This window comes from Dermacentor andersoni, chromosome 10, assembly GCF_023375885.2.
Source record: "Dermacentor andersoni chromosome 10, qqDerAnde1_hic_scaffold, whole genome shotgun sequence".
NCBI lineage: Eukaryota > Metazoa > Arthropoda > Arachnida > Ixodida > Ixodidae > Dermacentor > Dermacentor andersoni.
The window spans coordinates 98555238-98699416 of record NC_092823.1 but is presented as its reverse complement, the minus strand read 5'-3'; the positions used below and the strand labels follow the sequence as shown (position 1 = coordinate 98699416).

General features: G+C 45.9%; 1 protein-coding gene and 1 non-coding gene across 3 annotated transcripts; one reads left to right on the top strand and one right to left on the bottom strand.

The window, feature by feature from the left end:
• The first annotated feature begins 42494 nt into the window (after window positions 1–42494).
• On the top strand, window positions 42495–93177 carry LOC126544452 (glutathione-specific gamma-glutamylcyclotransferase 1-like). 2 transcript variants are annotated; one of them, XM_050191782.2, is made up of 3 exons: window positions 42496–43218; window positions 75376–75411; window positions 88872–93177. In XM_050191782.2, the coding sequence occupies exons 1-3, from the start codon at window positions 43066–43068 to the stop codon at window positions 89445–89447; spliced, it is 765 nt and encodes a 254-aa protein (XP_050047739.1). In that variant the 5' UTR covers window positions 42496–43065; the 3' UTR covers window positions 89448–93177. The 2 variants fall into 2 exon arrangements, with proteins under 2 accessions (XP_050047740.1, XP_050047739.1); XM_050191783.3 differs by lacking the exon at window positions 75376–75411 and having other exon boundaries at window positions 42495–43218.
• On the bottom strand, window positions 78453–78524 carry TRNAE-CUC (transfer RNA glutamic acid (anticodon CUC)). Its single transcript has one exon. It is a non-coding gene; the product is annotated as a tRNA-Glu (tRNA).
• Window positions 93178–144179: the final 51002 nt, after the last annotated feature.

Sequence of the window (144179 nt, the reverse complement as noted above, 5' to 3'; positions counted from 1 at the left end):
GTAAATTGCTTTATATTTTGTGGTGCAAGCGGCTTACATAGCCAAAAATCTGAGCTGCTTGTTTTTGACTAGTGACTAAGCACAGCGTCTGTTTATGAAGACACCGGTGGCATGGTAGATGAATATGTTATAGGTAAGAACTGGATACTACCTTCTTATTAACTAAAAATTTTACGCTTGCTGACAAAAAGCAATATAAATGTAAAAATGAACACGTAGGACGAGTAGTAACAAGTAAGTGTCACAGGTATGGTGTTATATAATATTCTGCTAGCAGCCAGCAGAACTGCGTGAAATAAATTTTGCCCAGAGTTCTTCCTCACTAGCCAGCCATGGCCACGTTACTAATGCAGGCAGAATTGGGTAAGCGAAAGTTTGTGGTTACTTTGTTTATTCACCCTATTTGATTATCTGGTTCGTGTCGCCTGTTTTGGCACGAGCCTTCAGTTTAAAGCGAACAATAGCACAAGTACCAGCATTATATGCCTGATAAGTGCTTTATTTTCTTTCCTCGTGTTCATTCTGCCAACAGTCATTAGCAAATAATGTGCATTAAACTGACTTGGGCCTGTAAAGTATGTCCATTAAATGTTTTTCCAGTGCACTTTCATCTGTGAGTAAATTTACTGCTACCTATCATTCGTGGGTGTGGGATGTTGGACGCTATAAGTGGCTATCTGACTGATCTTTATTTTGAATAGGCCATGGTTCCACTCATTAACTGAACCGTTTTCAGCTGCGCTGCCACACTATAGAAAGGGGGACCTCGCCTCTTGTCATTCTTTAGCATGTTCATGGCCACAGTGCATTGTGCATGAGAAGTCAGCTGCTATCACAATATAAAACGTGCCTATTGGCTGCTATGAGTTTATCCTGAACACGAATTTTCACAGTTATGTAAGCATTAGTTATGTGACCGAAGCCAGCCAATGAGCACGAACTGCTGGCAAAATTTTCAAGCGACTCTGCAGGCAGAGTGTCTGTTCCCTATATTATGTTAGCCACACTGCTTTGTCAGTATGCTGAATTGTTCTTTTTTTTGACAGAAATTAACTACCCAGCCAGACAAGATATTGCCAAACCATCAATTTTAGGCCCGTACACATGGTCACTTCTTTATTTTATGATTTTCTGGGCATGACAGCCATGGCTTAACTTATGCACGGAGTTGAGTTGCTGCATGTGAGAAAAAAAATCACTGTGTAGCTAATAGGAATTAGACTGGTACAAAAAAATTATTTATCTTTATGGCTTGTAGTATAAGTGGTGCTGTTCATTTGATGCACACAGTAACATGTGAACACAAATGTATGTGTACCTTGCATTTATGTGCATGTGTGTGTGAATAAAACAGCACAACTTCTAATATCAAGGCACGTTGTACCAACTATACCCATTAAAGATGTTCTATGTGGTATTCAGCTGATCGTATTGAAATTTTATCACATGGTGCAGTTACAACATTTCATACCTGTATGTAAACCTATTTAAGAACTGTATTCACTGCATGCGAGAATCCATATTTTAGGCCAATGCAGTACCTGGGGTAGCAGCTTTTTAGTTAGCTTTTGCCACAGCTCATTAGAGGGATCGTGTTGACTATGCCATCCAAACAACTCATATAAAGGTTTGTGTTTAGTATACCAGCAGTGAAATACTGAATGTAGCTGCGATTCTTTGTATACTAGTGAGATTAATTCCACAGCTCATTGTTCTGTAACGTATTGTTCTTCAGTCACACATGGTGACAGTATTTGGCGTCACGAGTTCTAGGCTATTTTTCACATGGGCCTTTTGATGAAGTGAAATCTGCCTCTTCAACAGTAAGTTTAGTGGAAAGCCACCACTGAACCAATAGCTCAAAGGCCAATTCCTGCATGCTTTTCGCCAATTGGGTAGTGCGCGGAAACTATGTGTGATACATCACTTCAGCTACACCAATAATCACACAGCTAAACCTGCCACATATAGTTAAGTCAGTGATATATGCAGAAGAAGATGATTTACGTATGTAACAGTTACTCATCCCTTGAAATGTGAATGACCCAAACCTTCGCGAGCATATCAGTCACAACCATCCAGCAGCACAAGTGGGAACACTTGTGCTATCACAAACGAAAACAAGTAGAATAGTACCACCGTCTCAGCTGGTTTGTTGTGATTACCTTGCCTGCAAGTTTCTTGTTTATATTGGATAGGCTTCCTACTTCCTACAAATAGCTTGTATACATTTTTGACCTGCACCGCAAAGAGCTGATGTGACAAAAAAATGTGTACACCTTAGTGTTATGTTGCTTTTCATGGTGTCTCAGTTTACTTAATACAGTTTTGAATTTACAGATTGCTTCACATGTTTATAGCTAAAAACCACTGAAAACTACTTGCATTGTGACTGCAAGGTCACAACGCGAGGATTTGTGTGGTATCCTTCCTGTTCATCGGTGTGTCCTTGCACTATAAATGTAAAATGTCACACCTGCAAACCTGAGCATCCACCCTTACATTTCAAACACTTTTTTGAATGCTCGGCAGTTATGCTTACAAGCACATTGTGACAGCAAATCTACACCACCTTAATTTAAGTGCGATGTAAAGGGTTGTTTGTGCATATCCAAGCTGTTCTAGCGTGCCTGCAGGGATACAGCATTGTCCAGTGGCACCGTATAGCTCAGGCATAACAGTGAACTAGTAAACAAAGCGGCTGATAATACTAAGCTGACCCATATGTAGGAGCATCATATTATCTAACCCGCACGCAAAGTTGCTTTCAGTGTACTGAATAACCGCAGCTTTGATTTACCAAGTTATATTACTGCACACACAGAGCGCTGAAACAAAGTCTGTACAATGGTGAGAAATGTGCCAAGGAATGAAAGATAACTTGTGATGTGTGGATTTGAATAGTAGATGTGAATGCATACCCAATTCACCAGTATGCATGTTTTCTTTTCGAACAATTTTACATTTGGCACAGAGGCTGAGCCACTACGGCCTCTTGACTGCAAATTTCTGTGCTCTCACAGTGCTAATGGGAGTATCGTTCATTTGGCTACCCAAATAGTGAATAGGTAATAGAGCACTACAATCTTTCAGTTTTACGCAGAACACCTTGTGCATTATTCACAAAACTGAACCTAAGGAACTATTCGCTGGTTTGTTATGGAAATAAAAAAATGACAATGAATGTCTCCTCGCTTTTTGTGTGGCCCTGTCTTCTGCCCTACGCACCTTCATTTCATTGTCATGTGCATGTTAAAACAGCAACTAAGTAAGAAAGACAAACACAAAACTAATAACTACATCAACCTTTTCACACCACAAGAGGCCACTGAACTCACTGCTAAGCTACACTTGATAATGTCGGTTTGCTTTCAAATAAATACAGGCACTGGCCAGCTGTTTATGTTATGCTATGTATTTTTCATTTTCCTAAATATATGGCTGTGCATGAGCTAGCAAGGTTGTTACTACATAAATACATAAAGAACATGCAGCCCATGCCCAACTAACTCATATAGCCTGAGTATAGCTTATTTTTTATATGTAGAGCAATCAAAATAGAACACGCATGTATGATGCCGACAGTATCAAACAATCTCAAGTCGAACATCCTTGTTTGGTGCCATGGGTGAGAGAGGGAGCATGCCTGTCAAGGTACTGCTTAATTTTGTGCGCTTTGGTAATGTTTGTGCATTGTTGAAATGTTAAATTAGGTATGTTAAGTAGTAAGGTGGCAACATATTGGGTAGCCAGGCTGGCAAGAAAGAATGCAATTGTTTGATTTCACTCAAAATAAGTTTTCTTATCAGCAATGTAAATTATATGCTTTCAAATAAGTACTCCCCTTGGAAACATATCTCATGAGTATGCATATATCTGCATAAGGTCACCGCTATACATACATATTGCTTTAAGCCAGTCATAATGAATTGTACATTCACTGCTTAACCTTCAATTTCTTGCTGCATGAAGTTAACCACTTATGCATAACTTTTTTTTTGCACACGGTGAGAACTTCAGTCATCGCTGAGCAAATAATTTAAGGAAAAGGCATTCCATGAATCCAACTGCTTTAAGCACTCTCTTAAAATTGGCAGAGTGAAAAAAAAAAAAGCACGAGCGAGCGTATCAGCAAGCTGTACTCGGAGCCTCACACGCGTGCTCAGTGGTAAAAAGGTGCGTCTTGGCGACCTACGCAAATGCATTCCGCGACAGATGTGCGTGTGTTCCGTATTCTTGCAAGCTGTCACTAGCACTACAGAAACCGCGCTTCCGGCGACACTATCAGTCTCGCGTGACGCAGAACGCAGCACGTTGGATAATTAGAGAGGTTTTGTTCAACCAGCCAAGGCAGCGCGCACTGAAAGTAATCATCCGAGAATACGTCGCGTGCTGCGACGTGATGCGATTGCAATACATCTGTAAAAGGTGGCGCAGATAAGACGATTGTGCAATGTTTCGAAGGATGACGGTGCCAATGCAACACATACGGCTGCAGAACAGAATGTGGCAGCCTAGAGTCGCATTTTCACCGGAACGCGGAAACTTGAAATCAGATCTGCAAAAATATGCCAGTGTCGTCTGCTGTCAAAGGTCGTTGCCAACCTTGAACACCTTTGCTCCGCCGAACGGTTGCCAGCTGTCAACAGGCCGCGTCGCCCAATAGGAGTACGCGTGCGTTTCGCTCGTGCGGATTGAGCGTGCATCGAATTTTGCGACACCATCCGCTTTTCGGGCTTCCGCACGCGGCCGGGCGAGGGCGGAACGGACGGGCGGAGCGACCATGTACGGGCCCGAAACGCTCGCGTCAAACGCTATGGACGAAGGCGGGCTTTCTGGTAGAGACGCGACCTCTTGCATGGGCCACGATGGATGGATGGATGGATGCTATAAGTGTCCCCTTTGGAACGGGGCGGTGGGTTGCGCCACCAAGCTCTTATTATATTGCCCAATGTGACACCAATGTTAAAGAAGAAAAAAAAGAAAAAAAAACCTGATGAAATCCCATAACCAAAGTTTCTGAACCCCTATTGTCAACTTTGTTTTTGTATGCTTCCGTTGTTTGTCGTTTCCATACCTTTCTTCCACCAATCTTCCAATCGCCTGTTACTAATCTCTGTTGCGGACATATGTTTACTTTCCCCCTGCTCTCGCTGAATACAAGGGCTTCAAGGAAGCCAGTGGTGCCTAAATCGACCGCTGGGCAGATATCTTCACATTCTAATAAGACATCCGCCATCGTTTCCCTAGCTTTATGGCAGCAAGCACATGCTTCTTCTTCCTTATATCTCGCTTTATGCGAGATGTAATGATTTTTGCGATAGATGGATGTATTAGCGTCCCCTTTGGAACGGGTTGGTGGGTTGTGCCACCAAGCTCTTGTTATTAGGTTGCCTAGTGTCCTACCTATGTTAAAGAAGCGGCGGAGGCGAGCGCCATCTGGAAGTGTTTCAAGGAAGTGGGCGAGCCGCTGCGTGAAGTCTTAAATATTTACGCGCCCGCGTGCGCAAATGGCAGACGCCGTCTCCGGTCTATGCATTGTAGAAACGCTGAAAAGGGGTTTATTTGTGTTTTCGCGTAACAGAATTGAAATTACCATTGTATATAGATTACTCGTATATTGAAATTACAATCCAAGAGCTATCATGTCTGTAAGTTGTGTGTAAGTCGTAGTTTACGATTGTTCACGTATTTCAGCATGAGAAATTCAATTAATTTAGTCAATTCCTTGCATCGCATGCTAGGCCTGGGTATGCGTGGTTCGAAAATATTTTTGCCGAAACGACGCCGAAACAACGGATTTTCTGCGACGCAGGCTCCTTAACGCTATTGCGTTAACACAGCACCGCAAGATGACGCCGCAAGCGAAGCTGTTTACATTTCGTTGTCACGGTGTTTGAGCAGCGTTAATATAGTGCATGTTCATCCCTCTGCTAAAGTTTTTTATTGCTTTAGCCAACTCCTGGCAGTAAATTTCACTTCTGACCTCCGCGTTCCCCGTGGGCATGACTGCCTCCACGCAACCGTCCTCGTGCAAAGCGGCGCAAAGCGGCGCGAGGACAACTCATTCCCAGCGTTCACCTCAGAGGGCGCTGAGAAAAGGTCTGCTTAATTCTCCGTGTTTCCATACTGCAACCTATTCATCAAGAGGCGCTGCAAGTGCCGCATGCGACATAAAATGAAAGCACAGCAGAAGTGCGACGAGAAAGAAAGGCTGCGCACCGCGCAGCAGACGATGCGCAGCAGACATAAAAGGGACGACAGCGGTGGTGGTCGTCTGCTGCAGGCACGCATCGCGGGATATGCAGACGACCACAGTGGCGCCCGTTGAAAGCACTTATTTTTAGGCACGCACTGGTATTGTGCGGTGAAGATAAAGTTCCGTAGAGGGCAGTACTGACCAGCCCTAATTAAAGACCGCACAGATGGGAAATTAAGCGCGCGACTTTTCTCTAGGGAACGCGACGAAACGACGTTGTCACGTAGTGCAGGAAGGCCGGTTAAAGACGACGCAGCATGACGCCCACCTGAGTTGCGGTGAAGCAGACGACGTCGCCGTTGTGGAAGCGTTATCGCTAAGCCTTTCGTGAAAAAAGGAGCAAAAACATGAAGCGATTTTCTTTTTTCTTCACATAGGGCCGGCTTTTGCTGACCGCATGCGGGGCGAACATTAACAAGGTATATAGTTAGCTTGCGTCACACGGCAGCGTGTAGAGTCATACGGCGTTGTATAGTTAGGTATTCTCTAAAGGGAGCTGACATTATTCGATATTCACTGCCTTCACCATTTAGAGCCTGTTTAACCTTGCGCACACCTTGCTCAAGGAAGGCTTAAAAATATTTTTTTAACCTCCTTGACCTATAGTTATACTCCTGAAATGCACACATGCGCAACGTTAAGGATGTGCCATATATATATATATATATATATATATATATATATATATATATATATATATATATATGCTCTATTGGGTGGAAGAAATTAACTGTTCTATTTGAACGATGTTTAATTTCGCGTTCCATGACTGGCCAAAACGGTGCCTTGCCTATTAGTTTTCACCACGATCAGTAGGTCCAGAAGGTTGAGGATGATGCGATGAGAACTGTGTGAAAAATCGTTACGATAAGCCTTTTAATAAAATAATAAAAACATACATAAATGGTAGTGGAAGAAACGACAATGTGCCGTGTTCTACTAAAGTGTGTATGTATAAGCAAGTGAGTTCTTTAACGTGAAGCATCATTTGACTGATACTGGGCGCCTTGCGGCCTGTCTCGCAATGTTTCGGGCCTCCTCGGATAAAAAAGAAAGCGTGTTTGATGGTGCAAGCGAATCTCGGTCTCCCGGCATAACAGGCGAACATTCTAACAATTACGCCACGTTTCGGGGTTTTAAAAACGGTGCGCGTGCCGTTTCATATGATTGTAATACATTGCAGGAAAGCGAGTGGTAAATAAATAAAGATAACTATACATTCGTACAAAGCAACTAACTGTTCAAAGCACTGAAAGCCAAAAAGCAGGTGGAGTTTTAACATCCAATAAAAAGCAGATACCAGACCGGTTCACAATCATCTTGATCATAAGTGATGCAATAATTAGACCGCATTATAGACAAACGCCTATTTGTTCCGGCGAGTCAGTACTCCATCCGTTTGGTGTGCGACATGAACTTATATATATAGTGCACATAAATGCCTATATCTGTGCTGCGCGCCCATATATGCGCCCATTTTCGTTTTTAGCACCTGAAAATGCTTTCTGTGGCGTTATTTTTTTAGTGTAGACAGGCCATTCGGTTACTCCTTTCCACAGCACTTGGCAGCATCGGCAGATGCTGTTGCTAATGGCAACGCTAACCTAATCTTGTTGCAGCGTGAAATGACGAAGGCGTAGACGAGATACACAAAACGAGCGCCGACTGTCGAATGAATATTTTATTGAAAACGATCGCATATATATATATATATATATATATATATATATATATATATATATATAAGCGATTGCAACAGACGTAGAAACCAAGGGAATACGCGGTCAGGGACACAAGTACAAAGGCTAACTATGCACAAAAGGTAAAAAAGAAAGCAAAAATCAAACTCCAAGAAGGGCCCACAAAATCGCGATGTCAACAAAAAAAAAAGCAAAAAGCTTAAAACAAACCTACCAACACGCCCAACTACTTATCTTATTATAATGGCAACGCAACTAGGAAATGTGACCCATATAGCAAATAAGCGATTGCGTGTTGTCGACGTTAGTTGAGCTTTTGAGGGCCTCACCATCCGCTTGACACCGGTTGACAGCTCCAGCGAAAAACATGACAGCTCCAGCTCCGCCGTGGATACGCAGCTGCACGGTACATGGCATGTGGGGGGGATTCCAGAGGGGAAGGCGCCGGATTTCTAGAAACGGGAACTATATAGTCTGTAGCTTGGAAAGACGGATGGCGCTGCGTGAGTGTTAGACGGAAGCGTTTCATGTTCGCTGTAAGTTCTGTAGTTACGCGCGGTCGCCTTTCACGGCGCCTCCGCCCCTTTCTGTGCTTCTGTAGAGACACGAGCCGATGCTGCGCCTCCTCTATATAAGCTCTGCCACGGGCGAGCAATAAACTCTGCCATTCACACCGCCCTCTTCTGCCACTGTCTTCTTATTTAAATAAACGTACGGGAGAAGATGCATATACTCCTGTGCTCCAACGTGCGATAAAAAGAGAAACACGTTGCGAATAATAAAGTCTCATGGACGCACAAGAACGGGCAGCGGCGCTTAAGGCTGCTTACGTGTGGGAATGAGAAGGCATTATGGTCCCTCTGACGAAACGTTTTTATTTCAGACACTCATTTTGTACACTCATGACGTGGCACCACCTCCTCCCCCGTGGTATGTGCAAAGGTGCAGTCCGTCCAAGACAACAGATATTTTTCTCCATAAAAAAATTTCTGAGGTTCTTTCAGGCGAACGCTCCTAAGAGCCCAGAGTGTGGCAAGTCGTTAAACTTACCAAAAAAAAAAAAACACTCCATTCACCTCTGTCGATGTTGAGTAGTCCTTTTCATCTTACTATATATTTCGAACGAGAAGAGACAGAACATTGAACCACAAAACTTAAAATGATAATCATGTGCTTTCGCTCTTATAGCTGTTACAAATATTTGTAAACGCACACTATTCAACGGTTCTTTTTTTACTGGAACATCTGATAACATCAATATACTAGGCACGAATTTTAGCTTCTCCAATTAACCATTTAGCAAATTTCCTGGCGTATTTTCTGCCTTTCGTACTTGCCACAAATTGATGCGCTATTGTGAGCAAGATAGCTCGGCTATTATGTACATGATTTGTATTGTTATCCAGCTCGAACACTACAATTGCGCTACCTGCTGCAGACAAGCAACCTACGTGCGTGCGTGCTTGTTTTATTGACGGCGAGATGTAGTCAAAACGGATGGTATTATAAACCGGAAAAACCAGCAGTAGCAATACCCGGATGAGTTAAAAACCACCGCGCGCGATGCATCTTCCAGCCACTACCGTTGCCTGGCACAGAGCCAACGGTCTTCAAGGCGGAGGACGACAAGGGCCTTTTTAGAAAGATGAACGAAGACGTGAAGGAACTCCGCAAGGAGCGAAAAAGCGTGAGATTCGGAGGAGAAGAAGATGAAATGATGGGGAGAGAAGAGAGCGAGGGGGGACGAGAGGAACCACGTCGTCCCCTCTCAAGCTGCAACGGGGCGGGAAGCCGCTGAAGAACACTATTGTCTGAGCGCATGCATGCGGGATGCCTGTGGGAAGATGCGTCACAGCGGCTCGACGTTCTCTTCGCCTCCCAACAGCGCAGCGACGATGTAGGGTTAAGTTTGTACTCCGTAAAACCGTGCAATGTTGCGAACGCGACAGGCCACGTAGCTGTGCATTTAGTCCCCCGGGATGTCGACTGCATTCTGTCATGGCGTACGAAAGGAAGTTTGCCTCTTTCTGTCCGGCATGTGTACTGGGCGTGCTGTAACGGTGCTGGGAAGGAGACGTATAGATGCGGAATCAATCTGAAAAAAAAAAATGATGGGGCTCACAAGCGTTGACCTTTCGGTAAAGTGACGTTCCGGCCATGGGCTCGGCCTCTTTCTGAGGCCTGGCCCCACAGAGTGAAACTTTAGTTCCGTGCTTATATCTCGGCAAAGCCACCAGTCGACTCTCTTCAATGACAGGCTTTCGTATACCTGCGTCGTTGACAACTGTTCAGTGCGCTTCAAGCAAGAAAGAAACAAAGCGCAAGCGTCCTCTTGAGAAAGGAGCAGCGCAGTCACTTTCAGTAACATACGTGTTACACGAGTTAATTAAATAATTTAAGATATTACGAACAAAAGCTGCAGATTCCATAGTTGATTTCTTCCTATTGTGAGCTCATTTCTTGCCACAGCGACATGCTCTCGCTATACGGAAACGATCATCGTCGCAAGGACGACCGCTTCTTGGAGATGACGCGCTATGTATAATCGCCGTCCGCGCTACAAGTATCGCCTGCATTGCATGCCTCCGAAATTCACGCGCGGACGCCACGGATCTCCGAGTCCACGCAGGTGCACAAAGTACCACACAAAGTTCCACCCGCTGCCTTGCGCTCAGTGTCTATGACGCTGCTCTGCTAAGCACGAGGTCGCGGGTTCGACCTGTGCCGCGGCGACCGTGTCCCGAATGGCGGACGAGATACAAAGACGCTCGTACACTACGACTTCGGCGAACCCGGCGACGTATAGAATTTATTCTGAAGTCCCTCCACCACTACTGCACGCCGCTTGATCAGGTCGCAGTTCTGGGACGTAAAAAACCTCACATCTTAATTTCAATTGCCGAGCCACAGGTCCGGCGGGTTTGGTTTGAAACTGCACGTCACCGGAATGGGCACGTGTCTGACATACCAAGTGACTGCGTTGTTCGTGGGGCTAAGCCCGCTCCTTTTTCGCCGTATGGCTAAGCTGGCGAACAGGGCGGTATACCGGTATACCGCCCTGTTCGCCAGCTTAGCCATACCGGTATACCGGTATACCGATCGCATCACCCATTGAAGCGCCGTGCTACGCTTTACGTTCACGCTAAAGTGAAGGTATCCCTAAGTAATCGCGCGGGAATACGGCCTCGGGGACGAATTGCCGGTTAAGTGAGTTGTGGTGACACTCCTCCGCGACTATACCACCTTTGGGCAGAAGCGGAGTCAGAACCCGACAACAGAGAGTCACGCTACAACTGACTCCCCCTTTTGACTCCCTTTCATTATTATTACCATTTTTAAGCTAAGCTCCTTTGGTTCTTCCCTTGCGTGTACGTGTGCTTTCAGGCTGCATAACTGTGGTTCTTTAACGTGAACGTAAATCTAAGTGCGCGAGCGTCTTTTGCATTTCGTCCCCATCGAAACGCGCTCGTCATGGCTCGCGATCTTTTCGCTTAGCAGCGCAACAGCGGCATAGCCGCTGAGCTACCGCCGCTGGCGGTAGTCCGATTTTCCATCCTTTCGATTTTACACAGTGTGTAGCGCTAGCAAAATGCAACCCAGGAGGTTGCCACAATTCCGGCGTAATCGCGTGGATTACCACAATTCCGGGGTAATCTCGTAGGCTGCAGGTGTGATAATCTTTTTCGACGTAGTGGGGTTCCCGAGTTCAAAACATAAACGCTGGACGAAACAAGACAGCCTACCGAATCGACGGCGCCCATTGGCAACTACTGCAAAAAACCAAACACTGCGACACAACAAACATGCTCGTACAGAAAAACGCCGGGGACATGGCGCTACGAGCAAGTGAATATTTATTGCAGGTGATTGGAATACATATAATCGCGCAACTCGAAGCGAAAAGAAGCGCACAAGCAGTATAAAACCCAGCAAAACCACGTGGCATAGACCGTTATCAAAAAGAAAACTGGATTTCCATTTTTTACTGTGTGTGTGCGTGCCTGTGAGTGTGTTTGTGTGTGGCAGTTGCCAGCCTATACTCCTCGCTTGCCCTCTCTCATCTTTGAAGCGTTTATAAGTTATCGCACCAAATAATAATAATAATAATAATAATAATAATAATAATAATAATAATAATAATAATAATAATAATAATCTCTTGCCAGTTGATCCGCATTCATTGTGAACGCTTGCGTGTTACAAAAAAAAAAGGTTCACATCCACAGGGCGCGCAATTTCCGGCAAGGCCTGACCTGATATGTCTGGCATCCTCCGATGGTCGGCTCTCACTCTCTCATGAGTGTACGCGACGACTTCACAGTTACGACGACTGAGCAAAGGAAAGAAGAATGGGCGCATGCAGCAATCCCAGTTGTTTGCAACTTGTAAGCGCGTCGGCAGTATAATAAGTCAGTGTGCTTAACCGCGTAGTTGCTGTTTAACCTCGCAGGCCTTTCCTCTACGCCTGCTTCCTCTCTTCGCTACGCACTGCACCTAACTAGCCAAATAAAGTAGCTGCACTCACGGCGCGCGCTATCGCGAGGACGTCTTCGCAGAGTCTAATTGGCTCATGCGAGGAAGCCGCCGTTTGTTGGACTCGTGCGAAAAGAAATAAAGATGGCGTATGAGCGCTGGGAGAGACGACAGGAAAGAATAACCGTGCCCAGAAGTGCGTGCATTACCATCCATCTCTCATCCCTCGCCTCCTAAATCCCTCTCCCCCTCCCGCTTATCAATTTAATTTGATCCCCCCCACCACGGCTGGCACGGAAGAAGAACCGAAATGTTTGTTATACGTCTCCTCACTTCGTCATTCCGTTTTCCACGCGCTGTGTCCGTTTCCCTTTCCCGCGTCACTTTGTTCGTCTGTTCCGTCCTTCCGCATCAAGATGGCGCTTTCGCTTCGAGCAGGTAGCGTACGCCGGCATACGTGCATCTTTTCCGAGCCTATGCGAGTCTACGCGGGAATCCGACGGCCGACACCGCTTTTTAGAATAAGCACCGCACCGGCCACTAGGGCTTCTCTCTCTCTCTCTCTCTCTCTCTCTCTCGTTTTTTTTGTTTCTTCAATTGTCGGCTTCGCGCGTTGTGAAAAAGCGTAGCGTGTCTTGCCCGAGCGTACGTGTGGGAACCGGGAACATCCTTGAGGCGGCCGCCCGTGGTCTGTGCGTCTGCGGCCCCCCTTGTATTTCTTATTGGTGCTTTATTACCGCTCTTTCTCGTACGTCCGGGAAAGGGCAGGCTTCCTGGTGCGCAGCTTTATCCACGTCCAGTTAGGTTTGGCCTCCTGCTCGCCGGCCATTATCTTCGCGGGTCTCACGGAAGCACGCAAATGAGAACGGTTACTGGATCCCGCGCACGCGCAGGTCCGTCTGCCTAACGCTGTTCGACCTCGCATCGGCGCCTATAATATCGCTTCTCCTTCGTTTGTCCTCCGGTTCACAAAACGCGACGATGCCTCGCACCGTGGGAAAAGAAAAAAGGACTTCGTTTTTTGCAGGTTCGGGACGGCCGCACGTATGCACAAGGGAGCTCGCAATGGAGTTTTGGAGCCTCATATAGGTTGGCGACGTCAAATCTTGGAGCGTATCCAACTACGGTGTCTGTCGCAGCCCCAGTGGCAGCTCGCACAAGTCGGGGCTAACCAGCACAGCATCACCACAATGATCAACGCCAGCATTTACATAAATTTGGCGGCTTCGTGAGAGCGCACGTTCGAGTGTACGTCAGAATACTGCGCAGCACTGCATGTAAGGTAAGTAACGGTTTAACATTCGAGCTCGTTTATGATCAAATCGGTGCAAGCCGTCGATCTCGCTTCACTGACGTCACGTACTTTCTTCGGAGCCGTCACTGTACATATTGTGCGTGGATAAGGTGGGGCTGGTGGTACACCCAAGCGGCAGCAGCCGCTGTTCTGTAAACACGCGAATGCGGCATCGAAAGAGAGAGAGAGAGATGGAAATGAGAGAAAGGCAGGGAGGTTAACCAGAGTTAAAACCTCCGGTTTGCTACCCTGCACTAGGGTAACAAATAGTACAAAGCGAACTGCGGCTCAACATCAGCAGTGCATGAAGATGTGGAATAGAATTTGCATGTTGTAAATCATCATCAGCCTATTTTTAGGTCCAGTGCACGACGAAGGCCTCTTCCAGCGATCTCATGAAATACTCCCGTCCTGCGCTTCCTGACTACAAGATGTGCCTTCAACTTTCCTAATTTCATCACCACACCTAATTTTCTGCCGTCCTCGACAGCACTTGCCTGCTTTCCCTCAGGAGCCATTCTGCAACTCTAATGGACCACCGATTACCTACCCTACGAATTACCTGGCCTGCCCAGCTCCACTTTCTCCGCTTAATGTCACCTAGAATATTGGCTGTCCTTGTTTGGCCTCTGACCCACACCGCTATCCTCCTGTCGCTTAACGTCAGGCCTAGCATTTCGTTCCATCCCTCGATGCGTGGTCCCTGACTTGTTCTCAAGCTTTTCGCTAACCCTCAAGTTTCTGCCCCATATGTCAGCACTGGTTGAATGCGATTATTGTGCACTCTTCTTTTCAACGACAGAGGTCAGTTACCCGTCAAGACTTGGTAATTTGCCTAGCCACCGTTGCACTCCAACCCATTTTTCATTATCTGTAATTTCCTTCTCAGGAAGCCGCACGGGAGCAGCAGCTCCCAGTGGCCATCTAGGCGGCCCCAGGCCCGGGCCTCCCGATCGCCGGATTCCAAATAAAGTTATCACATCACATGACAGGGTCTCTTGTGAGTGACTGACCAAGATGGGCGTAATCCTTCCGGGACTCTATAGGCTGACTGGCGATCATGAATTCTTGTTCCCTTGCCAGACTATTGAACATTGCCTCCGCCTTCTGCGTATTAATATTCAACCCCGGTCTTACACCTACTCTGATAAGCTCCTCAATAATCCGTTGCAGGGTGCCCCAACATCGCTGAACAGTACAATGTCCTACGTAAACCGAAGGTTGTTGAGATATTCCTCGCTGATCCTCACTCCTAATCCTTCTCAGTCTTAAGTCCTACAAACACTTCTAAACATGAAGTGAATATCATTGGAGAGATTGTGCCTCCTTGCCGGACACCTTTCTTGGTCAGTATTTTTCCGCTTTTCTTGCGAAGAATTCAGACACGTGAATCCGAAACTATGACTGAGGCCGACTCGAAGCGAGTCTAAGCAGCTTGCGGACACGTGCGCTGTAGCTGAACGTAAACATGACAGCTCGACATAAATGAATCGATTTGTGAATTCGGTTTCTTTTTTCACATAATTTGGCAGTTCGACATAAATGAAAGAAATATAAACAAGCTGACCTGTGTATAATTGTCTAATATTAGTGACAGGTTATGGGTAATATATAGAAGTTAAGAGAGACAGAGAGAAATAGGAGAGAGGAAAGACCGGGAGGTTAACCAGCACGCGTCCGGTTTGCTACCCTGCACTGGGGGAAGGGGTGCGCGGATAAAAAGATGAGAGAGAGCATAGAGAGAGGGCAGTTTCGCGCACTTCTAAAGGCTCGCACCGAGTCTACGCGCAGTTGCCAAGACCTGTCGACTTGATGTAGTGCAACAAGGCTTTCGTGGTTTTCTGTGCCATCGACGCGTACGGTCATGGTCCAAGGATCTTCATTTCCGAAGATCGTCTAGAGATCGGCCACTTCAACGCTGTCCGGAGAGCTTCACACTCGACGTCGTACTGGGGAAAGAGACACAGGATGTGTGCAATCGGTTCTATATTTCCACAAGAGCCTGAGCAGTGAATCACTTATGCAAGTAATCCGGAGCCTTGTAAGTGCTTTACGAAATAAAGTTGAATTTATCTTGCTGTACCTCCTAGGAGAACTAGAATGCAACCGAAATCCAATTCAGCGAAAAAAAGAAGCCACTGAGGAGGGGAGGGTTTTACTGTGGCCAATATTTTTGGCGAAGTAAAAATTCAGCAAGTCCTTGCAGTCATTCTGTCGGGTTTCAGTCTTGGAACGATGCTGCTCTCTACGTGAATGATACAGCACGAGGCCAGACGACTGGAGCGCGGTGCGAGGCTAGCCATATCTCCTAACCTCTGTTGTGACAATAGTTTTTTTTTCGTAGCATCGACAACACAAACCACTTATAAATACTTGCGAGTGGTTTGTGTGAAAACATCTCTGAGTTGACGCCACAAACGGTTTTGCGGTGCCGGTGTCTAAATAGTCGCAGTTAAGGGGGTTACCAGCACGCACCAATACTCGCCATATTTCTCCGCTAACAGATAAAAGCAAATCAACTATACTCAGTAGGGGTAAGGGAATAGTGATTTGCGAGACCTAATGGAATACAAATCGAATAGCGCCAGAATCGAATCGAATATCGAGTACTTTTCGAATAGTTTTCGAGTAATGAATAACCGCTGTCACAAATAATACAGAACGATGTTTACACCCGAGTATTCTTAAAGTTGGCAAGTTTGTGCCATCACATAGTGCACTATGAAGCGTTCTTTACTAAAAACACAAACCGGAGAATTAGGGACAAACAAGTAGTTTCTTAGCACGCACAGGGCTCTTCAGAGAGTGCGCGTGATCACTATACAGCCTGTAAAGTATATGGCTACCTGAGTGACGTAGTCTAATCTATTACGCAAGTTCACATGTTTTATGTCTATACTACGATCACGTGGGAGAAAACTTAACCGTTGTTTTGCTCCAAGTTTCCGCTTATTTGGACGTGGCTAGCGTTTTGAGATGTGCGGGAAGCATTCGAAACATATTCACATTTACGAATATTCACTATTCAATTCTACTACCGGATCGAATCGGACACAGCTCGATTTCTTATTCGAAAGTCCCGAATATTCGCGCACCCCTAATACTCACTGACAGCCTAAGAATTCAGTTGGAGCTCCGCCCACTAAAGTGCAACGCAACCGCCCTCCTTGTATCCGTGCTCCAAAACATAAGTCCCCGAAAGACGTTGACATTGAAAGCAGTTAGCTTCTACCACAGCGGTTGAGAAGTGAGCGAACGTCATTGGCGGGTGTATTTATTTATTCAAAATACCTTACAGGACTCAAAGTGAGGCATTGAGTTAGGGGGGCAGTACAAAGGAAATACATAGAATATATTGTTACGGAAGGATGAACGAAGAGAGGAAGAAGACCCCTAGACGCTGGCTGCTGCGGGTTGTTGGTGGTCAGCCATCTTAACTGCTCAGACTCATTTTGTACATATATTGTAAATATAATCTCCGTAACAATATCCCCGTAACAATATCACATCTATAAAACCGTAGCAGTTTACATACTACAACCGTAACTGCAACCAAGGTGATAAATAATTACTTAGTTCACGATTCGCTAGTAATAGAAACATAATATAATAACAAGGACTGAATCACACAGAGTATTTTCTACGAAGTCATGTAATTAGCAAGAGCAGAGTGTTAAGCAGTATTGTAGATTTAAAGAAAAAAAAAACAAAAGTTACACTACACAGAAAAGTTAAGTTTACACGAATTCCCTTCCAGATAGACAGCGGTGTACTTATCATTCCGTTCTTAGGTTGTCGTCAACTATAGCTGCATATGCTCACGTGTCTGTGGCTGATGTATTTTGATTTGTGTGTCCGATCAAAAGTCGCGAGAGCATTGCACTTTCTTGTTCAGGTCGCTCCGATGACTCAAAACAAGCCTGCGACAAGGAAGCGTGCCGTGCCACAAGGGCGACCTGCCATTTGGCGGCTCTTATTATTCTTACTTTAGTGCGCGTGCTAAACTTCCTAATTAAAATGAAGTTTTGCCCAGAGGTCAACTCCGAGTTCCGCACTCTCGTATACACTCGTGAAACGCAGATTTGCTAGTCAACGACTGAACCGCTCTGAAAGAAATACGTTGCAACTAAGACAGAAAGCTGAATTATTCGCACTGTATAAGAAGGAAGAAGCTTTTACGAAAATTGTCCGAATTGTTTTTAAGTTTCGGGGAATTTCGTAACTCAGCAGCAGAAACACGTATATGGCCGTTTTGCAAACTGCACCTGCTAGAGCGTCATGGACCGGACAAGTTGAGAACTTTATGGTTTACGTGAAATTGTTACAATATTACGGAGGTTTCGCAAAAGTACAACACACAGCTTTTTTTTCCCCTCTTTTTTTGTATTCTCAGGATTTCGTGCCATAACCACGATTTGATTATAAGGCACGCCGTAGTGGGGGAATTACGGATTAATTTCGACCACCTGGGGTTCTTTACAATTGCACCCGAATCACTGAGCATGGGCGTATTTTTTTTTTTTTTGCGTTTCGCCCCCATCGAAATGCGCCCGCCGCGTTCCGGGATCCCACCCCGCGACCTCGTGCTTAGCAGCGCAGTGCGAAAAAGGCCACTAAGCAACCACGGCGGGTAACTATACTCACAAATTAGCGGTATAGTTCAGAGCACTGCATAATAAATTTTCTCCGCTTCAAATGTTTCAACACCCGCGCGCGTTGGGTGCACGTTTAAGAATCCCCCGGTAGTCAAAAACAGCCCGGAGTGCCTCCACTACGGCTTGCCTCGTAATCATTTATTTATTTATTTCACATACTGTCAATCCCTCATGGGATTATAACAGGAAGGGCAAGTACATATGGTAGTATTTGCGAACAAAGAATATAAATACATTATGTAATCATAAGTGTGTTATTGCAAATGTTTTGGTTTCGCTAAACAAAAGAATTAAGTAGTTCATCACAAATGCAATATTTCCGTACAATATACTATAACAAAGAAGAATCTGAGAAAACAAGAAACCAAACAAGAAAAAGAAAGGAAAACACCAGAAAACACATGTGATATAAAATACCTAATGAACATGACAAACAGGATGCAGCCATGCGTATGATGCACCATACAAAAAGAACACTTATAGATTGAAGTGTTAGGCTATGAAGATCGGTAACAAGCCTGAGTATGTGAGTCAGAGCTGTAAGGCAAGGAGATGTTCTTCCACTGAATTAGCAAATGTATCTAATGAGGGGCTGTTACTAGTGGATTCACTTAGTTTATTCCACTCTCTTATCGCTAAAGGAAAGAATGAATTCTTAAAGCAATCGGTATGAAAAGAATGCTTTTCAAGAATATTTATTTATTTATTTATTTATTTATTTATTTATTTATTTATTTATTTATTTAAAGATAGCTTACAGGCCCCTGGAGGCATTGTGTAAGGAGGGGGAGAGTATACTCAAAGATTATACAATAATTCGAATACACATTGGAATACATATACAAAAAATACAGCGTAAGAAATGCGCTAGCATGCTGTAATGTGGTGTTAAAAATTGTAAAAGGCAAACCGAATGCTTTTTAGCACGAGAGGTCAGTGAACAAGAAATTCTCACAAAGTAAAATATAACCAGTAGAATTACAGAGCGAGCGGAACAATATTTGGCTATAATAAAACAGTATTTAAGGGGTAGTAGCACAATAATAACGGGAAACTCCATAAAAAAATAACACGTTAGGTTACGTAGAGTTTGAAGAATGCGTTGCTAGATGATGCCGGAATTTTTCCTGGTCACTCTCATAAGCGACGGCATTAGGAAGATTGTTCCAAAGGCGAATGGCTCTTGGGAGAGCGGAGTAATTAAGTGAATTCGTCTTTCCGTAGATGCGCATAAAATTGTGTGGTTTGGTACGTAAAATCTCAAAAACTTCGTTTCTTATTAAAATTTTTGAACTGGTGCAACTTACAAAATTGTATATATATCGTTTGTTACTGCTTCGTTACTGAGTTTCCTCTTTGTTTTACGCAACCTTTCTTGGGAAAAGAAACTGATGACCTGAACACCTCAGATTCAAGGGAAAACGTTTTCTCAGTTTCCAATATAATGTGAACGTTAGCGTACAAATTATCCGGCGCTGTCAAAAAGCTATTCTAGGCATCAGCAACTGAAATGCGGAATTCACTGCCTGATGATGCGGTAAAAAAAGAGAATGTGACCCTTTACCACTTAAGGACTGGCTCATGAAAATTATAATTTAGTAACGACTGCTGTTCTTTTTTTTTTGATGAACTATGCCATTTGGCAAAATTAATTCGCATATAGTGTGCCGGCGCTTTGTTAATAAGCGTGTAAGAGCTTGCTTAATCGCTGACATAGATTGTGTAACAACTCACTTGACCGCTGAATGTCAAGATCTATCAACAATGCCTCCCCCCTTCTCCCTAATGCAACATACCATGACAACTCTTTGAGAGTGCAATATACGATTATGATGTCGATGAAGCCCAATTGAATGCTTACTTTCCTCATTTGGGATGGCCGGCATATGCAGGATGCTTTTTCTTCTTCAATTTAAAAATTTTTTTGAAATGTCGCATGCAGCACATAGTGCTTCTCCGTTTGTTCAGAGAAATTAGCTGAAGAGACCGACGTTACTTGCGTCACAAATAGCAATGTCTAGGTATATTGCTAACTAATTCAGTAACTAAAAAATATTCACTAATTTCTTCTTTATTCGCGTTAGATCATATCGCGTTGGAATTGCGAAATCTAAGACAAGCAATAGTACATACATAGGTCCTCTTAGCAGAATTCCTAAGACCAGAACAACTTTCAAATATCCGTCCTTAAAGTGTGATGTTACGTAAATTGACATTCCCGTAAACGGTTATCGAAAGCCTCCTTGTTTCGGTTCGGTTCGATTTTAACTGTAACGCCAATGCATCTTTACAAAAATTTGGGGTTGCGTATTTTTCAAGTAGTTTATGGTATTCCTTGGATTTTTGTTAGGCAGCCATGACTTCGCTGTACTGCTTGGCTTAAATTTCGCTATGGCATCTTGTGCCATAATGTTAATAATTAAACAGATTAGTAAGCATTTTGACTGCCTATGTGATAATTGCAATTTCTCATACAGGTCATTTCGGCCAGTTACAGAAATCCAACTGAAAGGCGTCGAGCACATTCAGATACGATTTCATTACTCTGTCCAAAGTAAAAAAAAAAGAGAGAAAGAAAAAGAACTGCTGATTTCAACAATTATTTTTGTTCTGAACTGATTTACTGCGACAGCAGCATTCCCCGACAGTAGACACCACCTTCATGTTTGGTTGCTTGTTCTTCAAATAATGGCGCACCCCCACTTGCCATTTACTATCTAGGTCTTGCAATCTTTAAATGGCTTCCAATGGTTCTGTTTGTTTTTCAATTCGAAACTATTTTTTCATTGAGCTTCGGATTTCCTTTCCGGAACTGTAACGGGTCTTATTCAGCTGAAGGACGGTTACACTTCTTGCTTTGCTCATTCAAAGAAAGCCGCTGTGAGGTTGAAGAACAGGCGAACAATGCATGGTCTATCAACTAAGCACCCTGCCAACTTCAAGTTAAACGCCGGTTTCAAACACGCCAAATATTGCTCGCTTGCCTCTCCGCGCGAGTAATTTCTGTGGGACAAAAAACGGAGGCAATTTAGAAACCGGTAACGGGTGACAGTTGCTAATCGTTTACCTGAAGCGGCCAGGTGACTTTTTATATCACGCAATTAAGTCGTCAGCTTGGAGCGGCAAAACTGCCGCAGTCCTTAAGAAGAAGGAAGACCCATTGTTTGTAAAGAAAGAAAACATATATGATCGAGGTAAACTTGCGTCAAAAGTGGCGGCGAGCGGTTCTTTTGTTTCTTTTGGTGTGAGCTGTATGAAGTTTTAAGTACATGGTCATCGAAAACTAACAGCAAAGGTAACAATTTATGAATTATAAAAGTGTTTGTAACAAGATGCTGTTTTCCCAGAAATGCACAAAAATTCATTTTTTTCTCATAAGGTATGTTACTATAACCAGAGCAGTTGCAATTGTCACAGAGAAGTGACGCTGTTGACGATGATTTATAGGCATCCTGTCCTTCGAAACGAGGCGGTGACAAACAGTGACCTAACCTGCTTGAGCTAATGAGGCCTTTCAGTTTAGCAATTTGTCCACATCTCCTTAATCTTCTCTTTCACCCTCAAAATTTACCTGCCTTGTACCACTAGCAACGCTCCAATGGATCAGGTCCTATCAATCTTCTCCCTGATTTTTTTCCACCTATACTCTAAACATGTCTTGCTTACCTGAACTGCTGGCCAGTTGGTGCTTTCGTCCGCTTTAAATCACAGCGCTTCTGGAAGGTGTAGGTTACCCAGGGATCTCATTGGGTGAATGCTTTCACATTCCATTGGGATGTATCAATACGGCAAGTCGGACCAGTTGGTTGGGATTCATAGTAAGGTTCGTTAGAGCGCAACACAAAACGAGGACTTACTTGCATTAGGATGTGCCGATTAAGACGTGCATTAGGATGTGCACGAATGTGGTCTCCGAATTTTCGCTGCAGCAGGCACATCCATAGACTTCACGAACTGTGCAAGTGCCTAACTCCGCACCAAAAATAGATATCGCAGTTCTGTAAACTCCATCCGTTAGGGTGTCCAAAGTGGGCAAACTTACTATATCATTTTGACAACTCACGCGATCGAGTTAAATTGTTTACATCGGGTTTCGCAAAACTACTACTACCGTATTAAATTAGAGCAGTGTACAATACAACAATTTTGTGTTCTTTCTATGTATTACTAGATACAGTTTTCAGAATGGCAATATAGTTTTCTTTTTCCTTTCTGAGTTACAGAATTCTTAATTTTAAAATGTCGTTATATTTCGTTTTGGGGTTTTCGACAATTAGTGGAAAAAAATATTGGCGGCAGAAATAAAACATCTGCTTCCTACAGTCACTAACTAGATTAGAACTTTTCCTCTGTAATGAACCTTATCAAATTCGGTGCAGCGGTTGCTGTGAAAAACGATTTCTCCGTTCTCGTGTACTAAATAGCTAAGGCTTCCTCGGATGATCGAAATACATCAGAAAAGAGTAAACGTCTTGCTCGCTATTACTGCGCCAAATTCTTCGAGGTTTGTTGCATTGAAAAGAAAAAGTTAAATAAAGTGACCGCAAATAGCAGCTTTCATTTAGGTATTTAATATTTGTCTGAAAATTTAACAAAGCTGCGTCATCATGTTTACAACTATGCAATAGAACAATAAAGCGCTTCACAATTCTGTCCACTGGATCTATTCAGCCATCTAAAGCAGATGAAATTGATGTATTGTGCAACGCTCTGACACATATTAATAATCTGGGAGTATTACTTGAAGAAATCTCGTATACATCGCAACAATTTCACGAAAGGTGCAAGCTCGCACATCAAATTGGCCCGCTTCTGATGCTCCACTAGGTGTAGTTTAAAAAAACTGCGATATCTGTTTTTTGGTGCTGAGAGATGTATTTGTAAAGTTCGTGCTCTAGTTTCTTTCAAAGTTTGTCCATATTCGTTTATTACTACGAGATGATATAGAATCCAAACTTTCGTGTTTTCAATTTCGCGTCAAAACCCCAGAGGTAACCAGGAACTTCTTTTCTTGCTTGTACTCAAGGGGTTGTAATAATAATAATAATAATAATAATAATAATAATAATAATAATAATAATAATAATAATAATAATAATCAGCCTGTTTATGTCCACTGCAGGACGAAGGCGATCTCCAATTATTCCTGTCCTGCGCCAACCGATTCCAACTAGCGGCCCGCGAATTTCCTAATTTCATCGCTCCACCTAGTTTTTTGTCGTCCTCGATTGCGCTTTCCTTCTTTTGGTACCCATTCTGTAACGCTAATGGTCCAACGGTTATGTAACCGGTGCATTACGTGACCTGACCAGCTCCATTTTTTCCTTTTGATGCCAATTAGAATATCGTGTATACCCGTTTGCTCTCTGATCCGAACCACCCTCTCTCTGTCTCTTAACGTTATGCCTAGCAATCTTCGTTCCATCGCTCTTTGCGCCGTCCTTAATTTGTTGTGAAGCTTCTTTTTCAGTTTCCAAGTTTCTGCCCCATATGTCAGCACTGGTAATGCACTCATTGTACATTTTCAATGATAATGGTAAGCTTCAAGTAAGGAGCTGGCAATGTCTGCCGTATGCCAGTCCAACCCATTTTCATTCTTCTTTGAATTCCCTTCTCACGATCAGGGTTCCCTGTGATTAATTGACCTAGGTAATGGTACTCCTTCACAGACTCTAAAGGCCGACTGGCGATCCTGAACTCTTCTTCCTTTGCCCGGCTATTTATCAATGTGTTTGTTTTCTGCATATTAACCTTCAACCACACTCTTACACTCTCTCTGCTAAGGTCCGCAATCATTTGTTGTAACTCGTCTGCATTGTTGCTGAATAGAACAATGTCATCGGCGCACTGAAGGTTGCTGAGATATTCGCCGTCGATATTTACTCCTAAGCCTTCCCATTTTGATAGCTAGAATACTTCTAAGCACGCAGTGAATAGCATTGGAGAGGTTGTCACCCTGTCTGACCCCTTTCTTTATAGATATCTTCCTCCTTTTCTTGTGTAGAATTATATTAGCTGTAGAACCTCTGTAGATATTTTCCAAGGTCTTTACGTAAGTGTTCTGTACTCATTGATTACGTAATGCCTCTATGATTGCAGGTGTCTCTACTGAGTCAAATGCATTTTCGTAATCCATGAAAGTCATATAGAGAGGCTTATTGTACTCTGCGGATTTCTCGATAACCTTATTGATGACATGGATGTGTTCCATTGTAGAGCATCCCTTCCTGAAGCCAGCCTGTTCGCTTGGTTGACTAAAGTCCAGTGTTGCCCTCATTCTATTGGAGATTATTTTGGTAAATACTTTATATAATACTGGGAGTAAGCTAATGGGCCTATAATTTTTCAATTCTTTTATGTCTCCCTTTTTGTGGATTAGTATAATATTTGCATTCTTCCAGTTTTCTGGGACCCTTGCAGTCAATAGACATTTAGTATAAAGAGCCGCCAGTTTTTCAAGCATTATGTCTCCGCCATCTTTGCTTAAATCGACTGTTATTCCATCTTCTCCTGCCGCTCTTCCTCGTTTCATGTCTTGCGAGGCCACTCTGACCTCATCGTTAGTTATAGGAGGAGTTCCTGTATCCTGTTCATTACTGTTTCTAATTGAGGTATCCTGACTCCTCTGGGTTCTGTACAGGTCAGTATAGAATTCTTCCGCTACTTTTACTATATCTTCGAGATTGTTGATGATATTACCCGGCTCATCTTTCAGTGCATACATCTTGGTTTGTCCTATGCCAAGTTTCTTTCTCACCGATTTCAGTCTGCGTATATATTTAACGGCTTCTTCAATCTTTCTCACGTTATAGTTTCCAATATCCCTTATGTTCGCCTTGTTGACCAGTTTGGCAGTTCCGCGAATTCTATCCTATCTCTTGAGTTGGGCACTTTCATTTTTTGTCGTTTCTTTATTAGGTCCTTTGTTACCTTGGAGAGCTTGCAATTTTCTTCTTTCCTTCCCTCCTCTCTCTCCCTGCGATCTTTGTTTTCCCCTTTCCCATTCCCCCGGTGTAGGGTAGCCAACCGGACGTTATTCTGGTTAACCTTCCTGCCTTCTACTTTTCTCTTTCCTCCTCCCTCCTCTTTGCCAACTGGTTGCCTTGGTGCCTTGCCTCCCACTTCAATTGCTGCCTCTGAAGCCAACCTAGTTAATGTTTCATTCATTAGCTCTATGGCATCATCATCTCTCTGTTCTAAGGCTGCACATTTGTTTGCAAGTACCAGCCTGAATTTGTCTGCTTTTACCCTTACTACCTCTAGGTTGACCTGTTCCTTCTTGACTAATTTAGCTCTTTGTCCCTTCAAACTGAGGTGAATCTTAGCCCTTAATAACCTATGATCACTGCCATTTACCCTACCTATCACTTATACATCCTGTACTATGCTGGGACCAGCAGAAGGTATGAAGTCAATTTCATTTCTGGTTTCATCATTAGTGCTTTTCCAGGTCCACTTTTTGTTGCTACGCTTCCTGAAAAAGGTGTTCATTATTCGAAGCTTATTCCTTTCTGTGAATTCTACCAGCATCTCTCCTCTAGCCATCCTAGAATCGACGCTGTAGTTGCCAATTGCTTGTTCACCAGCCTGCTTTTTCCCCACTTTTGCATTGAAGTCGCCCATTACTACAGTATGTTGAGTTTTCTCATCGCTAATCAAATCTTTTCTCATCGCACTTTTCTCATAAAAGTGCGATCGTGACTGGACGTTGGAGCGTAAGCTTGCACTACCTTGAATCTGTACTTCTTAAGTTTGATTACAACTACAGCTACCCTCTCGTTAATGCTGTAGAATTCGTCCATGTTGCCCGCTATGTCCCTATGGATTAGGAATCCTACCCCTTATTGATTCTTATCTAGGGAGGAGGAGGAAAGAGAAAAGTAGAAGGCAGGGAGGTTAACCAGAATAACGTCCGGTTGGCTACCCTACACCGGGGGAATGGGAAAGGGGAAACAAAGATCACAGGGAGAGAGAGGAGGGAAGGAAAGAAGGAAATTGCGGCGAGTTCGCTGACGCGTGTGGTCTTACAGAAATCGCGTTAATGGTCACAGATGGTCGCACAAACCCGTCGTCCTTAAGAAACACAAAAGCGCCTTCAGCGCTTTATGGGCCGACGGGCGATGGGGGCGGTGTTCTAGCAGCACCTGCACAGAAAGCGGCCGATTGTCCAGTTTTTGGAAAGCTTTGGCAAGTTCTTGTCTCTCTGAGGCATATCTTGGACAGTGGCACAGCAGGTGGTCGATGTTTTCTTCGGTGCCACAGACCTCGCAAGCTGCACTGTCAGTCATTCCAATTAATGTAGAGTATGCCTTTGTGAAGGTCACTCCTAACCAAAGGCGGCAGAGAAGTGCAGCTTCACGTCGAGGAAGTCCGAGTGGAGGTCGAAGTTGCAGGGAGGGGTTTAGTCGATGCAGTCGCGTGAGTCGTAAGTTTGGTGAGTTCCACTCGGTCACTGTGAGACTGCGTGCCAGGTGTCGAAGCTGCTTTGCAGCGTCAGTCCTCGAAAGCGGAATTGAAACGCTGTGCTCTCCTTGATGTGCTGTGCGAGCAGCGTTATCGGCGGAATCATTGCCACTGATTCCACAGTGACCAGGTATCCATTGAAAAACGACCTCGTGACCTTTTTGTTGGACATCATGGTAAAGTTTCACAACTTCGTATGTCAATTGGTCATGACATCCGTGTCGGAGAACTGACTGCGTGCCCTGTAGTGCTGGTTTTGAATCGCAGAACACAGCCCATTTTCTAGGTCTTTTAGAATCAATGAATTCCAGTGCTCGACGCAGGGCCGTTAGTTCTGCCGCCGTTGAGGTCGTGACATGCGATGTCTTGAACCGCAGTGTCATTCCTCGCGTTGGTATAACCACGGCACCAGAAGAACTGCACGACGTAGTCGATCCATCGGTATAGATGTGCACGTGGTTGCTGTACTTTTCGTGCAGAAGAAGTAAGCTCAGCTGTTTTAGAGCAGGGGCCGGTAGATCTGTCTTCTTCTGTAGTCCCGGAATCATTAGATGTACTTGTGGACGGCTCAAACACCACGGAGGAAATGCTGGCTTGGCCGCAGGTGCGTACCCTGAAGTAAACGACGCACGATGTGCACTGACAATACTGCTAAAGGTCGAGCAGGGCCTTGCAGCAGTGAGGCTCGCCAAGTGGTGGGAAGGGGTCCTAGCATAATGCCTGAGATGCATCCGCATTGTCTCAACGGTAATGTGCGTCGTGATTGGGTAATCCTGCGCAAGGGCAATGGTTTCAGCCGTTGATGCACTGCGTGGTAAGCCAAGACATATCTTAAGGGCTTGGGCTTGAATACTCTGAATCGTACGCAGGTTAGTCTTGCAGGTGTTGGATATTGCAGGCAGGCTGTATCGCAGGAATCCAACGAACAACGCCATGTAAAGCTGTAACATAGCCTGTATAGATACTCCCCAACGTTTTCCTGCAAGGAACCTGAACAGGTGACAGATAGCAGTCAGCCGCTTTTTCACGTAACTGACGTGCGGAGTCCAAGACAGGTCTCTGTCAATTATGACTCCCAAGAATCTGTGACTTCTGCTGTATGGTATAAGTTGTCCGTTTATAGATACGCCGTAACCAGACATTGGCTTCCTCGTGAATGCCACCATTGCGCACTTTCCGCACGAAATTTCAAGTCCTTGTTCACGAAGGTAGCAAGATGTCATTGTGGCTGCCTTCTGAAGCCGAGCGCGAAGCTGAAGTCGTGTCACACCTGATGCCCAAATGCAGATGTCGTCCGCATAGATGGAAAGTCCTACCGTGCTTGGCAGTTTGTAAACCAATCCACTGAGGGTGAGATTGAAAAGAGTCGGGCTAAGCACTCCTCCTTGAGGGACTCCTCGGCTACTGTAATGCTCGGATGTCGGGCCATTTTCTGTGTGCACGTAGAATGGTCTCCTCTGTAAGTAGTTGCACACCCACATATACATCTTACCACCAAGTCCGACGGCTTCTAACGTGCTAAGGATGGCTTCATGAGTGACATTATCATAAGCTCCTTTAACATCTAGAAACAGAGCAGCAGATAGTCGCTTACAGGCCTTTTGGTGTTGCACATAGGTTATCAAGTCAACAACACTGTCTGTTGACGAATGGCCCCGTCTGAATCCGGCCATAGCATCTGGATAAATTTCATAGTATTCTAAGTACCATTCCAGACGTGTTAAAATCATTCTTTCCATTGTTTTTCCGACACAGCTGGCTAGTGCGATCGGACGGTATGAGGAAATGTCCAAAGGCGACTTGCCAGCTTTGAGAAGTGGAATGAGGCGAGTTGACTTCCACTCTTGCGGAACTGTACCCGTCTGCCAGGAGTCGTTGTACAGGAGCAAGAGTGCCTTCCGAGCTTGGTCTCCTAGGTTACACAGGGCACGGTATGTAATGCCGTCAGGTCCTGGCGCTGAAGAACGCCTGCACAAAGCCAGCGCAGCTTCTAGTTCTTCCATAGAAAAAGGGCATTCCATGCGGGGATCGCGTGAAAACAGTGGGTGGTCGAGCGTTCCCGTACCCGTTCCATCGGAATTTGCCTCACCAGCAATCTTTCTGCAGAAAGATTCAGCGACGTCAATATCACTACATCGTAGATAAAGTGCCAGAGATTTAAACGGGTGGCGCTGACCCGAGGTTGTGCGAAGTCCACGAACAGTCCTCCATATAAACGACAATGGCTTTCGCGGATCCAGGGACTCGCAAAAGGATACCCATTGTCGCGAAGCCAGCTTGTTCATTTGACGCTGTATTTTCTTTTGTGTTCGTCTAGCCAATCTCAAGTCATGATTGGACTTCGTGCGTCTGTATCTTCGCTCCGCACGACGGCGAATTGCTCGAAGTTTTGCTAGTTCGATGTCGAAATCGGTGCGGGAAGAACTCCTCGAAAGCAAATGCGTGGTCGTTTGTATGGCATCCTTTATCGCGCCCTGTAGGTTACACGAGGTGCCGTCAGGACAACAGTCTTCCATTATTATTTTGTATTTAGGCCAATCGGTGCACTGGATGGTTCTGGAGGACTTGGAGCTAGTCAAACCTTCGATCTTCAAATAGGTTGGGATGTGGTCGCTGCCCCGTGTTTCTAAATCCGAAAACCAGTGCACTCTTCTCGAAAGCGAACGTGAAACGAAGGTTAAGTCCAAGCAGCTGCTATACGCTGATCCACGCAGATAAGTAGGGCTTCCATCATTTGACAAGCAAAATTCGCGTTCAGAGGCAAAGGACACCAACGCTCTGCCTCTAGAATTAACTTTGGAGCTTCCCCATAGGTAATGGTGGGCGTTAAAGTCACCAGTGAGCACCCACGGCTGTGGAGTCGATGTTAAAATTCCCCGTAGGCGCTCACAATCTAGACGGCTTGCTGGAGATAAATAGGCTCCAAGTATTGTGAACGTGAGCTTTTTCTTTTTCACTGTTAAGCAAACGTATTGATTTGCTTCGTCAGGAGGCACTGGGTGATGTACATAAGTCAAGTCACGGCGTATAAAAACAACAACCTTGCTGCACTCTCCGTGGGTAGAGGACATGAAGCACTCATACCCGGACAGTCTGATGGGAGCTGACAGGTTGGGCTCGCAAATCACGATAATGGGGAACTGGTGCGTAAAGACAAATTGTCTAAAGTCGGGCATGCGTGACTTAAGCCCTCTGGCGTTCCACTGAAGGACAGATGCATTCTTGACTTCCTCTTGAAACGACGGCATCTCTCGGGCCGTGGTTTTACCCTAGAGCCGCAAGCACCGGACTCAAGGTGTCCAGCACCTGCAGTGCGCTCTGTGCCGACGGGGTTTTCATGCTGCTCAGTAGAATGCGCATGGCGTCCATAAGTGACTTCAGCATCACTATGACTTGGCGATCCTCAGTCGTCGGCCCATCCGCGCTTCGTGGGGTCATTGAGGGCGGCGCATTTTGATGTGACTCCGAGGCAGGCTGTGTTCGTGGAAGTGCAGGCCACTCTTCAGGAGGCGAGAGTGTTGCCCCAGTCTTCGTTTTCGCACTGTCGCTCTTTGTGGAAGTTGGTGTTGATACGGTAGCCGCTTTGTCGGAAGATGGTGTATATCTTTCAGTAGACGTGACTCTTCGTGCTGCTCTTCGGTGCCGATGTCGTCGTCGCCTGAGAGTAGCGGCAGCCTCTCTGTGTGTTGAATGGTCCCGTACCATACGTTTAAGTATTGCTCGCTCGTTCCTCACCCGCGGGCAATCATTCGATGAGGCCTCATGAGTACCATGGCAGTTAGGGCACTTTAACACAGTTGCGCGACAGGCATCTGCTGAATGAGATTCGGCGCAACGTGGGCACACGAGGTTATTCCTACAGACACCTTTTACGTGCCCCATCTTGCAGCATTTGTAGCATTGCAGGGGCTTCGGTACGTATGGGCGGACTGCATGGCGGACGTGGCCAACTTTGACGTGTGAGGGAAGGCTGTCTCCATCAAACCACAGCTTCAGGCAACGGGTGTTGCCAAGTCTTGCGATGTGCGTGATAAGAGTGCCTTCTGTAGTTGGCTTTATTAATATCGGTAAGTCGTCGGTTGGTATAGAAATATCGACATCATAAATGACGCCGATAGTGCCACTGCAGCCAGTAGGAATCATGGATCGCACTTGCACTTTGTCGATCTCCGTTACGTGCCGCAGGTTTTGCAGTGCACTACGGTGTAGAACATCTACTGCAAGGACATTCTTCCGTGCGTTTATTCTCACGTCCTTTATCTCGTTTGGCGCGATTCCCTCAAGAAACGCAGAAAGGACTTGCCTGTTTAGGAATCGCAGATTTGACACTGGGTCCACAGGCATGAAGAGCATAGTGTACGGCCAGCGCGGTGGTGTTGTCTTCACGGTGGAGACACTTGGTGACGATGACCTCCGTAGCAGTCTTCTTTTTGTGGTTCGGCTCATGACAAGCGTGAAATCGTCGTCCGACGAGTCGACGCCGTCCGAGTACAACTCGGTTGCCTCGCTGTCCATGTCACTTGACGCATTGCCACGTTTCCTGGACGCGACCCCACGTGATGGCTTGGCTCCAGGAAGGTCTTCGAGGGCTTCTTCGTCCATTGCCGCAACACGGGAGCGGCAGCTTCCACAGTTTGGAAAGAAACAAAGCGAGACAAAGGTACAAGCGTTCTATGATAGAAACACTTCGTCGTCCGATTCTTATCTAGGAGACCTCTATAGCAGAGGACATGGCAGTTATTCAGCAATATATAAGCCTCACCAGTTCTTCTAATCTCACTAAGGCAGATGATATCCCAAACAATGTCTTATAATTCCACAAAGAGTCTTGCTAAGCTAGCCTCACTCGAGAGGGTTCGGCTGTTAAACGTTGCAAGGGGTCAGTTTCCATTAAAGGCCTGTCCGGATCCAGAGATTCTTAGCAGCCTCTGCTGCGTTACAGGTGTGACCACCGCCTTGATCAGGTGCTCCGCAGGTGCTGGGGACTGAGAGCCATTCAATAATTGAGTTAGCCATTTGGGAGGGGGTGGCCGAATACTGCACCAGGGAGGCCATCTGTCCTGAAGTGGTGATGGAGTGTCTTGTTGAAGCTTGAAGTGGTTGTGCCTCACTGAAATTCTCGAAAATTGCCAAGTTCAGCGTTGGGCTTGTTTAAATACCATGCAATCCATCCATCCACATAAAAACCTATCTAGAGCTGAGCAGACGCCCTTGGGATCATGGAGAGCAAATGCGGAAAGTTTGAGTCGGCGTCGTCGTTGACGCGTCCTTTGCGTACTTTCTTGCTTTGCAAGCGCCTTCTGAAGATGAGAGCACATTTCTAGGTACAAGGGTGATTTAGTAGTACACCTTAGCCAATTTATTATTCTTTATTTATTGTATTTTCAGAATTCAAGATGGGTTACAGCCATCGCTTGAGCTCACCTTTCACGTGTTGAGTTCATTCGCCCGAAGGTATAGTTTTCTGTTTCCGTAAACATGACCTGAACGATATTCTCCCGCTCTAGTATCACGTGAGCAGTGGATAAGCACAATGTGCCCGTCGAATGAATTTATTGTTTAACCTTTGCTGGATCATCAGCGCCGACAAACCTTTGTGAAGTGACCGCAAATGACATTTTATGGTGCTTGTTTTCCGAAATCGGGGAGGTCAGTCTATGAGTCAATGAACAGTTTTGAAAACAAAACTGCGTTCCACTTAAGCCCGCTTGTTTTTCGGTCAATGAACGCGCCAGACGTGTGAATTTGGGCGTAGTTTGTACGTCGAATGCGCTCCCAGTTTATCTTCCACGTCACTGAGCCAGTAAGTGTCATTCGTTTATTAACCGACTCAGTTCTACCAAACGGAAACCTCCAAAAATTATAGAATCAATAATTGAAGATCTTAGCAGGCGTGACCACTTAGCTTAATAAACGTTTCTGGCTGATTGGCTTATCCATCGATCGATTCATTTATTCATTCATTCATTGTGTAAGTTCTACGTATAGAAAGCTTTCAGAAGGTATAGTAAAACGCATTCAGCAGGTGAGCCCAAGAAGCTGATAAGCTCTATAAATAAGTAAATAAATTGATAGACTGATTTTTTATTGATTTATTTACTTGTGTATTGTAGTGTTGGAAAAATTAGCGACATGTGTAGATCAGTTCGCGACCACCCTTGGGACAGTCATCTGCAACAATAAAAAAAGGCTGCACATAAAGAAGAATGTGTTTAGCATTTTTCGCATATTATGAGCTGAATCCCGGAGAAAAAGGCCTCATAGTATAAGTTGACAACCCCTTTTAACAAGAAACGAAAGAGAAATAAAAAACTTGTTCTACACTTATTTGCGATAGCACACACCGAAATTATCAGACGAAATCAAGCTCAGTTAAAGAAGCAAAAGCTAATGTCTAATTTTTATTGACGGAAAAATAACTATAGTCCGCAACTTGGATTCTGGATGCCGTTGTATTCTGAATGTACTGAATAAGTTAAGGTTTTACATATTTGCATTAGCATTGTCTTAAGAGAATGCTATAGTTAAGCAGATGATAAGATGATAAAGTAGAAGACGTACGATCATACTTCAAGCGCATTGAGTAATTAGCAAAATGTCGAGAAGCAACGGAAGTCAGAACAGAGCTCGTATTCTTATTGTGATTTTTCACGTTCGTATTCCTCTCTCTCTCTCTCTTTCACATTCGTTCAGATAAAAACAAGAGGCGGAAAGGGTTTAAAGAATTTGATAAAAGCTTAGCATCAGACCAATTTGGTTCATCTTCATGTGACGGCCCTCGGTTAAATGGCAATGGCAAATGGCAATGGCAAAACTGGGAAATGGCAAATTGGCAATGTTTCTGTGGGCACCAAGCTGTGTCCTAAAAGCGTCAGCGCATTGCTACAATATCTTACGAATATTAATATAGATATCATTATGTGCTTTGTTAATTTTCTTGTGTATTTATTAGTCTTTCTTTTGAAATGTAACTGAATTTTATGAACGAATATTGTAAGAGACAAATCTGGTGAAGGAGATGCTTACGTGTACAATTCTGCGTTTTCGGCACTTAGCAGTGTGGGCGTGCGTTATCGGGTGTTTAACTTTCTTGGGGAAGTCACTCCACAAGCAAACATTCGATAAACATTTCGCTAGTCGCTCTGTTGTGTACATGTTCGTCCCACCCACGTCTATATCTTAGCAGTATACTGTTGTGGGATCGCGCTGGGAAGTATATTCGACTCTTTATAGCTGAAGACGCATGAGCATTGTGCTATTTTAGAAGAACGTATTAAGATCGAAACAATATGCCACGCACACGGATGGAGTGCTGACAACCGTGCTTCCGCTATCTTTCTTTTCTTCTTCAAACGATCTCTGAGTCATTACCACCGCCAGAAAGAATCGTCCGCGCACGCGAGCAGCACAGAAGTGAGACAAAGACGGAACCGCGTCGGCCCCGCGAAAAGATTCGAACCCACGACGGTATACCATTGAACCATTCGCGAGATAATCGATTAATGCATGCCAAAACGCACGCGCGCCCTTTCAGCGTATCGTCGTCTGCACGGCCGCGCGCGTCGTCTGCCATCCTTCCGCGTTGCAGACGATAAGCATCTCCATCGTTTCGCGTGTCCGGATCGCGGTTCAAAATGGCCGCCCACTGCGGCAGCTCTTCGGTGTCATTGTGCAGACCGCCGTCGCGAAACAAGGAAATGAAACTGTGGCTCGTGCGTATCAATTTCGAATCGCCCGCGCGAGCACCGTGTGGCCTCTTCACCTCGAGCACACGCCCCGCCTCGCGCGTCGTCTGCTGCGCGTCGTCTGCTGCACGTCGTCTGCTGCACGCGAACGATATGAGCCGCACACGACTTATGATCGAACCATGAGCTTCCCATTGTCTTTTCGAATGGCTCGCCCGGCCTGCCGCCCTGCCTTCTGGGGCACTGACCGACCCACCACGCGAATGGAGGCAGAAGTGTAAGGGGACATTTGTTCGTACAGTCATTCTCGTTATCGCAGGCACGCTCGTCCATTAGGAAGTTCGGCTACCGCAGTGGCTACGTGCCTTACCATGCACACTGTCTTTTTGCTTCTACTCGTCGATATGCGTTCCGCTTTCCTTCGACCGTTACACGCAGAAGCTGAAAACGAGTTCCATTGGTCCTCCCCACTGGCACGTGACAATGATGGTGAGGTAGACGCAGAGAATGACCTTCTGGAATGTCTTTTGTGCTATACGCGTCACCTAGCTTATGTGTATACTGTATCGACGGAGCACAAGTATCACGTGTTGCTTCAGGATACGTGTGTGTTTCGCAACAAGATCAAACAAATCCTGTCGTTCACGTTTTGAACAACTCCATTGTCGTATTCGAACGTAATTTCGCGCAGAAGCTACACCCGCTGACTATACAGGTACAATGCGGATGTGTATGGTAGGGAAACGTGACCTATGGGTTTCCAGAAATGGTCCCTTTGTGTGCTCGTGCGAGTTCGGTCCGGGTGGCGTCATTGTTTTATTTCGGCGTGTGTGTTCTTCAAGGATCATTCACGATCTGTGCGCAGCTGCTGTGGCATCTCTGGTGTGCATTCCACTGGAACCCCGGTCACGTTCTGAGTGCACGATCTTCGCGATTACGAATAACATTATGTTCATTTCATATTTAGGTACTTTCAGGGCCGTTCAGGTGCCACATAGAGGAGCGGCATAAATGATTTAGATTTCATATGCATGCGAGTCTTGACACGTTGAAGTACGGAGGATTCTGACGAATAAAATGCTAGGTTTTTTTCTGATGGATTAGCGACATTATATACTCTCAAAATACATCCGGAGGTGTGGGAAAACGAAACAGCTTAGAGCCGTACACAGAACGCTATCAAAACAAAACAAAATGCATTTCGGTGCCAAAATTACATCGTGATCATTGGTGGAGAAAATATCTGCCACGTCTTCTTTAATTTTGCCATCAACGATGTGGAGCTTCACATGATGGATTTCAGAGACTTTGGTTGCATCTTGGCCGTTTTTATTGGGCTGAAACACATTTACTAGAGTCGTTCAGCTGATTTTTTTTTACTTTCAAATACGTTGCAATTCATCTCCCGACAACACTGGTAAGCCTCGACGAAGACCTGCTCTCGCGGCAGACGATCCTGGAATGGCGGCTTGCGTGGTCCTCAAAAGAAAGCGACGAAGGTGCTGCTAGGGTGCTTCATACTTGTTAACTCCTTTTCTCTTTCCCCTTCCCCGTTGCAGAGTGTACCAGCCCAGAACAAGCTATAAGACTATTTTGCGGAAGCGTTCGAATGGGCGTCACCGTGGGCTGGTAACGCCACCGTCTTCTAGCTGTGACAATCAAATGGACAAACGAAAAGAAAGGGGGTTAACCGAGGGGCCCGATCCACTTTAATTTCCATTAATTTATAGTTTGTTCATTTCGTTTATTAACACAAGTAATTTCCCCTATGTTGTCCTTGGTGTCAGTGTTTGTCGGCTTCTTATGAAATAATCAAATGGACAGTACTACAGTCAATTCGCACGCATAAAAGTGATTCAACGGATGCGTTCGGTGTTTCATGACAATATTACATTGACGTCACTGCGCATAAAGAAAAGGGAAAACCAACGAGAAACTGGCCGACGGCACCTATGAAACGAAAATTGTCTATAGCTCAGGCTGATTTCTCTGTATATTTTGAAATAAATTATCCTCTCTCTCTCTCTCTCTCAACTCTACAAACAATCTTTGGATAAAGTTCGTTAACGGGCATATTATCTTTTGTCAATAAAATTTCATAATTTTATTTCAGCCGATGAAGAATTATAATTCCAAACGTCCACCGGCTGTCCACACACGGCATCCATAGAGAAATATCTGTAGAGTTATTGCGGACTATCGCAATAGTTATTCTCTTAGGCTATACGTGCATGGTCGCAAACGCCGGCTGTTTCTCTGAGGCAGTTAACAGAAATGCGAAAGTATTCTTGCGACGAACGCTTCTCACAGCCAACGTCAAGGAACCCCGGCCAGGCAATGCACGTGTGGCTCGGTGCCAGAAAAAACCCAGGAGTGGGCAAAGAAACAAACGAACAAAAAAAGACAAAACGAAAATGCACTCAACACTGCAAAAACGCCTTGAGCCCTTTTACTCTGACCCAGACTCGACTGCAAATAAAAGACCGGGCCAAGGTCTCAAGACCAGACCACGATTCCAGATCGCACAGAAATGCCTTCTGCTCTGCCTCCGCCCAACCCTCTACCTCTCCTCATCTGGATCTTGACCCAAGCTACGGTAGTTGACGGCATTGTTGATGTATTCTGCTTCCAAGCATGTAGTGGCGCATTCCATTTCTCTAATGAGGTCATAATTAATCAGGAGCCTCCCGCTTTAACGTGCTTCATAATCAGATCGCGGTTTCGGCGCGTAAGCCCGCAGAGTTTAATTAATTGAACGAATGAATGTAGTCGTGCCTCTCGCAAATTCAGTCGCCACCGATACTGAATTTATTCAGAAGGCAATTTTGCTGTAAATGATGTTGCGTTGCAGGGTTTAAGGGACTTCTTGTAGAGTATCTTACAGTGTATACTTACAGTGAGAACGGCGATCTCGGTTAACCTGACGGAATAAAGCAACACGTACTAAGCGCGGACCAGATTGGCGTCCTCGGATAGACTCGGTATTGTTCGCGACTCCCGTCAGTACCGGGCGGAGGCGGAAACGAAGGCCACTTCGTTAGGGTGCATTAACCACGTACTTCGCGATCAAGCCCGAGTACACAACATGACGGCTACGGCCACACAGCCTGTCGTTGTGACCCTTGTAAACATGGCATGAACATGGCATGTTATGGCATACTGTGGTTTCGGGGCTAGAGCGCGAGGTTAAGAGGGATGTTTTGGGTCGCGGTCAACTCCGATGTATCGATTCAAACACACGCAAAACGCAAAATTGGTTTAGAGAGAACCACCGGGCCGACTTGAAATAAATTTGTTGCATTTGATAGGGAAACGTAAATGTGTGCTTCGTAATAGGGAAACGTAAATGTGTAAAAGTGTGCTTCGAATTCTATTAACGTTACAGCTATCAGTTTTCCAAGAGCGCACATGAAGCGATTCAGGATAACCTTACACCTCAGTTTTCCGACATTAACTTTTAAAAGCATTTTGGGGACGAATGCCACAAAAGTGGCGCCATAATGTTCGAATTTCTGCTAAGCAGACGTAATTTCACTACTTAACGTTCGAATTCAGTGTCGGAAATGGAAAGTGTGTCCAACAATGAATCATTAAAAAGTTCATTATGGTACAGTTGTAACGAGCAGCTTGGAAATTGCTATTTGCAGTACGAATATTGACCACCTCCTAGGTTAATACACCTGAACAGCAGATGATTTCTTTAATGTTGTTCCAAATTAAAAGAAAAAAACAATCTGCTATATCTAAGAAATTCTGCAGAGGGAGTCCATTTCTGCAAAAAATTATTTAAGCACGGCCTGTTCCCTTGCAATATGTCATACTACAATTCGCTTCCGCGAAGTCTTACGTTAAAAAAGTTTTTTTTTCATTTTTCTGCAGCCATGTGCAGCGGTTGTTGAACAATGCCTATACGGTGAGTCATTCTTGTTTCACTGTGGCCACAGTTGCTAAGCCGTTTTCTTGCACAAGATATTATTTGCATGAAGTCAGTTTGCCTCGTGCTTTAGTTGAGAAGAGAACACGATAAAAAGAAAGGAATTCAACCGTTTCTCTTTCTTCTTACGTTGTACCTTCAATGTTACCTTGTGTGAGCAGAAAGATGGCTAGGATTGCTGTGAAATAAATAAATAAATAAGTAAATAAATAAATAAATACATAGAAACAACAGTCAATCTGACTGAAGACCGCTAGGCGAGGACATGTAGGGATGCAATCTCTTCTGTTCCTTAACTTCCTCATGAGCATCATTAGGATGACTTCTGTTGTCCACACTTTCGGTTCTTATATTCTTCGGCCACTGCTTGACCGACGGGAGTAAACTTTTTGGCTACCACCCGAACGTGTGTTTTCTGTAGACAGAAGGACAGGTGTGCAAGAATGCTAATCGGTGTCCATGTAGTCCATAGCCAACTTGTGACTCCCTGCGTTGACGTTTATAAGAAATTTTAGTTGCTCCCGTGAAATTCAGAAGATGCACACAATATATGTCAGACGCTGCCACCGGAAAGATCATTGTTGTGATCCTGGAGTTATACAAAGTTTTCGAAATTTTTGTCAAGTGGCTTATGATTGACGTCATCCAAACAACGTTGGGATTACCAGTTAGTCGTGAGCCCGTGGCGAAGTGAATGCATGGGAATCACGTGAAATTTATGAAAGGTAACATCAAGGGTTAAAAGAGGAAGGCACTCCGGAACCACTTCCCCCCCCCCCCCCCATAAAATAAAAAAAAAATAAGAGAGAGAGTAAAGAGAAAAAGTAATGTATTCGTCAAGTAGTCCGAGATTACTCTAACTGGGACGCCGATGGCTCTTTCTTTAGCGTAACTTGAGGACAGATATTTCAAATCTGGCGCTGGTCTCAACATTTCTGCTAACATTCCTAAACATCACGTAAAATGATCGTAGTTTCTACAGCGTTTACGATGGGCCAGAAATGAACACCTGTCTTCATCTAGACATGTTACGGGCCCATTTGAAGTCGTATTTCATCTAATCAACTGTCTTTTTAATGAGTTAGCATTAAGAGTGTCGAACTGGGAAAAAAGTGTGTGTGCGTAAAGATAGTCACGTGGTGTATATATATATATATATATAGCGATGACCTGTGTCGAGTGAGCTCTTGAACACTTTGCAATGTGGGGAATGTGGTTTACATCATGGATCCGGGAGCTCAGAAGTGCGACGCGATGCTAACGTATTTCTCTCGAATTCGCCCTATATCGCAACTGAATTCTTTTTTTCTGTAGACATGGTATCGCTTTTGTTATGGTATCGCTTGCAATCTAACTCAGTAATTTGCTTGGTGGCCCGTTAATTATATCTACGCGCCAACACACAAGAGAGAAAGGGAAAAAACTTTAATTCGACGACTCGTACTCCCAGGCATCGTTACCCACACGCAAAGCACCCCAGGGCATGTATGGCGACCTTCACAGCGCAGCTGTATATGTCTACCCTCCCATGCATTTTTCAATGTCCGTGCCTCAAAACTGGCGCGCCCTCCATGAGGAGGCGAAACAAACCAGTAAGGCATGTGCTGACACCTGGCGTAGCAAGAGGAAAGCTGTGAAACCACCCAATACACATTTTTATACAGAGGGAACTAGAGGGAACAGAGTGAATTCTTAAAAAAAGGAACTCTGGCGCTAGCGTCTACGGGAGCTGCAATCGGAGCGGTTGTGCCAGCATGGGAACTATGGGAAGCACACGAATTTGCCCAAACTTCCTCCTTCAAACCTCTCTTAGGCTTTGTAAGTTCGTCATTTTCAACAAGGTACTGCGAAATAAGTGATCGACAAACGCTATTAAAATCATCCACTAGCAGGATTCGAACACAGGACCTCTAGGCACAGAAGTCCGACATTGAAAACATTACGCCACGGTCGCATGCATTGACAAGCGCCATAAAACGTCCTTACTAATTTCTTGCAGGCAAGCCAGCGTCTTGAGACGCTTGGTGCGTTTCAGTTTGGACAGTACGGCAGTTTGAGCAGCTATTATTAGTGCGTGTTCACAAAATATTAATGCGAAAACGTTAAAGGCCCCTTTGTCGCAGAAAATAAATAAATAAATAAATAAATAAATAAATAAAATCCGATGTCGGCGTCCAGCGTCGACCGCCTTTCACGAAAAATATTCGCGAACCAGGCATACCAAACCACGCAGGCTCTCTGTATAGCGCAGAGACGTTGCCGAACTACTTGAATTTCTCAAACTAAAATGCGTCAGAAAAATTGTTAAGTACGACTTACACACAACCTACAGACATGATAGCGCCGGATTTTAATTTGAATATACGAGAAAACATAATTCTGTTTCGCGGAAACTCAAACACAAACCCCTTTTGGAACGTTTCTACCATTCGTAGTGCGGCGCGCCCGGTTCCTTGCAACACCTCCAGATGGCGCACGCCTCCGCGCATCCGCAGCCCACGCAAGCGGCCGCGTTTCTACCAGAAAGCTCGCCTTTGTGAATAGCGTTCGCCACCACCGTTTCCCAGCAAACATTGCGGTTACATCAGCTGCAGTTGCCGGGAAGCGTGAGAAGCATTCAGGGATCTTTGATTATTGTCGCGTTCCACTCTTAAAGGGACACTAAAGGGAAAAATGATTTCTTCTGCATTAGTAAATTACATTTCTACAACACCAAAAACACCACTCTTGCAACGATAAGACGTTTGGTAAGCCAGAAAAAGCGCAACAACGAAATACGGGTGGCGCCGCCTACTTAAGTTCCCGCACCTGGTCGCTGTGACGTCATGGATTTTTATAGCATCTTCTAGGGCCTACTAATTATATATAGCGGTACAAATTGACTACATTGTGTTCTAAAGGAACCAAATATTAAACATGGCAAGTTTCGGGAACCTTTACTCAGCCAACGCTGCCCAAATGCGAAAACATACTTTGGAAGCCCTGACGTCACGCTGACGTACCGGCGCTGGGGTTTCGGCGCGAAATTCAAATAGCGATACTTGGACCTTCATTTTCTCATCTAATAATCAAACTATCTTTTTGAAATGACTGCCTGCAGGGTTGTGAAACAATGCTTCATCAGTCTATACTGAGTTATTGTTTCGCTTCAGTGTCCCTTTAAAGGCGAAGCCTAAATGTCCTCGAAATTTTCTACAGACGCCGTAGGGAAAAGCCCCAAAATAAGTAAACATTCACGCTCTGTGGTTTGCTTTGTCTTTTCTGCAGCTACGGTGGTAGCCCACATTCCCAGAGTGGAATGGGTGCAATGTTGAGTGCAATAGAGATGATCATTATCGTCCTTATTGTCACTGGTGTTGTTCTTTTTTGCTGTACATAATTATATTGTATTTTTTACAACACCTCTACACACCTTCTACGTTGTCGTTGTTGTTTTATGCAACGAAGCTATAGCGTATTCGTTTTATCTTTCGATAATGTATGTTATAGTTCCATTATAGTGCGTATATATTGACATGTAGTGCCATATTCTCCAGTGACAAGATCGATAGGTTGTTCCTGGGCAACTATAATAAACTAATTCATTATTGCTACTATTGCTGATGTTGCCCTCACCATTGTTACCAAGAACAGACGAATATTTTCAAACACTGAAACAGCGCTAAAATATGTATATAATAAACGGTACGTACGTGTGAAAGAAAACAGAAAGGTTAGAACGTGTTCTGTACTTCATTTTACGAAAGCAAGCCGTCTTGTGGTTAGTTGCGTCTGTTACCTGACCGAGGAAGCTTTGACGTACTGCTTGTTTTGTACTAGAACATTGACATCTACTACAAGTTAAACAACGAAAGTTCTCGTGCTCCTTGTTTGCTACGGTTGATACCGCAGACAGCGTTAAGAAACCCGGCAGACGTCACGAAGAGTGACGTCAGAAAACTGCGGCTGACCTTAACCCCCGTGGCGCGCGAGGCTCCAGAAGAAAATAAAGCTACGCAAAAAAAAGCGAAGATGCAAACAACGCTCCTGTTTCCGCCCGATAATATAAATGAAAACGGAACGCCGTGCCCTCGCCTCTTCCGCGTGAGTACTAGCGGTGTATCGCGAGCTCGCCCACGAACCGCCACGCCTACGAGCGACGCGTTCTCCGAAGGAAAGAAGAAACACTCGGAGGGCCACAATTACGCCGCTACCGCGACGCCCGACATTCAAAGCAGAAGAAGCCTCAAGGCGCACGAGCGCGCGCTCGCAAGCCGCGGAACACCTTGCATCACCCAGCGGCATTTGTGGTCACGTGGTATGAAACAGGCGCTGCTATTGGGCCACAACGTTGCACCGCAGCGCCCCCGCACCCGTTTTGCCTTCCCCTGTCGCCCCCTCCCCAGCGTGTCGTCTGCTCTTCATGGCCGGCCGCCCGGCGTCTGCTCCGGTTTCCAAGTTCGCCGGTGATTTAGGCGCGTATATTAGTGAGGTTTTCATGTCGTTTTAGTTTAGATTAGTCAACTAACACGGGGGCTACTTGAAACTGGTGACCTCCAGCTCCAGCTGTGCGCTATTTAGTGGGTTATCCAGAAAAGCTGCCGCTTTCGAACGCGTGTCAAGATGGGTTCGTCGTCCGGCATCTGGGTGTTCGGCTACGGATCGCTCGTCTGGAACCCCGGGTTTGACTTCGTGCGCAGCCAGATCGGCTACATCCGTGGCTATGACCGGAGGTTTTGGCAAGGCAACGACAAGCATCGGGGAACGCCGGAGAAGGTTAGTGCCAGATAATTTGCTTCTTCTTTATCCTTACGCCTTGCAACGCTAGCGAGCGCCGGAGCGTGTCAGAGGCGCGAAACATCTTGCAGACGATTAGCGTGGCGCGCTAGCAGACGAATGATCCGCGCTTCGCGAACAGATGTGGCTTCAAAGCAATATCTCCGGCTGCGCGAAGCGAAAGTGAATAACGCGACTCCTGGCCAAAAGTAATTAATGCATGTTACCGCGGTGTCAAAACTCAAACGAGTGCTGTTCTTTTCGTTCTCAATTCATCGAGACAGGTTACAGAACGTGGTCAGATGAAACATTTGTGCTACGCCTTCTGACATTTCTTTCGGGAAGTCAGGCATGCTGCCAGTTGTTAATTGTAGGTATGTTTATGCCTTTTTATCTTCCGCGTGTATCCAAAAGTACTTTTTATGTACAGATCAGCAAACTCCCAGTTTACGTGCGCGTTATGAGGCGATGAAATCGGAGAAATTGTGTGACCCGAAAATGCAGGTGGCCTTATGCATTGTTCAGGGTCGTCTATCATCACGAAGTTTGCGCCAGATTGTTTTTCTTTCCTTCTTTTGTTTTTTCTTACAATGAAACGTGATAACGAAAAAAAAAAATGGTTTAACGAGGAATAGTTTCTTGAGAACTGACTTCCTCTATTATGACCCACCGGTTAGAGTCTGAATTACCTCCTTCTTTTAACCGCTATTCATGTTAACTTTATTAAAGTTTCACGTGGTTTCAATGCGTTCTTTTAGCCACGAGTTCATGACTCACAGGTTTTTCCTGCATTGTTTCATCGACATCGATCATGAGCCACTTGACAGAACGCTTGCAAATGTTGTGTAACTTCAAGGTCGCAACGCGAGACCTTGCTGCGCGCATCTTAGATCCCATACTTATTTGAATTTTTAAAGCATGCGCTCATTTTGTCAAGCGGTGATGTGGAATCCGTACATTCCATTTAAAAGTTCAGCTGAGGGAGCCTATAAATTGTCTATAGAGTACAAGTGTACCGATCTGCCTTCCGGCGGTCCTTTATGCCTGGATGAGCATCTACCATCAGTGAAAACCTGGACTTTGCAGAGAACTTGTCAGTTCTGAAGAAAAAAATTTAGGGAGAAAACAGAATGTTCGCCTCGGTTGCTTGGAATCATGAAAATTGGTGCCTATGTACAGCGTTATATCGCGAAGCCATAGTGGTATGCCAGAAGGGTGTGAAGTTCTCAAATGATCCTGCACAATCCGCAATGAATGTCTTTTATTTGTGTCACTGCCATCCGGGCTCAGTGGTCTTAATGTCACAAAACACACCGATTCTGTCGAATCTGACAGTGCATCCAAAATTATTTACAGCTTTGTGACGGTAGTTGTTGAACATTATTAGCTGGTATTGTAGCTTGGCAAGGTATCCGCCATCATTATTATTATTTTTCTTGCGCCTAGATCCTCAATGTCGTAAAGTACCACAGAAAATTCACAGAAGCTGTCAATGAAAACCGGAAGAAAAGGAATATGTAAAAGTGTCAGCGCAAAACACATTTAGCATACAGATGGACGGTAGCCAAACTATACATACTTTCATCGAAGAGTGGTTCATAGACTACGGAGGCATGGCTTGTATGGAAAATCTGTCAACATTTGGTGGCAAAAAGTGTCCCGCTATAAGTCCGAAAACTGCACTATGGGCATAATGAATACTTTAGCAGAGCATCTATATACATTCTATAGATTGTTTAAGTAAGCTTGCTTTTAGATTGATATAGAGGAAGCTATATATCATATACTTTTGCCCACAAAAACCACATTACAGAGCGCAGAGGCATACCCCAAAACAGTCAAGGCGAAAGTACTTGTTTTTGTTTTGTCTTTCTTTTCTGTTTTATTGTTATGCGCTGTCTTCCTGCCGTACTCCACGGCTTAAATCATCGCGAGCGATTTCGAAGCTATTCACGCATCGTCGCATTCTTTAGTAAAAAGGCCAACAAGCTATATTTCTGCTTTTTAATGTCGACTTGAAGATCAATAGGACAGCATGCCTTCGAGTCCTGTTGTATAATTTAATACGATTATGATAATTTTGAACCGCTATGCCTGCAGGCCACAAGCCCAGGATACCGTACGGGCGAGGCAACTCTCATATATAATTTCAGAGCTTACCGTTATTTATTTATTTTACAGTTACAACCATACCTATGCATATGCAGCATCATTACGTTGAAGTCCCCACCTAACAAGAATGAAAAGCACAAACAGTTGCATATAATTTTCCTTTTTTTTGCGTATGTTTGTCACACGACAGAGTAATAAATGGCGGGGGGGGGGGGGGTCAAATTGACGTCATGCAGATGTTGACGTCGATCGAAAAAACAGCCTAGCAACCGTAAGGACAGAAGGGCAAGTACGACGTTGGCGTAGGCATTGTTCAATAGCCACTGTGTCATAGGCAGACTGAAAACAACAATAATAAGAATAAGAGTTTGCGGAAGGGACTTGCGGTGTGGCATGCCACAAGCGAAAAAAAAACCGTGCTTAAATGCGATGACCATTGCAAAATGCAAAACAGGCTCATATATGCGGTGTTCCTATAATGCGCGTGCTCATCGCACCGGGAAGGACTTTAATACCATCTGTCTTCCTTTTTTCTTTTCTTGTTTCTTTTGGGTTCGAAGAGATTTTTCGAAACTCACCTGCGAGAGATAGCCATTTTCTGCTTTCTGAGTATGATTTCATTAAGAGACGGACATTAATTTAATAACAGAAAACATGCGTCCAAGCATCTAATAAGAAGAGTCGTCAATAAAGGTTCATGTCGTCACTGCGAAAGTGAATCCGTGCAGTGACGTCATGCCTGCCTGACCAGACACGCGAAAGCTAGCACCGCTATGGAAATATATTTCCTTAACGTGTGCTAAGCAAATACATGATGGCGTCCAAGTTGCCACTTTCGCAAGAGAACACGTCAAACACTTTCTGAAAAATCTTAACTGCACTCCGATAAATCCATCGTATTTTTTACATACATTCTCGGGAAAGATATCACGGAAGTCTTACAAGCAGACATGACAAAAAAGAAGAAAGAATGACACTATAGACACACGGTATATCACCCTTAGTTCACAGTGGATTATCGTATCCGAATAATTAAAAAAGAAAAATAATTTACTTTCTGTTGTGTATCTATTGTCGCAGTTCTGGTATGAGCGAGCAATACTGTTGGTGAGTCAGGTCTTAAAAAGAAAACAATGATAGTAAGAAGGTGACAGATTTAAAATAAGTCATGAGACAGACCAATTTTCTTCAACAACATCCAGCCGTGGGACAATTTGGTTTCGCTGCGTTATTCGTATTATCAGTGGTTGCTACTTCCTATTTAATGAATATTTTGGGGCCAAAGACAACTTATTTTGGTTGCCATAACTATTAAGCTAGCGATTGCCCGACTGCCAGAGGGCTCTTGTATGTAAATAAGTGTATCAGGCACAGTTGTCAGCTTCCTTCCTTAATTCATTTCTTCCGTTCTTCCTTCCTCCTTTTTTTTTCTTTCTTTCTGTCGCAGTTCCACACAGTTTTCCTCTTTTTGCCTTCTTTCGTGACGTATGCCGTGCGTACACTACTCTTCGTTTTCGAACAAATGCGACTAAATTAAAGAGACAGCCCCAACCAGAAAGTTGCCAGATTAGGATCTATCGTACAAAGACAAAAACAAAAAAACACTGAATTTCGGCACTTACATGCGTTCAAGCGTGAGCGATCTGTCTTGTTAACGGGAGGCAGAGACAGTAAGATGGTGCCATGTTCATTTTTTTTTCTGTATAAAATATTTAGCGCACACAACTTTCTATTTCTTTCTTTACCACAAAAGACAGAACATTTTTTCCACCTGGCTGTTCCCGGTGAGTTGCACAATTATTTCGACGATAGGCTTTAACGACCGCCAGATGTCTGTGGAAACTGCGAGTCGATTCAGGAGAGGCCTGTATGCGGAAAGTTTCTGCCAAATAACTTGAGAAAACACGCCTCACTGAAGAAAAAAAGGAAACACCGTAATAGTGGATACTATTCTCAGAGGCAGACTGCGAAAACGCATAACTCCAACTCACCCAAAGAGCAACAGGCAACCGTACGTTTGAATTTGCGTTTCCCTTCGTCCTCCCACTCGTGCGCAATTTCCACGTGACGTTTTCCTCGTAGTTTTATCTGTAACCGAGTACGAGGAATATTGGCCAGCCACAGCCACCGGAGAGCTAGCGGCGCTTGGAAAGCACATCGAACGGCAGGTCTCTAGAATTTGCCACCCACACTTGCAATGATGCTCCTTACGTGCGCCAAACTCGCTGGGGAAATCCCCCAAGGAACGAGACTGACTGTGGAAACGTTGAAACAGACGATCATTCGTGTGCATACAAGTATGTACGCTACAACTGTTCGCCTACGGAGAGTTTTGTACGCGAACGGATTTATTTGCCCGACAGAATCCTCGTATCAGTGCAACATGTATGTAAAGCTATACACGTCCTTTTTGTCACTTTTCTTTGTTGTTAGGTGCGTTGCAAGTGTGCTTTGTGTAGTTATTTATGTTGATCTTCGAATATTATTTGTTTGTTTCAAGACGTTAAATGGCCAAAGACGTCACAGAAAAGTGTGTTGAAAGACAAGTGCCACATCTAGAAGATGTCAATGCTTACGATAACCTTCAATGGCAGATTTGAGTTCAGGGAGGTTGGGAAGGCTGACTGACGATGGAGTCAAGCGGTTCCGTTTACTGGCAGTTTTCAGTGTAAAAGAGTGAAAGAAGAATAACGCCTACGAGATCACGGATATGTGAAGTGCCTCACTAAGGACTCGGTTTATGAGCTGTGGATGGAAAAAGTTTAGTGGAACAAGCATAAGTTAACTATGGACAGTGTATACGCCTACTTCGCATCGCCAAACGGACAAGTTTGCAAGAATCTGTAAGAAGTTAGTGGTCTACAATGAGGAGTCTATCAACGATCGTAGAGAGTCGTAGTTCATCTGTATATGTACGCTTGATAAATAAAAAGATCCCCACCACTGTACCCCATTCCCCCTCAAGAAAAAAGAACAACAAAAGTGCCAGATGCACACACAAGGCCCAGAACAGCGCTCGCGCCCAACCATAGACTGACGTATTTCGGGAGGACGAAAGCAGTGCGTCATCTGCGCATGCGCCCAGCAACAGCAACTCGCACGACGACGCCTCTTCTTGAACCATCTTTGTAAGGTATTCAGCCTGACACGCCCGAATGGCTAAAGCAAAAGGGAGACTTCCGATCAATAACCGTTACATCAAGACGTCGCTAAAAGCTTCGAAGGAAAGAGAAGATTAACGGGGAAGGGAGGGAGGCACGGAAACGTTGCGAATACGAAATAAATGGGGAAAGTCGGGAGTAAATCGACCGAGAAGGAAGTCAAGATCACCGGTGGGCGGACAAGGTGACCCGAGGCGCCGGTCACGAGGTCGGCCCCTGAAACATTGCGACCGTTGTTACAAATGATCCAAGACGCGCCTAAGGACGAGGCGTCACCGCGAAGGGAGAGAGCCTCGGTCGATGAGGCGTCCTCGCGCGGCGAAAACCCGACGACAAAGCGCGGGAGAGAGCGAGAGAGCAAATGATAAATGAAAGGTAGGGAGGTTAACCAGGACTGAGCCCGGTTGGCTACCCTACACTGAGGAAAGTGAAAAGGGGACGGAAAGATTAAAAGAAGTAGAGAAAGTCTACTGAGGATATCGTTGGGTCACAGTCTGGATCACAGACGCTGACTCAATGCGGTAGCTTTGAAATATCACAGCAGCGCTTTTGTGGCCTTTTGTAGCTGCGATATGCGAGGCCATCGTCCCAAGATCTTATTCGAGGTGAACGGTTTTCTATCTAACTGATTTAGACCTGTGAAGAGGTCTGTTTTTCATATTCAAAAGATGGGCAGTAGCACAGTAGATATTCTATAGTTTCCTCGACACTGCAGGCAACAAAGCGCTGGAAGTTGCGAGTATGCGCGGTTGGTCTCTGAGCACACTGACTATGTGAGCCAATGTACTCATATAGAGTCAATGTAAAAAAAAATCGGCCGAACTCATCTCACGATGCCTGTCGTCGGTAATGCGAATAGCAATCGAACAATGTAGGGACTGGTCACATTCCTGAAGTACTGTTTATATTCAACACGTGTAGTGGTAATTCGGACGTTGATTCAGCTGTGTGCCACATACTCCGATATCGTCTCACTTTGCTATCGCACTCGCTTGCCAAGCTTCGCCCGTGAGCATGGAGGCATGACGATGACTGTATGACGCTGGCGCAGTGATGATGGAATGAGGACCGACGAACGAATGATATCGACGGAACGACAAAGGTGTATAATGACGACAGCATGAGAATGACCATGGTATAACGACGGCAGCGTGACAGTGACTACATGATGACAAGGAACTGACGAAGGGGGTGGGATAACAACCGGATGAAGAAGCGAGAATGACGACAATCGCACGAACGACCAAGACTGCACGACGACGTCGACGGCGTGACCACAGATGCATGATAGCGTCTGTGTGACGACTGCGCAATGACGGCGATGGCATGGCAACGACGTCGTAATGGCGATTGAATGGCGTCAACGCGATTCCGACAAAATGACAAACAAGGAATGGCGTGGATAGATCGACGAAGGTAGTGTGATGACGACGCACGATGACAACGGGATGACGACACTGACGTGACGATGGTGGGGAAACGGCACCGTGACTGCGATGGAATAACGACAACGCGGTATCACCGCCAATGCATGGCGACGACTGTGGGACGACGACGGCAAGACAACGGCACGAGGACAGTGGGATGAGGGCGAGTGCACGGCAACAATTAACAACGTTACGATGACTGTATCGGAAACCTGCATGACGACGATGGCTTGGCGACGACGTTATGACGAGGGTCGGATGACGTAGCTGGAGTGACGATTACGGAACGACCACGATGGCACCACGACGACGGTTCGATAATGGAGATGACAATGGACTGGTGATAATGGTGATAATGATAATGGACTGGTGGCAGCGACGGCGCAGCAAGCACTGCCTCACGTATTTTTCACTGAACATGCAGTTATCTTGGCCAGCTTCCTATCAACCTTCGCACCGCACGTGGAAATCAAGCACTCGGATCCGTGGACGACAGCTTCCCGCAAGCCCCAACAGGTGTCGTCGGCTTCGTTGAGCACCGCTCATAAGCAGGACCATCACCGAGGCTTCACTGGTGGCAGCGACGGCGCAGCAAGCACTGCCTCACGTATTTTTCTCTGAATGTGCAGTTATCTTGGCCAGCTTCCTATCAACCTTCGCACCGCACGTGGAAATCAAGCACTCGGATCCGTGGACGACAGCTCTCCGTAAGCCCAACAGGTGTCGTCGGCTTCGCTGAGCACCGCTCATAAGAAGCAGGACCATCACCGAGGCTTCACTGGTGGCAGCGACGGCGCAGCAAGCACTGCCTCACGTATTTTTCTCTGAATGTGCAGGTTAGTTGCGTTAAATCTTGCCTAATTTTTGTGTGTGGCCTGTTCGCTGTCGCTGCTGCCACAGTTTTTTTTTCCCTTTGTGCTCTTGTGTGTGAAGCTGTTTGGTTAGTGCTTTGTTGCGAACCCAAAATGCCGACAAATTCAAAGCTTGCCAAGAGGATTGAAGCAATTGAGACTAAACTGGAAACTGAATGCAGCCAATTCGCTGACGACATTCTCGGTAAATTTCTGTTAAAGTTGCAGTCCACTGGGCTTGATGCTGTTGAACTAAAGAAGCAGGTTGAAAGCCTGGAAGAAAGTATCGGTGTCTTAAATAACATCGTTGAAAAAACGCGGGATGGAAAACTCAAGCTTACAGCTGACAACAAAAAGCTCATCTCGGAGAACAAAGCACTGTCTGAAAGGGTGGCAGAGATGGAACAATACTCTAGAATGAACAACGTTGAGGTCAGGGGCGTCCCCTGCACCCAAGGGGAGGACTGCATCGCAGTCTTGCAAACCATTGGCACTAAAATTGGGTGCCCGGTAACGGCTGCTGACATCGATGTCGCCCATCGGGTCCCTACAAAAGTGCAAGACAAGAAAAAACATCGTGGCTAGATTCTGTTCCCGCACAAAGAAGGATGAATTTGTCAGCAAGGCACATAAGGCTAAACTTCACCTAAGTGACATCGGAGTGAAAGCTTCTGTTGACAGTGCGGTCTACGTCAATGAGCACTTGACAGCACGAAATAAAGCGCTCTTTTCAAAGGCGCTGGCTTCGAAAAAACAATACAAATGGAAATTTCTCTGGATCAGCAACTGCCAAATCAAGGCTAGAAAAGCAGAGAAAACCAGTGTGTACCGCATTGCTGCTGATTCAGACCTAGCGGTCATTAACTAATCGGCATGAAGTTTGTGCCTCCCTTAACCCCTTATCTTCCATCATGGCGTCATATTACACAACGAGCGAGTTAAATTACTTCCTTCAGAATAGTAATCGCTCTCTTATTCATTTCAATGCGCGCAGCCTCCGTAAACATCTCGATGACTTCCAGAATCTGTTTTCAACACTTTCTTTCACGTTTTCAATCATTGCAGTCTCGGAGACCTGGCTTAGCGAAGATGATAAAAACTTGTACTGTTTCCCTTCTTATGAATCCGAGTATACATACAGACATTCCAGCAACTACGGCGGTGCGGCTGTCTATATCTCGTCCGGAATCCCGTACAAAAGAAGACTCGACCTCGCGTTAAATATTCAAAACTGCGAATCAGTATGGTTGCAATTCGATCCTAACTTTCTTAACACCGATGGTAGAAACTTCATCTTTGGTTCCGTTTACCGTTCACCTTCCTCTTCAATTCCAGGCTTTTGTATTTCTCTCGAAAAAATAATGGCAAAGTTATCCGCTGAGACAAAAAATGTCATAATTATGGGTGATATGAACATAAATTTAATGAAGTCATTCCCGAGCTCTGTCAATTATTCGTCTTGTTTCCAGCGTTTTGGTTACGAATGTCTTATTAATATCCCTACTCGTTCAGTTCTTGGGGGTTCTAACACTCTAATCGATCATGCATTGTCTAATCTTTTGAATCCACCTGATGCAGGAGTACTTGAAAGTGACATTACTGACCATTTTCCCCTTTTTCTGCGCACTACATCTGCACATTGTTCCTATTCAAATTCTTACACCAAACTTGTTTTCGATAAAAAATTGTTCTCAGCAGCAGTATCTCACCCTGACTGGTGTTTCGCTCTTGACACAAGTGATCCGCAGGTAGCCTTCTCGCGATTTATAACAAAGTTAATATCATACTATCATACCTACTCTCAGATGAGTAAATGCAGAAAGAAAGTGGCTTCACCTCAATATCCCTGGGTCACCGATAGTTTGCTGAAGGCCATGCGCACACGAGAAAACCTGTGTAAAAAAACTAAAAGGCAACCATTCAATTTAAACCTACATGCGCGGTACAAGAAATTTCGCAACACACTTTCTTCACAGCTCAAAAAAAGCTAAAACCAAATATTACGAAGAAAAAAATACTTAGATGTGGTTCTGACGTAAAGAAAGAATGGCAAATAGTGAACTCCTTTTTGAATAGGAAACAAGGAGCGGATAGCATAACTAAAATATCCCACGATGGTAATACTTATTTCGAATCTCTTAAGAATGCGGATGCTTTCAGTAATTTCTTTTTCGCTAATAACTCCACTCAAACTCAACACAACTTATACGCATCTAAGCGCCTTCCACATTCATTTTGTGTTTCCAACCACTCCTAATGAGGTGGTATCAGTAATCAACAATTTAAAAATAACTAGTGCTGGACTGGACAACATTCATCCTGGTCATGTTAAAATAATTTCTAAACCAATATCATTTGTACTATCTGAAATTATTAACCTCATGTTTAAAACAGGCACATTTCCTCGCTAGCTTAAACGTGGTGGGGTTATTCCAGTTTTTAAGAAAGGCGATCGCTCATCACTATCTAATTACAGGCCAATTTGTGTTTTACCCTTTTTGAGCAAGGTTATCGAGAAAATAATTGAAAAACGCTTGATCAAATACATAACCAAATTTAATATTCTTTCACCTAACCAATTTGGATTTCGATCCGGTTACTCTACTGACCTAGCACTTGCATCTCTTACTGATCAATTAAAGAAAGCCATTGATAACGGTAAATTCGCAGCATCCTTATTTGTAGACTTTTCAAAGGCATTTGACAGCATTGACCACGAGATTCTTTATCTTAAACTAGGTTCAATTGGTATCGCAGGTCCTCCTTTACTACTATTACGCAGCTACTTACGAGACAGATACCAGGTTGTTAGTGTTCCCGCGATGCTCATTCTAAACCTAAAATGACTAATTTAGGTGTACCACAAGGATCCATATTGGGCCCATTACTCTTTTTAATTTATATTAATGATCTACCTGACTGCCTCACCTCTTCTAAATGTACACTATATGCCGATGATACAACAATTACTAATTATGGCGAATGTCTGTCAACGGTAATAACCAAGCTTAATAGTGATCTTTACAACTTGTTAGAATGGTGCAAAATGGATGGACTTACCATTAATCCTACTAAAACTAAATTTATTTTATTCTCATCCCAAAATAAATCATCACTATGCATTCCGCCGATTTCCATTGGTGACCATTCATTACCAGCAAGTGAAGAATGCACGTACTTAGGTGTTATTATTGACTGTAACCTAAAATTTCATCGCCATATAACGCATATTAAAAAGAAGTTATCACATGGAATGCACATTCTCATCAGGGCGCGTCCATTTTTCTCACGACCTGTGTTGCTCTCACTCTATTTCGCGTTTGTACACTCTCACATTAACTACTGCATAACCTCCTGGGGTAACACGTACACTACTCACCTAAAACCGATACAAACCATCCAAAACCAGGCAATTAGAATAATCACGTCGAATCCACACAGCGCCAATGCTAAACAGTTACTACAAGCAAATAACATTCTAGACGTTGCAGCCCTTGTCAAGTACAGCCTTGCCACTCTTCTTTTCAAAATAATAAATGACAAAATATCGTTATCGCTAATTCCTATATCATCTCTAACAAACACTAACTCGACTCGTTTTGCGCTGCATAATAACTTCATTCTGCCCAAAGTGCACACTAATTATGGGAAACAGACAATTCACTTTGCAGCCATATCATCATCGAATACATTACCATTTATCATAAAGCTACTGAAACCCCACCGATTTTGTGATGAACTGAAAAATTATCTGTTATGTGATATGTAAGTGACACTATGCATTCTATAACCCGATTTTGGGTTTTAGACCTGCCATTGTTATGTACTCCAACATGTAATTTTTTTCTTTAATTTTTTTCTCTTTCTGCCTCTTTTACTTAGTTTTATCTAGTTTCGAAATATTGCTTACTGCCGTTATATTGTCTATTAATTACTTCATCTACTTAGATTTGTATCTCATTATTTATTATTACTGCAATTGCACCTATTGAGCTGTTGCTTGCTAAATGAACTTTTGTGTTAACCATGAACAGGAGGTCCAAATTCAGTTTTAACTATGGGACCTCCTTTTTTATACTTCTATCTGTATATCATATTTATGTAATAATAAAATTGATTGATTGGTTGACTGACAAGGGCGCCATAATCTCGTTCGAATGACCACAGTATAGGATTAGAATACAATAACAAAGAAATGTTGGGGTCGATGAAACGACGAAGGCGGTATGCCACAATGGCACGACGACAATTGTATGACGTTGCCGAAGCTACAGAAGCGATAAAATGACAGCTTGAAGACGACTAAATAATGACGACTGTGTGACGACGACGGCATTACGAGTGTAGGACGACAAAGCTGGAATACGACGGCGATGCAACCACCACGGCGACATCATGATGACGAGCCCGTGCCTATGTGCCCAAGGTGTTAGATAACTTGGGCCACTGGTTGCGGGGTTGAAAGTGTGAAGACGAAGGCATGACGAGGGTAAGATACCGAGGCTGGAGTGATAATGGAACAACCACGATGATTTCACGACCAGAACCACATGCCTAGCCGCCCAAGCCGGTAGATAACTTGGGTCACAGGGTCAGCGTAAGAGGCTAGATCGATAGCTAGATTGGCTCAAAGCGGCTGAAGTTGACGAAGAATGCTATTCGCATGAAAAGAACTGTGTGGGTCGATTTTTACTGGGACGTCAGTTTAGACTTCGAGCCATGGTTTTTTGAGGTCGTTCGTCTGTCTTTTCCGTTACGCTGTCGTCTCATCATCAGGCGCGCCACCTCAGCTTCGCGCTCAAAACATAGAAATAGAAAAAACAAAGCGTCGTTCATTGCCTCTTTCGCTACGCAAGGTCTGTATTAAATGTGCTTAAATTTATGATGAAGAGATGTGTAAGGAGACATGATACCGGTGATATGATGATGATGATTAAAAATAATTTATGGGGTTTTACGTGCCAAAACCACGATCTGATTATGAGGCACGCCGTACTGGGGGACTCCAGAAATTTGGACCACCCGGGGTTCTTTAACGCGCACCTATATCGAAGTACACGGGTGTTTTCGCCTTTCGCCCCCATCGAAATGCGGCCGCCGTGGCCCGCGACCCCGTGCTTACAGCCCGACACCATAGCCACTAAGCAAACAGCAGGTGATGATGATGATGATGATGATGACGACGACGATAACGATGATGGTTATGATTTGTAATTACATGGGGTACAGTTCATTCCGAGGGTCGCAAGAAGGCGTTCGCGAACCCGCATGCATTAGACGTTGACCCTTTCCAAAAATGCCCCCTATATGTTCTTCCTCGTCTTCTCTCTCCGAGGCTCGGGGCCCATCTGAGCCGGACTGATATGAAAAAACAAGGAGGAAGACAAAATTCTGGTGACCGGGTACCGCCCATGCTTGAAGTGTGTTAGCAGTCCATCGATACTGCAATTGAACAGTGGACGCGCCTTGTGCGCGATTCGTTTATCACTCATGGTCCGTCTGGTATCGCGGAGTTTCCCTGTCGCCCTCGGCTTCGTTATAGCGAAGAACGACTTCGCGTTCTCTATAGCGAAAGTCATTGCATCACGACGAGTCGGTGCCGGTAGTAAGTGCCACCACCGTGGCGGCTCTTTGAATGGCGTACACAGCAATACCTATCGACACGTTGAACTCAGAAATGTCCGCTTCTTCCTATCTTTTTATCCGTTTTACATCACGCCATCAAAAGGAATGCGCAGGACAGGATCGAGACTGATAACTCCCTGTGCTCATTAAGCAACCGAACGACTTAATCGCCCCCTTCATCACGGCGGGTGCATGTTAGTTCGGAAGCCGTTTGTCAAGTTTGTCCGCAGCTTTTTACGACGGGAGTCATGTGGCCGTACACATTTGGGTATCTCTACGTTAGCGCAAATGCGTGTACATGCTGACATTGCAACATGTGCTTGTGTCGACAGAACTCGACAGAACTCGACAGAACTCGCCGAACAATCGACAATTCTTAACTTGTCGGGCCGCAGTACGCTTTTGGCGATCCTGAATGTGCAGGACCACGTGGTGGAACTAAACTTTCGACCGACAGTGCTGATTGGCGCACGAATCGCTTTATAGGAACTTGTCTTCGTCAGGAAAACACCTGCTTCCCGTCATATTGTATGTGTGACACGACGCAGCCTCTTAGCTTCTGTTCCGCTGCACGTAATTAGCGGTGCTGGGCAGCCAGCGCCGGCCGGCGGCAGCCTTAATAGTGTGCATGCCCCAAAGGCCGAGACACCGCGGGGCCTTGAGCGGTCCCCAAAAACGCGCGCAGTGTATGTTTTTATGCGCCGCCTAGCTAGCACGCGCGGCCATATATCGTTGCAGCGGGCCGTTAGCGCGGTCGAGACGAAGGCTCGTCCCTGTCTCTCACGCCGCGCTACGGCCGCCGAGCATGCAAACCGGGTCGATCGGTGGGAGAGCAATTAGTGGCGGCCATGCCCGACAGTTCTTCAGGTGCCTTCAACCCCCCCCCCCCCCCTCCCCCTTCGCTTTTATTTTTCAGGGTCGTCACATCGCCCGCGTATACGTGCGTGTATCAGTTCTGAGCGTAGCGGGAGTGTACATGCACACAGAGCGGTTGTGCTGGACACCCTTTGGGAACGCGTCGACGTCCTTTGTCGAAAGCGGCGCGGACCTTTGCCGTCGCTGCTTCCTAGATAGCGTGCCTGCAGAACGGAAGGCTCTCTCTCTCTCTCTCTCTCTCTCTTCCGTTCTCTTATTTCTTTCTTTGATTTGTGGGGGTAGTCATTTACAACTTTAATAGGGCGTTACAAGGCCATAGAGTGTATGTAGTCCAAGTGCCAAGAGCGTGAGTTCGTCTTGTGTCCGCAGGGTTGGTGGCGCCCAGCTCCTCCTCTCGTCTTTCTCAACCTCTGTGCTTTTCCTCAGTGCGTTAGTTAGTTAGTTAGTTAGTTAGTTAGTTAGTTAGTTAGTTAGTTAGTTCGTTAGTTAGTCAGTTAGTTCTCGCTGCAAAGCTTTGGCTTTCACACTTGATCGACGAATCTAGTGTAACCGGACTGGACAGAATCACTCCTCCTGGTAGCGGTGAAAGTCCTGCGCTACACGGGATAAAAAAAGTCGACACTACGGAGTGCGCCAATAGCGTGTGTCGAGCGGAATACGAATTCCAGGAAGTACGTGAAAAAAAAGAAGACTAAGGGCATAAGAGCAGTCAAACAATGATGACCAGTCCCTGAGGAACAGAGTATGTTTAACGTTAAAGATACGCCGAAGAGAAACGTCAGTCTGACGAGACAAACCTCGAGGCATTTTTGCGTATCCAGGGTGTTCCTGCGCAGGAAAAGTTTCTGGGAGTATAGCTGTAACTTGATTCGTCACTTGCTTCGGAACGCCGTGTGATCCTGCTCTGCTTGTAAGCGATTAACTTGCCCCCCTTTGAGACGCCTTCAAAATCAATGACCTAACGGGCAGCTGATGCGCGAATGTTGCTCCGCGACGTGTCTTTCGTGCAGTGGTAGGTCCATGCTCCCCCAACCCTCTCCTAATCACAGACAGGCACGTACATACGCGCGCATTGTCGCTCTTGTCTCCACTTCGGGCGCTATCTACGCCTTCTTGTATGATGTACCAACAAAAAGCAAACGTGCAAGGCTAGTTGATTCGTTCAGCATAGTTTAGTGCTCCTCCTCCTCCTCCTCCTCATCATCATCATCATGACCCTGGCTACGCCCACTGCAGGGCAAAGGCCTCTCCCATACTTCTCCAACTACCCTGGTCAAGTGTTAATTGTGGCCATGTTGCCCCTGCAAACTTAATCTCACCCGTCCACCTAACTTTCTGCCGCCCCTGCTACGCTTTCCCTTCTCATGGAATCCAGTCCGTAACCCTTAATGACCATCGGTTATCTTCCCTGCTCATTACATGTCCTGCCCATGCCCATTTCTTGATTTCAGTTAAGATGTCATTAACTCGCGTTTGTTCCCTCACCCAATCTGCTCTTTTCTTATCCCTTAACGTTGCACCCGTCATTCTTCTTTCCATAGTTCGTTGCGTCGTCCTCAATTTAAGTAGTACCCTTTTCGTGAGCCTCCAGATTTCTGCCCCGTACGTGACTACCGGTAAGACACAGCTGTTATACAGTTTTCTTTTGAGGGATAATGGCAACCTGCTGTTCATGATCTGAGAATGCCTGCCAAACGCACCCAAGCCCATTCTTATTCTTCTGATTATTTCAGTCTCATGATCCGGATCCGGGGTCAATACCTGCCCTAAGTAGACGTACTCCCTTACCACTTCCAGTGCCTCACTACCTATTGTAAACTGCTGTTCTCTTCCGAGACTGATAAACATTACTTTAGTTTTCTGCTGATTAATTTTTAGACCCACCCGACTGCTTCGCCTGACCTGGTCAGTGAGCATGCATTGCAATTGGTCCCCTGAGTTACTCAGCAAGGCAATATCATCAGAGAATCGCAAGTTACTAAAGTATTCTCCATTAACTCTTATCGCCAATTCTTCCCAATCCAGGTCTCTGAATACCTCATGTAAAAACGCTGTGAATAGCATTGGACAGATCGTATCTCCCTGCCTGACGCCTTTCTTTATTGGGATTTTGTTGCTTTCTTTATGGAGGACTACGGTGGCTGTGGAGCCGCTATAGATATCTTTCAGTATTTTTACATACGGCTCATCTACACCCTGATTCCGTAATGCCTGCATGACTGCTTAGGTTACGACTGAATCAAACGCTTTGTCGTAATCAATGAAAGCTATATATAATAGCTCCTCTTTATACGTGTCCCTTTAACGCTACTGTTTAGGGCGCCTTTAAGGGATGCGGCGTGTTTGTGCGAAACTGTGGCTGGCGCACGCCGCCCTAAAACCCACCGGATTCCTCGATTTTCCTACGCGGAGCGTTCGCGAAGCAACGACGCTGCCGTTAGTTTTCGTGTGGTGGTTCCGCATACGCCGGAGAAAGACATAAATGAGAGTTCCGAGCCTGTATAAGGCAACTGAAAAAGTTTGCGCGGAGGCACGTGGACAACGCCGAGAAAGAGACAGTGCCGAGGAAGAGACAAGGCCAAAGTCTCCGCGCAAAGTTTTTCACTAGGAATTTAACCAACTATAGCCCAACTCTCTGCTCTCCCGTAAGGCAAGCCTAACCAGCCGGCACCGCGCCAGGGAGGTGCTTCTTTCCTTCTTTTTTTTTTCCCCGCAGCTCCATCACATATTTATAATGCGCGACTCGTACGAACACGCCTTTAACTCGGCCGCCATCCCCCCCCCCCCCTTTTTTTTTAAGAGCGGTTCCATTCCAAAAGCTCCCCCCGCTGTGCTGGTCGCGCCCGTGGCGGTTCTCGGCTTTCTCATAGCTCGATGCGCTCGCGCGGTGACCGTGCGAAAAAAGGAGCCAGACAGCCGAGGCAGAGACGGAGATGATGAAGACCACTGTGGCGCCTTGCGTGCCCGCGTTGCACTTAATAAGTCGCCGGTGGTCATCGGAGAAAAAAAAAAGAGAGCGGTCTCGGGGTGCTTCGCGGTCGTGCGGCAGCCGTGGCGGTGACTCCGTATACGCTCGCGCCCGTGCGCGCACACCCGTCATTTGTGCATCGCGCCTCCGGGCGGGGGCGCCTCGAGCGCCGCCTCGCTTTCCCACGTGTCGCTGTATAACCTCCTAGATCTCGTGCTGATTTACTTTCGGCACTATAGGACAGCCTGCGAACTGCTTTGTGCGTCGTGCGCGAGATTTGCTTCTTTATCCAAGTTGCGCTGCTTCTGTAGGAGAGCCACTCGCCCATGGACAATGTCACGTGAACACGAAACGGACGCAGACTTTTCCTATGTGTCAGTGTCCCTGCGTGCGTGTCACCTATAAGCGGCGGAACTTATGAACACAACAAAGTTATTTCATACGGACTATATAGCACTCGTCGAGGCACTTTAATATTAAATATGTATGTCTGTGTATGTGTTTGCTTCCACATCAACAGCTGTCCGTAGCACACCCGTTAGCTTGTTGTTGACGCGTCTGGCTGTCTGCCTCTTCCGCCAATCTCACTATAACGTAACTTCACCGCCGGCGCACTTTTTTAGTCGTCATTTCTCCTTAGACGGACGAATGAGACCGTTCGCGGTCAGAGACAAACCAGCCATTCATTCATTGAAGGATGAGTGTTGCTTGCCTGCAGGCCTTGCAAAAGTGGTTGCCGGCTACTACTGCCCCGCTCGAGCTTCACTGTTCAAGTGCAGCAAGGCCTGAACCCCGTCCGGTTACATCCGGCAGGAAAAGGGTGCCTGGTAACACAAGGAAATGCTCACTGTGAGGTTCAATTTGAACCGAGTGTGCAAGCCTGCTGGGCAAACTCCATTCGGCACCGACACGGGCGGCTCACTATTCAGGCTCCAGCGATTTCAGGAGCTTTCAGGAGGAGCCTTCAATTTCAAGGAAGAGCCAAAGCCCCTTTCTCCGAAATACCATGTGCACTCGTGGGAATAGAACATCGCTTGCGTTTGTGTGTGCGACCATCATGCGCTTCGGGTCGTTTATTAACAGCTTACGTTCTGCGTAGAATTGAGGGAGCGGTGACAAATAACGGTGGATGTCATGCGAGAACTTATTGCACACGAGACGATGAACGCCACGCTGGAGTTTGCACTGACCTTGCGCGGACGCGATGAAGGATTGATGGAATGATTCTATCGTCGTAAAATATTTCGTGCTTAAAACACTCTCTTACCTTCCTAGAGGGACACCTGACCACCCGAAAGCCATATACTACAGCTAGCTATCGAGGAACGGGACATTGAAATTATTCTAGGCACTAGACCGTCAGTAACGCAGAGGTCGTCTTTTTCCTTTCCTTTTCTTCAGCTTTCTTTGAAAACTAAGCGCGTTTTGTCGCGTTTAACCGTTTTCCGGAGCCGATCCCGAATATAGTGGTCTAACACAGCGGTTAAATGCGCACAATGGTCAGTTTAGCACTGTGTGGTGGTACCGGTGGTACCACGCGGTGGTAAGGGGAGCGTTTCTGGCGTTCTTCCCTCGTGGCAGCTGCAGTCTTGAGACACTGTTGTTGAGACGCTGCGCCCTTGGTCGAAGACGCTATCGTTCGACACGCCTCCGGTCGCAGACACGCAGCACGGCGGTTCCGAACTGGTCCTTGAGGAAGCGTCGCTCGAAGTAGCGGTGGCACTCCCGCGCACGTGGTAAGGCACGGTTTGTACGGAGGGCCACATCCGGGACACATAACGCAACGTATAGTGTCACAACTAACTGCCTCCCAGAGCTTGCCAAACGCGCTCTCGGATAACAACTGGGGTTGGTTGGTATGTTTTTAAATAAACGCTTCTTTCTCTCTTTCTACAGCGACTGTGTGGAGCTCGGCATGTGCATATACCGTGGCTGTGGGCCTCATATTGTCTTGCAGATTATGCTTAGCTGTTCATATTGGCCTCATATTGTCTCGCATATGATATATGCGGCATATATCATATGCGATATGACAATCATTTCACATATCATATGCAATATGACAATATTGCCTCATATTGCCTTGCAATATTGTCACATTGGCCTTACATTGTCTCGCAAATCATGCTTAACCGCGCTTGTTCCGAACTTCCTTTCTTTAGTATGGAATAACCTAAATTTAAAAATGCGTGTTGCGGATGAGGAAGTTTGTCGAAGTTTTTAGCAACTCCACAGCGAACAAGCTGTTAGGGTTATACTTTGACAAACATTTTGTTTCCTTCTAGGGAGGCTACTGTGGTTATGCGTGGTGTCGTGCATTAGAACGGGCGGGGACGCTGACACGCCGATCCATGCTACGCAAACCATGTCTTCCTTATACCGCGCCTGCAGAAGTCAACAAATTTGACTGGTCGACGCGATTGTCTACTGGCTGAAACACTTTATTGGTCAAAGTATTTACAGGGAGCGGGTGGAGCAGTCCTTAAGGGGCCGTTCCTTATAAAGACTAGGTGGGCTCCTCAATACAGGAGCCCATTGGCTGTAGCCGTGGCTCGGGCACGGCCTACCAGGGCCTTCTGGCTCGCCAGGTCGGAGCAGCCGAGCAGGGCTGCCTCCCAGTCCTCTCGGGTAGGGTTGGGTATAGGGGGAAGGTGCGGGGTTGATTGGCATGCCCACACCATGTGGAAAATGTCCGAAGATTCCTCCTCACAGTGCGGGCACTTCCCTGTGCACGCAGGGTCGAAATGTTTTAGGACTGCCGGGCACAACAGTGTTTTAGTATAGAGGCGAAGGAGTAAACGCTCCTCCGCCTTCGTAAGGCCCTTACAGGGCTTAGGGAAGATTGCATGGCCGTATTGATAACGTTGGGTGATTCCTGCTGCAATTCTTCTGCCAACAACGCCACGCACCGTCCGAAATTGGAAGTGAGCTTTAACTATTTGTGACAATTTTTGGCACACTGGGGAATCTGGAAATATAAAACTTCGACTGGAGGTATCATTGAAACTAGCATCCGGGGCTCCCAGCACTTCCTCAATAAAACGACGCAAAATTTTCAATTTGACCAACTCGGTGACATAGTCGTTAAGCGACATCAGAGGTCAAGACACGGATGCTCCTGTCGGGTTGCATAATCTTCCGATCCGACGTCTTTATAGGCTGTTTTAACGATGTCTCAGACAACGGTAGAAACTCATGCGTGCGTGTTATTTCGATAATTGTCTTTGACTAATATTAAGTGCAACGCTATTCCCAACCGCGGTTTGCTTTCTTCCATCAGCTTTTCGACAGCATATGTACAAATTATTATGAGCAATCCTTCTCTTCATGTGGGGTATTCATTTACACTGAAGCTAAGAAATCATCGTAGTAATTGTTTTGCGGGACCTGACTTACAACAGTTGAAGACTGAGAACCAGGTGCATATTTTTTTTTATATTTCAGATTTCTTTTACTCTCTATACTTATCCTAGAAATAGCAACTGTAATTACTTTCATTCGTGTTGATTGAGGAGCTTTAAAGTTTTACGTAAGAATTTCGAAAATTGTTTGAGCAATTATTACTTCTTTACATCCATTCAAAACACCAGTGATCAGGCTATAACTTTATGTATCGTGGAATACGTTGCGAGTACTGTCCTGAAATAAAACGTTGAAACGTAGTAACACCGAAAATAAGCACTTTTTTAGCTGTAACAAGTGGGTTAAGCGTTCTTTGTGGTTATTTATTTCTGCGCTGTCGTACTAAGTATTTGTAAGTTCGAACCCGCCGCTCTGGCTTAGCGGCTAAGAGGTTGCGCTGCTAAGCACTATCGAGGTCGCGGGATCAAATCCCGGCCGCGGCGGCCACATTTCGATGGGATCGAAATCCAAAAGCTCCCGCGTCCTGTGCACTGAGGGCACGTTAAAGATTCCGTGGTGGTCAAAATTAATCCGGCGTTCCTCATAACCCAGTCGCGGTTTTGGCACGTCAAACCCCAGAATCAATTCGTGTAATTTCGTCAGGGCAGCCGTTGTCAACTTGTCCGGGTATACAGCTCTGTGGTATGTCATTTGTCTATGATTATGGTGTTCTAACAAGGGCTGTTTCCGGAGCCAATGTATCAACTTCGCTTTCAAGAAGACAGGTTCCCTCGTCAAAAAACTGACTCTGGTAGGCGTGCTTCATTCGACCACCGAACGCTGATCACTTCATGCCTCCGCTTTTCCGTGAACTTCTGTGTTACCAAGTTGACTGGCATATGTAGTGTCTATATTCGCCAAATCTGGCCAAGTCTCCGCAGCCAGTTGGCAACTGTGTAAGCTCAGTGCAGCTCCAAACCCGGTCTGTCTAATCGAGTCTGTACACGCAATTGTCAACCATGTAAGCAAAAAAAAAAGAAACATCCGAAGGCACCTAAGCATTTCTTATGCGTTGTGAATGCGAAAGCATTAATGTCCAATTGAACGTTGCTGAGCGGTCCTTCGAATCACGAACTCTCGCGCGTTGAGACGCTTGGCGCGTTTTGATTTGGCCTTTCTGAGACGCAGTTAGAACGCAGGCTAGAGCGTGCACTCTCGAGGAACGCGCGGATAACACAGGGTTTCGAGAGGGAGAGTGAGGGTGACGTGGCGTCGCGCGGATGCCCTCTCCCCTCACTCAACACCTAGCGCTGCAGCAGCTGTTCCCTTTCACCCGCTCTGCTACGTCGAGGCGCGCTCGTGTGACGTGGCGTCGCAGCCAACGGGAATTTGCCTGACGTTTCGCTGCTACAGGCGACAGACGCCGGCTTTTTCGCTCACTGGGCCATTTGACGCTTTCGCATTAAAGTGGTGGATTAAAGTAGAAGTCTAATCGCACCTGTCTAATCCAATGAACCCTTACCTGTCAAGACATGGCAGTATATGCAGTGAGGTCCATGTCGTCCTTTGTGTTAACTTCACTGTCGGTCTCTATAAACGAAATTTGTGGAGGGCTGTTCTTATTCTCACCTCTCTGGCCATGTGCGTCCTACACAGTACAGAGTGCATTGAACTGTTACTGCAGTTAAGGTGCTTCGTACGTTTAGTGATATTAACCGTCTGTGAAATAATAATTTTCTTGTAAACACGTGATCAAACATTAGCGCTTTCGGAGCCACAAAATAAGCGAACGTGACACAGAAGAGAGGGGGAGCGCTTGTCCCCTTTTTTTCGCTAAAAAGCTCAAAAACATCCATATACTAAGTGCTAGCAATGAGTATCGCAACAAACGCGAATATTTTAGATACACTAAATAATGAAGCGTGTCAGCGTGGTACACGGGTATCGCTGTACACACGACGGTTTGTGTTTTTAGCTTAGAGACTTCGCACTTACCGCTGCTTTAATTTTACTGGGAAGCGCAAAACATTTTTTTTAATCTTTCAGATAAAAGCGCAGGTCATAGTATTAAAATGATATTCCACTGAGGAACCTGATTCACGGCTGAGTTGTGCGTGTGTGTGTGTGTGTTTTTTTTACTACTGAACTGAAATATAGGGGACAAAACTAAGATGTCCTTGTCTGCCTGCCTTTGAAGCGTACTTCAATTGAGCTGTCAGAAAACTCGCACTGTTAGCGCTCACTAAACATTAGAGCAAGTATGGCAGGTCATTCATTCATTCATTCATTCATTCCTAAATAATTGGTAATTTCTTACGTTTCTTCCTTTGATTTTACTTAATAATCTCCACACACAAAAAAAGCGCCACGTCAGGGACAAGGCCTAGGTGACGACTTGACTGTCCGTATCCGTGGTTTTAGGGCTTTGGCTGTGAACGTCTAGAGCTGTCTTTCTTTTTCTTTTTGTAAATTATGCATTCGCACCAAGTAACTGAGCTGGCAGTCTCGATGCGTTTCATTTTGGTGTTCAGCTCATAGAAATTGTGCATGCGGGGTATGTTTCTCTCCACGTCTCCACAGCAACCCCGTCTAGAGCAGTACTGTAGAAGAGGATCGAAGGCAATCGTGTGACAGGGGCGTAACGTCGTACCCGCAAAACAGGAACTGCTCTACTCGCGCCTTCGCATCGATCCATAGCATTCACTTTTCGCAGTAAGTGCATACCTACGACATCCAGCGGAACGCCTCACTCTTCTATCGACGGGCACCATCATCCACGTCACGACGTCTCTGCTGTGAGCCCATCTCGACAGCTTTGTTGAGCCACGTATTGCCTGTGGAGTAATCCATATCGTAACACGTGGGCTCTGACGTGAGCGTATTAAACCTTGCGATGTCCTAAAATTATCATCGAAACAGCGCGGAAGAAAGAGAGCGAGAAAGTGACAAAAAGGCGGGGCTTTAGCTCCGCGGACTTGTTGAAGGCAAACGAGAAAGCGAAAGGAATTCTGAGAATTCAATGCGTAATACAACCAATGCGTAAGCATTGTTGGGCTCGGCTCTGACTTCGTTTCTTTTGCCTAGTTTTGCATACTTGCTCTTTCCTAGTTCATGGGCGTCCACTCACGGTCTTTGCGGTTGCGAAGAATGCTTACGCTTTAGTAGACGAGTGGCAGATTTTCTCGCCACATCCGGGCCCCTTCAGTGCGATCGTACTAATAGAGCCGAAACACAGGACACGAGCGCGCCTCGACGGAGCAGAGTGGTCGAGATGATGATGATAGTGATCTAAAGAAAGGAAAGACGCTTGCTTCTGCAACCCGTGAGGGAGCACGGCGAAGCGTCGTCAGGGGAGAGGGAGTGGGAAGTGAAAGATGATAGAGAAAGAGGGAGGGTCGAGAGGGAACGCCAGTCACCGCGCGTGAGGCGTTGCGCGAGGGTAGAGGGCATCGCCGCGATGCCGTGTCACCCTCACCGTCGCTCTTGTAAGCCTATGTTATGCGCGCGTTCCTCGTCCACGCAAGCTGTCGCCCGCGTTCGCACTGCGCCTCGGTGAGGTCCAATGAAAACGCGCCGAGCGTATATCAACGGGCTCTCTTGCGCGCGAGATGTTCGTAACTCGAAGGACGCTCAGCGGCGTTCAATTGGACATTGGGCCACCCCAAAATCGCAAGTTGGCCCGCGTCCAAATTTAACTAAATCCAGCCCCAAAGTTCAAGTTGACCCAACCCTACATTCAATCAAGACAAAAAAAAAATGGAGCTGGGCAGGTCATGTAATGTGCCGGGTAGATAACCGTTGGACCATTAGGGTGACAGAATGGATACCAAGAGAAGGGAAACGCAGTCGAGTAGGGCAGAAGGCTAGGTGGAGCAGTGAAATTAGGAAATTCGCGGCCGCTAGTTTCAGTCGGTTGGCGCAGGACAGGGGCAATTGGAGACCGCAGGGAGAGACCTTCGTCCTGCAGTGGACATAAAACAGGCTGATGATGATTATGATGATGATGAGGGTCCCATATTTCAAGTAGGCCCACCCCGAAATTGAAGTCGCCCCACCACCATACTTAAGTTGGACCACATCACGGTGGCCCACATGCAAATTTCAGGTCGGCCCTCCCCTAAATTTAAGTTCGCCCACCCCTAAATTTAAGTTCGCCCACCCCGAAATTTAACTTGGCCCTCCCCCAGATTTCCAATTGGCCCACCCTACATTTCCAGTTGGCCCCCCCACAAATACAAAGTTGGTCCCCCCACAAATTTAAAGTTGGCCCACCTACAAATTTCGACTTGGCCCACGCCCAAATTTATGTTGGCCCACCTCCAAATTTCAAGTTGACCGGCGACAAAACAACGCAGGCGCTCTATCCCTTTCCTCTATCCGAAACTCTTCCTTCGCTATGCCCGAGTTTTCTCAAAAGCTTCAACTTCTATACCCTCCGCTATATACGACGCATGTTCCTTCTGTGATTGTTTCCGGCACACGTAATAAACAAAAGCATGGCCTTCGACATCCACTTCTCTTATCCGGAGGGAGCTTACGTCGCTGTTGCATAGATTCCAACAGCACATAGTGGGTCGGCGTCCGGCTGTGCGTTCCGACGGTTTGGTCGCATGCCACCGCTTCGAGGCTGCGACGCAGGCTTCGTTGCCGGCTGCTCTCTGGCTGACATTCAATACCGACCACGTTGCTACGCACTACCAACGCCACCGCGAAAGAAATTGTGGAACTTATTTCCCATCTATTATTTCCCTTTCCCCGTCCCCGAATGTAGGGTAGCCAACCGGGCACGTCCTTGGTTAACCGCCCTACCTTTCCCTTTTCGTTTCTCTCGCTCTCTCTCTCCTACACAGCTATTCTGTGTGGAGACGCAGTAGAAGATGTACCATCTTCCTTATAACCATTCCAATGTCCCTTCAGACCGCTGCGCCGATAGGTGCTGCGCCAATTTCAGGCCCAGCGGCCGAACCTAAATGAATACGGCGGCGGTTTCACGTGAGGGTAGTGCATTCTACCGACCAGAAACACGGCCGCCGGCTTCTGATGCTACGCGTGAGGCCTTAAAGCTGTTTCAATTTTCTCTTGCGTCCTTCATGCAAGACTTGCCATGGCACCCTGTATGTATGTACGTATGCGTGCATAGCCCTTCCTACTTCGTCGGTCAGTAGGTGGCTTTCGCGTAGCGCACGTGTTTGCGTGACAGTTTGGAAGAAAGATGGCCGCATCGGAAGGCTTCGTGTCGTCTGCTCTCCGCTTGCGCATTTCTGGAATGTTAATTAACAGCGGTCGCCGCGCGCTTTATCATTGCCGTCTGTCCGATTAGTCGATTTCGCTATATGTAAATGCGTGCAGCATTGCAGAGGCTAACGGAGGGTACATATTCTATGACTAGAAAATTAAAGTTGGCCATATCTGTACTCCACACGAATATGCACCTTTGTTGTGCGGTTCTTCTTAGCCAGTTGTCCGTAATTTTTGTTTTTCATGTCGTTCTTCAGTGGCTCCAAGTTAGAGACCAGCTAGGAGTTTGTACGGCTGCGCTGGTAAAGAGCAAGTAGCAGCGTGGCACGCCTGGGACTCTCAAAACGACTGTATGAACGCGACGTCGGTGATGAATAATCGCTGAGTGCATCCAGAAAATAGGCCTCATGTAGTACCGCAGGGTGCGACGACTCGCTTGTACACTCGCGAGCAAAAGTATACAGACCAGGGATAGCGCGATAAAGCCGATTTTTTTTCGTCTGCCTGTGAATACAAATTGAAATTGAGGGCTGCAGTCCAAACTTGCCACTGTGAACTTTCCATTGTACTCGTCTATTTCAGTTTATGCGCGTTAATTACAAAGAAATTCATTTCTTTTCAGTGATCCTATGGTCTGTATACTTTTGCTCGTGGGTGTACATCTTCGCCGTCCCTGACGCATCAGCTGCTCAAACTGGCACACATCGGCGAACGATCTTCTTTAGTCCGCTGAAATTAGCGCAGTATGTCAGTGGTCAAACGAGGGTGTTTTCAACGTTTTGTAAAAAGAAGTGCAATAGGCTTTACAGAACATACTAAATGAACGGAAGACAACAATGCTCCGCAGGGAAGTCACAAGGCATATATATATATATATATATACATATATATATATATATATATATATATATATATATATATATATATAGAGAGAGAGAGAGAGAGAGAGAGAGAGAGAGTGAGAGAGAGAGATCATATTGCACGCAAGCAACAGTTTGAAGGATAGTTCAAGAATAGAATGTCTGCGGACAAACAAGTTTCCGCAGTGAACAAAGAAGTAGAATTGACTGGACTAACTGAATCAACAGAGCTTCGAGAATGATCGAAGTGACTGGGCCGTGGCTGAATCGACGGAAAGTCTCACGTAACAGCCACTGAAGTTTATCCTCCTACACATCCCTGCTTATCAGATCCCACAAGGCTCCCGTGAAGCCCACTGCGACAGCTGACGATTTGTGTTCTCGCCTCGTCCGCCTCATTTCTTGTATATGCGGCGTCGAGCTTTTACCATTACCAAAGCTATCTGCTTCTTCGCTAACCAACGTTCCCACGTGTTCGAGTCGAGTTAGGAAACCGCCTAAAAACAGCGGGTACTACAGCGGCAAGCGTACGTTCGACTCTGACTTTATATATGAGCTTCTCGAAGAGGCAGGACGCGTGTAGACTGAGCTCGTGAACAATACTTCGCAATGTGGTCGACGCAGTTTCAATCATGCACCCGGGACCTCAAAGAAGTGCGACGTAATGCGCTTGCGCATTTCACTCGTACTTACGCGCTGCACTTACACACACCTCTAAGCTCTGCCATCGCCTCTTTACCATGTGACCGGCTTCGCACACTTCAAACAGACGCACATATTTTCCGCTTTGACCCTCCTAATGCTAACACATTGAGAGAAAAAAGAAAAGCACACGCTGAGTGCAACGCGGGTGGTTCCGCTCAGCTTCCACAGCACTGCACGCGTGAATTGGATCGACGGTCGCGCAGCACCCCCGAAGGCGGGGAGCGGTCTCTCTTAATTGGATCCTCTCGAGGTATGTTATTCGTGAACGACGCTACTCTCCTCGGCGGCGGGACATCTCGACCTTGCCTTTTATCCTATATAGGTTTGCGCGTTCGTTTCTCTTCGCGGGTGTCGTTTATATCCCGCCTTGACCGGCATCGCGTAATTCGCTTTGTGAAGCGGACATGCCGCCCCGTGCGCTAATTAATGGTGCGCGTAAGGGCTACCGACGTAGGGCTACCGACGTAGGGCTACCGACGTAGGGCTACCGACGTAGGGCTACCGACCCAGGGCTACCGACCCAGGGCTACCGACGTAAGGGCTACCGACGTAAGGGCTACCGACGTAAGGGCTACCGACGTAAGGGCTACCGACGTAAGGGCTACCGACGTAAGGGCTACCGACTACCGTAGCGGCAGCCTACATAGCTTCGTGGATAGAGTGCGACGTGTATTCTTCATCGTCGGACCCCGGGTCATATACAATCTGTTGACTGCAGGAACGAGGAATGTCTTGAAAGACTGCGCTATTTATACTTTCGCCGCCTTCGTCGCCACCGTTGGCGCGTCGTCTTTTGTTTTCTTTGATTTTCCCGATTTATTAGCCAACGTCTCTGCGTGTTTCGATTTGTTGTCTTTTCATTATTTCTTTAATTTCAATTATTCCTGTCTTTGTCTCCCTGAATATCATGGTGTAAGTGTCATTCTTACAGCGAGTATGCTAGGTTTATTTCTCCCTCGGCCCCCCTGTAGACACGCCGCATTAATGTATATAACCTTGTCCTTTCGGAATGCAAGGTCGGCTCATGTTTGCTGCTATTCTTAACCAACGTTTACCTCCCTGCGTAGTCTGGCGTTGTTGCCGCATCAGGGTTAGAGCCGTCGCAATCCACCAGGGGGTGGGGTCGCTTTTTTCTTTCATCCTGGTCGAAATGAGCGTCCCCGTTTCTACGACAGGGTAAAGTTGGTTATACGCAAACGATCGGCTGTACCCAAGCGCACAGGTAATGTGCCTTATTTATCATAAGCGGCTTGCACAGTTGGCCACTAGCTGGCTATAACGGGAATAACTCGAGATATTAACCCTTCCCTGAAAAAAGAAAAGGTACCATATAGAGCTTGAATTGTCTCGCGTAAGATATTGTAACGTGTTAGTGACGGTGAAGTAAGCAGCAAAACTGTGATTGGCGAAACTAGTGCTTCATTGGGCGAACCTGTGCCCTCAAAAACAGACTAGACTCAAAGAAAAATGATACCGGCGAACACATTCGGCGATCGTCGAAAATCTGATCTGCCGGTCAAGCGCTTTTCCTGTTTACATATATATATATATATATATATATATATATATATATATATATATATATATATATATATATATATATATATATATATATATATATCACTGATGATACTGTACGCATTTTCAACACTGTCTTACGTGCTTAGTATAGAGCGAATGTTTCTTCCTTCTTTTTTAAGCAACTTTGAAAGGTTCATCAGAAGTGTAACTCTAAAGCACGACATACATTTTAAATCTTATATGCAGAAAAATGAAAAGCTAGAACTTCTTGGGACCGGCTATACCGAATACACTACCCTGCAATAATAACGAAGTAAAAGACAGCAGAAAATTAGCAACAAGCAACAGCACGCTCGACAACGAGTCACAAGCACGCAAGCAGCATCACTACGAAATCATGGTCCAGTACCTGGCACATTCACTTATCACATCAGGCTAGGAGCAGTCCAATTATGTGCAGCATCAGTAACGTTCAGTCGACAACAAATAACAGCATCCAACGATCGCCGTTCAGCTCATGCGAAACCTGTCCTTTTATTTGTCTACCTTGTCGTGACCCGCTGTGGAATGCAGCTCCACGCACTACCGTGGTCTCTCTTCTGGGGAGGTCCAATATTTTTTCGTGCCTCGTGGAAAACAATAGACGCGCCTATATCCCGTCGATGCAAGCGCAGTGGCGGATTCCCGTAAAGCACGACTGCGGCGATATTCCAGACGAATGGCTTCCGATCAGCGATATGATAATGATGATGTCGAAGACGATGATGCCTGCCTCTTGACCTAATCGCTGCTACTCCGAGAAAGGCGGATTGCTGCGGGCGCGTCCTGCTAGAAATCCTTGTTTACGGCCATTCCGACCTCACGGAATTCGCTTCCACTTCTCCTCGAACCACGTTCTCGGACCCCCCCTCACCTTCTCCCGGGCGTACCGGTGTTAGCTACTGTATACCCTATCTAACATGAACGGTGCAGTGCCGGGCAAGCCTACGAGGCGCGCTGGAACGGTCAGTGACCTGCAGCAGAAGACAGCATTGCGCAAAACAGCGTAAAAATTTAGTAAGGTACAAGCAGCGAATTCCTCGGAGAAGCCACGAACACTCCCCTTGTTCGAAGGACTTAAGTTACAAGGCGCGCTCAAGCGCTCACTGAGGTGCAGCAGGAGACAGTGCCTCGAAGCACTGTCGAAAAAGGAGTTAAATGATGGCACCACCTGTTAACCCAACAAAGGATTCGCGTTACTCAGTTTGTATAAGGGTGCACTCTGAAAGGGAAAAGGGGTGCTGGGGACTCTTTTTATTGGAGAGGAACTGCTCGTCCCGTTTCTTCACTTCATTTTCGAGTTCATACGTTCCTCATTTAGGCCTGCTAGCCATCCTCTTTTCAAATAAATGGTTTGTTAATTCATTTTCGAGTGCTCCCCTCATTCCCATATAAAGTGCATTTGCTCTGAGTATAGAGTAAACGTACTTCATGACCACACACTCTTAAACAAAGGGACTCATGGTAACTATCGGCAAGGGAGTAATCATGACTCCGTTTTGTCATAGTTAAGTTTATATCTGACAGTGATCGTCCTCCCAATGATGTATTTTCTTTTGTCTCTAAAATGTTCAAGTAAACGTACTCCCTAAGGGAGTGCTAGGACTCGAATAAAGGGGAAATAAATATGATGCAAGTATTTGCTCTATTAAAAGGTGCTGCCAACACGTCTTTCTTTTAAGTACGGATTGATCGTTTATACTCGCTTTTTTACGCGCAGCTTCGAAAAGAGAAGAGGAAGGCTGCCCACCCAAGCACTAATAATCTAGGCGACCTCCTTCTACTATATATTGTCACAGTCGGTAATGTGGGAAGAAGACACACGATGATGGTGGCCTTGGAGACGACGAAGAAGAGTTAAGTTTTATCCTGAAGATAGCTTGAAACACCTGAAAACACCTGAAACACCTGAAGTACACCTGAAAATAGCTTGAAAGGTTCACAAAAGGCAGGCAAAGAAGAAATGATAAAGATGCACTTACAAGCCGAAGTGCGCACACATGAAATCAAAAACGCACACATCTCGTTACGTACGCATTCACGCCGTCTGCAATAACGCCATCTGCGATAGCACCGTCTGCAATAGCACCGTCTGCTTGGGAACGCTGTCTGTATTTGGACGCGTACGCTGCTGAAGAATACCACCCAGTCAAAGAATAATAGTGAAGCCCCCTCGGTTGGCTGGCGGACTCCCGCACTAGCTTGCACCCCCCACTGCACGGCTCTGACGGCACACAGCTCATACGCGGTGAGTAGGTCGGGTCGCGGCAACAACGAAGGCCACTGTCTACGCGGCGATTTCGTGTCATTTGTCTTTGGATCCCTGCGGAAACGTGAACCCCGCTGGCATCGGCCTTCGCCTATGCATACCGGCATGCCGTTAAGGTTGTTTCCTTCTTGTTATCTTCGTATTTCACGTAGAACGGGCATATAAAGAAAACACACAGAGTCTGCCGATGGTGAACAGTGACGTTATGTGCGCTGGGTTGAGTGACCTGTGAGGTGAACGTTCTCTGTACGGAGATGCTATGGTGTTTTGCGCGTTTGTGATGCTTGGCGACAGATTCCCTAAAGTTGCATCGTGTGCAACTGTCTCAAGAGAAATCTTATAGGCTGCCTTTGAGAGAAATTGCCTGATTTTACTGCTTTGAAATGTTTTTTTTTTTACTTTACGTCTTCATATCGTGGCCGTGTTCTTTCCGAGGTCAGGTTTATGTGACATTTGTACGTTCCATGTATGTGACGCACGAAATGAATAAAGTGACTTGCGTGTACTCATCCCACCACTCCCATCCTCTTCTGTTTGATGGGTGACTGTCCCAGGTAAGGGACCGTGCTTTCGGCACTGGCACCCGTATATAAGGGCATTGTTCTTGTAACTTCACTCAGGCCGACCTCTCCACCTTTCTGCCGTTAAAATTTATCTCCCTCCGTGTTCACGTGCCTAGTGGATGTTGGCATTTCCTGCTTGCCTTCTTTTCTTTAATTATAATCTTGTCTTTCCTTTTCCCTGAGTAGTGCATTTGGGAATTTAGGATTACCGGGTCTAAAAACAAAAGGCCTACATTGCCATTTTATATGTTTGGAATGATACGAAAAAGCAGACGACTACGACTGCACTTATTGGCTGTTCGCCGATTCGCACAGTAATCATTGCAAATTACGTTTTGTAAACTTGTTCTCACCTATTTAATTTAGCGGTAGCGGGAATTCATTTCACTGAAGTTCAGATTTTTTTTTTTTTTGGTCCTCTTGAAATCTGACGGCAGTGCTCCCGCATTTCGCGACTTACAGCTTGTCTATTCATAGTATCGAAACACTTATGTATATAAAGCCCTAAATTTTGTATCTGATTGCCCAAAATATGGCCTCCAATTTGACTTTCTTTCGTAATTTAACAGGTGTACTTATTTCTTTTTTTGACAATTTCAGATTGGCCGGGTGGCGACTCTCGTCGAACGCGAAGAGGTAAGCCTGCAAACGCGTCGTTGGGGCTATGGTGTTGGGCTGCTGAGCACGAGGTCGCGGGATCGAATCCCGGCCACGGCGGCCGCATATCGATGGGGGCGAAATGCGAAAACACCCGTGTGCTTAGGTTTAGGTGCACGTTAAAGAACCCCAGGTGGTCGAAATTTCCGGAGTCCCCCATTACGGCGTGCCTCATAATCAGGAAGTGGTTTTGGCACGTAGAACCCCATAATTTAATTTAATTTAAACGCTTCGTTGGCTACGTTTAGGCGAACACGACCCGCGGGTCCAGTCGGCATGTGGGGCCACCGAAATTCGGTTGTTGCTGTCGGTTGTGTTCGCCCAACCCGCATGGACAGATGCACGTGAACACGCGGTCGGGTCGGGATGGGTCAGCTCGACTTCTGACTCCACCCACTCGAGTGTAGCTCTTGTAAACAAAACGACTATCGTCACCTCACCTTTCACGTAATTTGGCGAAAGTCTTTGCTCTTGATCTCGCTGCATGACCTGGAGTGCCGCGTAGATTGAGAAGACAAAGAAAGATCGTTAAATATAGTTTGAAAACATCTGGCATAACATGTTTTAGATATCTGTGGAGGATGATGATGTAGGAATTAAGCACTTCGGCTCCTGTTCATTGTCGTTCGAGCTTTCGTAAGCCTACTCACTCGACGCATCCGCTATAGTCAACTGCGAAAGTTTACGAACCGCGGTATATGAGGAAACGCTCAATACATATCGCGTCCTGCATGCGTGGGCACGCACTCCAAGAAACATTTGCACCCTTTGGGGATTATCTTACCAACAAAACAATAATCGTCATAAATCTCACGTGCACCTCAAGACAAAAGCGCTGCGGCCCCGCTACTTTCAGCTCACGAATAGCGTGCCTATGTCAGCGTGCCGTAGCGTTCTGACACGAAAGTACCGGGCGGGCAACGCTGTAAAAAAATAAAATGATGACAAGGCAGATTTGTATCATTGTTTGTTGACACAAGCTACAAAGGGTGCAATTTTTTTTATTTTTAGAATGCGCAGCCTGGCATTTGGATTCCCGGTATGGCTGTGCAAATATGCGATCGCAATATCGTGTTGGTGTTATACGATTTTGCTGGTCATGCTGTCCCGAAACGCTCGTAAGTTCGTCGTTTCCTCCGATCGTAGGGTCCGTAAACTTTTTCAACTGTCTGTACTACGCTCGCGTTTCATAAATTGAAGAATGGGCATCGACGCTGGGCCAACTCTGATTTCGCCATTCGGATACTTGTGAAACCCATAAATGGTCTTATTCGTCAGCGACCTGACTAACTCGAATTAATTTTGTTGCATTCAAGAGAAGGAAGAACGCTCGCTGGTCGATGTGCGCCACACCTGCTGAATGACTGGAATGCGGTAGCCTTATCAGGATCGACGCACAACTACGTTTCGATAACACTGCCTCCGGGATCGGCCCGCTTTGTCCTTCGTCGACGTCAACAACGAAGGTCACCGAGTGTCCTGCGTAAATGCTATTGCATTAAGAGCTAAACTTTAGTGCTTCCCAGGAACGAAATTTTATGCTTTACACCCCGAGATATTTTGCAAAAATTTACTGATAGCAGACGGTCAATTCATTAATTGGCGAGGTCCGCTACTCCACGCATCAATTCTTCTCAACCATGGCGGCTCCGGTTATAGTTTTTTTTTTTTTTTTCACGCAAGCGATGTGCCAGCTGTGTGGTGTGCATGGCTGCAGCGTTTCCCGTCATTTTGCCACCGGAGAGCCACGTTAACACCTTCCACATAATCTTGTCTATAGACCACAGGTGTTCAGTTTGTGGTCTACAGCTCTCGATCAGTGGCACTGCTTAAACACATCTTTAATGCGTCTATGTGTGCTTGTCCATGGTTGAATGTGTACCGTTAGTGTCACGCATGTATACCGTAATTCTCGCCTAAGACCAGGAATATAACCCTAACTTTGGGTGCGCAAAACCTAAATGTGCCTATTAGCTTAGCAGACGGCTGTTTAGGGGCAAGGTGCGAAGAGAGAAAGGTGATTAGGAAGCACTCTGCAAGACTAATTCACGTATCAAGGCAGGAACTTGTAGTTCCCGTTGCTTGAGTCTGCTTTGCGAAACTGCGGCGATAGTATCCTGTAAGGGCTAAGGCGAAGGAAGGTCGAGCGGTCGATGGTTCTTCGCGCATGCGGGTCACCAACACCCATCGACAGGTGGTGCTTTTGTGTTCGTACAAAAGCACAGTTCGCAATAGGGGATCAGAAAATTTGGTTGTGGGAGTTCATAGTGTTTTTTTTTATTGTTTAACCTAGGTAGGACATTAGGCAGTATAGTGGCAAGAGCCTGGTGGCGCAACCCACCGCCCCGTTCCAAAGGGGACGCTCATAACATCCATCCATCCATCCACGTAGAGTGCGGCTATAGCGTATAGGCTGACCCGGGCCCGTTCTCTGGCGCCCGTCCAGTGACGGGCCAGTGTCTGCGTCGGTGAAACTATCCAGATGTTCGGTTTTCGACGCTCTACCGCTCACCCTCGTGCCGTGAGCGACGCCTCCTCACCGTGCCTTACAACCTCCTCGCTGTCCAACAAAGCCCTGTACCACTCACTTGCTCCACTGCGGCCTTACCTAGAACAGCCTTTTATGGAAAGAAAGAAAGAAAGAAAGAGAACGAAAGAAATAAAAAGAAACAAAAAGAAGCCAGCCCCCCGTCTGTCGTCAAATGGGCAGGAACCCCCCGTCGGACCCCCTGCGGGAGCAGGACCCTTCTGACTATTAAAGTCCACCTGACCGTCCGGAGTTTGGCAGGCTGAGTAGCGCTGGACACGGCAGTGGGTTTCGAGCGTACGCGGATGTAAGCTGCGCTGTGTGAAAGATGACATAAAACGAAAAGGTCGAGCGCGAAGGGATACGGTGGCGGAGCTTGCCCTGTTTAAAAAAAATGGTATGCGCAGCAAGTATAAAAAAAATAAAAATAGAAAGAGATAAACGTAGCACATGCTCTGAACTGAGCATTTCAAAAAAGAAAAAAAAAATGTATTTCCGACACCGGGAATCGAACCAGGGCCTCCTGGGTGAGAGCCAGGTATCCTAACCACTAGACCATGCCGGAAGACGTCTTGTCGCGCAATATATGATCCTAAAATAAGCACTCTTGGCATGTGACGCTGGATTTGAGAGTTGGCTGTGGTTTTCAGTACTATTCAGGACGTCGTGTAATTCTTGAGCGCCTGCTTTGCGAGTGAGTCAGATAAGACGTAGCCGCTGTTCTAACCAATCAGAGCAAGCAAGATGGCGGAATTGTTACAGTTGAACACGGAGGAAATAAATAAACCGCATTGCGTCACACAGCTGGCATTGGCAAGCCAACTCTCGGTGCAGCCATACCCTTCGCTTTTTTTCCCTCGCCAAGTCGGCCCAACACGTGACCTCTGAGACTTTGCGTATTGGCCGGGAATACTTGGTTCCCGGTATTTTCAGTCGATGCGTAGTTAGGCTACAATGTTCTAGAAGTTAGGCTGCCCTGCCGTAGCCCTGCCTGCAAAGTGGGAGCACTAAAACCTACCGCGCGCTTTGGCGTGACGATCACGTGGCGGGTTGACTCGTTTGGCTGACTCCCAGTTTCTTCCTTCCTCCGTGGAGTGGAAGGGAGGTATTAGTTCGGCACTGTTTGCCCCGGATAAGTCCTGATTCAGTACTGTTACTTTCTTTTCGTGCGACGCGAAATTTTGCTGCAGTTGACCTTTCAAAACGAATTTATCGACACTCTCTATTTCTTTCTTTTCGTTTAGAGTACCGTATTTTCCCGGTATATAATCATTTAATAGGCAGCAAAGAGTACAACAGCAGAGGGACTATCACTCCTTCAACTCTCCCCTCCCTGTGTGAAGGAAGGTTCTCGCTGTGTCAGCGCCGACGACGTTCTGTTCCCTTCCCCACAACATCAACCGTCCCTCCCTTAACCTGAGCCCGTCTGTTTGTTTCATTTTCTGTTCGCATCCACCTGGCCACCTGTTGTCGCCCGATTTCGCAAAAGCACCGAGGCGGCGCCACCACGTCGCCGCGTCCCCGAAACCTAAACTATTACTACAGCGTAGAGCGTCGCTGCTGCTCTTCCGGCTTACCCCCCCTAACCCCGCGCCTCTTTCGCTGCAGCTTCATTCAAGTTCTCCGTACGTTTCGCAAGTACGACCCAGCGTTTCCTCTTTCCCACTGGCATATGCGGTCTCTAGCCCTCGTCTCCGTGGGCTCGCCTTCTTTCAGCCACGTACGGCTAGGGGGCTTTCAGCGCGGTCCTCTGGGAGCGTCAGCAGTGGGTTTCGCGGGCCGCACCTCGGGAAGCAGTGCGCTGGGTGGAGAGGAGGAAACCGCGAGCTGGAAAGGATCACGTGTGCGTGTGTTGATCACGAGGCTTGGTGATTTTCATTCATTCATTTATTGACGCTGTCAGCCCTCATCGGGCTATTACAGGGGTGGAGAATAAAAACAACAAAAAGAAACACAGAATGCGACCGAGCTACAAGCTTTGACTCGCAAAGCTTGTCTCAGAATCGAAAAGTATGAACTACAACATACAAGGGAAGGTAATAAAGAAACCTTTCACAATTTGGCACCGCATCGTCATAGACACAATAAGAGTCACACATGTAAAAGTAAATGCATACCTATTGGGTAATTCACTATGTGTTATTACAAGAAATTGTGCTTTTAAGACTTTCCAAAAAGGTAGATGCTCGGGAGCACTGTCTTAACAGCTTCATAACCGTTCTGGTTAAAAGGCTCTGAACGGTTCTCGATCAAACCATCCGCGGTGGACTCAATGTTGCGTTCTGCCGTCGAGCACCAGGTCGCCGGTTCCAAAAACCGCCTCGCGGCGGCCGCATTTGATCGGGGCAGCGTTCGAAACCGCTCGTGTATACTTATATTTAGGTACTCGTTCAATAATCCGGGGTTTTCAATAACTAATCCAGTGCTCCCGACAACGGTGCTTTCGCAGTCAGTGTGCTGTTTCGAGGCTAAACCCCACGGTTACATTTGATTTGGTCGTTGATCAATGAAGTTGCGCTGAACAGCCAAAAACGATCTCGCAATGCGATGCCATTTTGTGAGGTATAGAGTTATGTTGGGGTGGAGTTTCCAGCCGTTTAAGAGCAACGGGAAGCGCACCGTACGGGCTAGTGCAAGCGCTGCAGGGAAGACCTTCTAGTGACTTCCAATGATGTCACTCTGGCTTGGTTACGCTAATTCGTGTTTATATTAAACATAAATAGGAAAGTATCAAGTATTAGCGAGGAGAGTATGGCCCAAATCTTCTCGCATTTCGCGCCGAAACCGTTGATGACATAACGGTCACTTAAAATTGGTCGCTCTACCTTTGCTCTGCAGTTGCCAGGTTAACTTTCTATTTAATTTCGAATGCAGTAAAGTCTTATATTCGTGTACGGCCATCGCTTCCAGAAATCCATTAATAATCCGTTTGCCACCCCTTGCCATCCGCTATAGCTTCCCCATTAGCTCACTTGATATAGGACGGCTGGCCTATAGAAGCCAATGATTCTGGATGCAATCTCGGTATACCTGGATGGTTTATCTTCTTCACCTACATCTAAATCTCCTTCTAAGGAACCTCTATGAGTTTCCTTGTAGCATTGTGATGCCTTTCAGGTGGCCGCCAACTTTCCGGTGCATTTGCTCTGTTTGTTTGTGATCCCAAGAGGAATATGAGGCCGGCGTTCTCTTACAAAGGCCATTGTTGAAATTCTATTGTGTTTCTAGTGATATTCGCTGCCTTCAGTCGACGATCTCAGTGATTGAACCGTGTGTTTTAGCGCCCCAAGGAAACATTGTGGTATTGACAGACGCCGTTGCGAAGGGCTCCAGATTATATATTTTTTTACCTCCTGGTGGTTTTTTATGGGCACCTAAATGGTCGGATGCCAATCTTCGAGTGGTCGCCTCGGACTGAAAAATTGGCAGTGGCTTAGCTCGGCTAGCATGGTTAGCACGGTTAGCATGGTTAGCATGGTTAGCATGGCATTGGCAGTGGCCTAGCTCGGCTTAGCATGGTTAGCCTTGGTTAATCTCGATTGCAAGTCCAGGATAGTCTGGTTGTCTAGCTATGTCGCGGCGTTTAGCCAGTTGTTTGGCGCGCTGTTCCTCTGTTTCCTGGGAGATTCGTTTCCTCTTCATCTCGTTCCGATGTCAATTCCAGGCCTCCTCCTGCTTATCAGAATTGTCGCCGTCCATACTGCCGCCTCAACTGTGGTTGCGGCGCACGCGAGCTCTCCTTTTCAATCCTCCGACATGTTATCAGGCATGTGACGCAGCTGGCGAAGCGAGCGGAGGCGAACGCAACGACGAGGAACGGGGTGTGACGTCATGTGCCTCTTCGGAGCACGGCCACGGCGAAATCGCAAGTTCGCGGCCAGTAAAGCTTTCGCCTTAAAAGTCTGGCGTGTCCGGTATTGCTCGAACTCAAGAGGCAGAGGACGGGCGCGCTATCCTAACGTGTGACTCGCTCTCGAAAAAAAAAAAAAAAAAAGCAAACGACACAGGCAATACCACGTGGCTATAGCAAAGATCCGATTTCGCATCGACGGTTTCGATCCGGTTTCGCATCAACCTAGCCAAATCCCCTGGTGATTCCGGGCTGGTTCCATGTTTTGTGGCAAAACGGTGGGCGCGCCGACGGGACGAGCGTTCGTTCGAACTCCAGAATGCAGTTGCCATGAACCCGTGTTGTGATCACGTGCCTGGAAGCGTTCAATCTTGAAGACATACTGCTCGGAGAAAAAAAATTTGGAGGACATCTAAGCTTCGCCTTTAAGAGTGGAACACGATAGCATTCAAAGATCCCCGAGTGCTTCTCACGCTTCCCGGCAACTGCAGCTTATGTAAGGGTGATGTTCACCGGGAAACACTGGCGGTGAACGATATGCACGAAGGCGAGCTTTGTGGTTCATTCTTTGTTTCATTTTTATTTTTTGGTGGTGCGCAGGGAACCGAGGGGGCCGCGCCGCTCCTACTAAGATAGACCTCAAGCGGCAGCTGGAAAACGCTATCGCGTAAAAGGGCTTTGTGTTTGAGTTTGCGCGCAACTGAATTATGTTTTCTCGCATATTCGAATTAAGAGTCCGACGCTATCATGTCTGTAGGTTGTGTGTAAGTCGTACTTTTGGATTTTTCTACGTATTTTACCTTGAGAAATTCAATTCGTTCAGTAATTTCCTTGCGCCACATGGAGGGCCTGCGTTATTGGGTACGAGTGTTCGATATTCGTTTTGCTGAAGCGACGTCCTACGTCGGACGCCGACGCCGGATTTTCCGTGACACGGGGCCGTTAAAACGCTACCGCGTTAGTACTTGCCAGAAGGCTCCGTGGCTAGAACCGTCCGAGAGTGCGCGAAGAAGTTGGAGAACGATCGAAAATAACGAGCCGAACGTAGGGTGCGAGCTCTTTTTCAACCAGTCGAAACCAGACCTGGTCGCGAGAGCGGTCTAAATCTCGCCCAGACGATCAGCCGAAGATGCCGTAAGTACACTTGCAATGCTTTCGCAGCTCGACCCCTTCTTAACCACCGTTCTTAACTTCAGTAACAGTGGGAGGGAAATCCCACTCCTACGCAACGCGTCGAAATGCGGCCGCCAGGAATTGAACCCAACCCCTCACGCTCAGCGGTAGAGCGCCATATGCACTGAGCCGCCACGGCTTTCGATTGGGGATGCGGTTGAGCATCACGGATGACGAGTGCAAGGCTTGTGATGAAACCCATTGTTGGATGACCTGCACACTGAAACAGCCAAGGACATGCCGGTTGCGCGGCTGTTCGCCTTCTCTTCCCCTTCGCTTCCTCCTTCCCCGTCTCGTTCGCTCTAATTTGTAAGGAGTTTATCCTTTCTTTTACGGAAACCTCCTCCTCTTCCTTCGTCGGCAAACGGGGCCTCGTCTCCTTGTCCCCATTTCACTGTTCTGTGGCACCCGGTTCCTTCCAGCACAAAGCCACACAGCCGGCTCCTAGTGTCGCCCTCTCCCCCTTCCCAACTCCGCACCTTGAAGCCTGCTTTTTTCTTCGACAAGAATGGCCCAGCTCAAGAAAAGGTGACGCACCCATCGTCTTGAACACGCACTGAATCTTTCTCCCCAGTGGTTGAAGAAGACAGCTCGGAGGGTCCGAGCCGTACGTACGTGTGCCGGCTGTGGCCAGGGTTGGGGGAACCCCGCAAGCTCTTCGGGAGGGTATCCCCTGTGTGAAGGTGTAGGGAGGCGCGGGGTAGCTGGGGTGGAGGGGTGCGGGTGCCTCGTTTTTGGGTGCGGAGGTTGAGAGGCCGTGACCCACCCCGACCGACCTGTGACCCCGAGCCACCTGTTGTGTTTGCTCTGACTCCCCCCGCCCTCCTTCCCCCTCTCATCCCTCAATCCCCTGCACGGACAACGTCCATTAATCCTGGCTGGATGCGCTTGCCGAATAATATAAGTAAGCCGCGTTTTTTTTTGTTCCTGCTTCTCGAATAAGCGCCTGTCCTTTTTTGTTCGTTCTTTCATTTTTTGTCTGATCTATTTAGCTTGCCCATGATAGTGCTAACTCTGCAGTGAAGACGTCGGTCTTTCTTTTTGTTTTCTTTTTGCTGTTCATGTATTTCTTTATTCTTTTTCTGTCAGACGTGACTCCAAGGAACTTATTGTAAGAGAAACGGTGTTTGCTTTTCAACGTCCCTTGTCTGTTGGCACTTTCAGCTCCGAAAATGAAAAGAACGCTTACCAGAGTATTCCTATTCAACGCATCCGGACGGCAAACATTAACAAGTTAACTTTTTTCCACTGAGATCAGGCCACACTGCGTTCGTCATATGAACGATCGACCATCTTGTTTGCACGTCATGTTCTTATATTATTTTTCATTCGGCAGGTTCAACGTCAACACACATGCTCTATCCGCGCCCTACTCTTTGTTGGTTCATATCTCGATTCACTGTTGACAGGACGAGTAGTTACTGAGAAACTAACCTATCTGACGTTACCACTTGTTAGACTGTATCAGTGCGTCACTCGCGGTTTGGATTTGGGTTAGTAGTACAGTGCGCGCTGGTGTTAAACCGTTCATCCTTGCTGTGTATTTTATAAACCTACTCGAATAACGTATCGCTTGTGATTTGTGATTTTGTGAATGTCGGTAGCGTGTGTATGTTTGAGATTTTTTATAGCTGTACACATCATAACCATACCCTACACCTAAAAGCATGTTTGGGCATTAGCTATCCGCGCTAACATTCCCAGCTTTTCATTGAAGTCGGCATGTCCGTCCGTCTGTCTCTCTGTCCTTCTGTCTCTCTGTCCGTCCGTCCGTCCGTCCGTCCGTCTGTCTCTGTCTGTCTGTCTCTGTCTGTCTGTCTGTCTCTGTCTGTCTGTCTGTCTGTCTGTCTGTCTGTCTGTCTGTCTGTCTGTCTGTCTGTCTGTCTGTCTGTCTGTCTGTCTGTCTGTCTGTGTCTGTCTGTGTCTGTCTGTCTGTCTGTCTGTCTGTCTGTGAGAAACACATACTAAATGGTTTTATTAACTTAGCCGCTGCTGTGATTCATAGACCATAGACCGCTGCTGTGGTTCAACACTGCGGTTCATAGACCATCATCATCATCAGCCTATATTAGTGTCCACTGGAGGACGAAGGTCTCTCTCCGCTATCTCCAATTAAACCTGGTTCACATGTAGTCATCGGAAATTCGCATTTGCAGGACGGAGACTAATAATAAATCTATTTTGTCATGTTAATTCACAATTGCTGCGCCCTCGTTTCAATATTTACATCGAATGTTACTACATAAAGCGATTTATTTATTTATTTATTTATTTATTTATTTATTTATTTATTTATTTATTTATTTATTTATTTGGCAGCGCTACAAGTGTTTTGAAACCTTCGAAAGAACACGTGACGTAAAATACAGGCCGTGCCGCGATGCATTCAATGTCACTGAACATTAAAGAGGTATTTCATGGCTTGACAAAACAAACATGTAATATGCATCGTTATATTGCATCTCCAGCTTGCCGAGATGCCTTAGATGGTTTAGTTGGTAACCGCCAGGGCAACTGCCGTGTTTCACGCCATAGCCCACTTGATGACAGCTCTGTCCTTTGAGGGCTGCGCATCGGAACTTTTTGTGACTTCTTTCCCCCGCAAGTTCTTACTTACGGCGGCTCTTTGTAAGGCGCTTTTACCGGATTACCCCTAAGAAAGAAAGTCTCGTATATCTCAAAGTAACCGGTAAAGTGAGCAGTTCCGGGGGTGCGTAGAAATCCCAATTTATGAAGGCGCCCTTACCCGTATATCCGTACGCGTAGGCTTTTCTCGTGCCATTTTACTTGCAGGTCGTGTCCTTTATTTCTTTAGAACTTCGCACAATGGGGCTTAAGCTTAAGACGTTACACTGGGCGTCTCAACTTTCTCGCTACGTCGTGCGAGCGTTCGTCACTTAGTTATACGTCATTTTCAACATTGTTTTCTTTCCTTCTTTCCTTTTTTTTTGTACTAAAGTTTCTAGATCCGCTAAGTCGACCCAGGTGACGCGTTGTGCTGGCTCTTGATGTGCGGGATCTTCGGTGCATATTGCCGTGGCGCCTAACATTTACTGGAGGCTTCGCCATCAAGCAACGACAATAACTTCCAGAAAAAAAAGTTAGGTAACGTCTGGTCTGCCTTATAAAAAATAGTGCGAGAGAAACTTTGCGTAATCCTCTCTTACACGGTTTTGTATGCTGTCCTGTTACGCGCCCTGTGAGTACGCGTACTTCTCTGTATGTGTGTGTGCGTGTGCGTGTGTGTGTGCGTGTGTGTGTGCGTGTGTGTGTGCGTGTGTGTGTGCGTGTGCGTGTGCGTGTGCGCGTGTGTGCGTGTGTGTGTGTGTGTGTTTGCGTTTTCTATACGCTGAAAATTCATTTTATAGCAATCGTTTGTATATTCAGCATCGTTAAACACGCGTACAGCAGCTCCAGCAGAGTAAGAAAGTCGAAGTTTTCTTCTAGCTTTCTCGAATCCATAAGTTTTTATTCCCCGAAAGAACTTTCAAAGATACCTTCGGTATGCCTAGGTAGGATGCAACATGTCTGATGTCTTACATGTCTTAAGATATATCTTAAGATGCAATCGGTGAGTTCTAAGTACCTTTATTGCCATTGGTGTTCGTGACTTTCAAGCATCATTATGGTGGCTTGTTCAACTGTACACGCAGTGCCTGCGGATTATGTATATATATATATATATATATATATATATATATATATATATATATATATATATATAGTAATATCATAAGAAGCCAACATTCACACCAAGGACAAAGTAGGGGAAATTACTTGTGCTTAATAAATAAAGAAACGATATATTAATTGAAATGAAAGTGGATGGAAAAACAACTTGCCACAGGTGGGGAATGATCCGCACAACCTAGGCATGTATATATATATGTATTATATAAGTCATGCGCGAGGTATCATCGGAGTTCCCAAGAAAATCTCCCTTCGTTCGCATGTGTTCCCCGCATTGTTTCGCAAGCACGCCTCTGTTCGAATTTGCTCGCTTGTCCACAGGCCGTGCACGTTGCCCCACATTTCGCACGTGGATCACACACACACACACAGCGCTCTGCCACCGAACACTGCATTCTCTTCCGGTTGTTTTTCGCGACCGAGAGGACGTTTCTCGGCATTGATCGAAATGCGTCCGTGACGTGGTCGCCGCGCACGTCATTGTTTGCCGCCAATCGCTCAGCGTCCAGTGGTGACAGGTCGCAGACAGCTTGGCGGGTCCGAGGTTTCAAGAGCGAGGTTCCGTGTCGACATCGCAGCACAGTCTCGTGCAGCTGCGTCACGCGTTCTGTCCTTTCAGGGTGAAGGTCGCTGCGAAAGTGTTTTGCTGGTCAAGCTTTGCGTGTACCCCTGTTCCATCTTATTGCTTGCGCAGCGCGGCAGATTATGCGCGCAGCTGGAAACAGAAGGGTATTGTCCAAATTTATTTGGGAGTGCGCAGTGGGGTTTTTTTCAGATAAAGAATAGGAAACCTTTTTGCATACAGAGAAAAACTTAAAGAAACTAAGAAACCTTACCGCGGCGCCTCTTGGACTTACACGGAAGTGTTCCGTACTATTGTTACGGGTAGAGATCTAAGTGAACATATGTTTACAAACTATTCCGTTTAACAACAGCTGCAGACTGGTTATATGGTGCATTGCAGATAGACGGGAAAATAAGCGCACAGGAAGACACACACGAACAGCCTGTGTCTTTCTCGGCTGTTCGCGTGTGTCTTCCTGTGCGCTTATTTTTCCGTCGATAAACTATTCACAGACTGAAGCAAAATATATAGATAGTGAACCGTCTTTCTCCAAGCTCTTCTTGTCTTCTTGCTTATAATGACCAATGTCGTCGTGCTGGCATAGCAGCGACAATATGTATAACGTTACCCGTTATAGGTACTTCTGTTTGTTTGCTTTTCTCATCCTGGGTGCTTTGCAATTTAACTACGATAATTTGGTAGCGAGATCTTACCAGTAGCCGAACTTTCAATTTTGTCGCAGTTTAAAAACAATAGCCGCAAAAAAATTCCCACGTGGCTATGACACTGAGGCAGTGCTCGAGGTTGAGGGTTCACTACCCTGCCGCGACGGTCGCTTTTAGATGGGACCACGCAGGTGACAAAAAAAAATGTTTTCCTAGTTTTGGCTGCACGATGAAGACGTTCCAGGTGGTCAAAATTATTTCGGGCGCTGCATTGCGACGTCGTGTTGCTTGCGGCGTTAAACCCACCATCAGTGAATATCCTATAGCATTTGTGACACAAGGACTTATTGTGCCGTGACTCGCTTACTTTTCGCATTTCCTGGATGCCTGGAGGATACAAACAGTACGTAACGATACGTTTTTTCAAACGGAACGAGCTACACGACTGCATAGAGTACACAAGTGCGGGTCAGCAGCAGTATTACGGTGTATCGATCACCCAACGGACAAGTCGCCTTGTCGAAATCTTGGCTCCGGAATGAGGCTTCGCTTGTTCGCCCACCAGTGTATATAGCTATGATGATGATGATAATCATGATGACAGCGACGATACTTGATAACAGCAGCAAACTGGACGAGTTGGCACTGGTTCATATTTGAAACTGCATGCGCTTGGAACGTCGGACTAGTCGAAAATGATCGAACTGTTTTTTTGTTATTTTCGCCACACACTAATGCAGAGGGAGTGTCCGGGATTTCCGGTTGGCGCATCCGCGGTCTCCTTGGAATGTCACTTTTGCACATTCCGTTTTCCCAGTAAATGATCAGTTGTAGCGGGCGCACGTTTCGCATCCGCCCTCGCTTTAGGTGGCTTCCTTTTCCTTTAAGGAATAGGGCGAGAGTTGTTTGTGGCAGTGACTGTGCTGTAACCTCGCTGGCCTCCTCTCTCTCTATCCTCGTCACACGCAGGGTCAGGTGTGGGGCCGGGCCTTCCTGCTGAGCGACGACGACGCCAGTGCGCGAGACTCCCTCGGCTACCTCGACAAACGCGAGGCCCAGCTGGGCGGCTACTCGGTCCGCTTCGTCCAGTTCCGGCCGAGGGACCCGCGAGAGGAAGCCTTCCCGGCCCTCGTGTACATCGCCACTCCCAACAACCCGCTCTACTTGGGACCAGCCAGTGCCGTCCAGCTGGCCGACGAGGTCCTGGCGGCCCGGGGCTTCTGCGGCGCCAACGCCGAGTACGTGCTCAAGCTGGCACGCTTCATGAAGGAGGAGGTTCCGGACGCCTGGGACGACCACCTCTTCACGCTCGAGTCCCTGCTGAGGACCAGGCTCAAGGACTCGTGGAAGGCCCTGCAGGAGATGAGCGCCTACGAGGCGCCCATGTCGGCCTGGGAGCAGCTGCGACGGTTCTCCCTGTTTTCGGACAACGGCGACGTCCAGGAGGAACAGGGCGGTGACGCTGCGGCGGGCCCCGCGGCGGAAGTGACCAGTGACTTCGTGTCGAACGTGCCTACCAGAAAGCTGAGGTGCCTGGACATTTGATCAGACACTGTTCTGCTCGGGAGACACCTGTGCCTCCTGCCGTCCTCGTCGTCCGCCTCGTTTGGATGCCGAAGAAAGAGCTGTCAAGGGGAACTGGAATGGGACTATAGTAATGTGAAGGAAACTTTTCCTTTACTGTGCTTGGTGGCTATAGGATGTAACTGCAGTCCCTGATATGTCATTCAGAGAGATTCAAGGTGTCCTGGTTGTTGTGTGGCATGCGTGTCAGACCAAGGTCTGATGTGTAAGAATCGCGCTTATTTGTCCAGGACTATGGCTTTGCTTTGGCTATGCTTTGCTTTGACTGAGGCTTTGCCCCGCAGCATATCGGCGATGATCTCTTGAATGACCAGTGCCCGGTGATGCCCGCCATGGAATTCGTGCTTGTTTATCTTAATTGGCGAGACCTCGAGTACCTCACTGACGCTGCCTCCGTTAAACAGCATGAACTTGACCGGAACACAACTGAAAAATTTAAAGCTATTCAGGAAGCTTGGTTGTTCTTATAATATACATTACGATATTATCCTCAAAGTCCTAGTGATCACTTTCACCTTGGTCACGTTTCGGCAGAAAGTCGTACTGAGCTCGTCGTTTTTTGTGGTTGGGTGACGCAAACGCTCCTCTGAGGAACCAGTTTGGCGCACCCTCATGATCACCAGCGAGGTAACTGTTGCGATTGTTTCGTGGCATTCCTGCAACGCTGCTATTCGGTGCCGTGTTTCTCTGAAGGGCTAGATGCTGGTGAGGCGTGCTTTAAACTGACTTTCTTTGTGTCAAGGGTACGTCAGAGATCTGGCTACTTTTGTGGCTATCTAGATGTGGCAGGAGGCTGTTGAAGGGACGCTTAAAGTCGACAAACAATCGATACTTTAAAATTACAATCTCGTAAAACTCACAATGTTTTATTTAATTTCTTAACTCAACCAAACGATTAGCAGAAACGCTAGAGACTAAAAAGAACCACAAAAATTTTGCAATTCGAGTCGGCCACGACCTATTGTTGACTTGGACGGTCAACGGAGTTATTGTTTTCTAACATATACTAAGGACACATTGGAACCGACAATGCACAGTGGTGAGCGCATGGGAGGGAACGCTGAATTCGTTTTAGGCAGCGATTATACATGACGTCTGAGTTCAAATGCGACGCGGGAACATGTAACAGGCAGCTTTCCCGTTGAAAACTTGGCCGCATTGAACTTTGATGCGAAGCATGTCTGTTTTGCCACTACGGTCTTTCGAAGGCAATTATATGTTCCCTTATATATCGCTCGAGGGGGCTCTTGGTAACTCTTGGTTGCCACATTGATTTTACAGGGAACTTGAATGCTCGATTATACTGTATTGCCCTCTATATAGCTGCCCGGTTCCGTTGTGCTGGCTGCCATGATTTAATAAATGGTTGTAGGACGCTTTGAACGCGAATAGTTGTGCAAGAAAGCTTTGGCTGTTTCCGGGGCCTCAAGACCAATTTATTGTTGCAACCTAAATAAAAGAAAAAAAAGAAAGGACCAAATGTGTTAAACACGGGCATACTCAATTACATTGCTATTTTTCTGACAGCGATTTTCGTGCTTCTCGCTACAGTATTTAAGGACATGATGCATAATTTAAGTTCCTAGGTCAATTTGATTTTGCATGTATGTTTACTCAGAGTGGTTGTTAGGTTGTCTTGAAACATTGAGAGTGTTTGTATTTATTTTTCGAACTTGCTGCACGAGCCTTATAACGGCACCTTTAAATAGTTCGCAATGTTTTTGCTAGCTAGCCAAAGCTCCACTAAGGGGAATTACACGGCCTCGCCATGGCGTCGAAGTGCTCAACGAAAAACTACAGGGCACTACACCCAATAGCACCATTCGTATTCACACGATGGCAGACACAGGGGCATTAGCCTTGCAAAAAAGTGCAGTTACTGAATGTCTTACTCGCGACTAATAGGCACAGACTATATGTTGTTCACTGTACTTGTAGCCTGGAAGTGACCGATGTATCCATCCACTCACCGAGCGGTTAGCATGTCGCATTTCATTCGAGGTGTTACCTTTATTCAAGCACAGACGATTGAAATATGGTGTGCCCAGACCAGTTGCAAACGCATACGTTTAATCGGGCAATGTTCCCAATGCCTGTCAAATGCCTACAGTCGATGCCAGTCGTCACTCGCAACCAACAGTGCCAGTGACTGTGTAATTTCACGTTAGGTACGGTCAGTAGAAGTTATCGTGCTTGAAATCTTGAAAGGCCTCGAATATAACGCGAATCAATCACGGGAATACTACTAAAAGCACGTTAGACTACGCAGGCATTCTCATCAGCTGTGTGAGTGCATCACACTTTCCATTCAACGCGGAATGGTTGGATATTAACTTCTGTATTCAGAAATATACCCTAACTTGAAGCCCGTGCTTGACGTTGATCGAGATAACGCCTGGCGTGAACATGCCCAAGATGCTAATTGCCTTTATTTGGCGCGTTCATCTTCGCCACGCAAAACATAGACTTCAAGTTAAGACTTATTTCTGAATGAGGGTTAAAGAGAGTTCTACCTTACCCGTATAACGTACCACTCTTTCGCGGAATACCGCGGTACCGCAGACGTGAAGGGCAGTAACAAAACAGGCAGCGATACCTTGTGGTGATTTCTCTAACAACAACGCGTTAGAAAGATTTTCATCTTACAAAGGTTGGGCTCGTCGAAGGAAAAGAAATCCGAGAACACCTAAGCACTTCTTGCGAGTTGGGAATGTGAAAGCATTAATGTTCCGTGAAACGCCGCTGAGTGGTCCTTAGAGTTGTGCGCTCCGAGCCAGCAGGCAGCAGCAGCCTGCAGCACCAACGCCGCATGCCAGCGATGCCCTACGCGACGAGACCGAGGAAGCAGCGGCGACCACCACGGCCGGTAGGGCGCGCGCGGTAGCTAAGCCCAGTGGGGTGAGAGAGAGAGAGATACTGACCGCGCGCCGGCTTCCGAAAGCGAGATGGCGGCAACCGCGCGCTAGCTTCACGCGATTGCCTCCACCCACAAGAACCCGTCTCGCCCCGTGGCGTCACGTCACCGTATCGGCTCCGTCGAGGCGCGCTCGTGACGTGGCGTCGCAGCCAATGGGAATTTAGGTACCGTTTCGCTGCTACAGACGCCGCCTTTCTCTCGCAATGGGCCATTCGATGTTCTCGCATCAAATAGGTTGCATGTTGACGCTGATATCACTACCGATGCCTTACACCACAAGATAAGTAGACGAATGCTCGGTAACTGTAAATACAGTTATTTGTCCTCTGTGAATAATCTCTGCGCCACGAGATGATTCCACCAACTCGGCTGCTCAGGCCTGCGTCTCCGGTTCCGTGAAGGTCAATACGTTACACGGACAGATTAAAACTCCCTACTACGGCATAACTGCGGTTACGTGCACAGGTCGTCTTGGGATCTCAAGTCGTCGCATGTTAGTAATGTTACCGTGAGTCTCTTAAGTGGCCTTCGCAATGTTAACATATTTTCTCGTACATACACTCGCATGTGCACCTGGAAGTGTTCGGTTTTCTCTTGGAAACACACGCGCGTGGTGTTCTTGCACTTGCGGTGCTCGTCTGTGATATAACCTTCGTTCCTTTTAATCTGTGACTTTCTTGTATCGCACTATTGTGCAAGCGAATGTGTTTCACCATGGGTGTTTAATAATCAAAACACTCTGCTAATAAAAGATCTTTCTTTCACGAAGCAAAAGGCTTATCTGTGTTCTTGTACAATGCTGCTCCCTCATAACATGGATTTAAGCAGTTTGCAGATTGTCCGCAGACTTTCTGTAGGTAGATTTGATTTTCTATAAATTTTTATTTTTCGCCCCAAAATATCTACATACAATGTAAATGAAAAGAAATCTGTAAGAATTCTATTTCCTTTATTCTATTTTGGTCCATATGTTTCAGGACTCGTTGATTTTAGAAGGTCCACAGACATTATACCTATCAGAAGAATACGAGGCTATCGCAAGCTGTAATGGTAAATGACGAATAAGTACACTGAACCGAAGAGGGGATCTGCGATTTAAATGAGTCCGCAGACGTACCCCGCCGCGGCTTCTTCAAAGGCCCGGTCCTGATGGTTCTACAAACTTCGGCATATATCAGCGCTGCAAGAGCTTGAATATTCTCTGTTCATGGGCGACATGTAGAATCATCTGTCTTAAAACGACGCTGATTTTCAGGGCTTTCGATTTCCTTGACACATCGGATGGTGCTTCACTAGAAAAATTTGAAGTTTCGTTTAACAGACAGTGTCGGCCGAATGCCACTGCACATAGGTCTGTATTGGCTACTTTCTTTCAACGTTACTATTGCAGTAAGTCTAAAGATATGAAACATATTTTTGTAGGATGGAATAGCTTTGCACTTAACGGAAAAAGACTTCCAGAAGGTACACTACGTCAGCTGGGGCTGTGGCATACGCTTCCCGTTGTACTTTCCATTGAAGCGTCGGCACTAAGTTACCGCAATAGGAACGTATAAGATGCCTCAGTTAATTTTATAAGTGAAATAAAAACACTGCCGTGCTAATTTTCTGAGTGTTCCTTTCTCACCATAATTGCAGCACTAATAATAGCACATGTTCATTAATATGACCCTAAATTTAATACTAATGACGAAAATTATCTGTTTATTACTTTATATCTCATTCACAAAATTCATTTTATTTCACCTTCTTTCGTCCCTACTACCAACCGATACATGGCCTATCCCACTTAATGGGTTGAGCCACAACTACAGACACCAAACCAGGCCCAATTGTGAGCGGAGGACAAGAGCTTGGCGATTAACGTTATGGTTCTTCCTTGCCTATGTGTCTAGTTGTGCCCAACTTGAAAACAAATATGCACCGTGGTACCCGATTCACCGGCGTTAAGAGTAACCTCCAGTAAAACACTGCCTGAACAGCGACACTGCACATGCACATCCTCTTTAGCCGTACCCCCGCATGCTACGACAAAATGAAATCAAGCATTTCGCCTCGCGGTTGCAGGCGTGCATTTCACAGTCCGCCGCCTGTATTCCAAACTGGCCGTCTGCTACAGAAGCACGAACACAGACGAACGGCTTCTTCATCTGCGCAACGATGGATACGTCTGCTGCTCTTTCGTGACTGTTCACGTCATGCAGGTCGCGCCGCGCCGGCGGAGACCGTTTCCCACAATGCGTCTTCATCGCGCAACCAAAAGTGACAGGTAAGCTTTTGCTGTCACGCGAAGGGGCGGGGAGAGGCGAGATCACTTGGCGGGCTGCACCCCTCAACAATGGGACGACCGCTGCGAGCCGTGCCACAACACCACGTCGTCTGCTTCGCGCGCGCCGCGGATCACGTCTTCTGCTACGCCGAAGCACGCATCGTCGGCGACAGGATGCATCGTACGTCTGCTCCGGCACGCAATGGAGAAGGCGGGAAGGAGGAATAGGGGCAGCCGCCGGAATCATGCTATTCCTCAGTTCTATATTCGTTTCAGCCAGGTAAAAAAAGTTCTCTCCGAAGCACTGGTTCTCGCATTCATCACTTCCCGCACATGCGCTGACGCCGATTTACGCGAGAAATAAACGAATAACGCACATAATTACTTTCTCCAAAAAAGGAAACAAAACTGTAAGCCAGAAAATATAGTAAGGCACGAAAATGTTCGTTTCAGCCAGGTAAAAAACGTCCTATCGAAATCGCTGGTTTCCGCAACTATCGCTCCCCCACGCCTTAATAAAGGGAAAATGAAACATCATAGCAATTGCCACAAAAAAAAAAAAACCTAAGGGTTCCTTGAAAGAAAAGCCTCGCAGCTGCAGAAAGATTGGTCCAGGTCCAGCACTCGAACCCAGAACCACCGCCATCCCGGAGCAGCCGCTTTACCACCTGAGCTAACCAGGCGGCTACCAGACGGCAGGGCGAAGTCGAATTTAACAACTTCCCACGCAGCGAGAACGCCGCTCAGCGCGATAAATAAGCGACTAGCCTCACAATTTTTTTTCGAAAAAATAAAAGAACCCAAAGCAGCCCATGAAAATAATGGTTTCCGCGAGCTAAAATAGGTTGCCTCGAAATGGCTGGTTCTTCGGATATATCCCTCCCCACGCATGCGCAAATGCAGCTAAGCGCGATAATTAAGCGACTAGCCTCAGATTATATCTCCCCCAAAATGGAAAAAACACTAAGCCTATAGCCCATGAAAATATTGGTTTCACCGAGCTAAAATAAGTTGGCTCGAAATGGCTGGTGCTTCGCATATATCACTCCCCACGCATGCGCAAACGCCGCTAAGCGCGATAAATAAGCGACTATCCAAAGATTATATTTCCCCCCAAAATGGAAAAAACACTAAGCCTATAGCCCATGAAAATATTGGTTTCCGCGAGCTAAAATAAGTTGGCTCGAAATTCCTGGTGCTTCGCATATATCACTCCCCACGCATGCGCAAACGCCGCTAAGCGCGATATTTAAGCGACTAGCCTCAGATTATATTTCCCCCAAAATGGAAAAAACACTAAGCCTATAGCCCATGAAAATATCGGTTTCCGCGAGCTAAAATAAGTTGGCTCGAAATTCCTGGTGCTTCGCATATATCACTCCCCACGCATGCGCAAACGCCGCTAAGCGCGATATTTAAGCGACTAGCCTCAGATTATATTTCCCCCAAAATGGAAAAAACACTAAGCCTATAGCCCATGAAAATATCGGTTTCCGCGAGCTAAAACAAGTTGGGTCGAAATGACTGGTTCTTCGAATATATCCCTCCCCACGCATGCGCAAACGCCGCTAAGCACGATAATTAAGCCACTAGCCTCAGATTAGATTTCCCCCAAAATGGAAAGAACACTAAGCCTATAGCCCATGAAAATATTGGTTTCCGCGAGCTAAAATAAATTGACTCGAAATGGCTGGTGCTTCACATATATCACACCCCACGCATGCGCAAACGCCGCTAAGCGCGATAATTAAGCGATAGCCTCAGATTATATTTCCCCCAAAATGGAAAAAACACTAAGCCTATAGCCCATGAAAATATTGGTTTCCGCGAGCTAAAATAAGTTGGCTCGAAATGGCTGGTGCTTCGCATATATCACTCCCCGCGCATGCGCACACGCCGCAAAACGCGATAATTAAGCGACTAACCTCAGATTATATTTCCCCCAAAAATGGAAAAAACACTAAGCCTATAGCCCATGAAAATATTGGTTTCCGCGAGCTAAAATAAGTTGGCTCGAAATGGCTGGTGCTTCGCATATATCACTCCCCACGCATGCGCAAACGCCGCTAAGCGCGATAATTAAGCGACTAGCCTCAGATTATATTTCCCCCGAAAATGGAAAAAACACTAAGCCTATATATAGCCCATGAAAATATTGGTTTCCGCGAGCTAAAATAAGTTGGCTCGAAATGGCTGGTGCTTCACATATATCACTCCCCACGCATGCGCAAACGCCGCTAAGCGCTATAATTAGGCGACTAGCCTCAGATTATATTTCCCCCAAAAATGGAAAAAACACTAAGCCTATAGCCCATGAAAATATTGGTTTGCGCGAGCCAAAATAAGTTGGCTCGAAATGGCTGGTGCTTCGCATATATCCCTCCCCACGCATGCGCAAACGCCGCTAAGCGCGATAAATAGGCGACTAGCTCCAAATTATATTTCCCCCCAAAATTGAAAAAACACTAAGCCTATAGCTATGAAAATATTGGTTTCCGCGACCTAAAATAAGTTGGCTCGAAATGGCTGGTGCTTCGCATATATCACTCCCCACGCATGCGCAAACGCCGCTAAGCGCGATAATTAAGTGACTAGCCTCAGATTATATTTCCGCCAAAATGGAAAAAACACTAAGCCTATAGCCCATGCAAATATTGGTTTCCGCGAGCTAAAATAAGTTGGCTCGAAATGGCTGGTGCTTCGCATATATCACTCCCCACGCATGCGCAAACGCCGCTAAGCGCGATATTTAAGCGACTAGCCTCAGATTATATTTCCCCCCAAAATGGAAAAAACACTAAGCCTATAGCCCATGAAAATATTGGTTTCCGCGAGCTAAAATAAGTTGGCTCGAAATGGCTGGTGCTTCGCATATATCACTCCCCACGCATGCGCAAACGCCGCAAAACGCGATAATTAAGCGACTAGCCTCAGATTGTATTTCCCCCAAAAATTGAAAAAACACTAAGCCTATAGCCCATGAAAATATTGGTTTCCGCGAGCTAAAATAAGTTGGCTCGAAATGGCTGGTGCTTCACATATATCACTCCCCACGCATGCACAAACGCCGCAAAGCGCTATAATTAGGCGACTAGCCTCAGATTATATTTCCCCCAAAAATGGAAAAAACACTAAGCCTATAGCCCATGAAAATATTGGTTTGCGCGAGTCAAAATAAGTTGGCTCGAAATGGCTGGTGCTTCGCATATATCCCTCCCCACGCCTGCGCAAACGCCGCAAAGCGCGATAAATAGGCGACTAGCCCCAAATTATATTTCCCCCCAAAATTGAAAAAACACTAAGCCTATAGCCTATGAAAATATTGGTTTCCGCGACCTAAAATAAGTTGGCTCGAAATGGCTGGTGCTTCGCATATATCACTCCCCACGCATGCGCAAACGCCGCTAAGCGCGATAATTAAGCGACTAGCCTCAGATTATATTTCCCCCAAAAATGGAAAAAACACTAAGCCTATAGCCCATGAAAATATTGGTATCCGCGAGCTAAAATAAGTTGGCTCGAAATGGCTGGTGCTTCGCATATATCACTCCCCACGCATGCGCAAACGCCGCAAAACGCGATAATTAAGCGACTAGCCTCAGATTATATTTCCCCCAAAAATGGAAAAAACACTAAGCCTATAGCCCATGAAAATATTGGTTTCCGCGAGTTAAAATAAGTTGGCTCGAAATGGCTGGTGCTTCACATATATCACTCCCCACGCATGCGCAAACGCCGCTAAGCGCTATAATTAGGCGACTAGCCTCAGATTATATTTCCCCCAAAAATGGAAAAAACACTAAGCCTATAGCCCATCAAAATATTGGTTTGCGCGAGCTAAAATAAGTTGGCTCGAAATGGCTGGTGCTTCGCATATATCCCTCCCCACGCATGCGCAAACGCCGCTAAGCGCGATAAATAGGCGACTAGCCCCAAATTATATTTCCCCCAAAATTGAAAAAACAGTAAGCCTATAGCCTATGAAAATATTGGTTTCCGCGACCTAAAATAAGTTGGCTCGAAATGGCTGGTGCTTCGCATATATCCCTCCCCACGCCTGCGCAAACGCCGCTAAGCGCGATAAATAGGCGACTAGCCCCAAATTATATTTCCCCCCAAAATTGAAAAAACACTAAGCCTATAGCCTATGAAAATATTGGTTTCCGCGACCTAAAATAAGTTGGCTCGAAATGGCTGGTGCTTCGCATATATCACTCCCCACGCATGCGCAAACGCCGCTAAGCGCGATAATTAAGCGACTAGCCTCAGATTATATTTCCCCCGAAAATGGAAAAAACACTAAGCCTATAGCCCATGAAAATATTGGTTTCCGCGAGCTAAAATAAGTTGGCTCGAAATGGCTGGTGCTTCACATATATCACTCCCCACGCATGCGCAAACGCCGCTAAGCGCTATAATTAGGCGACTAGCCTCAGATTATATTTCCCCCAAAAATGGAAAAAACACTAAGCCTATAGCCCATGAAAATATTGGTTTGCGCGAGCCAAAATAAGTTGGCTCGAAATGGCTGGTGCTTCGCATATATCCCTCCCCACGCATGCGCAAACGCCGCTAAGCGCGATAAATAGGCGACTAGCTCCAAATTATATTTCCCCCCAAAATTGAAAAAACACTAAGCCTATAGCTATGAAAATATTGGTTTCCGCGACCTAAAATAAGTTGGCTCGAAATGGCTGGTGCTTCGCATATATCACTCCCCACGCATGCGCAAACGCCGCTAAGCGCGATAATTAAGTGACTAGCCTCAGATTATATTTCCCCCAAAATGGAAAAAACACTAAGCCTATAGCCCATGCAAATATTGGTTTCCGCGAGCCAAAATAAGTTGGCTCGAAATGGCTGGTGCTTCGCATATATCACTCCCCACGCATGCGCAAACGCCGCTAAGCGCGATATTTAAGCGACTAGCCTCAGATTATATTTCCCCCCAAAATGGAAAAAACACTAAGCCTATAGCCCATGAAAATATTGGTTTCCGCGAGCTAAAATAAGTTGGCTCGAAATGGCTGGTGCTTCGCATATATCACTCCCCACGCATGCGCAAACGCCGCAAAACGCGATAATTAAGCGACTAGCCTCAGATTGTATTTCCCCCAAAAATGGAAAAAACACTAAGCCTATAGCCCATGAAAATATTGGTTTCCGCGAGCTAAAATAAGTTGGCTCGAAATGGCTGGTGCTTCACATATATCACTCCCCACGCATGCACAAACGCCGCTAAGCGCTATAATTAGGCGACTAGCCTCAGATTATATTTCCCCCAAAAATGGAAAAAACACTAAGCCTATAGCCCATGAAAATATTGGTTTGCGCGAGCCAAAATAAGTTGGCTCGAAATGGCTGGTGCTTCGCATATATCCCTCCCCACGCATGCGCAAACGCCGCTAAGCGCGATAAATAGGCGACTAGCTCCAAATTATATTTCCCCCCAAAATTGAAAAAACACTAAGCCTATAGCTATGAAAATATTGGTTTCCGCGACCTAAAATAAGTTGGCTCGAAATGGCTGGTGCTTCGCATATATCCCTCCCCACGCCTGCGCAAACGCCGCTAAGCGCGATAATTAAGTGACTAGCCTCAGATTATATTTCCGCCAAAATGGAAAAAACACTAAGCCTATAGCCCATGCAAATATTGGTTTCCGCGAGCTAAAATAAGTTGGCTCGAAATGGCTGGTGCTTCGCATATATCACTCCCCACGCATGCGCAAACGCCGCTAAGCGCGATATTTAAGCGACTAGCCTCAGATTATATTTCCCCCCAAAATGGAAAAAACACTAAGCCTATAGCCCATGAAAATATTGGTTTCCGCGAGCTAAAATAAGTTGGCTCGAAATGGCTGGTGCTTCGCATATATCACTCCCCACGCATGCGCAAACGCCGCAAAACGCGATAATTAAGCGACTAGCCTCAGATTGTATTTCCCCCAAAAATTGAAAAAACACTAAGCCTATAGCCCATGAAAATATTGGTTTCCGCGAGCTAAAATAAGTTGGCTCGAAATGGCTGGTGCTTCACATATATCACTCCCCACGCATGCACAAACGCCGCAAAGCGCTATAATTAGGCGACTAGCCTCAGATTATATTTCCCCCAAAAATGGAAAAAACACTAAGCCTATAGCCCATGAAAATATTGGTTTGCGCGAGTCAAAATAAGTTGGCTCGAAATGGCTGGTGCTTCGCATATATCCCTCCCCACGCCTGCGCAAACGCCGCAAAGCGCGATAAATAGGCGACTAGCCCCAAATTATATTTCCCCCCAAAATTGAAAAAACACTAAGCCTATAGCCTATGAAAATATTGGTTTCCGCGACCTAAAATAAGTTGGCTCGAAATGGCTGGTGCTTCGCATATATCACTCCCCACGCATGCGCAAACGCCGCTAAGCGCGATAATTAAGCGACTAGCCTCAGATTATATTTCCCCCAAAAATGGAAAAAACACTAAGCCTATAGCCCATGAAAATATTGGTATCCGCGAGCTAAAATAAGTTGGCTCGAAATGGCTGGTGCTTCGCATATATCACTCCCCACGCATGCGCAAACGCCGCAAAACGCGATAATTAAGCGACTAGCCTCAGATTATATTTCCCCCAAAAATGGAAAAAACACTAAGCCTATAGCCCATGAAAATATTGGTTTCCGCGAGTTAAAATAAGTTGGCTCGAAATGGCTGGTGCTTCACATATATCACTCCCCACGCATGCGCAAACGCCGCTAAGCGCTATAATTAGGCGACTAGCCTCAGATTATATTTCCCCCAAAAATGGAAAAAACACTAAGCCTATAGCCCATCAAAATATTGGTTTGCGCGAGCTAAAATAAGTTGGCTCGAAATGGCTGGTGCTTCGCATATATCCCTCCCCACGCATGCGCAAACGCCGCTAAGCGCGATAAATAGGCGACTAGCCCCAAATTATATTTCCCCCCAAAATTGAAAAAACACTAAGCCTATAGCCTATGAAAATATTGGTTTCCGCGACCTAAAATAAGTTGGCTCGAAATGGCTGGTGCTTCGCATATATCCCTCCCCACGCCTGCGCAAACGCCGCTAAGCGCGATAAATAGGCGACTAGCCCCAAATTATATTTCCCCCCAAAATTGAAAAAACACTAAGCCTATAGCCTATGAAAATATTGGTTTCCGCGACCTAAAATAAGTTGGCTCGAAATGGCTGGTGCTTCGCATATATCACTCCCCACGCATGCGCAAACGCCGCTAAGCGCGATAATTAAGCGACTAGCCTCAGATTATATTTCCCCCGAAAATGGAAAAAACACTAAGCCTATAGCCCATGAAAATATTGGTTTCCGCGAGCTAAAATAAGTTGGCTCGAAATGGCTGGTGCTTCACATATATCACTCCCCACGCATGCGCAAACGCCGCTAAGCGCTATAATTAGGCGACTAGCCTCAGATTATATTTCCCCCAAAAATGGAAAAAACACTAAGCCTATAGCCCATGAAAATATTGGTTTGCGCGAGCCAAAATAAGTTGGCTCGAAATGGCTGGTGCTTCGCATATATCCCTCCCCACGCATGCGCAAACGCCGCTAAGCGCGATAAATAGGCGACTAGCTCCAAATTATATTTCCCCCCAAAATTGAAAAAACACTAAGCCTATAGCTATGAAAATATTGGTTTCCGCGACCTAAAATAAGTTGGCTCGAAATGGCTGGTGCTTCGCATATATCACTCCCCACGCATGCGCAAACGCCGCTAAGCGCGATAATTAAGTGACTAGCCTCAGATTATATTTCCCCCAAAATGGAAAAAACACTAAGCCTATAGCCCATGCAAATATTGGTTTCCGCGAGCCAAAATAAGTTGGCTCGAAATGGCTGGTGCTTCGCATATATCACTCCCCACGCATGCGCAAACGCCGCTAAGCGCGATATTTAGGCGACTAGCCTCAGATTATATTTCCCCCCAAAATGGAAAAAACACTAAGCCTATAGCCCATGAAAATATTGGTTTCCGCGAGCTAAAATAAGTTGGCTCGAAATGGCTGGTGCTTCGCATATATCACTCCCCACGCATGCGCAAACGCCGCAAAACGCGATAATTAAGCGACTAGCCTCAGATTGTATTTCCCCCAAAAATGGAAAAAACACTAAGCCTATAGCCCATGAAAATATTGGTTTCCGCGAGCTAAAATAAGTTGGCTCGAAATGGCTGGTGCTTCACATATATCACTCCCCACGCATGCACAAACGCCGCTAAGCGCTATAATTAGGCGACTAGCCTCAGATTATATTTCCCCCAAAAATGGAAAAAACACTAAGCCTATAGCCCATGAAAATATTGGTTTGCGCGAGCCAAAATAAGTTGGCTCGAAATGGCTGGTGCTTCGCATATATCCCTCCCCACGCATGCGCAAACGCCGCTAAGCGCGATAAATAGGCGACTAGCTCCAAATTATATTTCCCCCCAAAATTGAAAAAACACTAAGCCTATAGCTATGAAAATGTTGGTTTCCGCGACCTAAAATAAGTTGGCTCGAAATGGCTGGTGCTTCGCATATATCACTCCCCACGCATGCGCAAACGCCGCTAAGCGCGATAAATAGGCGACTAGCCCCAAATTATATTTCCCCCCAAAATTGAAAAAACACTAAGCCTATAGCCTATGAAAATATTGGTTTCCGCGACCTAAAATAGGTTGGCTCGAAATGGCTGGTGCTTCGCATATATCACTCCCCACGCATGCGCAAACGCCGCTAAGCGCGATAATTGAGCGACTAGCCTCAGATTATATTTCCCCCGAAAATGGAAAAAACACTAAGCCTATAGCCCATGAAAATATTGGTTTCCGCGAGCTAAAATAAGTTGGCTCGAAATGGCTGGTGCTTCACATATATCACTCCCCACGCATGCGCAAACGCCGCTAAGCGCTATAATTAGGCGACTAGCCTCAGATTATATTTCCCCCAAAAATGGAAAAAACACTAAGCCTATAGCCCATGAAAATATTGGTTTGCGCGAGCCAAAATAAGTTGGCTCGAAATGGCTGGTGCTTCGCATATATCCCTCCCCACGCATGCGCAAACGCCGCTAAGCGCGATAAATAGGCGACTAGCTCCAAATTATATTTCCCCCCAAAATTGAAAAAACACTAAGCCTATAGCTATGAAAATATTGGTTTCCGCGACCTAAAATAAGTTGGCTCGAAATGGCTGGTGCTTCGCATATATCACTCCCCACGCATGCGCAAACGCCGCTAAGCGCGATAATTAAGCGACTAGCCTCAGATTATATTTCCCCCAAAATGGAAAAAACACTAAGCCTATAGCCCATGAAAATATTGGTTTCCGCGAGCTAAAATAAGTTGGCTCGAAATGGCTGGTGCTTCGCATATATCACTCCCCACGCATGCGCAAACGCCGCTAAGCGCGATATTTAAGCGACTAGCCTCAGATTATATTTCCCCCCAAAATGGAAAAAACACTAAGCCTATAGCCCATGAAAATATTGGTTTCCGCGAGCTAAAATAAGTTGGCTCGAAATGGCTGGTGCTTCGCATATATCACTCCCCACGCATGCGCAAACGCCGCAAAACGCGATAATTAAGCGACTAGCCTCAGATTGTATTTCCCCCAAAAATGGAAAAAACACTAAGCCTATAGCCCATGAAAATATTGGTTTCCGCGAGCTAAAATAAGTTGGCTCGAAATGGCTGGTGCTTCACATATATCACTCCCCACGCATGCACAAACGCCGCTAAGCGCTATAATTAGGCGACTAGCCTCAGATTATATTTCCCCCAAAAATGGAAAAAACACTAAGCCTATAGCCCATGAAAATATTGGTTTGCGCGAGCCAAAATAAGTTGGCTCGAAATGGCTGGTGCTTCGCATATATCCCTCCCCACGCCTGCGCAAACGCCGCTAAGCGCGATAAATAGGCGACTAGCCTCAGATTATATTTCCCCCAAAAATGGAAAAAACACTAAGCCTATAGCCCATGAAAATATTGGTATCCGCGAGCTAAAATAAGTTGGCTCGAAATGGCTGGTGCTTCGCATATATCACTCCCCACGCATGCGCAAACGCCGCAAAACGCGATAATTAAGCGACTAGCCTCAGATTTTATTTCCCCCAAAAATGGAAAAAACACTAAGCCTATAGCCCATGAAAATATTGGTTTCCGCGAGTTAAAATAAGTTGGCTCGAAATGGCTGGTGCTTCACATATATCACTCCCCACGCATGCGCAAACGCCGCTAAGCGCTATAATTAGGCGACTAGCCTCAGATTATATTTCCCCCAAAAATGGAAAAAACACTAAGCCTATAGCCCATCAAAATATTGGTTTGCGCGAGCCAAAATAAGTTGGCTCGAAATGGCTGGTGCTTCGCATATATCCCTCCCCACGCATGCGCAAACGCCGCTAAGCGCGATAAATAGGCGACTAGCCCCAAATTATATTTCCCCCCAAAATTGAAAAAACACTAAGCCTATAGCCTATGAAAATATTGGTTTCCGCGACCTAAAATAAGTTGGCTCGAAATGGCTGGTGCTTCGCATATATCCCTCCCCACGCCTGCGCAAACGCCGCTAAGCGCGATAAATAGGCGACTATCCAAAGATTATATTTCCCCCCAAAATGGAAAAAACACTAAGCCTGTAGCCCATGAAAATATTGGTTTCCGCGAGCTAAAATAAGTTGGCTCGAAATTCCTGGTGCTTCGCATATATCACTCCCCACGCATGCGCAAACGCCGCTAAGCGCGATATTTAAGCGACTAGCCTCAGATTATATTTCCCCCAAAATGGAAAAAACACTAAGCCTATAGCCCAAGAAAATATCGGTTTCCGCGAGCTAAAATAAGTTGGGTCGAAATGACTGGTTCTTCGAATATATCCCTCCCCACGCATGCGCAAACGCCGCTAAGCACGATAATTAAGCCACTAGCCTCAGATTAGATTTCCCCCAAAATGGAAAGAACACTAAGCCTATAGCCCATGAAAATATTGGTTTCCGCGAGCTAAAATAAATTGACTCGAAATGGCTGGTGCTTCACATATATCACACCCCACGCATGCGCAAACGCCGCTAAGCGCGATAATTAAGCGATAGCCTCAGATTATATTTCCCCCAAAATGGAAAAAACACTAAGCCTATAGCCCATGAAAATATTGGTTTCCGCGAGCTAAAATAAGTTGGCTCGAAATGGCTGGTGCTTCGCATATATCACTCCCCGCGCATGCGCACACGCCGCAAAACGCGATAATTAAGCGACTAACCTCAGATTATATTTCCCCCCAAAATTGAAAAAACACTAAGCCTATAGCTATGAAAATATTGGTTTCCGCGACCTAAAATAAGTTGGCTCGAAATGGCTGGTGCTTCGCATATATCACTCCCCACGCATGCGCAAACGCCGCTAAGCGCGATAATTAAGTGACTAGCCTCAGATTATATTTCCCCCAAAATGGAAAAAACACTAAGCCTATAGCCCATGCAAATATTGGTTTCCGCGAGCTAAAATAAGTTGGCTCGAAATGGCTGGTGCTTCGCATATATCACTCCCCACGCATGCGCAAACGCCGCTAAGCGCGATATTTAAGCGACTAGCCTCAGATTATATTTCCCCCCAAAATGGAAAAAACACTAAGCCTATAGCCCATGAAAATATTGGTTTCCGCGAGCTAAAATAAGTTGGCTCGAAATGGCTGGTGCTTCGCATATATCACTCCCCACGCATGCGCAAACGCCGCAAAACGCGATAATTAAGCGACTAGCCTCAGATTGTATTTCCCCCAAAAATGGAAAAAACACTAAGCCTATATAGCCCATGAAAATATTGGTTTCCGCGAGCTAAAATAAGTTGGCTCGAAATGGCTGGTGCTTCACATATATCACTCCCCACGCATGCACAAACGCCGCTAAGCGCTATAATTAGGCGACTAGCCTCAGATTATATTTCCCCCAAAAATGGAAAAAACACTAAGCCTATAGCCCATGAAAATATTGGTTTGCGCGAGCCAAAATAAGTTGGCTCGAAATGGCTGGTGCTTCGCATATATCCCTCCCCACGCCTGCGCAAACGCCGCTAAGCGCGATAAATAGGCGACTAGCCCCAAATTATATTTCCCCCCAAAATTGAAAAAACACTAAGCCTATAGCCTATGAAAATATTGGTTTCCGCGACCTAAAATAAGTTGGCTCGAAATGGCTGGTGCTCCGCATATATCACTCCCCACGCATGCGCAAACGCCGCTAAGCGCGATAATTAAGCGACTAGCCTCAGATTATATTTCCCCCAAAAATGGAAAAAACACTAAGCCTATAGCCCATGAAAATATTGGTATCCGCGAGCTAAAATAAGTTGGCTCGAAATGGCTGGTGCTTCGCATATATCACTCCCCACGCATGCGCAAACGCCGCAAAACGCGATAATTAAGCGACTAGCCTCAGATTATATTTCCCCCAAAAATGGAAAAAACACTAAGCCTATAGCCCATGAAAATATTGGTTTCCGCGAGTTAAAATAAGTTGGCTCGAAATGGCTGGTGCTTCACATATATCACTCCCCACGCATGCGCAAACGCCGCTAAGCGCTATAATTAGGCGACTAGCCTCAGATTATATTTCCCCCAAAAATGGAAAAAACACTAAGCCTATAGCCCATCAAAATATTGGTTTGCGCGAGCCAAAATAAGTTGGCTCGAAATGGCTGGTGCTTCGCATATATCCCTCCCCACGCATGCGCAAACGCCGCTAAGCGCGATAAATAGGCGACTAGCCCCAAATTATATTTCCCCCCAAAATTGAAAAAACACTAAGCCTATTGCCTATGAAAATATTGGTTTCCGCGACCTAAAATAAGTTGGCTCGAAATGGCTGGTGCTTCGCATATATCCCTCCCCACGCCTGCGCAAACGCCGCTAAGCGCGATAAATAGGCGACTAGCCCCAAATTATATTTCCCCCCAAAATTGAAAAAACACTAAGCCTATAGCCTATGAAAATATTGGTTTCCGCGACCTAAAATAAGTTGGCTCGAAATGGCTGGTGCTTCGCATATATCACTCCCCACGCATGCGCAAACGCCGCTAAGCGCTATAATTAAGCGACTAGCCTCAGATTATATTTCCCCCGAAAATGGAAAAAACACTAAGCCTATAGCCCATGAAAATATTGGTTTCCGCGAGCTAAAATAAGTTGGCTCGAAATGGCTGGTGCTTCACATATATCACTCCCCACGCATGCGCAAACGCCGCTAAGCGCTATAATTAGGCGACTAGCCTCAGATTATATTTCCCCCAAAAATTGAAAAAACACTAAGCCTATAGCCCATGAAAATATTGGTTTGCGCGAGCCAAAATAAGTTGGCTCGAAATGGCTGGTGCTTCGCATATATCCCTCCCCACGCATGCGCAAACGCCGCTAAGCGCGATAAATAGGCGACTAGCTCCAAATTATATTTCCCCCCAAAATTGAAAAAACACTAAGCCTATAGCTATGAAAATATTGGTTTCCGCGAGCTAAAATAAGTTGGCTCGAAATGGCTGGTGCTTCGCATATATCACTCCCCACGCATGCGCAAACGCCGCTAAGCGCGATAATTAAGCGACTAGCCTCAGATTATATTTCCCCCGAAAATGGAAAAAACACTAAGCCTATAGCCCATGAAAATATTGGTTTCCGCGAGCTAAAATAAGTTGGCTCGAAATGGCTGGTGCTTCACATATATCACTCCCCACGCATGCGCAAACGCCGCTAAGCGCTATAATTAGGCGACTAGCCTCAGATTATATTTCCCCCAAAAATGGAAAAAACACTAAGCCTATAGCCCATGAAAATATTGGTTTGCGCGAGCCAAAATAAGTTGGCTCGAAATGGCTGGTGCTTCGCATATATCCCTCCCCACGCATGCGCAAACGCCGCTAAGCGCGATAAATAGGCGACTAGCTCCAAATTATATTTCCCCCCAAAATTGAAAAAACACTAAGCCTATAGCTATGAAAATATTGGTTTCCGCGACCTAAAATAAGTTGGCTCGAAATGGCTGGTGCTTCGCATATATCACTCCCCACGCATGCGCAAACGCCGCTAAGCGCGATAATTAAGTGACTAGCCTCAGATTATATTTCCCCCAAAATGGAAAAAACACTAAGCCTATAGCCCATGCAAATATTGGTTTCCGCGAGCCAAAATAAGTTGGCTCGAAATGGCTGGTGCTTCGCATATATCACTCCCCACGCATGCGCAAACGCCGCTAAGCGCGATATTTAAGCGACTAGCCTCAGATTATATTTCCCCCCAAAATGGAAAAAACACTAAGCCTATAGCCCATGAAAATATTGGTTTCCGCGAGCTAAAATAAGTTGGCTCGAAATGGCTGGTGCTTCGCATATATCACTCCCCACGCATGCGCAAACGCCGCAAAACGCGATAATTAAGCGACTAGCCTCAGATTGTATTTCCCCCAAAAATGGAAAAAACACTAAGCCTATAGCCCATGAAAATATTGGTTTCCGCGAGCTAAAATAAGTTGGCTCGAAATGGCTGGTGCTTCACATATATCACTCCCCACGCATGCACAAACGCCGCTAAGCGCTATAATTAGGCGACTAGCCTCAGATTATATTTCCCCCAAAAATGGAAAAAACACTAAGCCTATAGCCCATGAAAATATTGGTTTGCGCGAGCCAAAATAAGTTGGCTCGAAATGGCTGGTGCTTCGCATATATCCCTCCCCACGCCTGCGCAAACGCCGCTAAGCGCGATAAATAGGCGACTAGCCCCAAATTATATTTCCCCCCAAAATTGAAAAAACACTAAGCCTATAGCCTATGAAAATATTGGTTTCCGCGACCTAAAATAAGTTGGCTCGAAATGGCTGGTGCTCCGCATATATCACTCCCCACGCATGCGCAAACGCCGCTAAGCGCGATAATTAAGCGACTAGCCTCAGATTATATTTCCCCCAAAAATGGAAAAAACACTAAGCCTATAGCCCATGAAAATATTGGTATCCGCGAGCTAAAATAAGTTGGCTCGAAATGGCTGGTGCTTCGCATATATCACTCCCCACGCATGCGCAAACGCCGCAAAACGCGATAATTAAGCGACTAGCCTCAGATTATATTTCCCCCAAAAATGGAAAAAACACTAAGCCTATAGCCCATGAAAATATTGGTTTCCGCGAGTTAAAATAAGTTGGCTCGAAATGGCTGGTGCTTCACATATATCACTCCCCACGCATGCGCAAACGCCGCTAAGCGCTATAATTAGGCGACTAGCCTCAGATTATATTTCCCCCAAAAATGGAAAAAACACTAAGCCTATAGCCCATCAAAATATTGGTTTGCGCGAGCCAAAATAAGTTGGCTCGAAATGGCTGGTGCTTCGCATATATCCCTCCCCACGCATGCGCAAACGCCGCTAAGCGCGATAAATAGGCGACTAGCCCCAAATTATATTTCCCCCCAAAATTGAAAAAACACTAAGCCTATAGCCTATGAAAATATTGGTTTCCGCGACCTAAAATAAGTTGGCTCGAAATGGCTGGTGCTTCGCATATATCCCTCCCCACGCCTGCGCAAACGCCGCTAAGCGCGATAAATAGGCGACTAGCCCCAAATTATATTTCCCCCCAAAATTGAAAAAACACTAAGCCTATAGCCTATGAAAATATTGGTTTCCGCGACCTAAAATAGGTTGGCACGAAATGGCTGGTGCTTCGCATATATCACTCCCCACGCATGCGCAAACGCCGCTAAGCGCGATAATTAAGCGACTAGCCTCAGATTATATTTCCCCCGAAAATGGAAAAAACACTAAGCCTATAGCCCATGAAAATATTGGTTTCCGCGAGCTAAAATAAGTTGGCTCGAAATGGCTGGTGCTTCACATATATCACTCCCCACGCATGCGCAAACGCCGCTAAGCGCTATAATTAGGCGACTAGCCTCAGATTATATTTCCCCCAAAAATGGAAAAAACACTAAGCCTATAGCCCATGAAAATATTGGTTTGCGCGAGCCAAAATAAGTTGGCTCGAAATGGCTGGTGCTTCGCATATATCCCTCCCCACGCATGCGCAAACGCCGCTAAGCGCGATAAATAGGCGACTAGCTCCAAATTATATTTCCCCCCAAAATTGAAAAAACACTAAGCCTATAGCTATGAAAATATTGGTTTCCGCGACCTAAAATAAGTTGGCTCGAAATGGCTGGTGCTTCGCATATATCACTCCCCACGCATGCGCAAACGCCGCTAAGCGCGATAATTAAGCGACTAGCCTCAGATTATATTTCCCCCAAAATGGAAAAAACACTAAGCCTATAGCCCATGAAAATATTGGTTTCCGCGAGCTAAAATAAGTTGGCTCGAAATGGCTGGTGCTTCGCATATATCACTCCCCACGCATGCGCAAACGCCGCTAAGCGCGATATTTAAGCGACTAGCCTCAGATTATATTTCCCCCCAAAATGGAAAAAACACTAAGCCTATAGCCCATGAAAATATTGGTTTCCGCGAGCTAAAATAAGTTGGCTCGAAATGGCTGGTGCTTCGCATATATCACTCCCCACGCATGCGCAAACGCCGCAAAACGCGATAATTAAGCGACTAGCCTCAGATTGTATTTCCCCCAAAAATGGAAAAAACACTAAGCCTATAGCCCATGAAAATATTGGTTTCCGCGAGCTAAAATAAGTTGGCTCGAAATGGCTGGTGCTTCACATATATCACTCCCCACGCATGCACAAACGCCGCTAAGCGCTATAATTAGGCGACTAGCCTCAGATTATATTTCCCCCAAAAATGGAAAAAACACTAAGCCTATAGCCCATGAAAATATTGGTTTGCGCGAGCCAAAATAAGTTGGCTCGAAATGGCTGGTGCTTCGCATATATCCCTCCCCACGCCTGCGCAAACGCCGCTAAGCGCAATAAATAGGCGACTAGCCTCAGATTATATTTCCCCCAAAAATGGAAAAAACACTAAGCCTATAGCCCATGAAAATATTGGTATCCGCGAGCTAAAATAAGTTGGCTCGAAATGGCTGGTGCTTCGCATATATCACTCCCCACGCATGCGCAAACGCCGCAAAACGCGATAATTAAGCGACTAGCCTCAGATTTTATTTCCCCCAAAAATGGAAAAAACACTAAGCCTATAGCCCATGAAAATATTGGTTTCCGCGAGTTAAAATAAGTTGGCTCGAAATGGCTGGTGCTTCACATATATCACTCCCCACGCATGCGCAAACGCCGCTAAGCGCTATAATTAGGCGACTAGCCTCAGATTATATTTCCCCCAAAAATGGAAAAAACACTAAGCCTATAGCCCATCAAAATATTGGTTTGCGCGAGCCAAAATAAGTTGGCTCGAAATGGCTGGTGCTTCGCATATATCCCTCCCCACGCATGCGCAAACGCCGCTAAGCGCGATAAATAGGCGACTAGCCCCAAATTATATTTCCCCCCAAAATTGAAAAAACACTAAGCCTATAGCCTATGAAAATATTGGTTTCCGCGACCTAAAATAAGTTGGCTCGAAATGGCTGGTGCTTCGCATATATCCCTCCCCACGCCTGCGCAAACGCCGCTAAGCGCGATAAATAGGCGACTATCCAAAGATTATATTTCCCCCCAAAATGGAAAAAACACTAAGCCTGTAGCCCATGAAAATATTGGTTTCCGCGAGCTAAAATAAGTTGGCTCGAAATTCCTGGTGCTTCGCATATATCACTCCCCACGCATGCGCAAACGCCGCTAAGCGCGATATTTAAGCGACTAGCCTCAGATTATATTTCCCCCAAAATGGAAAAAACACTAAGCCTATAGCCCAAGAAAATATCGGTTTCCGCGAGCTAAAATAAGTTGGGTCGAAATGACTGGTTCTTCGAATATATCCCTCCCCACGCATGCGCAAACGCCGCTAAGCACGATAATTAAGCCACTAGCCTCAGATTAGATTTCCCCCAAAATGGAAAGAACACTAAGCCTATAGCCCATGAAAATATTGGTTTCCGCGAGCTAAAATAAATTGACTCGAAATGGCTGGTGCTTCACATATATCACACCCCACGCATGCGCAAACGCCGCTAAGCGCGATAATTAAGCGATAGCCTCAGATTATATTTCCCCCAAAATGGAAAAAACACTAAGCCTATAGCCCATGAAAATATTGGTTTCCGCGAGCTAAAATAAGTTGGCTCGAAATGGCTGGTGCTTCGCATATATCACTCCCCGCGCATGCGCACACGCCGCAAAACGCGATAATTAAGCGACTAACCTCAGATTATATTTCCCCCCAAAATTGAAAAAACACTAAGCCTATAGCTATGAAAATATTGGTTTCCGCGACCTAAAATAGGTTGGCTCGAAATGGCTGGTGCTTCGCATATATCACTCCCCACGCATGCGCAAACGCCGCTAAGCGCGATAATTAAGTGACTAGCCTCAGATTATATTTCCCCCAAAATGGAAAAAACACTAAGCCTATAGCCCATGCAAATATTGGTTTCCGCGAGCTAAAATAAGTTGGCTCGAAATGGCTGGTGCTTCGCATATATCACTCCCCACGCATGCGCAAACGCCGCTAAGCGCGATATTTAAGCGACTAGCCTCAGATTATATTTCCCCCCAAAATGGAAAAAACACTAAGCCTATAGCCCATGAAAATATTGGTTTCCGCGAGCTAAAATAAGTTGGCTCGAAATGGCTGGTGCTTCGCATATATCACTCCCCACGCATGCGCAAACGCCGCAAAACGCGATAATTAAGCGACTAGCCTCAGATTGTATTTCCCCCAAAAATGGAAAAAACACTAAGCCTATAGCCCATGAAAATATTGGTTTGCGCGAGCCAAAATAAGTTGGCTCGAAATGGCTGGTGCTTCGCATATATCCCTCCCCACGCCTGCGCAAACGCCGCTAAGCGCGATAAATAGGCGACTAGCCTCAGATTATATTTCCCCCAAAAATGGAAAAAACACTAAGCCTATAGCCCATGAAAATATTGGTATCCGCGAGCTAAAATAAGTTGGCTCGAAATGGCTGGTGCTTCGCATATATCACTCCCCACGCATGCGCAAACGCCGCAAAACGCGATAATTAAGCGACTAGCCTCAGATTTTATTTCCCCCAAAAATGGAAAAAACACTAAGCCTATAGCCCATGAAAATATTGGTTTCCGCGAGTTAAAATAAGTTGGCTCGAAATGGCTGGTGCTTCACATATATCACTCCCCACGCATGCGCAAACGCCGCTAAGCGCTATAATTAGGCGACTAGCCTCAGATTATATTTCCCCCAAAAATGGAAAAAACACTAAGCCTATAGCCCATCAAAATATTGGTTTGCGCGAGCCAAAATAAGTTGGCTCGAAATGGCTGGTGCTTCGCATATATCCCTCCCCACGCATGCGCAAACGCCGCTAAGCGCGATAAATAGGCGACTAGCCCCAAATTATATTTCCCCCCAAAATTGAAAAAACACTAAGCCTATAGCCTATGAAAATATTGGTTTCCGCGACCTAAAATAAGTTGGCTCGAAATGGCTGGTGCTTCGCATATATCCCTCCCCACGCCTGCGCAAACGCCGCTAAGCGCGATAAATAGGCGACTATCCAAAGATTATATTTCCCCCCAAAATGGAAAAAACACTAAGCCTGTAGCCCATGAAAATATTGGTTTCCGCGAGCTAAAATAAGTTGGCTCGAAATTCCTGGTGCTTCGCATATATCACTCCCCACGCATGCGCAAACGCCGCTAAGCGCGATATTTAAGCGACTAGCCTCAGATTATATTTCCCCCAAAATGGAAAAAACACTAAGCCTATAGCCCAAGAAAATATCGGTTTCCGCGAGCTAAAATAAGTTGGGTCGAAATGACTGGTTCTTCGAATATATCCCTCCCCACGCATGCGCAAACGCCGCTAAGCACGATAATTAAGCCACTAGCCTCAGATTAGATTTCCCCCAAAATGGAAAGAACACTAAGCCTATAGCCCATGAAAATATTGGTTTCCGCGAGCTAAAATAAATTGACTCGAAATGGCTGGTGCTTCACATATATCACACCCCACGCATGCGCAAACGCCGCTAAGCGCGATAATTAAGCGATAGCCTCAGATTATATTTCCCCCAAAATGGAAAAAACACTAAGCCTATAGCCCATGAAAATATTGGTTTCCGCGAGCTAAAATAAGTTGGCTCGAAATGGCTGGTGCTTCGCATATATCACTCCCCGCGCATGCGCACACGCCGCAAAACGCGATAATTAAGCGACTAACCTCAGATTATATTTCCCCCCAAAATTGAAAAAACACTAAGCCTATAGCTATGAAAATATTGGTTTCCGCGACCTAAAATAGGTTGGCTCGAAATGGCTGGTGCTTCGCATATATCACTCCCCACGCATGCGCAAACGCCGCTAAGCGCGATAATTAAGTGACTAGCCTCAGATTATATTTCCCCCAAAATGGAAAAAACACTAAGCCTATAGCCCATGCAAATATTGGTTTCCGCGAGCTAAAATAAGTTGGCTCGAAATGGCTGGTGCTTCGCATATATCACTCCCCACGCATGCGCAAACGCCGCTAAGCGCGATATTTAAGCGACTAGCCTCAGATTATATTTCCCCCCAAAATGGAAAAAACACTAAGCCTATAGCCCATGAAAATATTGGTTTCCGCGAGCTAAAATAAGTTGGCTCGAAATGGCTGGTGCTTCGCATATATCACTCCCCACGCATGCGCAAACGCCGCAAAACGCGATAATTAAGCGACTAGCCTCAGATTGTATTTCCCCCAAAAATGGAAAAAACACTAAGCCTATATAGCCCATGAAAATATTGGTTTCCGCGAGCTAAAATAAGTTGGCTCGAAATGGCTGGTGCTTCACATATATCACTCCCCACGCATGCACAAACGCCGCTAAGCGCTATAATTAGGCGACTAGCCTCAGATTATATTTCCCCCAAAAATGGAAAAAACACTAAGCCTATAGCCCATGAAAATATTGGTTTGCGCGAGCCAAAATAAGTTGGCTCGAAATGGCTGGTGCTTCGCATATATCCCTCCCCACGCCTGCGCAAACGCCGCTAAGCGCGATAAATAGGCGACTAGCCCCAAATTATATTTCCCCCCAAAATTGAAAAAACACTAAGCCTATAGCCTATGAAAATATTGGTTTCCGCGACCTAAAATAAGTTGGCTCGAAATGGCTGGTGCTCCGCATATATCACTCCCCACGCATGCGCAAACGCCGCTAAGCGCGATAATTAAGCGACTAGCCTCAGATTATATTTCCCCCAAAAATGGAAAAAACACTAAGCCTATAGCCCATGAAAATATTGGTATCCGCGAGCTAAAATAAGTTGGCTCGAAATGGCTGGTGCTTCGCATATATCACTCCCCACGCATGCGCAAACGCCGCAAAACGCGATAATTAAGCGACTAGCCTCAGATTATATTTCCCCCAAAAATGGAAAAAACACTAAGCCTATAGCCCATGAAAATATTGGTTTCCGCGAGTTAAAATAAGTTGGCTCGAAATGGCTGGTGCTTCACATATATCACTCCCCACGCATGCGCAAACGCCGCTAAGCGCTATAATTAGGCGACTAGCCTCAGATTATATTTCCCCCAAAAATGGAAAAAACACTAAGCCTATAGCCCATCAAAATATTGGTTTGCGCGAGCCAAAATAAGTTGGCTCGAAATGGCTGGTGCTTCGCATATATCCCTCCGCACGCATGCGCAAACGCCGCTAAGCGCGATAAATAGGCGACTAGCCCCAAATTATATTTCCCCCCAAAATTGAAAAAACACTAAGCCTATAGCCTATGAAAATATTGGTTTCCGCGACCTAAAATAAGTTGGCTCGAAATGGCTGGTGCTTCGCATATATCCCTCCCCACGCCTGCGCAAACGCCGCTAAGCGCGATAAATAGGCGACTAGCCCCAAATTATATTTCCCCCCAAAATTGAAAAAACACTAAGCCTATAGCCTATGAAAATATTGGTTTCCGCGACCTAAAATAAGTTGGCTCGAAATGGCTGGTGCTTCGCATATATCACTCCCCACGCATGCGCAAACGCCGCTAAGCGCTATAATTAAGCGACTAGCCTCAGATTATATTTCCCCCGAAAATGGAAAAAACACTAAGCCTATAGCCCATGAAAATATTGGTTTCCGCGAGCTAAAATAAGTTGGCTCGAAATGGCTGGTGCTTCACATATATCACTCCCCACGCATGCGCAAACGCCGCTAAGCGCTATAATTAGGCGACTAGCCTCAGATTATATTTCCCCCAAAAATGGAAAAAACACTAAGCCTATAGCCCATGAAAATATTGGTTTGCGCGAGCCAAAATAAGTTGGCTCGAAATGGCTGGTGCTTCGCATATATCCCTCCCCACGCATGCGCAAACGCCGCTAAGCGCGATAAATAGGCGACTAGCTCCAAATTATATTTCCCCCCAAAATTGAAAAAACACTAAGCCTATAGCTATGAAAATATTGGTTTCCGCGACCTAAAATAAGTTGGCTCGAAATGGCTGGTGCTTCGCATATATCACTCCCCACGCATGCGCAAACGCCGCTAAGCGCGATAATTAAGCGACTAGCCTCAGATTATATTTCCCCCAAAATGGAAAAAACACTAAGCCTATAGCCCATGAAAATATTGGTTTCCGCGAGCTAAAATAAGTTGGCTCGAAATGGCTGGTGCTTCGCATATATCACTCCCCACGCATGCGCAAACGCCGCTAAGCGCGATATTTAAGCGACTAGCCTCAGATTATATTTCCCCCCAAAATGGAAAAAACACTAAGCCTATAGCCCATGAAAATATTGGTTTCCGCGAGCTAAAATAAGTTGGCTCGAAATGGCTGGTGCTTCGCATATATCACTCCCCACGCATGCGCAAACGCCGCAAAACGCGATAATTAAGCGACTAGCCTCAGATTGTATTTCCCCCAAAAAGGGAAAAAACACTAAGCCTATAGCCCATGAAAATATTGGTTTCCGCGAGCTAAAATAAGTTGGCTCGAAATGGCTGGTGCTTCACATATATCACTCCCCACGCATGCACAAACGCCGCTAAGCGCTATAATTAGGCGACTAGCCTCAGATTATATTTCCCCCAAAAATGGAAAAAACACTAAGCCTATAGCCCATGAAAATATTGGTTTGCGCGAGCCAAAATAAGTTGGCCCGAAATGGCTGGTGCTTCGCATATATCCCTCCCCACGCCTGCGCAAAGGCCGCTAAGCGCGATAAATAGGCGACTAGCCCCAAATTATATTTCCCCCCAAAATTGAAAAAACACTAAGCCTATAGCCTATGAAAATATTGGTTTCCGCGACCTAAAATAAGTTGGCTCGAAATGGCTGGTGCTTCGCATATATCACTCCCCACGCATGCGCAAACGCCGCTAAGCGCGATAATTAAGCGACTAGCCTCAGATTATATTTCCCCCAAAAATGGAAAAAACACTAAGCCTATAGCCCATGAAAATATTGGTATCCGCGAGCTAAAATAAGTTGGCTCGAAATGGCTGGTGCTTCGCATATATCACTCCCCACGCATGCGCAAACGCCGCAAAACGCGATAATTAAGCGACTAGCCTCAGATTATATTTCCCCCAAAAATGGAAAAAACACTAAGCCTATAGCCCATGAAAATATTGGTTTCCGCGAGTTAAAATAAGTTGGCTCGAAATGGCTGGTGCTTCACATATATCACTCCCCACGCATGCGCAAACGCCGCTAAGCGCTATAATTAGGCGACTAGCCTCAGATTATATTTCCCCCAAAAATGGAAAAAACACTAAGCCTATAGCCCATCAAAATATTGGTTTGCGCGAGCCAAAATAAGTTGGCTCGAAATGGCTGGTGCTTCGCATATATCCCTCCCCACGCATGCGCAAACGCCGCTAAGCGCGATAAATAGGCGACTAGCCCCAAATTATATTTCCCCCCAAAATTGAAAAAACACTAAGCCTATAGCCTATGAAAATATTGGTTTCCGCGACCTAAAATAAGTTGGCTCGAAATGGCTGGTGCTTCGCATATATCACTCCCCACGCATGCGCAAACGCCGCTAAGCGCGATAATTAAGCGACTAGCCTCAGATTATATTTCCCCCAAAAATGGAAAAAACACTAAGCCTATAGCCCATGAAAATATTGGTATCCACGAGCTAAAATAAGTTGGCTCGAAATGGCTGGTGCTTCGCATATATCACTCCCCACGCATGCGCAAACGCCGCAAAACGCGATAATTAGGCGACTAGCTTCAGATTATATTTCCCCCCAAAATGGAAAAAACACTAAGCCTATAGCCCATGAAAATATTGGTTTCCGCGAGTTAAAATAAGTTGGCTCGAAATGGCTGGTGCTTCACATATATCACTCCCCACGCATGCGCAAACGCCGCTAAGCGCTATAATTAGGCGACTAGCCTCAGATTATATTTCCCCCAAAAATAGAAAAAACACTAAGCCTATAGCCCATCAAAATATTGGTTTGCGCGAGCCAAAATAAGTTGGCTCGAAATGGCTGGTGCTTCGCATATATCCCTCCCCACGCATGCGCAAACGCCGCTAAGCGCGATAAATAGGCGACTAGCCCCAAATTATATTTCCCCCCAAAATTGAAAAAACACTAAGCCTATAGCCTATGAAAATATTGGTTTCCGCGACCTAAAATAAGTTGGCTCGAAATGGCTGGTGCTTCGCATATATCACTCCCCACGCATGCGCAAACGCCGCTAAGCGCTATAATTAGGCGACTAGCCTCAGATTATATTTCCCCCAAAAATGGAAAAAACACTAAGCCTATAGCCCATGAAAATATTGGTTTGCGCGAGCCAAAATAAGTTGGCTCGAAATGGCTGGTGCTTCGCATATATCACTCTCCACGCATGCGCAAACGCCGCAAAACGCGATAATTAAGCGACTAGCCTCAGATTATATTTCCCCCAAAAATGGAAAAAACACTAAGCCTATAGCCTATGAAAATATTGGTTTCCGCGACCTAAAATAAGTTGGCTCGAAATGGCTGGTGCTTCGCATATATCACTCCCCACGCATGCGCAAACGCCGCTAAGCGCGATAATTAAGCGACTAGCCTCAGATTATATTTCCCCCCAAATGGAAAAAACACTAAGCCTATAGCCCATGAAAATATTGGTTTCCGCGAGGTAAAATAAGTTGGCTCGAAATGGCTGGTGCTTCGCATATATCACTCCCCACGCATGCGCAAACGCCGCAAAACGCGATAATTAGGCGACTAGCTTCAGATTATATTTCCCCCCAAAATGGAAAAAACACTAAGCCTATAGCCCATGAAAATATTGGTTTCCGCGAGTTAAAATAAGTTGGCTCGAAATGGCTGGTGCTTCACATATATCACTCCCCACGCATGCGCAAACGCCGCTAAGCGCTATAATTAGGCGACTAGCCTCAGATTATATTTCCCCCAAAAATAGAAAAAACACTAAGCCTATAGCCCATCAAAATATTGGTTTGCGCGAGCCAAAATAAGTTGGCTCGAAATGGCTGGTGCTTCGCATATATCCCTCCCCACGCATGCGCAAACGCCGCTAAGCGCGATAAATAGGCGACTAGCCCCAAATTATATTTCCCCCCAAAATTGAAAAAACACTAAGCCTATAGCCTATGAAAATATTGGTTTCCGCGACCTAAAATAAGTTGGCTCGAAATGGCTGGTGCTTCGCATATATCACTCCCCACGCATGCGCAAACGCCGCTAAGCGCTATAATTAGGCGACTAGCCTCAGATTATATTTCCCCCAAAAATGGAAAAAACACTAAGCCTATAGCCCATGAAAATATTGGTTTGCGCGAGCCAAAATAAGTTGGCTCGAAATGGCTGGTGCTTCGCATATATCACTCTCCACGCATGCGCAAACGCCGCAAAACGCGATAATTAAGCGACTAGCCTCAGATTATATTTCCCCCAAAAATGGAAAAAACACTAAGCCTATAGCCTATGAAAATATTGGTTTCCGCGACCTAAAATAAGTTGGCTCGAAATGGCTGGTGCTTCGCATATATCACTCCCCACGCATGCGCAAACGCCGCTAAGCGCGATAATTAAGCGACTAGCCTCAGATTATATTTCCCCCCAAATGGAAAAAACACTAAGCCTATAGCCCATGAAAATATTGGTTTCCGCGAGGTAAAATAAGTTGGCTCGAAATGGCTGGTGCTTCGCATATATCACTCCCCACGCATGCGCAAACGCCGCAAAACGCGATAATTAAGCGACTAGCCTCAGATTATATTTCCCCCAAAAATGGAAAAAACACTAAGCTTATAGCCCATGAAAATATTGGTTTCCGCGAGCTAAAATAAGTTGGCTCAAAATGGCTGTTGCTTCACATGTATCACTCCCCACGCATGCGCAAACGCCGCTAAGCGCTATAATTAGGCGACTAGCCTCAGATTATATTTCCCCCAAAAATGGAAAAAACACTAAGCCTATAGCCCATGAAAATATTGGTTTGCGCGAGCCAAAATAAGTTGGCTCGAAATGGCTAGTGTTTCGCATATATCCCTCCCCACGCATGCGCAAACGCCGCTAAGCGCGATAAATAGGCGACTAGCCCCAAATTATATTTCCCCCCAAAATTGAAAAAACACTAAGCCTATAGCCTATGAAAATATTGGTTTCCGCGACCTAAAATAAGTTGGCTCGAAATGGCTGGTGCTTCGCATATATCACTCCCCACGCATGCGGAAACGCCGCTAAGCGCGATAATTAAGCGACTAGCCTCAGATTATATTTCCCCCAAAATGGAAAAAACACAGCCTATAGCCCATGAAAATATTGGTTTCCGCGAGCTAAAATAAGTTGGCTCGAAATGGCTGGTGCTTCGCATATATCACTCTCCACGCATGCGCAAACGCCACAAAACGCGATAATTAAGCGACTAGCCTCAGATTATATTTCCCCCAAAAATGGAAAAAACACTAAGCCTATATAGCCCATGAAAATATTGGTTTCCGCGAGCTAAAATAAGTTGGCTCGAAATGGCTGGTGCTTCACATATATCACTCCCCACGCATGCGCAAACGCCGCTAAGCGCTATAATTAGGCGACTAGCCTCAGATTATATTTCCCCCAAAAATGGAAAAAACACTAAGCCTATAGCCCATGAAAATATTGGTTTGCGCGAGCCAAAATAAGTTGGCTCGAAATGGCTGGTGCTTCGCATATATCCCTCCCCACGCAAGCGCAAACGCCGCTAAGCGCGATAAATAGGCGACTAGCCCCAAATTATATTTCCCCCCAAAATTGAAATAACACTAAGCCTATAGCCTATGAAAATATTGGTTTCTGCGACCTAAAATAAGTTGGCTCGAAATGGCTGGTGCTTCGCATATATCACTCCCCACGCATGCGCAAACGCCGCTAAGCGCGATAATTAAGCGACTAGCCTCAGATTATATTTCCCCCAAAATGGAAAAAACACTAAGCCTATAGCCCATGAAAATATTGGTATCCGCGAGCTAAAATAGGTTGGCTCGAAATGGCTGGTGCTTCGCATATATCACTCTCCACGCATGCGCAAACGCCGCAAAACGCGATAATTAAGCGACTAGCCTCAGATTATATTTCTCCCAAAAATGGAAAAAACACTAAGCCTATATAGCCCATGAAAATATTGGTTTCCGCGAGCTAAAATATGTTGGCTCGAAATGGCTGGTGCTTCACATATATCACTCCCCACGCATGCGCAAACGCCGCTAAGCGCTATAATTAGGCGACTAGCCTCAGATTATATTTCCCCCAAAAATGGAAAAAACACTAAGCCTATAGCCCATGAAAATATTGGTTTCCGCGAGCTAAAATAAGTTGGCTCGAAATGGCTGGTGCTTCGCATATATCACTCCCCACGCATGCGCAAACGCCGCAAAACGCGATAATTAAGCGACTAGCCTCAGATTATATTTCCCCCAAAAATGGAAAAAACACTAAGCTTATAGCCCATGAAAATATTGGTTTCCGCGAGCTAAAATAAGTTGGCTCAAAATGGCTGGTGCTTCACATGTATCACTCCCCACGCATGCGCAAACGCCGCTAAGCGCTTTATTTAGGCGACTAGCCTCAGATTATATTTCCCCCAAAAATGGAAAAAACACTAAGCCTATAGCCCATGAAAATATTGGTTTGCGCGAGCCAAAATAAGTTGGCTCGAAATGGCTGGTGCTTCGCATATATCACTCCCCACGCATGCGCAAACGCCGCTAAGCGCGATAATTAAGCGACTAGCCTCAGATTATATTTCCCCCAAAATGGAAAAAACACTAAGCCTATAGCCCATGAAAATATTGGTTTGCGCGAGCTAAAATAAGTTGGCTCGAAATGGCTGGTGCTTCGCATATATCACTCCCCACGCATGCGCAAACGCCGCTAAGCGCGATATTTAAGCGACTAGCCTCAGATTATATTTCCCCCCAAAATGGAAAAAACACTAAGCCTATAGCCCATGAAAATATTGGTTTCCGCGAGCTAAAATAAGTTGGCTCGAAATGGCTGGTGCTTCGCATATATCACTCTCCACGCATGCGCAAACGCCACAAAACGCGATAATTAAGCGACTAGCCTCAGATTATATTTCCCCCAAAAATGGAAAAAAACACTAAGCCTATATAGCCCATGAAAATATTGGTTTCCGCGAGCTAAAATAAGTTGGCTCGAAATGGCTGGTGCTTCACATATATCACTCCCCACGCATGCGCAAACGCCGCTAAGCGCTATAATTAGGCGACTAGCCTCAGATTATATTTCCCCAAAAAATGGAAAAAACACTAAGCCTATAGCCCATGAAAATATTGGTTTGCGCGAGCCAAAATAAGTTGGCTCGAAATGGCTGGTGCTTCGCATATATCCCTCCCCACGCAAGCGCAAACGCCGCTAAGCGCGATAAATAGGCGACTAGCCCCAAATTATATTTCCCCCCAAAATTGAAATAACACTAAGCCTATAGCCTATGAAAATATTGGTTTCTGCGACCTAAAATAAGTTGGCTCGAAATGGCTGGTGCTTCGCATATATCACTCCCCACGCATGCGCAAACGCCGCTAAGCGCGATAATTAAGCGACTAGCCTCAGATTATATTTCCCCCAAAATGGAAAAAACACTAAGCCTATAGCCCATGAAAATATTGGTTTCCGCGAGCTAAAATAAGTTGGCTCGAAATGGCTGGTGCTTCGCATATATCACTCCCCACGCATGCGCAAACGCCGCAAAACGCGATAATTAAGCGACTAGCCTCAGATTATATTTCCCCCAAAAATGGAAAAAACACTAAGCCTATAGCCTATGAAAATATTGGTTTCCGCGACCTAAAATAAGTTGGCTCAAAATGGCTGGTGCTTCGCATATATCACTCCCCACGCATGCGCAAACGCCGCTAAGCGCGATAATTAAGCGACTAGCCTCAGATTATATTTCCCCCAAAATGGAAAAAACACTAAGCCTATAGCCCATGAAAATATTGGTTTCCGCGAGCTAAAATAAGTTGGCTCGAAATGGCTGGTGCTTCGCATATATCACTCCCCACGCATGCGCAAACGCCGCTAAGCGCGATATTTAAGCGACTAGCCTCAGATTATATTTCCCCCCAAAATGGAAAAAACACTAAGTCTATAGCCCATGAAAATATTGGTTTCCGCGAGCTAAAATAAGTTTTCTCGAAATGGCTGGTGCTTCGTATATATCACTCCCCACGCATGCGCAAACGCCGCAAAACGCGATAATTAAGCGACTAGCCTCAGATTATATTTCCCCCAAAAATGGAAAAAACACTAAGCCTATAGCCCATGAAAATATTGGTTTCCGCGAGTTAAAATAAGTTGGCTCGATATGGCTGGTGCTTCGCATATATCACTCCCCACGCATGCGCAAACGCCGCAAAACGCGATAATTAAGCGACTAGCCTCAGATTATATTTCCCCCAAAAATGGAAAAAACACTAAGCCTATAGCCCATGAAAATATTGGTTTCCGCGAGCTAAAATAAGTTGGCTCGAAATGGCTGGTGCTTCACATATATCACTCCCCACGCATGCGCAAACGCCGCTAAGCGCTATAATTAGGCGACTAGCCTCAGATTATATTTCCCCCAAAAATGGAAAAAACACTAAGCCTATAGCCCATGAAAATATTGGTTTGCGCGAGCCAAAATAAGTTGGCTCGAAATGGCTGGTGCTTCGCATATATCCCTCCCCACGCATGCGCAAACGCCGCTAAGCGCGATAAATAGGCGACTAGCCCCAAATTATATTTCCCCCAAAAATTGAAAAAACACTAAGCCTATAGCCTATGAAAATATTGGTTTCCGCGACCTAAAATAAGTTGGCTCGAAATGGCTGGTGCTTCGCATGTATCACTCCCCGCGCATGCGCAAACGCCGCTAAGCGCGATAATTAAGCGACTAGCCTCAGGTTATATTTCCCCCAAAATGGAAAAAACACTAAGCCTATAGCCCATGAAAATATTGGTTTCCGCGAGCTAAAATAAGTTGGCTCGAAATGGCTGGTGCTTCGCATATATCACTCCCCACGCATGCGCAAACGCCGCTAAGCGCGATAATTAAGCGACTAGCCTCAGATTATATTTCCCCCAAAATGGAAAAAAACACTAAGCCTATAGCCCATTAAAATATTGGTTTCCGCGAGCTAAAATAAGTTGGCTCGAAATGGCTGGTGCTTCGCATATATCACTCCCCACGCATGCGCAAACGCCGCTATGCGCGATAAATAAGCGACTAGCCTCAGATTATATTTCCGCCCAAAATGGAAAAAACACTAAGCCTATAGCCCACGGAAATACTCGTTTCCCCGAGCTAAAATAAGTTGCCTCGAAATGGCTGGTGCTTCGCATATATCACTCACTCCCCACGCATGCGCAAACGCCGCTAAGCGCGATAATTAAGCGACTAGCCTCAGAATATATTTCCCCCCAAAATGGAAAGAACACTAAGCCTGGCTTCCATGGAAACATTGGTTTCCCCGAGCTAAAATAAGTTGCCTCGAAATCGGTGGTTCTTCGCATATATCGCTCCCCGCGCATGCGCGAACGCCGATTAGCGCTTTAAGTAAACCATTTGACTGAGTATAATTTTCTCGAAAAAAATGAAAAGACAGTTAGCCTGTAGCCCATGAATATATTCGTTTCCGCAAAGTAAAGTTCATTGTCTCGAAATCACTGATGTTTCGCATATATCACTCCCCTCGCATGCACTGACGCCGATTTACGCGATAAGTAAATGAATATACGCACAGAATTATTTTACCAATAAAGGGAAAATGGTAACCTTATTGCCCATAGAAATATTTCGTTTGAGCCAGGTAAAAAAAGCTCTCTCCGAAGCGCTGTTTCTCTCCGAAGCTTGAGAAATTCAATTAGTTCAGTAAGCTGCGTCACATGGAGACCATGCGCCACGTGGAGGGCCTGGGTATGGGCAGTTCGAAAATATTTGTGACGAAACGACACGCGACGCCGGATATTCTGCGACACCGGCTCCTCAACGCTTCGGCGGTAAAATGGTAAGCCCCTAGCCCATGGAAGCATATACCCAGCGCACGTGATCTGTCCACCATTTGTGTAACTAATGTTGTTACTTAGTCTAATAATTAGAGCTGTATAATAACCAAATTGTTCAAATTATTCTTAATAGTCTACCTTATGACGAAAGAATTTGTGCAAACCTTGCTATACAAGCTTGTTTGATCCTGTTCTTCTGTGTAAATAATCTTGTGTATTTGTCGTCTTCCAGGGCTTCCGTGAACGAAGAGGCAGACAGAACTTGAAAGATGCTTTATTGCGTGGCAGCAAGTTAACGTGGCAGAGTGACGGCCAAGGAATATAAGGACAAGAAGCACGCCACGGCTTGGCGGCCAGCGATTACACACACACAGTGGGCGAGGGTGATGTGATCGCGATATGGCACGCGTGACACAAAGGGAAACGCTATCACACAAGTACAGATACGCGACATCCCTTCCCCCACACTTATTTTGGAAACACCAGTATGGCCACAGCAGTTTATAGCACATATAGCGCTCATGTGAGCGGCGCTCTCTCTGTGGGTAGCGATGTTCGTTAGCAGAGTTTGAAGGCTTCACCGGTTCGCGCTGAATGATCGCCGTCCTGTCGTTATCGGTTGAAGAGTCGGCAGCGGGGACCTGTACCGGAGATTCTTGATGGCTTTTCACGAAGGGTAGATCGAACTCCGCGGTGTCGGTGTTATCCTTGTGGTTGTGGTCTTGGTTACGCACCCACTGGAAAACACCACGTAGAGTCACTAAACTTAAATGACACAGGTCCCACACGGGCGAGAACATTTGCACAGAGCCACTTTGGTCCCGGTCGGAAGTTCAGCACGCGAACGTCATCCCCCACACCAAATATTTTCTCGCGACACGGATGGCGCCTTGTCTGATGAAATTGGCGCCGTGACACTTTGTCTTCGACCGATGGTAGCACCAGGTCCAGTCTGGTCCAGGAGCAAGGTGGAAGAGTCTTCCGCTTTCGTAGCATGAGGCGTATTACGATACGCCAACAGGAAGTCTGCTAGTTCCGCGGCCACTATCCTCGGATTGGTCTTGCGAAGCGCTGCATTCAAGGTTTGGACAAAACGTTCCGTCAATCCGTTGCTGCTTGGGTGATACGGAGCGGTCCGTACGTGTCTTATACCCGTTTGCTTGAGCTAGACTTGGAATTGTTCAGAGATGAACTGGCTTCCGTTGTCGGACACCACTGTTTCCGGAAAACGAAATCTGCAAAAAAGTTCATGAATGCATTCGATGGTCGCTTCTGAAGTAGTATTGGTTATGGGGCATACTTATGGCTATGATCAACCTTATGGCTGTGATCAATGCGAAAAGAAATGTAGGTAGGTGATTATATAAGATTATCGCGCAGGTAGGAATTGTGAAAATATAGTTTATGAAATAAAGCAAGGCGAAAGCACTTTTACAGGGCTGAGTGAGGAGCAAGCAGCAAATAGCTTTTCATGGCAGTTACACTTGATATGCGGCTGTAATTGCTATGAATGAAACGTGCGGCAATGTTTTGGATTAGTTCAAGAGATTGAATAAGGGTTTCGAGGTGCGGGTCCCAGATGGATGAGGCGTAGTCCATTTTACTCCTAATAAGCGTTTTGTATAGGATTAATTCTAATGACGTAACATTTGGGCGAAGATAACCTACCATGCGATTAGTATTAATTACGTTGTCGATGTGCAACGACCAGGAAAGTGACGAGGTTATGTGGACGCCTATAGGTATTTATACGAAGTTAGGACCTCTAAGGGAGTATCATTAAGAGGAAGCTTTAGCTTGGGACCAACTCCGACGCGGCCTATTCAAATGCATGTAAAACGCAAAAACGTTTTTATGAGATAACCCCTGGACCGATTTTAATGAAATTTGTTGCATTTGGAAGAGAACGTTAAATTCTAGTGACTGTTGGAAGCGGAATTTCGATTTAAGGCTTCAATTTTCTTTAAAAAATTTTCAAATATTTGACTGTGTGAAAAAAATAGAAGCACGAAGTTTACGAATTCATAGCTCTGCATATAGAACTGATACCGAGGTTCTGTAAACGGCATGCATTAAATCATTCAAAGCGGACGAATTCAATATGTCATTTTACATCTTGCGTGAATTTATTACGTTGATTGCAAGGGTTTTGCAAAAGTTGTATGTCTCTATTACTAAATTTTTTTTTTATATTCATGTGTAACATATCAATTTTGTCCGCTTTAGGTGTACTATTAGATACAATTCACAGAATTGTATTATCATTTTTTGTTGTTGAGTTACAGAGTTGTAAATTTGATAGTTTAGTTTGTTGAAAATTTTCGATTTTTGCCAATTTTTAATAAATATTGACGGCCTAACTCGAAAATTCGAGACCAACAGTAACTAGATTGTAAGTTTTCTTTTAAATGCAACAATCTTCGTCAAATTTGGTGCAGTAGTTGCCCAGAAAAACGAATTCTCTTTTTACGTGTATTTAGATAGAAGCACCCGAGCTAAAGCTCCCTCTTAAGGTAATAGTTCGGCGGAGGCATATTGCTGCGAGCTACACGCATAGATTTACGTTTAGTTACGTTAAGTTGCATTAACCATACGTCACACCAATTAGAGATAGCGTTTATATCGTCTTATAAGAATTTATTATGACATTTACCCGCCGTGGTTGTTCAGTGGCTATGGTGTTAGGCTGCTGAGCACGAGGTCGCGGGATCGAATCCCGGCCACGGCGGTCGCATTTCGATGGGGACGAAATGCGAAAACACCCGTGTACTTAGATTTAGGTGCACGTTAAAGAACCACAGGTGGTCGAAATTCCCGGAGTCCTCTACTACGGCGTACCTCATAATCAGAAAGTGGTTTTGGCACGTAAAACGCCATAATTTAATTTTTTTTGTTATGACATTTGTCCGAGATTTCAGGGAGGATAACACAGTCATCTGCGAAAACGTAAACGTTAGAATAAACGCCATTGGGTAAATCCTTAAAGGGACACTAAAGGTTACTATTAAGTCAACGTGGACTGTTGAAATACCATCACAGAAACCTCGAAACGCTTGTTTCGTGCCAAGGAGAGACTTATTTTAAGAGAAAATGCGTTCTGAAGCGTCCGCGTACCTCTAGCGCAGTTCAAATCGCCCGCCCTCCGATCGAGGAGTACTGACATCATGGTCTCGTAGTGACGTTGCGCCATCGGTGAGTAGAACGGCGTCCGCAGACGGCGCTACGGCTTTTCTGCGCAAAACGCAAGCGCGCGGCCAGGAACAGAGCCAAGACAGAGCCGACAGCAGAGCGAAACCGGGAGTATGGTGGCTAGCGGAAGGAGAAACGAATTACGTCCCACATTACGTCCCACGGCACACGGAGAGTCCGTTTTCGTTAAACTATAGGCTGCGGCGAGCTCGCAGCGTGGTCAGCGTGGTCTGTGAGAAGTGACGAGCCTTTTCGCACTTGCAACAGGGCATAAAAAAGTGCGAATCGACGCAAAACTCGGCCTAGAAACGTGCTTCGCCACAGCCAGGGCTCAATACGACCCAAGCTGGCACGACCCAGATGTCGTTTCCCGCACCGCCACCAGGCGCCGCTACTATACCTCAAACTCCAGCGCAAGACGCCCATAAGCTGGTACTTCCTTCGACGCTCGTCGCAATGGACCCTGACACAGACAGATTGGCTCGCGATGGTGGGCTCAACATTAGCGATTTGAACACCGACGAGCGCGACCTGCTGCTGAGGGCTCGCACTGCCGGCGTCGTTGCGTACTACGACGGCGGCCTCGACACCGGCTCTCCGGAGCGGGAAAGCAACGAGGGCTTCCCACGACATCACATGGACGTGGCATTCTCGCTGCTTGTTCCAAATGAAACTTTCGCGAGCCAGCAGAACCCTCACAGCACGACGCGATAACGAAACTACTGAAAATCCAAAGCGTGCGCGGCGCAGAGTCGAGCGCGCACAGTCGAGCGAAAACGAAACCTTTCGGACACCCATATTACTGAAGGGTAACCTCGAAATATTATTTTTTTCTTAGAATCGAACAGACGTAGACAAGTAGCATTTTTTTCCGTCTTATAATCAAATGAAATGATATTTTTAATACGAGTAGTTGAGTATTAGTGACACAAATTATGAGGAGTGCTTTCGTCATCGGGCTAGTACCGGAATGTCGCTGGGGGGTCTCAAATCGTGTCATGCATTTACCTCAATTTCTCGGTTACTAAAGCTCTGTTCGCGATTATATTGACGCCTTAGACGTTCTAGAACATTGCTCTACCAGTTTAACTTGAGTTTCTGGTAACCTTTAGTGTCCCTTTAATGTAACTTAAGAAGAGAAGAGGGCCTATAACTGATCCTTGGGGCACACCAGAGTCTACAGGATTAGATGGGGACATATGATTGTTCGATTCAACATACTGTGACCGATTAAGGAGAAAATGATCATGCCATGCAAACAGGTTAGGATCTAGATTAAGTGTACTAAGTTTAAGAGGAAGCTTTAGCTCGGGCCCAACTCCGACGCGGCCTATTCAAATAGATGTCAAACGCAAAAACATTTTTCTGAGATGACCTCTGGACCGATTTTAATGGAATTTGTTGGATTTGAGAGAGAAGGTAAATTCTAGTGACTGTAGCAAGCGAAATTTCTATTTGCGGCCTGAATTCTTTTAAAAAGATTTTCAAATATTCGACCGTCTGAATAAAATAGAAGCACGAAGTTTACAAGCTCATATCTCTGCATCAAGAACAGATATCACGGTTCTGTAAACGGCATCCATTAAATCATTCAAAGCGTACAAATTCAACATGTCCTTTTACATCTTACGTGAATTTGTTACGTTGTTTACAAGGGTTCTGCAAAAGCTGTATTTCCATGTCATTAAACTTTTGGAGATTCATGTGTAACACATCAATTTTGTCCGCTTTCGATGTACTATTAGATGCATTTCACAGAATTCTACTATAATTTTTCGTTGATGAGTTACAGAGTTGTAAACTTGATACTATCGTTTTTCGAAAATTTTCGATTTTCACCAATTTTTAATAAAATATTCACAACCTAAATAAAAAATCCGACACCAGCAGTCACTAGATTTTAAGTTTTTCTTTTAAATGCAACATACCTCTTCAAATTTGGTGCAGTGGTTGCCGAGAAAAATGAATTCTCATTTTACATGTATTCAGATAGGAGCACCCGAGCTAAAGCTTCCTCTTAAATAGAAGCAATTTATGACACTATGTCGAAGGCCTTGGCGAAATCAAAGAAAACACAGTCTGCGAATGAACTTTTGTCGTGAATAATATGAGGGCTGTGAGTAAAAGAAAGAAGTTGAGCTTCACAAGACAAGTTTTTTCGGAAACCACGTTGTGCTTTTTGTGAAAAATGAATTATTCTCTAAGTGCTTTGCAAAATGTGAGTACAAAATAAGGTCAAGAACCTTGCAAGAAATGCTGGTGAGGAAAATGGGGTGGTAGTTGAGGGGCGAATGTTTGCTACCGGACTTATGTAGTGGGACCACCTTCCCGACCTTCCAATCTGCAGGTAGCTGATGGGTATCTAAGGATTGCTGAAAAATTTTCGAAAGCAGAACAGATGAATAAACAAGAGTATTTTTCAGAAATTTCGCGTTAACCAAATCAGCACCAGGACTTGATGATAACTTCAGATCTTTAATTAGATTTTCGACCCCAAGAAGTTAAATGATAATAAAGTCCATAGGTGGGTAACTGCAACACTTGAGAGTTGGAAGCACAGGGTTACTACAAACGACAAAGTTGTTACAGAACACAGAATTAAGGATATGGGGACATACATCTTCGGGTACCGGTGAACCACTGGAATCAATCAACGCGACTGAATTATCTTTGGAAGGGTTAATAACACGCCATAACTTTTTAGGGTCGTTCGTAAGCATGCCTTTTTGGATAGTTTTATAGCTTCTGTGTAAGTACTGTTCGCCTCCTTGTAAGCATCCCATTTCGATGCCAGTGAACTTTTATTCGCAATTCGATACAGTCGTGTTTTTTTTCGGTTCGAAAGCCTCTTTAACTTGGCATTGAACCAGGGTTTCTTAACATTGCAGGATATTACACTTGACGGAATAAACTTGTCGATGAGCTCATGTATTTCATTTCTGAAAACGGTCCAGTTCTCATCGACCGCGCGATCATCAAATTGGCTTAGGAAAGGATCAAGAAAATTAGCTAGTTTAATATTAATAGCGTCAAAGTGTGCCCTATCATAGTGGTAAATTATTTTTGTTTCAACAATTGTTTTTATCACAGGAGTTAATATGCTTAAAGAAAGACCCAGGTGATCGCTTAAGCCCATTAAGCTTGAAGCATTCGTAACTATGTCAGGATGAGAGAATAAGATTAAGTCAAGGAGGTTAGCAGCACTTTCCGAGATCCTATAGTTTGTTCTAATACTAATTGTGTTAGGAAAACCAAGGAGCTGAGATCAAGAAAGTCGTTACTTTGTGAAGAAAATGGATAAAAGTGCGGAGGCTCAGTAGTCCAGCATATGTTGGGGAAGTTGAAATCCCCCAATAATATAATGGGGTTTGAAGGATACCTCAAAGTAAGGGTGTTAACCACATCGTGAAGCTCAGCGGTGAAAGTTGATGGGTAGGATCGAGCGCGGTAGCAAACAGCTATCGTAATTTTACGGTAACGGATATCAACGCACGCGCACACAACTTCCAGGTTACAGTGAATGTGGACTTGATGACAGTGCAGGGATTCTGAAATAGCGAGTAGTACGCCTCCGCCTTTGCGATCAGTGTGATCGCAACGGAAGATACGAAATCGAGACAAGTGAAAGATTTCATAATCTTGCACATGGGGCTGTAGTCACGTTTCCGTTAATGCAATAATACCAGCATTACAGCTTTCGATGAGCGATTCTAGTTCCTCGCGTTCGTGAAACACACTTCTAGCGTTTTCAACAAGCACGGAGGCTTGGTGTTAAAGATACGACATTGCCCTTTGCGCGTTGCTATGTAGTAGGATGATGACGCAGATTTTCAGGTGCGCTTGCGTGATCTGGAATACCACTTTTAACTCGCTTAACGCTGTCGCTTGTTGGATCGCACATGAAACATCGTTTATCAATGAAAAGCTTGTTAAAACGTAGTTTAAGCGAGGGGGAATTAGGCTGGTTTTTACCAAATTCAAGAAGCTTTTTTCGAGCGAGCCTTGTCGCAGGCGAGAAGTCCTCAGATACTGATATGTTACTACCTTTAAGCTGGCTGCGCGACGAAAGTATGCTCTCCTTAATTTTGAAGTTTGATAGTTTCGTTATAACCGGACGACACTTCGTATTTGAAAAAGTCCCGATTCGATGCGCCCGTTCACCCGAGTTTGGTGGCAAGGCATTTCCCATCGCTAACGACAGAGCATCCAGAGTTTTCTGTTCAGTTTGCAGCCATGACTCACGGGAATCGGGTATGCCGTAAAAAACCAAGTTATTCTGCCTTGATCTGTCTTCCAAGTCGTTTAAGCGCGAGACTATGGTGCCCTGCTGCTTTTTCAACCGCTCAGCGCTTTCTTGAAGTATGGCGAAATAACTTCAAAATGTGTGTATAGTGCTTCAGATGTTTTTTCAAGTGGTTCAAGACGGCGGAAAATATCAGTTAGCTTGCCTTCAATTGCGTTTTGGCTGGTTTTCACATCCTTCATATCTGATTTCAACTCAGACTGATTTAGTAAGCTCGACTGTCGACTTCTTTATGTCTTTTAGCATTAATAAGACGGCACTCATCTGATCAGACTGGGATTCGGGAAGACTATTCGAGGCAGAGTCATATTGAGCCGACCTCTGCACCCTTGGAGGCCCCGGGTTTTCCTCGACATCACCGCCTTGCAACAACAACAGCGCCACGTCGAGACAATCACACATAGTAGCATATAAGACAAGTGGGCATGGGAGCAACAAAAGTGAGCGATTATCACTCCGTTTAGCATACAGGGGCAAATTGTTACGCACCTGTGGAGCGAAGAAAAGTTGCGCATGAGGCATAGGGCAACGAGTGCTGCTCGCATGCCCACTGAAGGAGTAGTTCATCAGCAAGCTGCTTTTGAAGGGGCTGGGAAAGGGCTGTAAATCAGCCGGTGACGTCGCCCGGAAACGATGCGGTGTCCGTCTAGCGGTACATACAGGAAGGATGGAAAATAATGGAGACCACACGTGCGGTTGACTGGCTCTTGACGGTCTTGGACAACGTCGACGCACAAACCCACGGTAGGACAGATGTGGGTGGGCGCAGAAGGTGAAACAAGGGCCAGCGCCAGGAAAATCTGTGGAGCAAAGAGAAGTTGCGCATGAGGCATAGTGCAACGAGTGCTACTCGCATGCCCACAAATTTTCTGCTTCCCTGCGGCCTGTGATAAGTATGTCATCGAGATAACACGTCACACTGTTCAGTCCTTTCAGCGCGTTATCCATAATACGTTGAAATATTGCGGAAGCCAACGAAATGCCAAGCGGTCGGCGGTTGACCAAAAACAGACCTTTGTGTGTGTTCAGCGCGAGATATTGCTTGGACTCGTCATACATTTCGACCGGCTGGTACGCTCACTTAGGCCTAGCTTAGAAAAATGTTTTCCACCTGAAAGTGCGGCAAATAACTCGTTCGCTTTTGGTAGGGGATACCTTTCTATGTCGGGTATTGGGTTTAGCGTGACTTTGCAGTCAACGCACAGTCTGACTGAAACGTCGCGTGAGACCACTGGCACGACAGGCGTAGCATACGGGCTCGTTGTAACGGGTGTAATTATCCCTAGCTCTTGTAGCTTGGACAATCCGTGTTCGACAGCAGTTGTTAGTGCGAAAGGCACACTTCTAGATTTGAAACATTTAGGTCTCGCCTCAACCTTCAAGAGAGTAGCCTTTTCACCTTTTACTGTGCCGAGTTCGTCCTTGAACAGTTCTTGATAGCGGCTTAGCAAGGACTCGAACTCAGGTGATTTCTTGGAGCTACTTGTCCTCCCGTGCTGTATGTGGTGAAGTCCATGGATTTGCGTCCAATTTAGCTGGACGTGCTGCAGCCAATTGCGCCCCAGTAGTGGCTGACCATCCTGGTGCAGCACGTACAATGGCAGGTGCAGGCTCTGTGCGTTGCACTGGGCTGCCACAAATGGTGCTCCGCAGGGCTGCACAGGTTCATTCGTGTAGGTTCTTAGCGTACGGCTTGCCCTGCGAAATTGAGCATTTGGAAAAAGCAAATGGAACTGTGAAATAGATGTAACTGATACAGCGGCTCCTGTGTCAAGTTCCATGTTCACTGGTAGGTCGTTAATGGCAACTTCGACCATGATCGGTTTTGATCTTACTTCTGCGGCGGCTTTCACGTTTTGCAAGTTGCTGCGTGGCAGTGCCAGATTACGAACATGACGCTTATTTTCGCCTGGCGATTCTTTAAACTGTCTGCTCCGACAACCACGCTTGATGGGACCCTTTCTGTTGCAATGCAAGCATTTGACATTCATATACCGACAAGAGTTATCTGAGTGCTTCATGACCCGCAGCGATAACAAGAGACCGAAGTTTGTTCGGTGCGTTAACTTTATGCACGTCATGTTCTGTCGGTGGCGTTTAGCGCGTAGCAGACGCATTTTGAACAGTCGCTTCGATAGCTATTGCACGATCGACAACTGTTTGAAACTTAAGCTGATTGTCTTCTGCAAATAAGTTGCGTTGAATGTCAGCTCGAAGCAACCTACTCACGTATCTGCCCCTTAAGGCTTGGTCCAGGAAAGGGCCGAACTCGCAAGTTTGTGCGAGCCTCCACAGCTCTGCGGCACACTGAGCAGTAGCCTCTTGCGGCAATTGCGAGCGGCGATGAAATTTGCCGCTTTCTCCAATAATGGACAGTTCTGGGACGAAGTGGCTACGCAGTAGCTCTAGAAGTTCCTCAAAATACTTCTTAGTGGGAACCTCCGGAGTCGTTAACGACTTCAATAATGCGTATGTCTTCGGTCCTGCCATGCTTATCAACGTATCAGCCTGCTGTTCAACCGGGACCTTCTTAGCCCGTAGAAATGCTTGGTACCATTCCTCGTAACTACTCCAATCTGCGGAAGAATCGTCAAATGGTTCTACTTGCCCTAATCACGACGACATGGCTGCGTTGACTTGTCTTCTCGTGGCTGTCTACCAGGATCCCATCCTCATTGCCAAGACTATGTCGTGTTCCAGGGCTTCCGAGAACGAAGAGGCACACTGCACTTCAAAAATGCTTTATTGCATGGCAGCAACCTAACGCGGCAGAATGACAGCCAAGGAATATAAGGACAAAAAGCACACCACAGCTTGGCGGCCAGCGATTATATACCCACAGTGGGTGAGGGTGATGTGATAACGATATGGCCCGCGTGACAGATAGGAAAACGCATATCACACAAGTACACGTACGTGTACAAATATGCGACAGTATTCTGCTCCCCCTGCTTGGACTTCTTAAAAAATAAATTATGGGGTTTTACGTGCCAAAACCACGTCCTGACTATGACGCTTGGACTTGTTGTCCACAGTGTTTCATAAACAAAATAATTATGTAATAATCGATTTATTGCAGCCTACGTGAAACGCTGCTCCGTTTTCCCTTATCTGTATTTTAGCACGCAGTCTCACGACCGGTGTGGTCTAAATAACTGCGCAACACGGCCTTTCAGAGAAACACATGCATTTTTTTTAATTATGGGGTTTTACGTGCCAAAACCACTTTCTCATTATGAGGCACGCCGTGGGGGGGGGGGGGGGGGGGGGGGGGACTCCGGAATTTTAGACCACCTGGGGTTCTTTAACGTGCACCTAAAATCTAGGTATACGGGTGTTTTCGCCCCCATCGAAATGCGGCCGCCGTGGACGGGATTCGATCCCGTAACCTCGTGTTTAGCAGCCCAACACCATAGCCTCTAAGCAACCACGGCGGGTGAAACACACACATTTCTTATTTCGGCCAATCTAGAGGTGAAATTACGGCTTGGCAGTTTGCTCGGGGCACTGTATTCTTTATCCCTGTCGACTGATCGGGCAGCAATGCGTGCGTGTGAGTCGTCTAGATGATTAGCTTGAAATAGACTTTTATGCTTGTGTTCGTAGATGTCAGACGTGACGACGACCGCAAAGCGCCTCGTTTCTGCAGAGCTTGGTTTTGCTCAGAAAAACAGCCATCGTGAGGGGGTTACGGAGCAACCTGAAAAACATGCAAAGAAATGTCAGAAAAGAGTAGCAACCGCCCTGAATTTATATTAAGAAAAGAAAAATTGTGCAGTATATATATATTTTGGTCATATCATAAGAAGCGAACAAACACTGACACCAAGGACAACATAGGGAAAATTACTTGTGCTTAATAAATGAAATAAAGAAACGATAAATTAATGGAAATTAAAGTGGATGAAAAAAACTTGCCGCAGATGGGAACCGAACACACAACATTCGCATTTCGCGTGCGATGCTCTACCAATTGAGCTACCGCGGCGCCGTTTCCCCACCCACTTTTTTAGGTATTTATGTGTCCTAGTAGAACCCTGGGGGTGTTAGCCAGCGCCCCCACTCGCAGACCTTGGCGGCGGACGTGGAACGTCCTTTTTGCTGCAGGCGTCACGAGAACGTGATCTTTAATTTCCATTAATTTATCGTTTCTTTATTTCATTTATTAAGCACAAGTAATTTCCCCTATGTTGTCCTTGGTGTCAGTGTTTGTTCGCTTCTGATGATATGACTAATAAATATCGGGCCCCTCGGTCAAACCCCTTTCTTCTCGTTTATTACATAACGAGGGTCTCGAATCCGGCAACATTGATGCCTTCAGGTACCATGTGTGGGTTTATTCACCAGTTGCCTTCACCCGAAAAGATCACGTTCTCGTGACGCCTGCGACAAAAAGGGCGTTCCACGTCCGCCGCCAAGGTCTGCGAGTGGGCCGGGGCGCTGGCTAACACTCCCAGGGTTCTACTAGGACGCATAAATACCTAAAAAAGTGGACGGGGAAACGGCGCCGCGGTAGCTCAATTGGTAGAGCATCGCACGCGAAATGCCAAAGTTGGGGGTTCGGTTCCCACCTGCGGCAAGTTGTTTTTTCATCCACTTTAATTTCCATTAATTTATCGTTTCTTTATTTCATTTATTAAGCACAAGTAATTTTCCCCTATGTCGTCCTTGGTGTCAGTGTTTGTTCGCTTCTTGTGATATGACTAATAAATATCGGGCCCCTCGGTTAACCCCCTTTCTTCTCGTTTATATATATATGTGTGTGTGTGTGTGTGTGTGTGTGTGTGTAAGCGAAGCTTCCGCAGTTTCGGAGAACGGTGGCCTGCAAGGCAACGTGAATACTGACAACGATAGCGCAATGTGCAGCTCTCTTGCATACTACGTACACACTGCTATTACAATTGTATGCATTGCGATTACATACTACACTGCTGCGGCGCTGTTGTGCCGCAGTACCATGAGAGTGGCGCAGCAAACTTTGGCCACGAACACATTCCGAAACGTCTACCTTCATGATCACCCAGAAAGCGTGCCCATTTTGTACGTTGCCATGTGACTCGGCTTACGATCAAATCGTCCCAAATCGCTGGCTAGCACGAGAGGACCAAACGCCACGTGACCACGTGACCACTGCTAAGTGACCAAACTAAAGTCCTTTAAAAAATCATGGTTTAACGTTCTCGTGCAACACGCAGCCTATGAGGGGCGCCGTATTCGTGGTCTTCGGTCTGATTTCGGGGACCTGGTATCGCATAGTGCGTGCCTAAATCTAATTACGCGAGTGCTTTTTGCAATCCGCCTCCATCGTAATGAAGACCACTGCTATAGGTATCAAACCTGCGCTCTCGTGCCTAACTACAGGACGAATAGCCACTGAGCGTACGTGGTCATTTGGCCAAGTTCGAAGTATCGTATCTTGTTGACTGAACTCTTCGATCATACCCGTTTCGAAACTTTCCGTGAAACGTAAACTTCCTCAACGGCTTTTTTTCTGATTGTCGCGTCACTTGTGGGCAACGCGACTCACTAGAAAGCACCACTTTCCCAGTATCATAGCAAGAAATAAAATGCTGTATTAACAATTTTATTCGGGACATTTCATCCGTATTTGTTCTTTCGGGCCCTCTTGGTATGCAAGAACAGACTAAATGACTTAATGAATAAATAACGTGATTATGGATAGACCTATTGAGAGTTGGTATCGACATTGACGTCGTAACAAGCAGACAACTATAACTGAAGCAATTTTCAGGAATGCGATGATTACACGATGAAAAAAAATTCAAACATTTCATGGCGAATGTGGGAGGGTGCGAGCATTTGTGCGAGTAAATAGTTAATGGTGGAATCTGGCCGTATTTAGAATGGCACTTCATTGTCGAAGTTTCGTAACCGGTGTGCTATTAATGTATGGGCACCGAACGCTTGCCAGATTGCGTCGCGGCTGTTTCAGCTTCCTATAACGTCTGCCGATCGACGCCAGCCGCTTGGGCTACAAAGAAAACAAGACGAGTTTCTGACCAGCAACAGACGCACGTCTGTTCAACGCCTTGCTTGAGCCCTGCTTGCTCGAACCTGGCAAGCAAAGCATTGCCCGATACATGTCAGCGTTCGAACGCAAACAGTCACGGCCGGTCTGGACAAAACTAGGTGGCTTTGGTCTGGAGCACGCGCCTTCCCAGACGCTAGACGCGCGGTCCAGACTGGCCATGATACGGCATGCACTGGCACGTACAGTTATACCATATATACATGTAGAACGCGGAAACGGTTGCATCAAGATAAACGCTGACTACAGGGCACCGTCAAGGCGCAGCGTTTCCCACAAGATTCCCATTCCCATTCCTCACAAGAAGTTAAATAGAGCGCGGGCATTGAGCCTCAGATTATTGCAAACAGGCTCGTATCTCAGCCCGGCTTTATTCCACAAGCTTTATCCCGACACTTAAGCCAGTAGTTCTTGCAAGCACTGCAATGACTTCGCTAGCCTAGATCATATGCTCTGGCGTTGCCCCTCGTTACGAGGCACAGAACAAATCAATGAGGACAAGTGGCTCTCAGCTATCAAAAGCCCCGATGCCGGGGCGCAACTATGCATTGTCCAGACTCACGATGCGGCGGTCGGGCATGGCCTGACTGTCCCAACGTGGGAGTGGCCCGCAGCGCGCCGAATCGCGTACCTCAGGACTTTCATTAAAGTTTTGCATGCATCCATCTATCCATCCATCCACCCATCCGTCCATCCAACCCACAAGATGCGATTCCCCCACTCGCGAGGCTGTGTGATCTGGCGCTGCCGTCGGTAACGAAAGCTTCTGCGTCCGGCGCGTGTATATACACTGCCCAATTCCGCCATATTGTCAAGCTCGCCATCTTGTCAGCTCCGATTGGTTCGCAGGGCGGCCGCGGCCTCCCTGATTGGCTCAACACGTAAGCGCGGCGTGTACTTTGACAACACTGCGGAATTTCCCCAGTGTCCAGAACAGGACCGATGGCATCACATGAGAACTCGATAGTTTTTATCTAATAACGTGATATTTGTGAAAGGGATTGCCGAATTTTAGTAATATAATAAATTTTTATTTCTGCCTCAAAGATACATGGACAGAGGAGCTGCAGAAAAAGCTGTAAAAATACAGCTTGACAAAGCCGCAGCCCCCATTTTACAGGCAACAGCAGAAGACAAACAACGACTCAACTTCAGGTAACACCGACATCATCGTTTCGCATGGCAAACAAAATGGCATCCCAAAAAGCAATGAAGAACACTGAATGCAATCATCATGCAAACGTCAGGAACACGTACAAATTCTGCCCAATAGTCCAGGATACCACAGAAGATAGCACAGAAACACGCACTAACATGTAAGAACGTGCTTAAGCACGCACAGTTCCATAGAATAATAAAGGTATCTGAAGTTGTCCGTGAAAAACACACAGTTGACAGAGTTGCAGATGATGTGAGTCATGATGGCAGAGCATAACTACATACCGCCATAAAACTAAGTTTCATTACGCATGGCCTACGATGTAGCATTTGTATTTCTTGCTAAGATGTTTTTATTTCCTAGCTGCTCGAGGCTCCGCCTTATATGCGAGTTATCTGGTGGATTCCAGAAGGCCGTGTGGTGACAGGACCTTCGTTACGCATGGCATACCGTATAAAACACTTAAGCAGTGCTTCAGTTCCTTTGACGAGAGTCGTGAAGTTCTCTAATTGGGCGACTGCATGTGGTTCCTGGATATCCTTCTCTCTTTATCTGACAGACGTCGTTCACCATCGCGCTCGACGTCACTAAACTTAAAACCACTGTAGTGTTCGCACATTAACACGGGTAAAAAATGGTCCAGAGATGGCCATGTCTGTTCGGCTTTGCATTTACGGTTTTCTTTACTTATTCGGTTGTGGAATTCCCCTGAAACCGGAAAGTTACGCATGACGGACGCTCGGCAGGTGGCGCCGTCTGCTTCCGGTTTCAGCTGCACCTGGTGCGCGCCGGTGGACAAGCAGCCATTTATGTTTGCGTTGGATGTATTTCTTTCTGTCACGTACGGGCTTAGCGGAAGCCACAAATTAAGTGACACGCTTACTACACACCGCCGTCACAGTGACCGCGTTCGCGGTATCCTTATTCCTTGTTGTTCTTTTCTTTCTAATTTCGCCCGCGCACGTTTGTCCACCATGTTTGTAGGGGCTGTTCGTGAGAAGGCACTGCTGATGGATTCAGTGGCGATTCGCGTGGGTCTTTTTTGTTCGCACAACTCTTGTGTTCACTGTGTTTGCAGTAGAGCCCTCGGGATACATCGTCTGTTGACCGATCGAAATTGGTGTTTGCACAGAATAGGATGTTTGGTGCGCGTGCGAGACATTCCACGCGCTTCCGAGTTCCGCAGCCCTGGCAATGAAGAGGTGTAGTGTGGACTCGGCGTTTTGTCGCAACGCCGACTGCACCCTGATTGGAGGCAATCGCTCGAAAGGGTCTCTTGACCATGCGTGAAATTGTGAGAGCGAAGAGTGATATCCGTGTGCTCAGAGAGGTTCGTTGTGCTGTGACATTGGGGTCCAAATTGTTTTTATTAATTTTCACGAGCGCAAGGACTTCTTGGTACACTGATCGTGCTCCAGATTCGTTCTCGAAGTTCTACGGGATTTTCTCGCGGACAGTGACACGATCAATTCTATGTGAACAGTATATAGCTTGCTTTCGTTCCTAATTTTCTCTGTATTCTTATGTACCTGCTCATTCGCAGATGGCCATTTTGCTCTTGCAACTTCTTTGTTTCGTTTTTCTCAGTCTTTCTCCGTGTTGGTGTACTTGCTTCGATAGTTCCATTATTTAGTTTGGAACTTGATTTGACATAATTCTGCAGCTTTATTGCTTTCTTTTTTTCCCGGCTAAGATATTGGGACGGCCAGCTTTTTCAGTGGCCAAACTGTCACATTTCACATCTAAAAGCAGAAGAAAACTACTAAATATAGGAACACTAAATCAGCTTATTCTAGAAATGTTTAAAAAAATTAAATTATGGGGCTTTACGTGCCAAAACCACTTTCTGATTATGAGGCACGCCGTAGTGGAGGACTCCAGAAATTTTGACCACCTGGGGTTCTTTAACGTGCACCTAAATCTAAGTACACGGGTGTTTTCGCATTTCGCCGCCACCGAAATGCGACCGCCGTGGCCGGGATTCGATCCCGCGACCTCGTGCTCAGCAGCCCAACACTATTCTAGAAAGGTGTTCAATATTGCCTTTTTTTATATTTGTTCGGTGGGAAAAGGTTGATCATTACTGGAGAAAGCAAAGTCGAAGCTTTCCTCTTCTTGAAGCTCGCGCCGAGACGTTAGTTAGTAAGCTAGGGTGACCTCACAGATTTCAACGTACTTTCTCATGTTTGGGCCATCATACACCGGACGCTTGCAGAGTGGAGGCATTTGGTCCCTTAAGAATACCATTTGGTGCTTCCTTACAGATAACAAAAAATTAAGTGGATGCTAACACAGACGATATCAAAATGCGTGACGTCACGCACCGCTGGTGCGCGAACCGCGCGACAGCACCGGCCCATGGCTTCCGCTCTTGCCTCTTTGACGTCACATACATGGCGAGCTAATATGCATTCTAGTCAAGAGTTCGTCTGCTAAGGTAACATGATGAAGAAGAAACTGCGGTCACTGACCAAGTTTGACCTTGACTTGGTCAGTGACCGCAATTTCTTCTTCATAATGTATACATTCTATTTGTCCGCTGCAAACACCGTAATATATTGCGCGTTACATGAGTGCAATATTTGCGTTTGCTCCCTAAACTCCTTCCAGAAGTTACACAGTTGTGAGCTCGGTGCTCCAATTAGTTTTCTTCTTATTATTTAACAATTTTCGGTTACTTTTGAAAATGAACTCGACGACCCGTAATCAAAATAACGCTTCCATCAGTAGGCAGGATTTCACTTTCTCTACTAAATGCGACTGCCTAATTCAAGTCGGTTGAGCCATTCCTCGAGCACAGCACCTGTGAGTTTCACGTGTATATGAGTCGACAAATCAGAATTGGCCGAGTGCTAAAGGTTCGTCTTAATTTACGTCACTGTACTCTTTAGTTCTTGGGTATAGTATGACATGTGAAAACCTCTTCGTTCTCAGTCAAAAGAACAGAAAAATAGTTACCGTTAGAATAGCGCTTCATATGTCACCACGGGCATCGCAAATAGCAATATCCAGTACTCGCTAGCTCAATAAGACTGCAAACTGAACGAGTTCATATGAATTCATGGTGTCCCGGCCACGGGGACCGCATTTCGATGGGGGCGAAATGCAAGAAACACCCGTGTACTTCGATTTAGGTGCACGTTAAAGAACCCCAGGTGGTCAAAATCCATCTGGAGTCCCCCACTACGTCGTGCCTCATATAATCAGGCCGTGGTTTTGGCACGTACAAGCCCATATTCTAATGAATTC

Excerpts from the sequence above, each read along its gene's own strand:
- LOC126544452 (XM_050191782.2), top strand. The coding sequence starts at position 43,066 with ATGGGTTCGTCGTCCGGCATCTGGGTGTTCGGCTACGGATCGCTCGTC. Across the intron at positions 43,219-75,375 it reads ATCGGGGAACGCCGGAGAAG|ATTGGCCGGGTGGCGACTCT; the intron begins GTTAGTGCCAGA and ends TGACAATTTCAG. Across the intron at positions 75,412-88,871 it reads CTCTCGTCGAACGCGAAGAG|GGTCAGGTGTGGGGCCGGGC; the intron begins GTAAGCCTGCAA and ends CGTCACACGCAG.